The sequence below is a fragment of the Vigna angularis genome, chromosome 11, assembly GCF_016808095.1.
Source record: "Vigna angularis cultivar LongXiaoDou No.4 chromosome 11, ASM1680809v1, whole genome shotgun sequence".
In the NCBI taxonomy this organism is placed as follows: Eukaryota; Viridiplantae; Streptophyta; class Magnoliopsida; order Fabales; family Fabaceae; genus Vigna; species Vigna angularis.
In genome coordinates, this window is record NC_068980.1 from 21,013,438 (window position 1) to 21,121,106 (window position 107,669).

A 107,669-nucleotide genomic window follows, 5' to 3' on the forward strand; every position below is an offset into this window, starting at 1 on the left:
TCAACATCAATCATGTTTCTAATGCTCAAGTAATACCTTATATTATAACAGTATAGCAAAAATAATAGATTTATCCATTAAAAACATGAATAAGACATGCACAGTAAATCAGTACCAAAGATAAAATATACAACTGGCAATAAACCTAATGTACTCATAAGTAATATAATCATGGATATCAAATAAGGATTCAAATCATGAATTGGAAGGCGATTTATAAATCATTAATCATGAAACATAAGATCTGTGATCAATAATTAGAAATGGTATAAAACATATTATTCACGTAATTACAAACATTTAGATGATAGCCTTTTTAAGTCAAATAACCAATTATATAGCTAAATAATTGTATTATAACAAATTTAATTTTCAAGACATGATAGAGACTGCAAAGTTCAATCCCTCCAAAAAATATCACTCAATCCTAGCATAGCAAAAAGAAAAGGGGCCACCTTAGAAACTTCCAAAATAGCATGACTTTTAAACCTCATAGACTGTTGATTTAGGCCCCTACTTCAATGCTACAAAACCGACTTGTTAACTATAACTTGATCATATCTCTAGTTGATGTAGGATCATCTCTAATGCATCCCTCACAACGAGGACAAGACATCTCAAGATACTAAAAATTTTCATCTGATCCAATGGTGGCTCAATAGTGAGTGGCCCAATAGTGAGCAGCCTAATAGGCTGAACAGAAATTGCAAACACAAACCATGATATCATCTTAAAATGTAAATTTAATTGCTAACTTAATCTTACCAAACTGGTGTGTATGGTCAGGATTACCTCCTCGTATATACTATAATTTGGTTATATATCTAGTGCATGTGAGATGTTGAACTAAAACAATACTATTTTTTAGTTTTATATTCTTTTAATAATGAATTAATGCTTTGACCCTTCGCTTCAGTTTTCATTGAAAACGAGAAAATCAATCCCTGAAAACCAAGCTCTATATAAGAGGGTAGCAAGGATTCAAACCAGATCGAACAAAACCATACTTTGGACCCACATGTAAATGCAATTCTTGCATGATTCAGGCACAATGTTTGCCCCATAGAATGAACTGCTTAAAGTAAGCTAGTTTTTCTCACCTTGATAATATGCTTGGCAGATCTAACAACAATCTCATTGTTGCAAAGATCCCACAGATGAGGTAGATGTTTAGTCCCTCCAGCCACCTTCATCAAAAAATGAGCAATCAGAATCGTTATAAGAATTATCAAAAGTCTATGACCAAATCACCATCATATTTAAATAGAAGATAATTCACTATTGACCAAAATACATGGCGCTTACTTTGCCAATATAGCGAACATTAATTCCGTGAGCATGCAGTGCTTCAGTTAATGTCTGGCCATCCATTGGTGAAACTTCAAGTGTACATAGGTCTTGTATAAACTTTGGAAGTACAACATCAATAAGATATTGACCAACTTTTCTAACATTATCTTCATCAGCTGCTATTTCCTGGTGAATGTGATAAAAAGGTGTAATGTAAGAATACTGTGCCAAGAGCATTATGGTTTCATCACGAGCAATCACAATAGAGAAATAATGGACCAAAACACATGTTTCCATAGATGGGAAGTAAAGTCGTATTTAGACACAGAAAAGGGAAAATAAGAGGGAAAAAAACCTCTGGGCTCCCAGCAAGTTTGAATTCAGTGAAGACGTTAGGATTAAAAACAATATCCTCACTACCATCAGAGGCTTTGGCAGTCACAGAAGCAAATTCTTTTACATCCTCAGTTTTTTTTCCGTCTGTTGAATCCTGCAGAAAGCAAGTAAAGGACATGCAATTTAACTATTGGAACTTCATCACCAAGAATATTCCCACCAGCCATAAGCTAATAATAAGTCAAATAATTGAAACCAAATACCCTTCCAGCATTGCATTCAACCAGATAAAAATAATCGAGTACAAAGGCACAACAATTTTCATAATAGCCAATGGTAGGCTCATACATGTTCAGTTACCCTTTTAAAACACACGATGAATAAGATAAAGAAACAAACGTAAAAGGAGAACAAACAAACATACCAAAACTAATGCTTCTGCCTTTCCATTACAACAGTAATCTTCCATGTTAGAAATACCGGGCATATATTAAATGAATGCTCAAATTGATGCACAAGCAAAGGAGTGATTCTTGTACTAAATATGAACCTCAAACAAGTACTTTCTTTTCAGAATATATGTTTGGAACAAGTCTTCTGCATATCGAGATGTGTCATATGCTACAATAGAGGGTATTGTGTTCATTGGGAATTGTATTTGCTTCACTAAAACTATGGTACACGTATGTTCAAATTCATACATAGTGCTTATCGGATGTGGTTAGGAAACTGCACTAATATTTACTCCTCTTAAATGTAATTTTCTGAAATTAAAAATTTCAATAAATCATAGATAAAAAATAAAAAATACTTCAGCATAATTAGTGAAGGACTAATATCCATTCCACTACTATTGCACTTACTGGCTTGTGAGCATCTGCAACATTTTGGGAATCGTTCACCAGTGTGTCAGCATCAGCAGCATTTGGGGAATCATTCACCAGCTGATCAGAATCAGCAGCTGCTTGGGAATCATTTACCAGCAGGTCAGGATCGGTTGCCTTTCCAGAATCAGTGACCAAATTGTCAGCCTCTTCAGAATTCAACTTGGTAGGTTTCAATGCCTCTGCTACTTGGGCCTGTTCACACAAAGAGCCAGTCAGCTATGAAAAACTAAAAACACAAGAAAAACCCCAAACATCCTTGACATTATGGTGTGCTTACCTGGCAAAAGGCAGTAATTAATTCTGGCCTCAAGATACAAAATCGAGAACCAGGCCCAGTATAGTTGGCATCACGAGGAGTTACCCTCAACAAATCAAGAAGGTAGTGTCTGATTTGGTTTAAAAAGAGCAAAGCATCAGTGCATTAGCACGATATGCTATACAAACAAAAATGAGAGTTTTAAAACACAAAATTAGGAAAGTTGCAACAGATAGCATCTTTGAATTAACTTCAATCTACTTGCATTCAATAACTATAAGACATTGGACAATGAATTACATATGGGAAAAAATAGCCAGAATTGATTAGTAACGGTACAATCTAAATCTTCCTGCAGTAAAAATTATGCCTTTGAAACTATGCATTAGGAAATCTGTAGACATCCTATCACCAAAGTATACAAACTGAAAATAACAAACTCAAATAATTACCGGTCATCACCACCAACAATGCCCTTACACTCAACAGGTGCAGCTAATTTGAAAACATTTCCAGATCCGTCAAGGACTAAATGTTCCTTCAAATGAAGGCATTTGGCAGCCTCTGACACCTATTAACAAAATCAGAGAATAAATAAAAGGTATCTTATTGTACAGATAATGCAATTTTAAAAAATCCCAACACATATTAGTGTAATAAGCAAATAAAACAATACATCTTAGTTTACAGATCATGCAATCTAAAAAATACTTAATTTTTTCCCTACCAACCAATTTTCTTACAATTTAATTTCACACAAATCAGGAGATGCTTCAAATTCAAATTAGACAATCTAACTAAATTTAAATGGCTACACCCTTCTTCTTTACCTTAGAATGAAAATCTTCATTCCAGCAAATTTTCTTTCCATTGTCGACAGAGCCATACAAGAGAGAGTCTGACTTGTCCCCTTGAAGAATGCCCGGTAATACACTCTGCAGCACAATATACAATTTAATTTGAGAATAAGGATTTACAGGGTTTCAAATTTCAAAATTAAATTAATGCAAATTTAAGTACAAATCTAATACTTATAATCACTCCAAAATCATTAATAATAGAAAGCAATTTGGCATATATCATAAAATTATCCTAAACAGTTTACAATACTCAAAATATAAAGGGTCACCTATTAAAAATATTGAAAATATATTTGGGTTGAAATGAATAGAAACTAATCACTTCATAGATATAATAAAGAAAATAATATATACAACATATGTTCATCCTACAAACTAATACAAATAAGAAATTGAAAAGTCTTGCCATGTTTTATAACCTTCTTGATACAGTTCAGCATGTCCTTATTCCTTTTCTCACAATTTTGAAGCTATTTTGACAGTCATTAATTCATTAAGTTGCACCACAAAGTAGTTTTAGAACGAAAAATCCAAAAAAGTGGATGGGTTGAAACACCGAACAGCCATATCTTGCCTTTTAGACAAGCATAGACCAATAGCAAATTGATATAAACTATAACAACACTTTCATGTAAAAACAGAAAGTCAAGTCCGCCATAGGTAAATTTGAGCTTCATTACAAACCTGAGCTACCACTCTATGCCCCCTGTAGTCAATTATAGCCATAGCAAGATTATAAAGTCCAGCAACATCGGCTTCTTGGTAAGCCTTTGTGCCCTTCAAATCATTGTTTGCAGAAGCATACGTGGCTTGCTCATTCTCAGCCAGCTGAGCTTCTGGAGAAGCATCTTGAGTGGCTTCTGTGCCATTAAGATCATCTGAACTTGAACCAATATCTTTTCCTCCATTAGGAACCTGAGTTTCTCCATGAAGTGGAATGGAAGCTTTATCAGAAGAACTTTGCAAAGTGCCAGAGCTCCAAGTTTTTGAATTAGAATCCACACATTTCTTTGACAGCTTCTCAAGGTCAGCATCAATAGCAAAACTAAAGAATATATTGTTGTGTACATACCTGTCACCAAAACCCACGCAAAATGAGCCAAAAGGCTTTTAAACTACACGGTAAAACCCATATGTGTAAAGGGGCACAATCACAATGAGAACGAGTATATGATCTATGACAACAACAATCTAAACCAAATTAATAAACAAAAATAACAACGCATCATATACCAACATGAGAGCCACATCATGAAAATGCTTTTCACAACACAACTACAAAATTTATGGACCAGGAATAAGTATCTTATGTTCCCTCTCTCCTAACCCCAGACAGGAAAAATGTAACATGCAACTTCCTCTAGACATTACTTTTCAACATCCTAAAATAATAAAATATTAGAATACCAAAATAGCTATTTACAATTTCTATAAAGTGAAGTTTCAGGATTCAAAAGACACACTTACATGTGAAAACATTCAGGGTCAGTTGGGTTTATTGGAGGAATGCAGCCACTGATCACTCCAATCGCACCATTAATAGCTGCATCAACAAAGTCTGATGTCACTTTATAAAGTGCCCTATCCCGCAAAATCCTACACCAATAAACAAATCACCTAAGAAACGTAGATATTTAATGATAATATCTCTTCACCAAACTAAGAACAGGATCAAATCCAAATCCATCCATATAAATGATAGATAGACACCTCTCCTGTGGAGTTGTATGAGGAAATTCTCTGCAGGACTGCAGCTCTTCATTCCAGTCTCTTTGCATGCCAATTGGCTCATTGCCATAAAGAAGAGTCAAAGCATTCTCAGCCTGGGCTGCATCACGTCTGTGGTCTGCTAACACCCCAATGCAAATTACAAATACATCAATCCAGTCTGAGATCCAGATATTAGGAACCTCATTACAAGGACTCCTATAATTTCATGACATTTTAAAATTGGCTTCCAAATCAAGTAGGACATAATAACAAACGAACAAAATAAAAGCCTTCCCTCTAGGCTGCAACAGCAGCATAGGTCAAATAACTTCTTTGTGTTCTATCAAAAATCAAGTCTCGGGAAGTTTTTTAGAAAATATATTTTAAGTTTTACTCAATCTCACAAAACTAGTTTGGAATGGTTTGCACCACACTTATGAATTAAAATTTAAACATATCTCAGTCAATGGAGTTTCCAACACCCACCAACATGCCAAGGACATCAAGAGTGGGAATACGGGGGCTTGATATTAGATAGCACAATAGGTCCAACAAATCTCACCAGGCTAGGTCCTTGAAAAACTCTAATAGCATTTTAGAAATTGAACTTTAAGTCTAACTTGGCCTCATAAAAATGGCTTGTAAGTCAAAGTTTGCACTCCACTTATATATTATAATTTGATCATATCTACCTGATGTGAGATCTCCAATAATTCTATTTAAATGAAGTCCTAGATAATAATTTAAGTTTTTTGGTATTACTCTAACCATCACTACTTCTTTCCTTTTGTTTTTATCATTGTTATAACTTGTAACAAAATAGTTCTTGAATACGTGACAATAATTTGCCTCACTTCTGATATAGTAAATGACAACAAAAGTGCATGAAAACTACATGGCCAGATGTGTTAATAGAAAGATGATTAATAACAATGTGCTCTCACAAAACAAATAAGAAAAATACATCGTCAAGAACTAAAGTAAAAGCAACAATATCATCAAATTAGATAAAGAAAATACTACAACAAAGAATTTAAAACTAATGTTGATGAAACAAAAATGCCAGAGGCTAAGCTCACCAGGAACAGGGTATAATCCAAGCCAAGAATTAGGTGGCAACAAAGATTGCACATTTTCAAAAGGATGGGCAGCTGCTCTACCCTCCAATACTTCCCGGAAAGCTTCAAAATTGGACAAAAGGTTAAGTTCTGGGTTTCAAAGCAAACTTCTCAGAGATTTAAGTCCTAAACAATAAGTTATCACACTTCACTACCTTTTTTGAACTTAGGGCTAATCTTTTGTAAGAGAGCAACAAGATTTGTTGCTTCAAAAGTAGCTTTACTTTGCCTTGGGTCAAGAGTGTTTGCTGAGCTCGAGTTGACATAAAACATTTTTGTACTTCCCGTAATACAAAATTTATTACCCTCAAGAGTGATCACATCCAAATAAATCAAATCTCCAAGAAGCCTACAAGCAACCACAGAACAGTCTCATACATATAAACAAAGCAAGCCAATGAAATTACATTAACTGAAGAGGATGCGTCTTGGGATACCTTCTATAGCTCGGAGGAGGATTGAAGGATGAAAACACTATGCTCTCTACGCATTTAATATCCTTCAATGGGGAAGATAACAAATTACCCAATGAACCAGAGATGTCCTCCATATAACCAAGTCCATCGAGCTCAGGAACTTCAGGTTTCAAGGTATCTGATATTCCAGGAAATTAGGAAGCAGTCTAGTAACTATCCCATACCTACTGGATTTATCAAATAAACTGATTATAGCAACAGAAATATCCTATACCTGCAGAATTTGCACCTTTATTTTGTGCTATCTCATTCTGTAGGGCAAGCGATGTTGATAGTGAAGCATGGAGATTAGAAAGGGAAAGCAACTCCCTTGTACGGTGAACATGGGCCCTTATAGATCGATCATCATAAAATGCTGCAAAGAGGATTTATCATATTGTCATCCACCATTGTTTAATCATCAAAAGTACCCAAAGTTCGTTAACATACCTGGGACCATTTCCAAGGAGCAACCACCAGTAGTAATATCAGCTACTTCAGAAATTTCATTATAATCTTCCAGGTGATGAGTTGAAGCATCCTTCGTATGCAACAGTAAATCATAGCATGTGATAAAACACGTCTCAGGAGCATCAAGGAGGAATTGTCGTACATCCATGACAGAATCTCCAGGATTCAACTGTGAATAACTTATACAAGTTAGAAGAAGCTCAATTCCTCAGTTTTTCTTCAGGTGAAATAGTAGCACATGTAAACATGATATTATAAATAGTTAAATGTTCAAACAATTTTACATCAACAAGAATAAAAGGAAATAGTCAGATCTCCATCATGATCATCTTGGAACCGCTTGATCACTTGGTTTCTCTTAATGTGTTGTGATATAGTAACAAGCAAAAGCTTGACAAATTAAGTTAACTGACCTGAAGCTCAAGTTTCTCCCCAGTTTGTGTTTTAACAGAAACAGGGTAAAGTTGAAGATCACCTGCACAATAATTTTACCAAATATTGGTCATAAAATGAAATTGAAGTCTTAGTATATCCATTAACAAAAGGAATGAAATAAATTTGACTAAATTACCAATATTTTTAATAGAAGACTAAACAACTGGAATTGCACAACAAAAATTATCAAACATAATGCATAGCACGAAACATGATAAAACTTGCACAATCACCTAATCCCTAGAAAAATAAGGGTTTCACATATGTTGCAAGGCATATATTCTGTGTAAAAAATATGAAGTTGGCAAAATTCACATTATTTACAGATAATCTTAGTCATTTTAAATTATAAACCGTAGGAAGAAAAAAATTTAGTATTGTGAGAGTGATGGAAAAGAACGAGATAGGATAGAAAAACAAGAAAACATAATTTCAACATTAACTAAATTATGAGTATAGCAATTAAAAAAACAAAAAAGTTCAGAATTAGTTACTAGAAACACAGACAACACGATGAAACAAACAAAAATTGACTAGTGAACAGTCAAACCCTGTAAGCAATGCTTTTTCAGAGCAATTCAGATCACTAAGCAAGAATGGAGTCACCAATAGACCTAAAGGGCCCTATTGTGTAAATCCAGTCAGATAAAGCTGGATTCAGTAAGATAAAAATAGGAAATTTTCCTCCCTAGAGCACAGTAGTTGTTATGGCTGCGATTCCATCCTGCTAGGACCTGCAAATGCATTACCTCACTACAGAACAAAAGGGCCCTGTTGTGTACATCCAGTCAGATTAAGCTGGATTTAGTACGATAAGAATAGGAACAACATGATTCGGAAATACTAAAAAACAAAGAAATAAATTCTGAATTAAAGAAGCAAGAGATCAAAATCATTGAATTGAATGAACAAGAAAAGAAAAAAAATATTAGGAAGATATAAATAAATGAAGAATAAGCATAGAAAAAGAAAGAAATGGAAGGAAGGGAGGGAAAAGACAAAAGGAAATAACGGTAAAGATATATTTTAAAGTATATGACGTAACGCTGCGGAAAATGAAGGGAAGTTACATAATGGGTGGCACAGCACGTGGCATGATGGGTGCCTTCAGGGATAGCACCAAACAGCAGCAAATAACCGATGGCAGGTGTTCAAAATTGCCACATTGTAGCAGCCATAACAGTTTTATAACAACTTGGGATTTTAAATTGCACAAAACCATAATATTACACAAATAGCCACAACTGAGGTTACAATGTAGTTAGGCAATTGGGATAACCCAACGAGAAAAAGTAATATGCAATTTTATGTATTCCACCTATAAAGTTGGGTTTTAATGATTGGAGTTTCATTATTTATTTGGTTTCATACTGTTTTTACACTAACTACAGATATTCTATTCAATTATGATTTATGTTCTTAACTACTTTTTGTTTAATGTAATTTGAGTGTAACTTCTTTATCTCTTAATACTTTTATATATACTTTTATATATCAAAGAATGTAATGTCATTATATCAATAAGCAATAAAGTTAATTCCTAACCCATTTCACCTTGCTTTTGTTGGCTCCCTTCAGTTGTTGTTGTTTCATGTTCTTTCGACTCATGATTGGCACCAACAGAATCACCAATTGCTGCAGTTTCAGCTACGTCAGCTTTTGCAGATTCTAGAGTGGCTTCCAGGTTATTCTTCACAGGAAGATCAGAATGGACTGTTGGTTCTGAAGTACTAGAAGTAAGCTGGGACCCTTTTTTGTTCCTCCCTTTGCTTGATTTTCCAGCCATTTCCTCTTTCTGAAATCCAAACATCCATGTCAACATACCACACAAAAAAAGAAAAACAATAAAGTAAGTAAATTAAGGGTCTGCTACAAAAGTCAAAACAAGCCAACCACAACAATCATCCCACAAAATCACTTTACCTAATTGAAAAGCATGCAAACCACCATTGATATAAGGTCCACACTCCCATAGACAATAAAACATGCTAACACAAACAACTAATGCCACAATGTCTCAAAACTTTCAAAAACAGAATTTCTAAATAAAGTTAAAGCCCCAACAAAACATAAAATCCATAATCAGATAAAAATATTGAAAGGTCTCAACTTTTAAACACAAACAGAACCACATATCAGGTGAGTTCCATTTCTGGTAGATGATTCCCATAAGAATCACGTAAAAAACATGAAATATGAATTCAAAATAATATAACAAAGACCACAACAACCTTCATTATCTCTTCTATTCCCAAAGAACCCACACAACAAAAATCATGAAACCTAAAATCCAAGTTCAAGGTTTCTTCTAATTTTATTTTATTTTTTGTCAGGGGAGTGAAGAAAAATATCATGAGAGAAGGCGAATTACCAGTAAGCCGAAACAATTAGACGTGAAGTGCGAATTAGTTAAGAAGTTGCATAGAGATAAGAAAGAAATAAAAAAGGGTTTTAGAAGGTTTTGAAAAGAAAAGGTTTTTGAGGTTTGGAAGAGCGAGAGAAACCAAGAAGCAGTGGCTGAGGCGGCTTCTTCCTTGTGAGAGAGAAACAAAGGAAAATGAATGTGAAATAATTTGGAACTATCGGGCTTGGGCCTTCGTTCTTAAAAATATTTTATGTAACCTATGTTTTCATTTACACCTGATATATTTTAAATAACAAACTTATCTTTTCACTTGTTTCAAATTAGGTATTTTTAAGTCTACTACTTGCAAATTATTAGACATTCATTCCTACTTAATAACCTACCTCTTATTGGATTTCTTTCGTTTTTCTAAACCTTCAAAAATCTTTTTGTTTCTTATTTGTAACACATTTTTGTCATGATATTTTTCTTCATGACAAAATAATATAAAATTAAAAGAAAACATTGATGTCTAATTTTTTGAACTTACAATTTATACATAACACAGCATAAACACTGCGAAAAAAAGAGAAGAAAAGTAAACGAGATGAAAGAAAGAAGGATGCAGAAAGAAAAAGTTAGTATATATTATGAAATTTGCTTAACCTAGTTACCCAATTGTTAAATTTTGACAAGTATAGAGAGAAACAATCTTAATTAAATTTAAATTGTTTTAACTATTATTAAAAATAAATTCAATATATTAGGTAATATATTTAAATTAAATAGTAATAAAATCAATTAAAATAATGACTAATATTAATATATTTCATATTTATTTTCAGATGTTGATATGATAATATAATATTCATAATGAATTGATAACGACTTAAATTATAAATTAAATATTGGAACAATAATCTTGAAAAACTGAGTGAACAATGAATTAAATCTATTACACAAATTTATAATTTTCCTCATAAACCTAACCATGAATTAATTAAATAAGAAAACAACACATCAAATATAGATCATCAGAATTAACTTTTAGATGAAGTTGTGAATTAAATAAAGTTTAGATTATTTGTGTTTATTCTTCCTTCTTCACTTTAATAGAAGCAAACTCCAAATTTGAAGAACATTAAAAAAATAAAGTAGGTTTATTCACAAACAAAAAACTGTAATGTTGAAATCTCTTCTTTGGCTCTCCATTTGGAATAAAAGATGGTCTTCTTCATTTAAAGCCTTTATCATAATAAAGTTGTGTTCATCCTTGACCGATAAATGAGTTTCAGTATTTGACATTAGTAACATTACACGAATACCAAGAATTACATAGCTCACAAGATATAATTGCATTTTTCATTAACCAAAATTAATTATTTACAAATGGAAATAAACCAACAAAGTAGACAAATCTCACCATATGGCTTGTCTTGCTTGGTAAGGTGTCAATTTGACATGAAAAGCTATCAATATGATAATAAAAGTAACTCAAATGTGCACCTTCTTATGAAAAATTTAATATGAAAAAAATAGTCTATAGAAAGTTATTAGTTGGTTACATTGAAGATTACAAAAAGATTTTAGTTCAGGTCAACCATTCGTCATCTTTAGTTGGGTAGTGTTCATGTTATAAGTAACCATATTAGCCTTACCTTTCATGTCCACTTTATAACATATTAAAAGAAGTTCAAAAGTGAAGGCAGTTGTAAAATGACGTTCAACATAATAAAAAAATATAAGCATTTGTTGAAATAAATTATTCAAAAAACTTGTTATTGAATTCTAGAAAAGAAGAACTTTTGTGACTTTTTTTTCTCTTATAAATCACTTTCGAACTTTATTGACATATGTAGACTATTAGGGAAAACTAAATAGAACATAATCATGAATAAGTAATTGAGCATTGATCATAGAGGCAATGGATAGAATGTATTCTTAGACCGAAAATATAATAAAATTAGTTTCTAGGTGCACTATTTATTATTGTTATATGAATTTTACATGATGTTGATATAAAATTGCTCCTTAATTCACTCAAATTTCATATAATATTAAACATGTTAAAAGCAAAATATTATAAAGTTTTGTAAAGATTTCTTTATAACAATTCATAGCACATGTTATTTCTTAAGATAAAAAATACACCAACTTTAAATATCTAAGTTAGGATGTTATTTGGAAAATCTGATTAAGAAATTTAGTAAATTACGAGTTCAATCACATTAATATTTAAGATCTAATTCAAAAATAAATAAATAAATAAAAATTAAATTATCAGATAAGAACTGTTTTAATTACAAACTTCTTTAGTTCTCAAAGCAAACACACGAAAGGATCAAAACAATGAGACACTTCCAATTTGGAACACAAAAAGTAACATAAAACAATAAATTAAAATAAAATGACAAGTCCTGTTAAACTATCTCGTGCTATTTTTTGTCATTTTGTTCCTTTGATTTGTTTAAAGCTTGGTCAGAGTGGGAGACAAACTCGAATATTGTAAATCTCGCAACTTCAAAAGTATGTGATCCATGGGGTATTAAAGAATTGCGAAGAACAACATTAACTCTTTCATAAATCCAAACACCTAACATTGCATATCCTTTAAGTCCAATGTCAGACCACCAATGGCCAGAATCAACAATGTCTACTAAACTTGACTCCATATTATTCTCATTAACATGGAACTCTTTTCTAATACAATTCTGAAGTACTTGTACTCAATTTTCTCTAATTGGTGGCTATACAAGGAACAATTCAAAATGTGTAAGACAAGAATAAAGTGTATTTTTTCTCTTGCCATTGTTGGGATATTTCAATAGTTTTAACGGATTTATATCATTTTTTCGTTTAGTATTGATGTCATTTACGCAAATTGAAACTCCATCATCCCAAGTGAACCAATTACTTCGTTCACGAGTGCAAGAAAGAAAAGAGGTCAATTTTGGGTTATTTACCATAAATGTATGTGTTTCCGCAAGTGGAGGTTATGAATTTTTTTTTTGTGTTTATGGTTTCATTTCGTGTTTTCATGTCCATTGTAGGTCCATCACAACAAACAACAACATCGGGATGTTCTTCACTCTTCATTACTGCCAATGACTCCCTTCTATCAAGGTTAGTTTTTTGGTTGTGATACACATGATTTGATATATTATTTTATATGTGATTTTTAGTTTCCCTTATTGTACTTTGTATGTTGTTTGTTTCTGTAAATTAGATAATTTTTTAAATGTGAATTTTTGCATTTTATTTTTTATATAAATTTTCAAAATAGTATTGATCGAACCTGGATAAATGAACGTCGTATAGTCAAGAGTATGAAAAGGGTGTTTTCGAGTTTATACAATATGTTCAAGAATACGCAAACCTTGTGAATGAGACATATTTTTGTCTCTATGTCCGTTGTCTTAATCAAATATGTCAAGACTTGGACAACATGCGTGATCATCTATTCGTCTATGATATAATAAGGAGTTATACGGTTTGGACTTGAGATGGAGAAGTTTGAAATTGTTTAGTTTAAAAGCAACGAATGGATGGACCGGTAAAAGTTTCACTTAATTATTAGAGTTGCTGAAGGAGATGCTTCTAGAAAATAACATGTTACCATACGTAACTACGAGGCAAAAAAAATATACGTCCAATGAGTTTGGAATACCAAAAGATACATGCATGCCCCCAATGATTTGTATTGTATGGAGATGAGTATGCTTCACTAAAGGTGTTCCCAACATGTGGTTTATCACGGTTTAAGAAGAAAGTTGATGGAAATAATGATGATGAAGACACTGATGGTCCATTTGCTAAGGTGATGTGGTACTTACCTATAATATTGTTAAAAAAGGAGTGCTTCGTTTCTCACACCAAAAGGGGGAGGTGAATTGGTGTTGCGTAAAAAATGATTACTTTTAAAAACTTTTTCGCAAAATAGGATGTCTTTAGACTTTTATTGAATCGCAAGTAAAAGGTATGTAATGCAACAGTTCACTTAATCAAATACAAAACAAATTAATCGAGTGTAATAAAAAGTGTAGGATTAGAGAAATCAAACGCTAGTTTTTATAAAGATATAGGTTTTTAAACCAAGGTTTTTACAGCGACCTCACGTCAAAATGTAAAACACCTCTCTAACCCACAAATCTAATATAGGCAATACAACAAATAAGACACGCAACAAGAACACCATCTTCTACTGTCAAACCCTTTGAGACACTCTCAAAGTCAACAACACAGTTCTTCTTCCTGTAATCACCATAGGGAATACCAGCCAATCTTCACGATTCCAGAGTTCCTGATCAAGCAAAATACACCTTGTTGTGCAGAGATATCAGACGTTCAAACACAGTAAACTTTGTTGTACAAGAAACCTTCAAGACTCTAAATCACCACAGTAGATCTTTGGTTCTTGGAGCTTTTCTTTCCTCGGTAAGATATCATAGTGTTTTCTGAAATATATGAAAGAGTAAAGATTAAAACTTCTTACAGAAATCAAGTCAGGTGTCATATATAGTTTTTCACAAAATAGACGCATTTTAATCGATTTGAGTATTAATGTAGTCGAATACATTTGACAGTTGTACAGAATAATAGCAGTCAAATGCTTTAATTGAATGCGCATTTAATGTAATCGATTCATAATAAATGTTTGGTCAACATATTTAAAAATATGACCGTTGTGACAGTTATGTCAAGCATTAAACAGTTTTCAAATCAATAACAAAATTAGTCGAATACAAGTTGCATGCAATCGATTAAGTAGAAACACTTAACACATTTTTGAAAACTTTTCTTCACAAAATTCATCACAACACATTTGAAAAGTATTTGTGCAAACATACGAGTTTTAATCGATTTCACCAATAATGTAATCAACTTAAATTGTTGTTTTGCCACACTTTAAAGTTAAACCATAGTGCTTGTGGTCTTTCATTTCCGAAAACATATGTTATGCATCCACAGATAAAATCACATATTAAACACAGTGGTATGCTATAATCAACACAATAATGTTCACATATATGCTTTTACAAATATAACAAAGCCAACATATCCATATGACATGTATAACACAATACACACATGTGTTATTACTAATTATGTGTTGTCACATGAAAAAAAACAGTTATCACTGAGATTGTGGGTTCGGCTAAACCAGTGCTCCCCTATCAACAATCTCAACAATCTCCCCCTTTTTTGATGATGCACAACCATGATTAACAAAACCATGTTGTACAAGCACAATCACAAATTATCCACAATTACAATTCTCCAATTACATCAAATTACAGATAAAATCATGTATTAAACACAGTGGTATGCTATAATCAACACAATAATGTTCACATATATGCTTTTACAGATATAACAAAGTCAGCATAAGCATATGACATGTATAACACAATACACACATGTGTTATTATTAATTATGTGTTATCATCATCAAAAACACAATTATCACTCAGATTGTGAGTTCATCTAAACCAGTGCTCCCCTATCAACAATGTCAACAATCTTCCCTTTTTTGATGATGCACAACGATGATTAATAAAACCATGTTGTACAAGCACCATCACAGATTAGACACAATTACAATTCTCTAATTACATCAAAATCTCCCCCTTTGGGCATGATCAAAAAAGGTATACAGAGTATATTGTAATCGAAACACGGATAATCAACCAAATAGAGATGCATGAGTTAAGATAACAAAATTAATTTGATGCTCCCCTTATCAATGATATTCATATGAACTTAATATTTTCTCCCCCTTAATGGAAACATGTGAACAATTCAGCAATATGCAATGCTCCCCCTATCATTATGCATGTTTCAACTTTAAATTACAAAAGCACAATGCAGTAATATAAGAGTATGTATCAGAGCATATAAAAGCATATTCAAGCAATGTGTCAGAGCAAGATTACAACAGTAATGTTAGAGCATAATTGATACATTTTTAATCACAAAAACAGTTTAAAACACTTAATATCTCAAAACATATTCACAGCGGATAAACATAGAGATATAAGATGCATAAACATTTAACAAATAGTAAATCTAGGTTAGAAGATATCAGATATCAAAAGTTTGGAATCTTCAAACCGAATGTCGAAAACCAATTTATTAGAATATGATCTTAATCGATTTCTTACTGCACATTATTGTAGATTTTCCATCCTAGCTTAGTCAGCAAGCATTGTTCCTACATAACCTTTTTAGGCTAAACTACATCGAGCAATTTAGTAACAATGTAGTACAATAATCAATCACAGTTAATGTATGAACACGCAATGTTATGGATATTTCAGTGAAAAGATCAAATTGCATACATACACATGTTAATCAATTTCGTTAATCAGTTTCACACAACCAACCACAGATATGATCATCCAAACACAGATTGATTTAAACTGAAATCTGATTTCATTCATGATCAAGCAACTATTACAATCAGATATGAACCCAAAAGAGCTATGGCATTTAATTCCAATCATTACAAAAAAAACATAAAACAACAGAAGACACAAAACAAAGTTATGGCCTTTAAACAACCCTATTTTGATTCGAACATTTCCATAGAATCCTCTTCACTAGACTCATCATCCTCATTTGTTGATTCTTCTGTTGATGTAGACCTTTCCACATAATTCTTGATAATTTCTTCCATTTTCTTCTCCATACGAATAATAGATTTCTTCATCTTGCTAGTCCTCTTAAAAGTTTTCTCAAATTTGTTTACCACAAATCTCTCAAACTCAGATTTTGGAGAGAAGGAAATTGGTTCATTATCAAAATCAGACACTTCATCTTTGTCCTTGATTTGAGTTTGTTCGTCACTGAATACCCATCCTAAGGGCATTTTCTTCAAACCAATACATGTTAGTATTGCCTTTCCAATTTCATTTGTTCTGTTACATATGACCTTAGTCTCACCAGTAAGAACTACTTGGCTGAGTACCAAAATTTTACTAATGAACACACCATAGGGTAGGTTGATCCAATCATTTACACCTGTATCAATAATATGTTTCTTAAATACTGCTACCCAACTTATTGGTATTCTGAACTGTATTGCATTCAACAAATACAGATCTTCGGATGATAACTTGTCATAATGAAATCTTCCCGGTAACAATATCTAATCCTCTATGCATAAATCTTTTTTCTTTCTTGTATCTTCTAGGATACCTCATGCAATCCTTATACATTTGTCTTTTTGTAGTCTAGCTGTCATGCAGAGAATCTGGTAAGTGTGACATGCCCCCTTTATCTTTAAGTCCAGCAATCTATAGCCATGTATCATTATTGATTACGATGTCCACACCTTTTACACATGAATGGATATCACCGTTGACAACTTTGGATTGTTATAGAACACACCAATTAATTCCGGATAGTAGTCACCCTTCATCTGAACAAAAGTAGATAGACCTTGATGAGCGAGTTTTTCAGGAAATATAAATCCTTCACCTCTGAAACGAGATAACTCGAGTGATTTGTGCGACTTCTATGACTCTTTCTCATCCCATAAATCTTTCTCTAGCAGCATTGTCACTGATCCATCCTGAAGGACTTGCATTTCTTTCAGATGGAGAAACCCTTCTGGCGTGTTTTGATGAAGAGAATGATGTCATGTTCATAGGATTCAATACAAAAAGTCTTACACAGCCTTTTAGGGTTTTGATTATAGAAAACAATGAGACACAACAACACACAAGCTATTTTCCAATCAAATATTTGTAAAGGCGCGAAACAAAATTTTAGTATTAGCCCATTTAAAATTTCAAAACAAGAAAGCCCATTACAGAAAAATAATCGATTTCATTAAAACCATAGTTGACTTGTGTTTGATAGAATATTACAAAGAAACAGATAAACACATACACAAAACATAATCGACTTTATACATAACACAATCGATTAAAAGTTGTGCAAACATATTTTCATACAAGCAAATCAGTCACATAGACACTCATCAATTATGCACTTAACAATCATTCATATCAACACTTATGATGCATGAGTGTATGAAAATAATTGCTACAGTTACCACATTTAGAAACTCAAGAACTTGTGATTTGTTCCATTTGTAGTTCATCCTTGAGCATTTTTTTTTGCTTCAGCAGCAACTTATTTACCTGCAAAACAATTGAATGATTTTGTAGCAGGTATCCATACAAACTTGGGTCCTTTTTTGTTAGTTGTAGGAGGTTGTTCCTTAGGAATTCACTTATATTTTCCTTTAGGAACCCCAATCTTTCTGTAGTAGCAATTTCTGACATTATGGCCAATAGTATTGCAGTAAAAACTAGCATTTGTAACAGGTTTACTAAGATCAATAAACTTCTTAGAATTAATCCTATTACTTTTTGCTTTATAGCCAATGCCTTGCCTATTAATTGCTCTACCAGATGATTTTAGCACAACATCTAGATTTTCTTTTCCTTGAGTAAATTTAGCTAGAGTGCTTGTTAAGTAATCTATGTTTTCTAAATGTGTTGGACAATTAACACAATTCTTTTCCACAATCTGTATTTCAGTGTTAACAGTCTTTGCAGATTGTAAAGCATTTTCTAAATCCTTTTTCAGCTTATTTTTTTTCTCTACAAGATTATCAATTCGATATTCATAGTCTTTCCTTTTAGAAGATAATCGATTCACCTTGCATTGGAGTCGCATGGCCTCTGCATGTATTTCTTGAAATGTATCCAGTAGCAAGTCGTACTTGACTTCGATCGATTCATTCTCGAAATCACTATCACTATCATCATCAGAGTGTGCAGAGCCTGCCATGAAACATAAATTTGACTCCTCTTCAACACTGCAATCATCATCACTTGAAGAATCACCATCACTGTTTTCCCATGCTATATATGCTTTTTTTTTTGCTTGCTTTTCTTATCCTGAGAGTACTTGGTGGTTTCTTTCTGCCTATTCTTCAAGTATGGACAGTCAAGCTTTATGTGGCCATCCTTTCCGCATTCATAGCATTGCACAGTGTTTCTTCTTGAGCTCTTTTTTTCTCCTCTTGAAAAACCTGCATTGTCAATTGCAGAATATCTATTCTTCATGAATCTATTAAATTTTCTCACCATCATATTCAGGATTTCCTTTTCTGATACTTCTACATCTGATTTAGCTTTAGATTCAGCCTTCTTGGAGGATTTCTTGCTTATGGCTTTGAGGGCAATCAATTTCTTCTTCCTCTCGCAGTCTTTTGAGTTTTAACTCATGCTCCCTAAGCTTGCTAAAAAGGGTTTCCATATTCATGTTAATTAAATCTTTAGATTCTGAAATAGTAGTTACCTTTGGCCGCCAACTTCTGTTTAAACTCTTCAGGATTTTGATGTTAATCTCTTCTTTCTCAAAAGACTTCCCGAGAGCCATTAGATGGTTGACAATGTGTGTAAACCTCTTCTGCACATCATAGATGGTCTCCTCGGCCTTGATCTTGAACAACTCATATTCTTGTATTAAGGAATTCTTTTTGGAACGCTTCACCTCGTATGTTCCTTCATGTGTAACTTCAACGACCTCCCACATTTCTTTTGTTGTTTTGCATTGAAAGACCCTAAAAAATTCAGCCATTGTTAAAGTAGAGGCAATTACATTTCTAGCTTTCACATCATACTATGCCCTCCGGTTCTAATCTTGAGTCCACTCAGAAAAATTTTACAAAACAGTTTTCCATTAACAACATTATTGGGTTCAAATGGACCATTGAGTGTAGCATCTCATAAAACTTTGTCCACGGATTCAAGAAAAATTTGCATTCTAATTTTCCAAAATGCAAAGTTTTCACCAGCAAATAGAGGTGGTCTATTTTTATGCACATTCACTAAAAGTTTGAGAAACAAAAGTCATTTTTCAGGATCGAATCGATTAGACAAAAATCTTAATCAATTTGTTTTTTCAAATATCTAATGAAAACCAGCTCTAGTGCCAATTGTTAAAAAAAGAGTGCTTCGTTTCTCACACCAAGAGGGGGGATGAATTGGTGTTGCGTAAAAAATTATTACTTTCAAAAACTTTTTCGCAAAATAAGATGTCTTTAGACTTTTCTTGAATTACAAGTAAAATGGTATGTAATGCAACGATTCACTTAATCGAATACAAAAACAGATTAATCGACTATAATAAAGAGTGTAGGGCTCAGAGAAATCAAACGCTGGATTTTATACTAGTTCAACCAACCTGCCTACATCTAGTGTCCTTCCAACCTCAAGAAGCAAATGCACTAAGAAGATCTAGGTTTTTACACCAAGGTTTTTACAGCGATCTCACGTCAAAATGTAAAACACCTCTCTAACCCACTAATCTAATATAGGCAATACAACAAAAAAGACATTCAACAAGAACACCCTCTTCTATTGTCAAACCCTTTGAGACACTCTCAAAGTCAAGAACACAGTTCTTCTTCCTGTAACACCACAGGGAATACCAAGCAATCTTCATGATTGCAGAGTTCCTAATCAAGCAAAATACACCTCATTGTGCAGAGAGATCAGACGTTCAAACACAGTAAACCTTGTTATGCAAGAAACCTTCAAGACTCTAAATCACCATGGTAGATCTTTGGTTCTTGGAGCTTTTCTTTCCTCTGTAAGATATCACAACGTTTTCTGAAAGATATGAAAGTGTAAAGATTAAAACTTCTTACAAAAATCAAGTAATGCGTCAATATATAGATTTTCACAAAATAGACGCGTTTTAATCGATTTGACTATTAGTGTAGTCTAATACATTTTATAGTTATAACAGAATAATAGCAGTCAAATGCTTTAATTGAATGCGCATTTAATGTAATCGATTCATATTAATGCTTAGTCAACATATTTAAAAATATGACTGTTGTGACAGTTATGTCAAGCATTTAAATAATTTTCAAATCAATAACAAACTTAGTCGAATACAAGTTGCATGCAATCAATTAAGTAGAAACACTTAGCTTAGGTTTGAAAACTTTTCTTCACAAAATTCATCACAACACATTTGAAAAGTATTTGTGCAAACATACGAGTTTTAATCGATTTCACCAATAATGTAATCGACTTAAAATTATTGTTTTGCCACACTTTAAAGTTCAACCATAGTGCTTGTGGTTTTTCATTTCCGAAAACATATGTTATGCATCCACAGATAAAATCACATATTAAACACAGTGGTATGCTATAATCAACACAATAATGTTCACATATATGCTTTTACAGATATAACAAAGTCAGCATAAGCATATGACATGTATAACACAATAGACACATGTGTTATTATTAATTATGTGTTGTTATCATCAAACACACAACTATCACTGAGATTGTGGGTTCAGCTAAACTAGTGCTCCCCTTATCAACAATCTCAACAGATACCTAGAGAAAATGGCAAGATTTAATTTTTGTCACTCATTCCCTCTTCTTAGCTTAGCCAGATTTCTTCATTTTTTTCATGCTTTTAGTTGTCTTTTTAATGCAATATTTGACTTGACTTCTTGTGGTTTTGATTATTTGCTATACTTGGATTTATCTTTATGGTGACATAAAACTTTAACCAATTTATTTCCATATCTCCATGAGCTCAACTTAGTTGTAACTGCACTAACACACTTCAAAATATCCAAAGAACATTCTTACAACTAAAAAGTATTTTTATCATGTTTTTGTATCTCGTGCTCAAGAAATCCAATTACAACAAATCCTAATTAAAATATTGTTTTAAATTAGAAAAACCAATTAATAATCTAATATTAAAGGCTAAATGAGGGCATAAATATGCACTCATCAACCTACCAAAATAAGGTCAAAGTGATGCATTTATGAGTTTCTTGGAGACCAAGCCAAGGTTGTCTCCTTTTCAAGAAACCCTTTTAATCGTAGTTTCCATAAGCTTAATTTTTGTATTATTGCACATGTGTCTTGAAATTTATTGTTTCGCAAAGAGATCCATTTTCATATCTATAAGAATGACTTTTAAACCTTTGAAAGGGTTGAATATTTTCACGTTATATACTCTATATTTAACCTTGTGTATGAAAGTGCTCTCCTTTGTGAGTGTCTTTTTCACTAGCCTTATCTTGAGCTAGCACTTAAGTGGTAGCATCCCCACTCATCCTAGATTGGTAAGTCTTTGTGCCCCCTAAGTGGCGTGTCATTCTTGAGCTTTCCCTACCCCTTTCATGCCTTTCATCTTTTATTTCATTTTTACTTCCTTTTGATATATTTCATGCTCTTTATTATTCCACCCTTAGCTTATTTATGTTCTTGTTTTAAGTTTTTGTTTAAGTAAACTTCTCTTCTTCTCTAAAACTTCTTAAATGCACCTTCACATCTAGATAACTTTGTTATCTAAATGTTCAATGGAAATTTTCATGGAGTTTTCTAATCACCAAAATACCATATAATCTTAAACTCCAAAATTGGTCCTTATCGTTACAACTATTTAATAGACAAAAACTTCGGTGAACATTGTTAAAAAACTAACATGATGGACACATCTTACTAAAAATTGTCTCTTCATTTGAAACTAAACAATTTAAAAAGAAACATGGTACTTCTTCTCTCATATTTTCCCTAGGTATTTACATGTCTCATTCTCGCTAACTTGACACACAACTAACCATCCATATTCTTCAGCTTTTGTTGCCATGTGGTTCTTCTAATGCTATCTGTAAGACCCGAAATATCTAAAAAGTGTGGTAGTCATGAGAATCGTTATTTAAAACAAGAAAAGATAATTATTATAGAAGTGAAGGGTAACATAGTTGGGTAGAGCTCCTTATTATGGATTAGTGATCATGTGTTTGATTCTTGTTATATGCATAATATTTATTTATTTCTTAGTTTTATGTGCAAGGATGGAATTTATAATAATTGTTAGGCTTAAATGCTTACTTCGTCCCCATGTTAAGAGGTGAATTTTTGTTTAGTATCCAGTTTTGAAAGTATAGACATTAGGTCCCAAATTTGTCAAAATTGTATGAATTGAGTCCCTTCCATTAAATGGGCAGTAACGGAGTTAACTTTCAGCTCACGTGACAAAGGAATCTGCATTTTTTCTTCTCTCTCCTCTGCCTTTTCCTGAAATGCCCCAGCTTTTTTTTATATCTTTATTAAATGTTTTTCCTACAAAACCTACCTCCATTATCAACTTAGAAAACACCTCGATGCTATTGCCCGCAAATAAGCTAATCACCCAACACACACTTCATGCAAATAAGCTAATCACTCAACACACACTTCATTGCAATAACAACAACAAAACTAATAAAACTCTATTGAAATACTTCACGACCACCATTTAAGACTACTTTTCTACAAAATACTTCAGCATATCACATAGAATAAGGTTGAAACTATCAAATGAATGTTGGCTCCATGTTGGTAAAATATACATTGGCATATTCACAAACACATAGAGTGCAGGTTATTTGCCCCTACTTTGGCCCATTTGACTAGGTATCCAACACAACTAAACCATACAAGGAAAAACAAATTACAAAATTACAGAGTATTTATTTGACCAGAAATTGCGTATTTTGGTGGATTGAGGTCCTGAGAAGTTTCAACAACTAATAGAGGCTTTGAGATCAAATTTGGTGATGTGTCTGCAATACTGTAAGGCCTACAGGATCCATTCACTACAGTTGGCAAGCTTGATTCAGGTTCCGGCCGAATCTGAGGCTTCAATTAAAATCAGAAATCGTTTTTTTTTTTGTTAAAAACAAAACCCCCCAAAGAGAAGAATTCAAATAAAACCCTAAAAGTGAAATTTTCAAATAAAACAAAGAATAGCAGCTTGTTCCTCTCAGCCTCCGCAGAAACCTCGGTGATATCCTCCTTTGACGACGTCGTTCCCTCCTCCACCGACATGGCACGTGCTGTTGTAACAGTCTTCGATAGTTTCGCTGGCTGCCGTCGCGGAGGCACAACAGCAGTAGCAACGCCGCGACGAGAACGGACCCAATAACGATTGTGACAATGGCATCCGTGGAGAGCTTCTTGGACTTCTTACGCGTCGTGGTTGGGGTCAAATTGGAGGTGGGAGACGACGCCGAAGCCGAGAAAAAAAGGTTGCAACCCTTCAATGGCGGGCCACAAAGATCTACGTTTCCTGCAGGCCATTGTGTTCCAAGAAGAGGCCGGTGAGGTGGGTTAAGTTTTTGACGGAGAAAGGGATTTGACCGGTAAAGTTGTTGGAGAAGAGATCCAAGCGAGTGAGACGAGGAAGGCGAGTGAGACTCGGAGCGAACTCACAGGAGCAATGATTATTTGGGAGGTAGATGTTGCAGAGCAAAGAGAGAGAGAGAGAAAAAATATTGAATAAAAATATAGAAAAGAGAGAAAAAGTTGGGGGCATTTCAGGAAAAGGTAGAGGAGAGAGAAGAAAAAATGCAGATTCCTTTGCCACGTGAGCTGGAAGTTAACTTCGTTACTGCCCATTTAACGGAAGGGACTCAATTCATACAATTTTAACAACTTTGGGACCTAATGTCTACACTTTTAAAACCAGATACTAAACAGAAATTTACCTCTTAATATGGGAACGAAGTAAGCATTTAAGCCTAATTATTATGTATTGCCTAAAGTATGAATATGTTATTGTGTTGTTTAACTACAATTTTAAGTATTTTCCTTAGGTCTTATCTTAGGAATTAAGCATAAGAAGAATACACCTATAATTTTGTAAGTATATTTTAAGGATGATAATTGTTGTTGGGATGTGAGATTCTAAGAATTTTAATAATTAGAAAAAATATACATATGTGGTTAACTATTTTAATCGGTGTTATTTATATGTAAAGGGTAATTTATCTCTCTTAGTAATAGTTATATATATAATTGTACAAATAATATTTTTACGTGACACCTTTGTTTTGTGATTTCATGATATATTAAAATAATTATTTTATTTAAGAACATGAGAGTATGATTTTAACGTGGTTTGGGTTGGTTATAGTAATATTATATATATATAATATAAATATAAATTTACATTTATATGGAGTGATAGTATATAAATAAATAATTGTATCTCGGGTTGTTGTAGTGTTTAAATAGTATTGTTAAATAATAAAAATAAAATATATTTTTAAAATAAATATATAGTTGTGAGGTTCTTTTATATAATATATATATATATATATATATATATATATATATATATATATATATTTGTAGTTTTTATATTATTCTATTATATAATTACTATAATTGTTATAAAAAGTTAGTATATATACTATGATAATTTAAAAAGGATATTATTAGATATTGTTAGAAATTTAATATATTATTAGATGTAATTAAATATTATTGTTAGATAATAATAATAACAATAATATATTATTGATAGACTTATCATAATCAATTAGAATAAAAATATTAAGATAAAATATAATATCTAGGGACTTATGAGAATTAATTAAGTTCAAGATAAAGTTAATATAGTAGATATCTCTTATTTATATGGAAACTCTGGTAATTAAGAAATTAAGTGGTTTTGAGATTAGAATGTTGTTGTTTGTTAATTGGTGTTTGATGGTTAGGTATTCCTTAGGATTATAATTGGTATATTAATTATTTGATGTTGTTATTAATAAAGTGCAACACATGATTGATATCTTGTTAATTTGGTAATTTTTGTGTGTGTGATATTACCAATGTGATGTGTTCGCTCGTTGATTGAAGGGTGGTTTAGGATTTCATGGTTGTAGGTTCAATTCTAAGGAAAAAGAGAGTTAAGGGAAACCTTTGTTTTATTTGTATGTTTTCTTAGGAGCAAAATAGTCTTTTACTGTAATTAATTCGTGTAGAAATTAATTAGGGGGGAGAAGTAAAAGCATACAAATTAAATTAAATAAAATTAAAGTTAAAAGGGATTACGTGATTCTTGAAAAGATTTAGTAGTTGTTGATATTTAAAAAGTAGTTGAGAGAAAATAAGAGAGAAAATCTTGGTGGCTTTTAGAGATTAAGTGAGATATCTTATTTTAATAAAAAACATAGAGATAGAGTAAAAAAAGATAAAAAGGAGAAGATGAAAAGGGTTTGTACATTACTTCTCTAAATCTAAAAACAAAAAAAAAAGAGATAGGGAGAGAGAAGAAATACGTTTTTGGGAGACAAGAGAAAGGGTGTCAAAAACCTTAGTGCAAGGGAAGATTTGTGGTGATTTTGAAATATAGATAAAGCCTTAGTATTGGCCAAGGTATGAGTAAGCTTACCTTTGTTTGTTTTCTTGTTTGTTGGGGTTTACTCTTGATTATCTTGGAAGGTAATGTTGTTTTGATGCATATGTATGTATGAGAATATGTTCTGCATGATGATAGGGTTATATCATGTTTGTGTTGGGTTTTCCTTATGGAACTATGTATGTTTTGTTGGGTTATTCCATGATAATGTGTATTGATGCTAAGGGAGGACAAATGTATGTTGTTTGGAGGTTTTACCATGCAAATATATGTTATAAAGATGGTATGATTATCATATGCAGAATTTTGGGTTGCTTGGGTTATAATTTGCATATTGATGGGTTTTGGATAATTCAAGTGATGTAATGTATGTATTAAGGTCTATTCATCAGGGTATGTGAGCCTTGAATGCATGCATGATGCATTGGGTGTGTTTCCTCGTGATATAGGGTTGTTGTATGTGTGTTTTGAACACTTGAATTTTGTTCAGGATGTGTTTCGATTCGGCAATAATCGATTATCAATAGTTACAATCAATTATCTGTGCTTTGATTTTAAGTGTTGAATCTGGATGATAATCGATTATCTGGATGATAATCGATTATCTGGATGATAATCGATTATCTGGATGATAATCGATTATCCTTTCATAAGTGATCAATTTTGGAATTTTGTTGTGTAAAACCACTAAAATAATCGAATATATTAGTGTAGTTTTGAGTAATTATGAATGTCTCGGGAATAATTGATTATCACTAATAATAATCGACTATCCTAGTTTATTTTTATTGGGAAAGAGCGTTTTTATGAGATGTGGACCAAGCTTGAGGAGCTATAACACGTGATGATAATCAGAGAATGTGATTAGTGGTTATGTCTAGGATCAGGTTTGACTTGTGGTTGTGGATGGAGCATGAGTGAGTGTTGGGATGTACTTGAGTATGTGGTTGATGAGCATGAGAGTGTAGGATAAGTCTACTAGTTGAACCTAGTAAATCCTTGTTCTATTTGTGGATAGGTGCTTCTTTTTACCTTGTGTGATTGGGAAGGGTTGTTCGGGTATTGAACCTTCCTTATGTGGGGGTGATGGTGTTCTCATTGTCCTTGTGTGACAGGATTTGTTCCTTAGTTGGATTGCGAGACTACTTGAGCATATCTGCAGAGGAAGCAATAAATTTGTCTGTAAGAGCGACTATAGGCGAGTAAGGTAAGGGACAAGAGTGAGCCTGACTCTTTTCATTATGGTGTTCATGGTACGATGATGCTTATGATGTTATTCATGACCAAGATAATCATGACATTGGTGTATCTATGACGATGATCATGATATGGGATATGCTTCAGGTGATGTTGTGTTGATAAGTGTTATAATGGTTATAGAAAGTAGTTCATAGGTGTTAATGAGTGGATAAACCAAGGATCTATGTGTGAGATGTTAGTGATGACATCAAGGTTCAAGGGTCAAGGATCGAAGATTGAAGATCAAGGATTGAGAATTGAGTAATTCATTATGAATAAGTTGTTGTGTTAAAGGATTAGGAAACTTGTTGTTGTTACGATTGTGTATGGGGTGGTTTATGGTTGATATATTCAATGTCTTTATGTCTTATTATTATTATGATTATTTTATCGGTAACTTACCCTATACGTGTTTGTGGATGACATTATCGGTGATGACCGTATAATGTGTTATACGTGAGTATATGATATTGCAAATGTTCTAGAGACATGATAAATTCGTGAGATGACGGGGAAAGATTTATGTTTCTTTAAAAAGTTCTTTTGGTATAAACTTTTGAAACAATTTTTATTTCCTTAATCATTTTAATTATTTTTAGAATAATGTAATTGGACAAGGATTTTGGAACTACTATGCTTTGAATAAATTTTGCATGTTTAAAAGTTAAGGTTTTTGAAAAATACATTTTCACGCTATAAGAAAATTTATAAATATTCGATTTTTGTAAATCCGTGACATCCTAGAATTTGGAATGTTAATGACCGGTAGTTTTATACGATCTTATAGTCACCACAACAAATTATAGATTATGTGCAATCTAAGTCATTACGAGAGAGAAATATTTCATTTGTTGTGAAATGATTTGTCAAATCTCCCTCGACCACTTCATTTATAAAAGACAAAAAATCTGATATCATGCTAGAATTTATCTGAGAATCTATGTCATAAAAATATTCTTCCAGTTTAGATTATAATCACCTATAAAATAAAATTCACCCTTTAATTATAAAAGAACATCTAACAAATTTTTAATAAACTTTAAATATTAAAATTTTAAAATAAAATATTAAAAACTATGTAACAAATTATTTAAATTATTCATGCATTTTAAATAACAAAATTTTTCACCAAATTAAAAACACTCATATAAAAAATTATTGATCAAATCATAAAACATTTATAATAAATTTAAAATATTGTAAATTATAAAATAATTTTCGAAACAACACTCAATAAATTTTAAAATTCATTTTGACTTTTAAATGAATTTCGAAATCCATTTAAATTTTCAACGAATTTCAAAATGCGTTGAATAATAAACATATTTTGAAATTTTTCTTAAGATTTAAATAGATTTTAAAATTCATTGAAAAAAATCTAAATTTAATTTTTTTTTTATCTCCTTCAACGAATTTGAAATTCGTTGAAGTTACATTAAGTTGAAAATGGTGTCATACACCTATTTTCCACGTCGAGAAACTGAACCACCTATAGTAATGGAACACCAACACCAACACCAGCTTTCCACCACCAAAGAAGCAAATCTCTCCTCTTAACTCTCTCTAGACCACAAAGCTCGTTAAAAACATAAAGAGATTCGGAGTGCAGAATATAGAAAGAGTGGAAACCGTCAACACTTGGAGATGCATGGATAAACGACCTAACATATTCTTTAAGTCCAATATTTACTGAACGTAACTCCCAATTCTCCCTCTAACATGGAACTTCCTTCTCACCCAATTCCGTACTCCTTTTTCTCTAATTGTTGCTGCACAAAGAATACTTCAAAATGTGGTATATCCATCTCAAATAATTTTAACAAATGTCTAAAATTTTCATTCATATACTAATAATTATAAAATGTAAATTTCCTTTTATTTTATAGATATCGCACCTCTCCATCCCATATTTTTTTTCTTCTATCTATTGGAAATTTTTATCAGATCAAATTTTCAAATATTTTTACTATGTATAAACTTTTTTTTTTATTTTTCCTAGTAAGATGAGCTAAGAAAAATGATCATTTCAACTTTTTTTAGTACATATTAATATTTTTGTTATGTTTAAATATTTTGTTTTAAGTCTCTCTTAAATTTTTAATAAGTTCGTATTAGAATTGACAAGGAGTTACAGGTAATGAAAACTATTATATTTTGATAGGAGTATATGATAGATGATCAATATAAGATGGTGAGTTGGTATCTGGATTTTGGTTCTTATGTAAAAAATTATGATTGATGTAAAATTTGTTTGAATGTTTGAATTTGAAGTTTGTTTAGTTTTTTTCTTTAAATGATTGTTTGATATGTTAATTGACTACTCTCGATAATAGATATGGTGACCATGCAAATTAATTATGGAATTCTATGATCTAATTTTAATGATTTTCTTATGATTATTTATGAAATTGATAAGAATTTAAATAAGTATTCTTTGAGTCAAGATATTAAAATTGATTTGATTTAGAATTAAGAGAGAAACTGAAAATATTTTATTATTATTGTCTTCTTCACCCTAATACACATATTACCCTATTTAAGGGATAGTAGATCAACATAAAAAAGAAAAAACATAAGGCTCTTTAAAAGTTCACTCAAAAAAGCCCACAAGAAAATACATTATATTTCAACATTCCCCCTCAAGCTGGAGCATATAGATCATATGCACCAAGCTTGGAACATATAAATTGAATTCTAGGCCCCCTTAGAGATTTGGTCAGAATGTCTCCAAGTTGTTCGTTGGAGTTGACAAACTTAGTAACAAGTTCCTTGGACAACAACTTCTCTCTAATAAAATGACAATCAATTTCTATGTGTTTTGTTCTCTCATGAAACACTAGATTGGAGGCAATATGAAGGGTTGTTTGGTTGTCACAGTACAGGTTCGATGACTCATTTTCACAAAATTTCAATTCTTGAAGAAGTTGTCTGATCCACACAAGTTCGTATGTAGTTAAAGCCATAGATCGATATTCAGCTTCGGCACTAGATCGAGCAACAACACTTTGTTTCTTACTTTTCCAAGATACAAGGTTCCCTCCAAGTAAAACACAATATTTTGTAGTAGATCTTCGATCAATTGGAGAACCAGCCCAATCTGCATCACAATATCCTTCGATCTGAGTGCTTCCCTTTATTCTCATACAGCAATCCCTGTCCCGAGTTTCCTTTTACGTATCTGAGAATGTGAATCACTACATTCCAACTCCCTGTCATACAACATGTGGATTTTGCATAAATTGACTCAACTCCCACTAGATAAGAAATATCAAGTCTTGTTATTGTAAGATAGATGAGTTTTCCAACCAGCCTTCTATATCTCTCTGGGTCTGTGAAAGGTTCACCTTGATCTCTCATTAAATTTTGATTTGAGTCCATAGGACTATCAATGGGCTTGCAATTTGTCAGGCCTGTTTCCTCTAAAATATCAAGAGCATATTTCCTTTGTGAAATGATGACACCTTCTTTTGACTGTGCCACTTCAATACCAAGAAAATATTTTAGACAACCCAAATCTTTAGTCTGAAAGTGGTTGAACAAATGATTCTTTAATTGAGTAATTCTAATGGCGTCATTCCCTGTAATAACAATATCATCAACATACACCATGAGATAAACACATTTGTCAGGAGAAGAATGACCATAAAACACTGAATGATCCGCTGCACATCGTTTCAATCCAAAATTTTGCACAACCCGACTAAATTTACCGAACCAAGCTCGAGGTGATTGCTTCAAGCCATAGAGGGAACGACGTAATTTACAAACTAACCCAGACTCCCCCTGAGCAACAAACCCAAGAGGTTGCTCCATGTATATCTCCTCTTCTAGATCACCATGAAGAAAGACATTTTTAATGTCCAACTGGTAAAGTGGCCACTGACGAATGACATTCATTGCAAGCAAAATACGAACTGTACTGGTTTTAGCCACGAGAGGAAAAGTATCACAATAGTCAACGCCATAAACTTGAGTATATCCTTTAGCTACTAAACGACCTTTAAGACGATCAATTTCACCAGTAGGACCAACTTTAATAGCATAAACCCATCGACAACCAACATGCTTCTTACTAGGAGGAAGAGGGATAAGGTCTCAAGTACCATTGTGGTCAAGATCTTGCATTTCATCAACCATGGCTTGTCGCCATCCAGGATGATCAAGTGCCTCATGAATATTATTAGGAATCTTAAGGGAGGATAAGGAGGAAACAAAAGAGAAATAGGGAGGAGACAAACGATGATAACTCAAAAAATTATAAACAGTATATGGATTACGAGTATAACGAATACCTTTTCGAAGGGCAATGGGCAAATTATCATCTGAGTCAAGAGAAAGAGAGGAGGATGAAGGATCCATAGTATGGGGAGTTGATGGAGGAGGATCTGAGTCTCGAGGATCTTCAGTGTTCTGAGTTTGAGATTGTCTCTGACGCTGATATGTGAGAAGAGGTGGAGGAACAATGTCATTCGCTTTTGAGTTTGAGGTATAGAAGCATGAATAACCAGGGGATCGCATGATGGTAGAGGAAACATTTGTTGAATAGATGAACGATCCTCCATGGAGGACAAGAAAAAAGGGGTATCCTCAAAGAATGTGACATCAGCAGACATATAATATCTCTTGGTGGAGGGAGAATAACATTTATACCCTTTCTAAAGATGAGAATATCCCAAGAAGACACACTTAATAGTTTTGCGGAGAGCTTATCAAGACCTGGAGAAACATTATGGACAAAACGCGTACACCCTATACGTAGGGAGACATGGTATAGAGTGTCGTTTGGAAAAATGATAGAGTGAGGAATTTTATTCTCAAGAGATGAAGAAGGTATCCTATTGATTAGAAAACAGACAGTGAGGACTGCATCGCCCTAATAATGCACAAGAATATTAGTATTCAACATCATGGAGCGTGTAGTTTCAATGAGATGTCTATTCTTTCTCTCTGCAATACCATTTTGTTGTGGAGTGTGAGGACATGCTGACTGATGTAAAATTCCTTGGGAAGATAAGAATCAAGAAAATGTTGTAGAAAAATATTCCTTAGCATTATCACTACGGAGGATCTTAATTGTCTTCCCAAATTGGTTCTGAATTTCATTAAAAAAGGACATACATATGGACAAAAGTTCAGATCTCTCTTTCACTAAATAAACCCAAGTACATTGAGAGAATTCATCAATGAAGGTTACAAAATAATTAAAACCAAATGAAGTAACATGACTTGGTCCCCAAATATCAAAGTGAATAGTTGAGAAAGGAAAATTACATCGTGTCTCAAACCTTTTAGGATAAGAAGATCTAACATGTTTTCCTAACTGACAAGACTCACAATCTAAGACTTGAATGTTCTTGAGACTCGAAACCATCATCTTCAACTTGGACAAACTTGGATGGCCCAAACGATCATGCAAAAGTTTTGGGGATGAAGTTGTAAGACAAGAAACTGAAGAGCTATGTTTTAAGAAATAAAGTCCTCGAGACTCATGTCCTTGTCCAATCAGACGACTGTACCATGTTCCTATATAACAAAGGAATTAGCAGTAAAGGTTATAGAACAATTTAAGGAATGAGTCAATTGACTTAAGGAGATTAAATTGTAAGAACAATGAGGAATATACAAAACATAATTTAAATTTAGTGAAGGAGATAAGGAAACTTTGCCAATTCCCTGATATGCAACTTTGGATCCATTGGCAACAGTAATGAAATGAGAGATTTTCGGAGAAGACATGGAAGAAAATGAAGAAATGTTACCAGAGATATGGTCTGAGGCACCTGAGTCAAGGATCCATGGGTGCAACCTTCAACAGATTGAGATATGCAAGCAGTTGACACATTGGACATGGAGGAGGATTGTTCAGGATTAGAAGATTTTCCAAACTTGTACCTCAAAAATTCTTGGTACTCTTCATTTGAAATTCTGGATTCTCTTCATTTGAAATTCTGGATTTTAGATCATCAGATTTAGAAACATGAGCAGCTCTGTCTGGATATCCATGTAAGGCATAACATTTCTCTCGAGTATGGCCTATTTTCTTACAATATGTACATTGAGGACGCATACTACGACCACCACGTCCTCCTCGGTTGCTTCTACCTCCATCTCTTCCTTGTGGTCTTACCATAACTGATGTTTCAATACCATCAATTGAATTTTCATCTTTAACTAATGAAGGTACCCGAAGGAGTCGAGTAACTAGGTTGTCTATTGATGGGACTTGATCACCAGCTAACATTTGATCACGAACATGATCAAAATCTGAGTGTAGACTTCTTAGAATTAAGACCATGTAAAACTTATCAAGCTTCTTGTTTATGCCTTCTAAAGAATCAGCCACAAAGAAATTCTTCAATTCCTCATGATTGGCTTGTTTGAGGGAAGTCACTCTTTGAGTTACATCAAAGAGACGTTACAAATCATTAACAAAGACATCCTGTGCTTTTTTCCAAAAGGAGGAGCACGTTTTGTAAGGTCTCAAAATTTTCTAAGACCTCTTGTTCGATAGATTTCCATAGGACAGCACATAATTGAAAGTCAAGTTTCTACCACTGAGATTTCTCTTCATCGAGTATGGTGGAAATATCTTGTTCAAGATGATCATGGTATCCTTGACCAAGAAACCATAACTCCACGGAAGAAGACCAAGATAGATAGTTTTTCCAGTTTAGTTTTGCAGAATTAATGGTAGGGGTGATAGGTGTAAATTTTACTTGTTTTTGTTCCTTAAATTGTTGTGCTTTTGAATAAGTTTAAGTGTTAGTTCTCATGAAAAGTATATATTTCTTGATTTAAATGTAGTTTTGATTGTTTAAGTGTGTTTTGATGCTTTTATTTGCTTATTTCGGAGTAGAATAAGGATTGGATACTATCACAGACTTGGAGAGCGTCATTGGCCGAAGCAAGATGGACGAAATAACCAAGCCAACGAGAACGGACGTTCGCCCAGCAAGAGCGGACGTTCGCCCAGCGAACGGACGCTCGTCGCTCAGCGAGAACGCTCATCCAGCGAACAGTGGATGTTCGTCCAGCGAGTGCACGCCCGTGACCCAAAAGAGGACGCTCGCCTAGCGAGAGAGCGAACGCTCGTCCAACAATCTTTGGACACTCGTCCAGCGAAGATGAAAAGTGGACGCTCGCCCAGCGATCAACGGACGCTCGTCCAGCGACGGACGCTCGTCCAACGAGCTTTGGACGTTCGTCCAGCGAAGAAGAAAAGTGGACGCTCGCTCAGCGATCAACAGACGCTCGCCCAGCGACGGACGCTCGTACAACAATCTTTGGACGCTCGTCCAGCGAGGATGAAAAGTGGACGCTCGCCCAGCGATCAATGGACGCTCGTCCAGCGACGGACGCTCGCCCAGCGAACGTACGTCCGTCGCCCAGCGAAAAATCACTTACAGCCCTTCTCTTTAAAAATGCGATCCAGAGGCAGAAATGGTGAAGTCTGGAGTGAAGGAGACCAGAGGACGCTGCAGAGCTCGTCTTGGGTGCTTTCAAGGTGGAAAATCACCAATTTCCACCGTCCAATCCATGCTTTATCGCTTCTATGATGTATATGTGTAGCTAGAACTCCATTTCACTGGGGTTGAGAGTACATTTCTGAAACTCTTTGTAATTTCTATATTAATGCATGATCTTGTATGAATTTTGTGTTCTATCTTTATTATTCATGCCTATGATGAGAATCTGAGCTATATGAACGGTTAAATCATTGAGAAATGTATGAGACCGCGAACCTAGGATAGAACTGCTAAAGGATTTCGAGTCCTAGACATAGGAGGAAATTTTTAGTCATCTGTGACATTGTGATTAAGGCAAATCTGATAACTGAATTATCTAAGAGAATAGGATTTAGTTTGAATGATTCTAAACGGTCATCTGAGAGATCAGGACTGCATGCGCCTAGGATGTTGATGCTTAATTTTGAGGAATTGTGTTAGTAGAAAAATTACTTTAGTGATGAACTTGAAAATCAACCCCAGTGAACTTTAATTCATCTGTTTTTACCACTTTAATTTCATCTGTATGCAAATCTTACTTGTGTTGTAAAATTAATCGCTAAATTAGTAAACTTTAATCAATCTGTGAATCAAAACAAATCTCTTGGGAAAACGATTTCCGGACTTACCGGTTTATTACTTGTACGATTCGGTACACTTGCCGAGGTCTCAACAAGTTTTTGGCGCCGTTGCCGGGGATTTGTTTTTGTTTTCGTTGATTGTTTGTTGTTTATCTGGTTTAGTTGATTTTAGCTATCTGTTGTTTAAGTTTTTATTGTGATCGTATTTGAATTCTTATGCATATTTGTTATCATCTGTAGAAATTGTGTTTTTTTGGATTGTTTCTTTTTAGTTTGTGTTTTGTATGAGAAGCAGAGAACAGGTTGAAAATCTACTTTTTGATCCTGAAATTGAAAGAACTGCTCGAAGGAACAACAGTAGAAGAAGGAGACAAAGTAGAGAATCCAGAGAATCCTCTGCTATTTCTGAAGAAATTATGGACTTTTCATCTGGTCAAGACAAAGAAGAAATGGAAGATAATCGCACTGGAGAAGGTTTTGGGCAAGGAAGACGTACTCTTGCAGATTATAATACTTTCTCAGGACCTCTAAACTTCAACAGTATTGCAAGACCAGTGGTGAATGCTGCTAACATGGAGATGAAGCCAGCTCTTATTCATCTGGTGCAGAATAATCAGTTTCATGGATTATCCCACGAGAATCCATACACTCACTTGGCTACTTTCATGGAGATCTGTAATACAGTGAGGATTCACCAGGTTCCAGATGAAGCAATCCGACTCAGCTTATTTCCATTCTCATTGGCTGGTAATGCAAAAATGTGGTTGAATTCCTTTCCAGAGAATAGTCTGACAGTCTGGGATGATGTAGTTGCTAAATTTCTGAATAAGTTTTTCCCTCAGTCCAAAGTCAATAAGGGAAAGCAGGAGATCTCTTCTTTTCAACAAGATGCTGATGAAACTCTAGGTCAAGCATGGGATAGATTCAAAGGCCTACTGAGAAAAACCCCTACTCATGGATTTGATGAGCCTACAATATTAAATTTGTTTCTTGGAGGGCTGAAATCTCAAACAAAGTTAATGTTAGATGCATCAGCTGGAGGTAGTATCAGATGGAAGACGCCTGAAGAAGCACATGATCTGATTGAAAACATGGTTGCGAATGATAATAAAGTTCAGAGTGAAAGAGCCCAATTTCAACAAAAAGGTGTTCTTCAGCTTCAATCTCAAGATGCTTTACTAGCTCAGAACAAGATTATGACTCAGCAACTTGAGACATTAATGAAGAAGTTATCTCAGCTACCTAAAGAACTGCAGAATGTTTCTCAAACTCAACATCAGATGGTTCAAAGTTGTGAATTATGCGGAGGAAATCATAATAATGGTCAATGTGTAGTGCAAAGAATGTCTCATGAAGAAGTAAATTATATGGGAAATCAAGGTCTTCAGACGAATTATAATCAAGGTCAAAGTTTTAATCAAGGATGGAGACCTCATCCGAGTATGGGACAAGCTGTTCCTTTCAACAGACCACCTCCACAGAACTTTCAGCAACAACCTACTCTGACAGACAGAACTTCAAAACTCGAAGAAACTCTTCAGCAGTTTATGCAGGTATCAATTTCCAACCATAAGAGTACAGAAGCCTCACTTAGGAATTTGGAGATTCAGGTGGGTCAATTAGCTAAAAAGTTGGAAGAAAAACCAGAGAAGGACTTTGGGGCAAACACTGAAGTAAATCCAAAGGAAAACTGCAATGTTATTACTACAAGGTCAGGAAGAACTCTGGAAGAAAGAGAGAATGAGAAAAAAGAGCAAGAAAGAGATATGGTGAGTGTTAAAAATTTGAGTGAAGAAAAAGATGAGATGAGTAAACAGGGAAATAAAGAAAAAGAGAAAGAGGATAGAGAAAGTGAAAAAGAGAGAGAGGGAGAGAAAAAGAAAGAACAAGTGTACGAGAAACCTCTTCCATATCCAAAGGTTTTCTCTAGAAAGGAGAAGGAAAGACAGTTCAAGAGTTTCATTGATATTTTCAAGAAGTTGGAAATCAAGATGCCCTTCTCAGAAGCACTGAAACAAATACCTGCTTATTCGAAATTCATGAAAGAATTACTCACCAAGAAGAGAAAGTATATTGAGGAAGAAACTATAGAAGTACAAGGCCAGTGCAGTGCTATCATTCAAAAGTTGCTTCCACCAAAGTTTAAAGATCCAGGCAGTTTTACAATTCCATGCACCATTGGTAAACTGGCTATTGGGAAGGCGTTAATTGATCTTGGAGCCAGCATCAATCTTATGCCTCTGTCAATGTTTAAGAAGATTGGAGAATTAGAGTTGAAGCCCACACGCATGACTCTACAATTGGCAGACAGATCGATCAAATATCCGCATGGAGTAGTGGAAGATGTGTTGGTAAAGGTAGACAAATTCTTATTTCCAGTGGATTTTGTTGTCATGGAGATGGAAGAGGATAAAGAAATTCCTTTGATTTTGGGAAGGCCATTCATGAAGACTGCTCGAGTATTGATTGATGTTGATGATGGAAAGCTTAAATTGAGAGTGGAGAATGAAGAAGTAAATTTCAATGTTTTTGAAGCAATGTCTCACCCAAATGATGAAGATACATGCTTTCAAACTGATGAACTTGAGGAAGTCTGCATGATGGCACAGAAGACAATGCATATATCATCACCTCTTGAAAGAACTCTTGTTGATGCTTGTGAATTTTTACTTGTAGATGAAGAGAAGTTAATTGATGAATGTATACAAAGTCTAGATGCTTTGAAGGAGATTCCATCTGATGAAGAATAGAAAAAAGAAAAGAAGCTGGACTTGAAGTTGCTACTTTCACATTTGAAGTATGCTTTTCTGGACAAAGATGACAATAAACCTGTGATCATCAGCAATGCTTTATCCACTCTGGAGGGAGAAAAGTTGATTGAATTCTTGAAAGTGGACAAAGGAGCTGTAGGTTGTTCAAATTCTGATCTGAAAGGAATAAGTCCTTCTTCTTATTCCATGCATATAATATTCATGAAGGATGATTTCAAACCATTGGCTCAACCACAGAGAGCTTCTTAGTGTCAAGTTAAAGACGTTAAACAAGCGCTTACTGGGAGGCAACCCAGCTTTCTAACTCTATCTATTTATGTTTTCAGTTCTTTTGGTTGTGTGGATTGAATCTGAATATGTCTGGTTGTGTGGATTGAATTATGTTTCTGCAATGATTTGATTGTAAATTGTGTGTTTGAAGTTTGAATTTGAATTTGGAATTCTGTCCATGATAACTAGCATGATTGTGAGATTGTTATTGCAGAATCTGAGTTTTAGAACTTGTGTTATGATTATATATGATTTGTTCTTGAATCTGATTGATTGTGACCCAGAAGTTGAATATCTGAGTGTACTGAGAAAGCTTTGAGAGCAAGTGAGAAGTTGTTATTGCTATGAATTTGGTTTTTGCATAATTCTTATTAACACAGATACATTCTGGTTTAGAAATGAGAAAGGCAGTTTTGTTTGATGAAATTAGCTACTTGGCCAGATGACTAACCATATGTGAATATTAATCCTTTGTTATCCTGTTTGAGCCTTATATATATTTTTGTGTACCCTCAGCATATTACAGAACAATCTACCTTATCCAACACTCTAGAAGAAGAGAACAAGAAACATATTTGTCAAGATATAGGTAGAAATTAAGTTTGGGGGAAATCATAATCAGTTGAGTCTTAAACTGATGAAAATCTAATCTAAAAAAAAAATGAAAAAAAAAAATAAAAAAAAAATATCAAAGTTAGAGAAAAATTCAGAAAATGTGTTATATGATGAATGAAGAGGAAGTTGATAAATAAAGTTTCAATGTTGTTATGTTCTTGTTCTCCTCTTCTTTAGTGTTGTTTTGTTTCCTTGTAAAACCATGTTTCTTCTAGCCAATCCAAGTTATAACCTGAGAAAGTCCTTTTGATTTAAATCAGAATGTTTGAATTGTATATGAGATGACTTGCAAAAGTTGATGAAGTAGTTGATGACACTTTGAGCGTGAATTTGAGTGTAAACACTTGCAGGTTGAGGTAAACACTGATTGAGCACATTTGTACTATTCTTTTTCTGGTTGTCTTATCATTTTGGATTCAAGAACTTGTTAATATAGAAGTTATAACATTTGATCTGAATATTTGGAGGTGTAGGTACAATCCTTACTTTTGTGACAGAGATTATGTGATGGATTACAAACTGCTTTGTTGGGTTCGTTTTATTTTGTTTTTGTGTATTTTCATGAGGACACGAAAATATATAAGTTTGGGGGAGTTTGATAGGTGTAAATTTTACTTGTTTTTGTTCCTTAAATTGTTGTTCTTTTGAATAAGTTTAAGTGTTAGTTCTCATGAAAAGTATATATTTCTTGATTTAAATGTAGTTTTGATTGTTTAAGTGTGTTTTGATGCTTTTATTTGCTTATTTCGGAGTAGAATAAGGATTGGATACTATCACAGACTTGGAGAGCGTCATTGGCCGAAGCAAGATGGACGAAATAACCAAGCCAGCGAGAACGGACGTTCGCCCAGCAAGAACGGACGTTCGCCCAGCGAACGGACGCTCGTCGCTCAGCGAGAACGCTCGTCCAGCGAACAGTGGACGTTCGTCCAGCGAGTGCACGCCCGTGACCCAAAAGAGGACGCTCGCCTAACGAGAGAGCGAACGCTCGTCCAGCGATCTTTGGACGCTCGTCCAGCGAGGATGAAAAGTGGACGCTCGCCCAGCGATCAACGGACGCTCGTCCAGCGACGGACGCTCGTCCAGCGAGCTTTGGACGTTCGTCCAACGAAGAAGAAAAGTGGACGCTCGCTCAACGATCAACAGACGCTCGCCCAGCGACGGACGCTCGTACAACGATCTTTGGACGCTCGTCCAGCGAGGATGAAAAGTGGACGCTCGCCCAGCGATCAACGGACGCTCGTCCAGCGACGGACGCTCGCCCAGCGAACGTACGTCCGTCGCCCAGCGAAAAATCACTTACAGCCCTTCTCTTTAAAAATGCGATCCAGAGGCAGAAATGGTGAAGTCTGGAGTGTAGGAGACCAGAGGACGCTGCAGAGCTCGTCTTGGGTGCTTTCAAGGTGGAAAATCACCAATTTCCACCGTCCAATCCATGCTTTATCGCTTCTATGATGTATATGTGTAGCTAGAACTCCATTTCACTGGGGTTGAGAGTACATTTCTGAAACTCTTTGTAATTTCTATATTAATGCATGATCTTGTATGAATTTTGTGTTCTATCTTTATTATTCATGCCTATGATGAGAATCTGAGCTATTTGAACGGTTAAATCATTGAGAAATGTATGAGACCGCGGACCTAGGATAGAACTGCTAAAGGATTTCGAGTCCTAGACATAGGAGGAAATTTTTAGTCATCTGTGACATTGTGATTAAGGCAAATCTGATAACTGAATTATCTAAGAGATTAGGATTTAGTTTGAATGATTCTGAACGGTCATCTGAGAGATCAGGACTGCATGCGCCGAGGATGTTGATGCTTAATTTTGAGGAATTGTGTTAGTAGAAAAATTACTTTAGTGATGAACTTGAAAATCAACCCCAGTGAACTTTAATTCATCTGTTTTTACCACTTTAATTTCATCTGTATGCAAATCTTACTTGTGTTGTAAAATTAATCGCTAAATTAGTAAACTTTAATCAATCTGTGAATCAAAACAAATCTCTTGGGAAAACGATTTCCGGACTTACCGGTTTATTACTTGTACGATTCGGTACACTTGCCGAGGTCTCAACAAGGGGTAGGAGATAGAAAAGGTGTTCCAAAACCAGAAGCCATTCTAAAGCCAATAAGAAGAGGGAAAAACTGATTTGAGAGAAGAACCCTAGATCAGAGCTACTGTCAACGGAACCGCTAAACAGTGACCACAACACACTCAAGAGACTGAGGCAAAACAACCGTAGTGGTTCGATGATGTTCCGGCACGGGAAAGGCGGCGCGTGAAGCCTACGCACCCGAGACTGCCCGAAAAGAAGTGGTGTGTGACGGCGCGTCGAGAGAAGAATAAAGCGACGACCAACATGGATGGGTTGCGCTCGTCGAGGCGTACCTAACCATTGACTTCGCCGGAGGAAAAGTTGCGACAGTGATGGCGGCAGACATCAGTTTTGGCGACGGCAAACAGCGGCACTGAACAACGGACAGCAGCGGTGACACTGGACAACAGCAGATAAAGGCAGTAGACAACGACAACAGAAAACGACAGCGAACAACGACAACAGATAACGGCAACGAACAACTAAACCTAACTGGTTCTCGATACCAACTTAGAATTGAGAGAGAATATGAAAATATTTTATTATTATTGTCTTCTTCACCGTAATACACATACTACCCTATTTAAGGGATAGTAAATCAACATAAAAAAGGAAAAACATAAGGCTCCTAAAAAGCCCACTCTAAAAAGTCCACTAAAAAATACATCATATTTTAACAATTTGAAATAAGTACATAATGATGTTTGAGTAAATCATGGCATGTGTTACTTAATTGAATTGTTTAGAAGTTGTTTAATTTAAAATTAGAGCTGTCAAAACGGGTCACCCGGCTCGACTCGACCCGGCCCACCACGGGTTAGTCACTTAGTGAGTCAACCCAACCCAGCTCATTTATTAACGAACCAAAAAAATTCAAACTTGGCCCGACCCACCACGGGTTGGTGGGTAAACGGGTTGGTTCACTGGCTCACTTGATTACAATTTTTTTAAAATAAAAAAATGACAAACTTTCTATAATTCAAATCTAAACAAATTTCACTCCCAAATTTCACTTCCAACATAGGTGTTTAATTAATTTTGAAAATAAGAAACTTAAATGATTTTTTCAAGTAAAAACAAAATAATAAATATTTTTTATAAAATTCAAATTAAATTTTAATAAAATAAAATTAGGTAGGTAGGTTGGTGGGCCAACCCGGTCCACCACGGGTTCAACAAGCATGAGCTAGGTTTAAATGAGCCGGTTTGAAATCTGACCCGCATAAAAAAAATACAATTTTTTTAATATCAACCCGGCTCAAACCCGTGTGGGTCGGGTTGGCCCGCGGGTTGTAACCCAGCTCTATTTAAAATGCTTTGAAATTACCTTTGAAATGAATTAATTTTGTCTTCAAGTTAGTTTTTCTTATATTTTCTCTCAAACAAGAAAAGAGACCCAAAAGTTACTTTCTGTCTCATCTTCTCTCAAAGTGAATTTTTTTTTCATTCAAACTAATATAAAGTTCAATTGAATCTTTCTTTTGATCTTATTTTCGCTCAAACTAAAGAATTTTTGCTCAATAAATTTCTTTTGCTCAAGTAGAAGTTTCACTGCAATACAACTCAATTTTTGTCAACTTTTGCTTAAACGAGCATATTTCTTTTCAAACAAAAATGTTTTCTTTCAAAAATAAAAAATCGTGTGATCTCTTTAACACACTATATATAAATGTTTTTATAAAAATAAATTAAATATGAATTTTTATATTAATTGATTTACTACTTTATTTAAATAAGTTATATTATATTGTTGTGATGTCACCAACAATTGTACTGTGTATAAGAACAAATATAAATATAAATGCATAATAACTTTGAACAAAACTAAAAATCTTATTTTAAATTATCTTCAATAAATATTTATGTTTATAGTCTAAGTTTAAGTTTTATATAGGTTGTATTTATAATATAATTGTGCTACAGAATCCTGCAAATTACCAATCACTTTCTAATAATAAACAGCCGCCAGAGTTACAAGGCCAACATGATGATAGACCCTATCTATGTTGTACAAGGATTCCTGCAAAGTTTTTCAGTCTGACAGATTGAACAAATGAAAACTTAAGAAATTCCCGACAACAATCAACCTTCTGATGTTCAATATCTGAAAGCCTGCATAAGCTGGTTGAATGTTTATTTATATTTTCATTTAAAGTGACTCAATGAATTCAAGAATAAAAAACTTGTGTAATTTAATTTATAATCTCAGAGTTGCCCATTCTTAGAATTTAAGAAATTGACGACAATAATCAACCTTATTAAGTTCAATATCTGAAAACCTACACCAGTTGGTTCAATGTTTATTCATATCTCATTTAAAGTGACTCGATGCACTCCAGAATTATAAATTGTGTATGTTAGTTTATAGTTAAAGATTAGATATGCTCATTCTTATCCAAGGTTTGTACACAAAATGATGATCAACTGTGCATAATTTCCCACTTGATAGGAACTTACACTATACGTGCATTGAACTTAGACAGTCTAGTGTAAAAGTAAAGGTAATATTTTTTTTTCTTATTATAGCATTTATTATTAATATTTAATAAAATCTTTTCTTCTTAATGGGCTAAAGAACTGCAAGAACTGCTCAGCAGACAAACCTGGCTGTTCTCGCAGATTCTCAAGTTATTGTAGAGGAATGCTAAACCTTTTACAAGACATTGATGCTTGTTCTGAAGTCTGCAACCCAATGCTAAGTTGATGAAAGCTGTTCCTGAGAAACATTGATAAAATGAACTAATCAATTACTGCTAGTTCTTGGTTAGGATACATGCACAGCATGACATGAAAAGCATACCAACGCAGAGATTGACCAAGGGATTCTCTGGCAATAGTTTATAAGTTTCAAGGTATTTCCTTGCTGCATCTTCATGATGGCTAGATAAGGTAAACTGATGACCAGAAATTAGAATAGGAGGCACAGTCCACAGACTTTCCTTTCATAACACCTACAAATTTATAATGTTTTGTATCTTTAGGTCATAAACCTATCACAGGAAATTAGAAAGCCTAACCGATTTTACCAAGAACCCATGGTTCCTTGCATTCACAAAATTACCCTTCAGATATTTAACTTTTATATAGAGAGAGATAAAGAAAGGGATATTATTTTCTTCTAATTTATACGTCATCAAACAGAAACATTATAAGTTATTCTTTTTCTAATCCCTTTTTTTTTCTTTTTTAAAGCACACTATTTATTGTGATATCAATTTTACATGATAATAGTAGATATAAAATTGCCCCTTAATTCCCTCAAATTTCATATAAGATTAAACATGTTAAAGGCAAAATATTATAAGGGTTTGTAAAGATTTCTCTAGGTGCCTATTTACCACTTTTATTCCACCAATCCACAGCATTCCATAGCAACTGCTATTTCAAGATAAAAAATATACTAACTTCAAATATCTAATTTAGGACGTTGCCGGGAAATCCGGTTAAGAAATTCAAGTACAGTAACCTACGAGTTCAATGAGATCGATATTTAGAATCCAATTCAAAAAATAAAAATAAAATTTGAATTCTCAGACAAGACCTGCTTGAATTCTCAATTAGTGTAACTAACTTGGAAGGATCAAAACATTGAGACAATTCCAATCTGGAACGCAAAAAGAAATATAAAATATTAAATTAAAATAAAATGATAAGTCATGGTAAACTATCTTGTGCCACATTTTATTCTTGTTCCACATCATTAAGCATCAACTCTTGGCTTCTGCCCTCCATTTGCTTGAACTTTAGATACTGATGAGCTTGGCATTACATGTTTTGACTCTTGATTCATCTGGTGTACTGTATATAAAATTATATGGCATGATATTCAATTATCCTTTGGCTCTCCCAAAGTGACACCATTATTTCATGTCTCCATCAGAAATCAAAATGATGACTCCATCAGAGGTCAAAGTGACACCACTATTACATGACTCCATCAGAGGTCAAAGTGACAACCACTATTGCATGACTCCATCAAAAGTCAAAAGAGGTGATTCAATGAACTGGTTTGACACTTTTGAATTGTTTATTCCCTTTGGCTTTTTGTCATTTCGTTCTTTTGACTTATTTAAAGTTTGGTCGGACTGGGAGACAATCTTGGATACTGTAAATCCTGCAACTTCAAAGGTATGTGATCTATAGGGTATTAAAGAATTACGAAGAACAACATCAACTCCTTCATAAGTCCAAACACCTAACACTGCATCTCCTTTAAGTCCAATGGCAAACCACCCGAGGCCAGAAGCAGCAATGTCTACTGAACTTGACTCCCAACTGTTCCCACTAACATGGAACTCTGTTCTCACCCAACTCCCCAGTTCTTGTACTCGCTTTTCTCCAATTGGTGGCTACACAAGAAAAAATTCAAAATGAGTTATACAAGAATGAAGTGTATTTTTCTTTCAACCTATTACATAGAGGTCTAGATACATTTTGCTTGAATATAAAACTTCACCTTAAGCATATTATAGCCACTCCATTTAAATCTTACTTAATTCTCTGAAAATTATTCCACTAAATTTATTAAGATCATTGCCAAAATCCTATGTGGATTGAAAACAAAAAGAAAAAAAAATGCTATTAAATATTTTGACCAGAACTAACATATTTCAAGGTCATTTTAACAGCCGTTGACACACCTGTTTTGGTTAGGAGAACAACTCCCCTGCTCAAACTAAAAACTATATAATAACCGTACAACTTTGTAACAGACAAAAACTTCGATGAATCCTGTCCCAAAATTGACATGGTGGACACATCTTACCAAAAATTGTCACTTCATTGTAAAAATGAACAATTTAAAAAAAAACATTATACTTCTTCTCTCACATTTTCCCTGATTTAAACATGTCTCATTCTCTCTCACTTGACTCAGCTAACCATCCATATTTTTGTTGGTAGTTTATTGGCCAATATATACTCTATATGTATATGCTTCCGAGATTATCAAAGCTTTTCTAGAAAGCTTAGAGCGAGATATTGCATTAAGGAACTAAATGCTTAAGGGTTTCATGGTCAAGGAAACGAAACAGTCAAACTTTTCAACGAGAATAAACAAGAGAAAAACATTGTTGTTGGAAAGAAATTTTTTTTCAAACAAATTGCAAAGGAGAAATAGGGATGATGAGTCCCAATTTTGTTGTATTTTTCATAGTTAGTAGCATTCCTTTTGGGCCTTGTTTAGTTCTAATTTCCTCTTTTTAGTTCAGATTTGGTTTTCATTGTAAGAATCTTAGTTTCTGTGAAAATGTGTTAATTTTGTGTTTTTAAGTAGATTTTTAGTTTAGTTTTTCAATTGTTGAATTTCTAGTCCTAGTAAGTGACATAGTTTAGTTTGTACATATTTTTAAGCTTTGAATTTTCTAGTGCAGTGTTGATATTTAATCTTGACTAACATTTCAGCTTTTGCTTTAGGTGCTGGGAAGTGAAGTAAAGCCAGCTCATGTGTCCAGTTTTGGTACTTAGAAGAAGTAATCCAGCTGTGTGAATAGAACTGGCTGTATCTGCTGTTGGAGGTCACTTATGAAGGGTAGAAGCTGAATGAAGTAAAGCGTAAATTGCACCTGTCAGTAGTTGAACTACAATTTGTACATGCATCTGAACATGAAGCAAACTGTGTACGTGATCTACAAACTGTTGAATCAGAGGTTGTCACCTGCTGCTGCCAGTAGGAAAATGACTGGACAGTTTCTGCACATGGAGTTTACTTACACTAGCCTGGATGATTATATCACAGCTGGAAGAGTTATTGGCTACCTAGGTGACTTGTAAATATACTTAGGTTAGTTTAGTCAATTTAAATGTAGAGTTGACTGGTTGCTACCTATTCGTGCAAGCTGGTTATGGGAAGTTTTTCTAGTTTCGAAGTTTCAGACTTAGCCTAGCATATATAAGAGCTTGAATAATTATTTAAAAGTTCTTTGGAATAGAGCTCATAGTAGTAGTAGGTATTAGTTTCCCATTCTCACTGCACGTTCCAGATTCTCACCCCATTTTTCTCTGGAGATCCTTGGTGCCTTAGACTCCAAAGTGAGCAAGATCACAAGTTCTTCCGTACATTGTATTTCCGTGCAACACTCCACTCCATTTCAAGATTAGTTGTAAGCAATTTCCCTTTTCCTTCTTAACTTTACCGATTCAATTCTCTCTTTCTTCTATATCAGATTTCATTCTTTCATTGATGTACATGAGGTTTTCACTTTTGTAACTTACTAGTCTTAGTTATGGATTCACGCTATGTTCTAGTGAATACAAAGTGATCACTATACACTAAGGAATCAGAAATGAACCTTAGCTATCATAAGTAATGCCTAGTGGACATTAATTGAACTTCGAATTCTGTTTTAGACAGATTTTACACAGTTTACGTTACTGAATTTACAAGTTTTTTTTTTTAATTTCCAGTTCTGAACTCAAATCCAATTCCAGAGTTTACTTTCTAAGTTTTTTTACTTTCAATAGTGCAATTTAATCATTTGAACTTGTTGCAAACATTTTGTTAGGAGATGGAGAGTTTACGAGAGAAGGAATAAAACATTAAATGTCTAACTGCCTTAGCAGTTAGGAAGAACGGGGTTATTGGTTGTATAAATAGCAAATAAACAATTGTAGTTGGTTGTCGATTGTTTTGATTGTAGTTCTAATAGGATTTGTCATCCTGAGGGGGGAGGTTAGGCTCTCTAGAGGGAGGTTATGCTCCCATACCATTCTTTGTAAAGAGGATTCTTTTACTGGAATAATAGAAAAATCCATTCTTCCATTACTGTTTCTATCTTTTGATTGTGTTCTTGTTAGGTTCCAAACCCAGGAACCTAATACATTTAATTTCAATTTTGTCACATTTCCAAATTTTGCTGTTTGGTAGTTATTCTTGTTAGTTTAGCGCCACTGGTTTGAATGTTCAATTTTTTTTATTTTGCTGCTCAATTCTAGTTTTGATCATTGTTTTGTGATTGTTTCTACATTAGATACATCTCGCTGAACTCAATTACAGGTTTAGTTCTTATTTTCTAGTTCTAATAGTTTAGTTAGGTTTTCTACTTTAGGTAGTTAGCTAATTTAAGGAATTTTGGTCTGTACATGTTCTTTTTGTAAATTCTCAGTTTTAATCCTCAATTGGCTTTGTTTTACACTTGATTCCATGTTCATATCATGATTCCATCCATAATATATCATAGAATCACATTTTGCATAACAGAGCATGCATTCACGCTGATACACTATGGTCTTGCTGCCAAATCTGGTTTAGATAGGATTTTAGTAATTTTGCACAGTCTCACTTCTGCCTTCATAGCATAACATGTTTCAGTGATACAAACTTGTTCCAATCATTCATTTTTTATAACTCACATTGTTAGCTCTCTTAGGCATTTTAGCAAACACCTTGCATATGCATACTGCTTTCTCTAAGGACTTTTTATCAAAGAGTTTTGGTTTTCATACTTTTGCATGGATTTAGTAATTTTTAGTGATTCTTATAGACATATTCCCCCATCATTAGGACAAATTTACACACTAGAATTACTCAATTCTTTGTCATTTTTTTGGATTGACACCTAGGTTATTCCCTATACTTCATCAGGGGAAAAACTAGGATTATTGCTAAATCTCTATGCGACAAGTGGTTTATCAAGAGAAAACTGAAAGTTCAAAAGACAAAGAAAAACCTTAGACACCCCAGGAATGGTGATGTCTGCAACATCAAAAATTCACCTTTCTTGAAAATTTAATACAAATTCAGGTGCATGCTGCAAGGAAACTACACCTTTTGCGGAGACCCAATTTGAGTTTGATCAATTTGCAAACAAGCTATGCAGAGAACATTCAACTTCATTTATTTTATTTAAATTTTTTATTTAATGTCGAGCGTCAAAATGCTACTGCTTTTATTTTAATATATTAATATATTAATACATTAAAGATTACTTTTTAATTTTACTGACAAATTTTGGCTGGTAGCGTCCACCACTTCAGTTTTGAAGCTGGGTCAACGTCCCCCAAAGTCTCTCTTTGTAACAATTCATAGATAACCAGGTGTGGGTCACAACCCAGATAATACTTTGGGAAAATACCTTACAATCAGCTTTATGGACAAGAAGTTGCAGAGTAAGCATTCAATTGAAATGAGTAAAAATAATACCTGTAACTGGTGGCCAAAATGATCTTGGAACAATTTCCGTGCATTTTCTATTTTACCCATATGCAGTGGAAGATAAGGAGAAGCCCACACTGTGACATAAACAGAATCCACGGACGTGTCTTCTATATCCAATCTCATCAGACCCGCTATGTGAACAGAATGGCCAGCCTACCACAATGATAAATTGGCAAGAAAATGAAATATATCAGGATTTAACAGTACACAAAAGATAATAAACAGATCACTTAACACGCTATAATGCAAGTTAGCATACTTATACTAACAACAACAAATACATCCCCATAAACTACAATGCACTGACCTTAATTCTGTATGTCCTTGGTTTCAATTCCTTTCCTATATGAACAAGCTTTTGCTCATCCCTCGTCAACCTCGTTGTAATCTGGTATGGATGAAGAAGGCCAGGTGTATCAAACAGTTTTGCTTTACTTGGAAGAACACCCTCCACTCTAACAATGCCTAGTGTAGTCCCTGGCACAGGTGCTTCGGTCAGATGTGTAATCTTCCCTCCAACATACTTCCCTATAGCGTTTATCAAAGTACTCTTCCCTGCATTTTGTGACCCAACAGCCCACACATTACCCCTAGGTCCAGCCAGATCAACAACATTATCCACAAGATTCTTCAGTCCCCAATCCTTCAGTGCACTAACCATGTGCAAACTAGTGATCTTATTAATCCCACCATCTCTTGCTCTCTGCCTAATCCAATGCTCCAACCTTGTTGGTGACAATGAGCTAGGCAACAAGTCTATCTTTGTCACCACAAGCACAACTCTAGGCACATTTCCTGACTTACCCTGCTTCCATTCAGCAGAATAGTCCTCAATTGTCTTAGAAACCAACTTCGCAACCTTCCTTGGAAACGACCCCTCAAAATCCACTACATCCACAACCATCAGCACCACAGACCGGGTCCCACTTGTTGATGCCAACTTTCTACCCATAGTGTGATCAAAGTCAAAATCAGGTAGCAAGTTTTCCACAGTAGGATCCTTCACTTTCCCATAGTGTCTTAACGAATGACAGCGTGCACATACCACAGGCTTCTCTGGTTTCTTAATCAAGCCTAGATCATCAACATTAAGCTTTTCTGGTTCAATAACAAACCCCCTTTTAACAGAGTTGGAGAACTCAGGCTCTTGTGCAATGGGTTCCAGATTGTTATAAAGTCTATAACTTGCTTTCTCGGATGGTTTGATAAAATAACCGGGATGTTTTGGGTTTGAATCTTGCATATGAATCCCACAGCCAAGGCAAACACGAAGAGATTGGGAATTGACTTCATCATAATTACCATCACGACAGAGGGAAAAATTCTGTTTTGTAGCTAAATTTGAATGTTGTGAAGAGCAAAACCTAAACAGATTAGCCCACGGCTGAGGTGAAAATTTTGTGGAGTTTTGAATATGGGGTTTTGAGTATGCTATTAAGGTTGGAAAGACATTTGAGTGGAAATGGTTTCTGCATTCACAAAGGAATGACATATAAAAGAGTGGTTTAAGTTTTGAAGGGGAGAGTTTTTGCGCTATTACAATCATTTCTAAATGTTATTTCTCCAAATAATCTCGCATGCGAATTCAAATGTCTCATCCACCCTTTATAATACTTCAGTATTCAGCTGCAATCTTAGAACCAGTCAAACATATTAGCCCTGTAATACTAACAACCAAGCTAATGCTAAAAAATTTCAATAGATTGAGGTGTATTGGAATCAGACACCCCCTATAGTTAAACGTTAAACCACTAGTTTCCAGTTAGCAATGAGTTCAGTAAAGAAAATAATAGAGTGGGAATGAGAAGAAATGCATTTAATTTAATAAAACAGATAGCATGCAAGGACGTTTAGATGCAAGAAGCTTCTCCCTAAATGATTTCATTTCCTTCAAGATATCACTTGCCTGTACATAAATAATATCCAATAAATATAAGAATTCTGGATCAATTTAAACAAAAATTCAAAATCCCCCTAATGAAATATATATGACTGATTATCAATCCAAGGAGATGGCTAACATTTGAATAATTTGTATTTATAGATCCAGCCTAAAAATTAAAGATGCAATGATAGAAAAAAAAATTAAATCATGCATGAAACCAAGTCTCGCAGAATTGATAGGTCGTGAAAACAGATTTAAGACCAATTCTGCCTTCCTTGAATGCTAGTGCAGAACATGTTAGTGCAATGCTTGAAACAAATCTAAAATGATAACTTTGGATGGAATATGCAAGCTAATTAATCTAAATGTATGTAGAATCAAAGTCACAGTTCGAAACAATGTTAGACAGATTGGCAGCACCTGATCCAAGTGCTGAAACAGGATTTTAAAAGCTGATGCTGTCTGCTATACTAGTGCACTTCTGCCACACAAATTTAAAACTAATCTGAATGGAGATGATGTGCAGATGCAATGATACAAACCTACAATATTAAGATAATACTGGAGATGTATGAATGCAGATGCAGCTTTTTTAAACTGTTTGATTGAATGCCTCTATGAACCTAAAATACTATTTATACAGATGCAATGTTGTGAACAAGTCCGAATGATGAGAAGATATGAAAAGTGCAAATTGATCAGGAACAATGTATGCAAAACTCAAAATCACACTTTGAAACCAATGTTAAAACCATAAGCGTGGTAACACTTAGGTATAAAATGTGAATGCAGTGTTTAGCAGTAAGATGACTTAAATGGTACACCAATGATGCAACCAACTCAATGCAACGTGAACTGATCCTAAAAAACAGCTAATTGAACTAAAAGATTAGTGAAACGAAAAATCCCCTATTGGGTAAAATGCTAAAACAGAACCAATGAACTGGATTGCTAAATTATATTATGCAGAAACTAGAATTTCCAATGAATGCTTAAATGCCAAATGTAAAGATTTAACAACTGGGCAATGAAGGGTAAGATGCAACGAATGTAAATGAAGCTCTAACAGATCACTAACAGAAAGGTATGGTGCAGGAAACGTAAATAGTGCAATAAAGATTCAAGCTATCACTTCACAACTTCTAAAGGAAAATTTTTTGACATCAAGAGTCCAAAGTTACTATTTACCGCGACCAAAATATAGTCAATGTCAAAAAGCTTATAATAGATGACTAATTTGATGTCCTAAACTTCCAATGACCAAATTGACATTTCGAAAATGATTCCACAAATAACAATATAGTGCTCTACATTATACAATAGTATTAATCATTAAACAACTTTTGAGATGGCATGCCACTTCAAAAAATCCAATTACTATTCAGTATGAAATTTCTTTAATAACAGACATCTCCTGTGTTAAACAGCGTGGAATAAAATACCATACCTGTGATAAGGAAAGATCTTGCCGGACATGATGTACAATCTCTGCCAAAACACTATAAGCCAAGGGCCTCAATGCCTCAAAGCATGCCCTTCCAGTCCCAACTAGAATCCTAAAAGTTTGAATTATCTACAACATTAGAGAACACAGATACCAAAACGCAGCAACCTATTATTCATTCAAGCATTACGAAGCTGAAACCAAGCCAGCAAAGAAAAAAACTGTATCAAAATGAAACAACACACCCCAATAAATCTACAACAAGCTTGCACAACACAATTCAACCACCGCATTAAAGTATTCTCTCAATTCGAACCCCATATCCCCAATTCTGCAAAAATCCACAATTTGAAGCCCGAAATCCTCAATTTTATTCTCAGTTTGTAATCATCAGTGAAACCCTAAGATCAAACTATAAACATAAATTCAAACAAATTAACCTAACAAAAAAATCCTAACTTCCATATAGATGAAAGAATATAGTATACTAAACATTGTTCAACACACAAGAACGTTGAGATTCAAAGACGCACCGAAGGAAAGCCTGAGAACCGAGACTTAGTGTGAGAGATGACAAGGGAGACGACGAAGGCAGTGGTTCAGAACAGTGGTGGAATGAAGCGACGTTCGAACGAAGCAGCACACTATGAGTGGAAAAAGTGACAACAACGAGGGAAGTTGTTTTTATGAAAAAAAAAAAAAGTATATATATCATATTTTGTTAGACTATGTTCACGGATTAATTTATTTTTGACTTAATATCACTTTTAATCTTTATATTTGTGAATTTTGTTTAATATAATTGTTTTTAGTATTTAATAATTCTTAATTTTATAATTTATATTTAAACTTTTCTTTTTTCTCACGACGTCTAAATCGTTAACGACTATGTTAGCAATTAATCGTTAACGACTATGTTAGCAATTAGTGAATTATTTGACAGTGACTTACGTGGTCACTTAAACGATGTGGATTTGTGATATTTGAAAATTGTTTTTTGAAATTTAATCAAACGTTGAGGATCTTTATGAGGTTTGGCTTGGAAAACAAGGTTTTTGTTTTTGAAGTGTGAATGTTTTCTTTTCATCATTTGGTGGGAGCTTTCCCTAATTAAGCAATCTTTTTTCCAATCTTCGTAGTTGATGAGGTATGTTTGTTTCCTAATCTTCTTTGTCTTGTGGCAATACTTTGGGGTGCCGAACTTGTCATTCCTCACATGGTGGTGGTTCAAACGGAGTAGGGATAATCCATATTTGCAATTGTGGAGAGATGACAGCAGTAAAAATGACAAGAACTTCAAAGAATTGTGGAAGACAATTTTGGGGTTGTCGTAACTACAAGGTTATCCGAATAAAAGCATTTTTAATTAATTAAAATGGAGTTATGTGTTGGTAATTAACATTGTGTTTGAAGTTTTTTTTGCTAAATAATAGAGTCGATCTTCTAATGTGATGTGTTGTAATTATTTAAAGTGGTGCTCTGAAGAAAATGTTGTTGAAAGGGATGTTATCATTGCCAGACAAAGGAGGAAAATTTATGATATGGAGAATTCAGTAAAAGCTTTGAAGATTTATGTGTGTAGTTAGCGTATTGAACATACTTATCTTGTGTGTGAGTTTAGGTTGATTTGTTGTGTGTGTTTATGTTGATGTCTTGCCTATGACTTTAGGTTCATGTGTTTAGGTGGCCACAATGTGGTTTGGTTTAGTGTTTTAGGACAAGAAATTTAAATGAAGTTGAGGTTTTGTAATGTTAACGTTGGGCCATTGTCTTTTGTAACGTCTACAAATGAATGAAGGAATTAAATTTGTATGGGTTAAATATGTTTTTAGTCCCTCAACTATCAAGCGATTTTGTTTTTCGTCCCTATTTCAAACTTTGTACGATTTGATCCCTCTCCTTAAACAAATCATAATTTTTGGTCCTCCAAAACAAACGGCGTTAAAAATTAGCTGAGGTGGCTAACGTCTAGCCACGTGTCGTTTGCCACGTTGGTATTTTTTTGTTTCCTAGGAGGTCGTCTGTTGTTTCTTCTGGGTCTCCACTGTCGTTCTCTTATCCACAATCGACGAGGATGACACCTTAAACGCTACAAGGGGCTCCTTCACGGGCGAAGAAAGAGCTGTCAGAGAAGAAGTGGAGGAGAGATCTATGAAAGGAGTTAGGGTTTCGCACTGACGTCGTATTGCTAAGTGAGGCTTATGGGGCAGAAGGTGAACTCGGCATTGTTTTATCTGAGAAATTCATCAAACATGATGCTTATTGTATGTTTGATGCTTTGATGAATGAGGCTCGTGGTTCAATTTCAATGATCGATTTCTTCTCCTATTCCCCTTTGCTTGGGTCCCATACTGGCTTGCCTTCTTGCCTTCTGTAATTGAAGCTTCTACTGCATTGTATCATTTGTTGTCTCATGTGGATTCATCTCTGCATGCCCATCTTGTTGATCTCGGGGTTGAACCCCAATACTTTGCTCTCTGCTGGTTGCGAGTTTTCTTTGGGCGAGAATTTTCACTCAACAACCTTCTAAAACTCTGGTTTTAGGATCTTCAATTCGTCTCGTGGAGCATTTATCTCTGCTATGGCAGTAGCAATGATGCTTCATTTAAGATCTTCACTTTTTGCTGCAGAAAATCCTACAACTTGTCTTCAGAGATTATTAAACAAGAAATTGGTTGATGAGGTTCCCTGCATTGGATAGATCTCCAAGTGGTTTTCTTCCCCAGCTCTACCTTTCCTCTGTCCGGGTAAATCTTCCTTCTCAAAAATAGATTTTGCTCCTGCGCCAGAAAGAGCAATACATCGTGAAAGAAGAGAAAAGGTGAGAGATTCACTGAGTGTCAGAAAAAAAAAATACTTGGTATACACCGTTAGCCACCTCAGCTAATTTTTGACGCCGTTTGTTTTGGAGGACCAAAAATTATGATTTGTTTAAGGAGAGGGATCAAATCGTACAAAGTTTGAAATAGGGACGAAAAACAAAATCACTTGATAGTTGAGGGACTAAAAACATATTTAACCCAATTTGTATTTGTTTGAAATTTTCAAATTAGTCCCTGTTTCAGTTAAATTTGTGTGAATGTGGCCCATATCATGATGACTGATGTGTGAATAAAATGTAATTGCATTCATATCTTAGTTTAGGCCATTTACATACATCATTGCATTAATTAAATGATTTCATGATGCATGATCTTTGTTTCGGATCGTACATTTGGGTTTTATGTTTTTCTTGTAGATAGGTGTTTCTAAATGTTAAAATCACAACTTTAGAAGAATTGATGTCCAAGATGCAGAGTTGAATTCCACAACTTAGCTGTGAACGCTTCTACCATTTGTGGATTTTGCTCTAAAATGCAATGTCGAAACGAGAGTTCCACAACTAAGTTGTGAATGTTTTCAAAACCTGTGGATTTGTCTCAACTTGAGTAATGGCTTTTTCCACAACTTGTGGATTTACTTTACGAGTGCAAAATTGAAAGTACGAAAGTGCACAAGCAGATTGTGGATTTTTCCATGAGCAATGGAACTTTTCAGAGCAGTTACTAACTTCTCATATTACGTGGATTTAAAGAGATTAAATAAAAAATAGAAATTGAGGATAGATACTTATAAGGAGTAACGATTGGTACACTTGCCAAGCATTCATCAATGACTTTCTCCTTGGCACGTTTTATTAGATAGTTCATAAAAACATGAGCAAAACAGTGAGTCAATTGGCCAAAGTTAGTGACTTGAATAACTAGAAATAAAGGACTAAACTAGTAAAAACAGTACTGGATGGAAATTGAATTTGACTAGTTCTACAAGTTCAAAACAATACCCAAATGAGAAAAATAAAACCAATTTACTCAATTTTGTTCCAAAAGTCCACTTGACCATGTGAGTTGAACTCAAAACACTAAATGCAAAAGCCTAATTGGTACTAGAAATACAACTTTAGAATTTCAAATTTATGCAATGACCAAAACTCTTTTAAAACTGAAATGATGCAATGGACATATTCTAATAATATCATGGTCTCATGTTAAGCTATTTGATATAGTCTCTTTTGTATATTTTCTCTCCAAATATGATTTTGAAATAGCTAGTGTTGCTAGCGGAGCCACTATAGTAGCTTTAACTCAACATTTTACTCTTTAAGATAATGTTGTTGATATATCTGCTAAGGTATAAGTAGATAATTTACCATTTCCAATAGTAAAAGGAGGTTTTAGATAGATGTTATTAGCTTGCAAATATGTAATCCATTTATTCTCAATTAATTGAAACATTTCTACTCATTTTAAAGTATCTCATTCTATTTGTGATGTTAAAAGCTTATAATGTCAGTCTGAAGGTATATGGCAGTCTTTTTCCATGCATACATTTTTAGGAAAATGACATTTTTCTTTGCCCAAATAAGAACCATTCACATTGCTTTTGATCTTGGTCTCATAAAAAAGCACTACCCCTTTTTATTTATCCAAAGAAATGCTGACCAAAATAAGCAATTCTCAACATAGTCTCATCCAGTAATCAGAAATAACAAAAATACCTTCATCCAACTTCACGAAAAATCATAACAGACACATAAATTCTCTTTCAAATAACCTTAAATTGGTGATTTCATAGGTGAATTTTCACATTAACATGGTTGCATTAATTTGAACCATTCCAAGAAAGTTTAATCTTCAAATATGATTTGTTTATATTAACATTTCATAAAGAATCACTACGATTCAAAAATTCACTCTACTACATCCATTTATGTAGTAAAATTCACTCAACCTCACCACCAATTTTTATACAGAATCAAAAGACTAGAAAACAAATAAAATGACTCTAGAGTATTAAAACAAACTAAACTCGTATGGACAGTACAACTAAGTATGATAGGAACTCATATTGGACTCTCAAAGCTTAATCAGTCTCGATGAAACTAAGCAAATAACAAGCATAATGCACACAATAGAATAAAGAGAAGCTTCACCAATCAAAACAACAAAATGACATGAACATAATTTAAATTGAACAAAATCTTCAACAAAACAAATGCTAAGGCTAATAAAAGTTTATCATCAAGTTCCTTATCATTTCCAAAAAAACAATGTTTACCAAACAAGTGCTAGTTTGTACAATAAAAAAAGTACACCAAATCTCATTACAATAATATTCCAAATAATATGAAGGACATGGTCTCTTAATTTGTTACTTGTCCCTTCTCATTGGCTCACTTGATTGTTCTCTGGATTCATGTGTTGTCTATGGTGGTGCTTTAGATGGTTGTGTGATTTTCAGAGTTGCTTATGTAGGTGCATATGATGGTTGTAGGGAGTGTGGATTTGGTTCTCATTGCTCCAACATTCTTTTTCATAGGTCTGTCAAGTAATTTTCTCTTAAATGGTGGGAGAACCTTTGGGAAGGATGTTCTTTCCCATAAAATTTGACCATTGATTGGAAATATGATGGAGGCATATGTTTCTTCATATGTGGATCGTCTAAACCAAGTGGGTACATATTGTTATGTTTCTAAATTTAAGAACTTCATGGTTGCAATTGCATGGCAGTAAGGGATTCCACTAATGAGCCATTTCCTGCAACTACATTTTTCACTGTCCAGGTTGATTGCAAACTTGTTCCCAATGACTGAAACATGCTTAACTTCGAACATTTTTTCTGCAAACCAACTTTTGCAAGTAACAGAAGAAAAAAAGTTAAAAATGAACATAGCAAAAACAACATTTGTTAATAAATAGTACGAAAGTAAACGCTTACTTAGCAATCCAATATTTTGATAAATTCGATTCCCTTATAAGTCTCTTTTTAATCTTAGAGCAGATAAGAAATTTCACAGTTGACACCTTCATTTTGTTGGTTGCCCCTCTTTTCATCAGGTAAAGTCTAATCTCTTCTAGCATAGTTATAATGGATTTTCCTCTAGCATCAACAATAACACTATTGAAAGTTTCACTCATGTTATTGTCAAGGATCACATATTACTCGACCTGTAAATCTAGATCTAGACTAATACCTATACAAAGATTAAAAAAGTGTTTATATCCATTGTACATTTCATTAATGTGTTGTTAAGGAACAAAGAATACCTTGGGAGAATAGGTAGGTATTTGTAAGCCTTTATGGTCACTTTTTTTATATTTAACATTTCTCTCTCCCAAGCTTGGGGTATGTGCTTGTAGCATCCTTCCACATAAGATTCTTCAAGGTCTGGCCATAATACTTTTTCCTGAAGTTTGCATACAAGTGTTGCATGCAAAATCTTTGCTCTGCCCTAGGTAAAAGTTTTGAGATAGCTAGCACCAAACCCTGAGTATAACAATTTCGTAATCAGACACAATACCTATTAAAACCTAACATAAACATATAAGGAATACATTTACATTTTCTTGGTCAGACATAAAAGTGCATGATTAACATACTTTATTACCCCCAAGGTCTTCTATCAATAACTCTAAAAACCACGTCCAAGTTTCTCTATTCTCTACTTCGACAATTGCATATGCTAGAGGTAATATCTAGTCATTACGATATCTACCAATAGTAGTTAACAACTCCCACTTATACTTTCCTTTCAAAAAGCATTCATCCAAACTGATAATGGGCCTACAAGAAATAAAGTTATCCTTGCAAGCTTTCAAACAGACATAAAACCTCTGAAAATATTGTGTCACCATTGTCACTGTCCACTTTAACTTTCATTGTTGATCTAGGGTTACACCTTAACAATTCATATGTGTAGTCGTAAATTCTTGTGAATTGATCTTTAAATGAACCTTCAACTTGGCCTGATGTCATTATTTTTGTCCTACAAGCTTTAGAAATTGTCACATTAGTATTCCATTACCTCAAAGCTTTTAACCATATTTCATTTATCTTCAAATTTGGATTATCATGTAATGAACTATCTAATGTCTCACTCAACCACTTAGCATTCATCATTTTAATGTTGAATTGCCTACTACAAGTATGGATATCCACTATTTTCCTCAATTGCCATGTTTTACAAGAAGGCAAATACGCACAAAAAGTTATCCATGGACACCTTTATTGGACACTCATGCATTTGACTCTTACTCTGTTTTTGTCATTCTTAACAAACTTCAAATTCCTCCCCACATGCATTGCATAACATATAACAGCCTCCTTAAACTCATTCTTATCCATAAAGATTGTTCTCACTTCCCATTTGTACTCTGACATAGATTTTTGCTGAACAAATGTCTGAAATGGACCACAACTTTGTCTTTCGTCACCTGCATCCTCACTTCCATTATCTCCTGGACTTGCCAAAAACTCATACTCTCATTTATCATCAGACAACCCCATGTTATTTGGTTTTCTTTTGGTATGTGCACTACGAACTATTTCTACATCATTGTCTTGTTCATGGTTGTCTTCTTCATTTAAATTAACTTCTATTGACACATACCCTTCTATAGTATTATCTACATCAATATCAATATGTACATCAACATCCACTAGTCCTTCATCCACTCGTCCTTCACCCAGTACTCCTTCACCCACTCCATCTACACCCACTCCATCTACATCCTCCACTTCATCATCATCCTCACTTGAAGTAAAATCTTCAATTTGTACTTCTTCCTCCACTACACATGTTGTTCATCCATACCCTGCACCTTCACTTCCTCCTCCACCTACACCTCCACTTCCTTTTACCCTTCACCTTCACTTCATCCTCATCCTCACCTACATAGCTACCATCTCCACTCTTTAAATTTCAATGACAGAGCTAAAGAAATTTATTTAATTCATTTTCAACCACACCTGGCTCACCCACACTGTGGACCACAAAAAAGTCAACTTGCCCATAAAACTTGGCCACGTCTATCATGTTCATTGCATCTTTGTCATCATACAACTTATGCAACATATTTTAATAGAATAAAATAACTCATTCAAAACTCTAAACTCTATAGAAGATGGTGTCTCCAAAATATATCAAAAGTCTAAAGATGTTATTTTGTACTAAACCCTACAAATCCTATCTTGGTGAAAGAGAGTTTGATACATGACAGTCTAACTTTTAAAAAAAATTATCCATTATTAGAGTGTCATATGGAAAGTCACTTTAGCAAAAGTTTCTCACTAGGAAAATGACACATGATCACTAAATTTATAAGAAAACTCATCACTAAGGTTACAAAACTAAAGATTAGGTTAAGCTAGACAAGAATATTGTCCTACAACTTAAGCAAGATTGTCTAAAAACTTTGCACTACTCGGCTCTTAATACAATGACTTAAAAAGAAATCATAGACTACTTAATCCTTAATGCAAAGTCTAGAAATACTCCATAATGACACGTGAATAAGAGTTTAGTTTCACCATGCATAAATGACTACAACAACTTTTCTTGAATTTGTTCAGCTATACTCTTTATCATTGAACCTTTGACTAGGGATTTGCCAAAAGTTTATGCTTTGACTATAAATTTTTATAGAAATTTGAGTTTTACCTGTTATAAAGCTCGAACATGTCTCATAAATTGTATATTTCATGTTTAACACATATCAAATACTCATATACTTACCATACTCGTATGACACGCTTATTGATGAAATGTTTAATTTAAAAGATGTTTTTTGTCTCTGACATAGTTTTAACATGACTCTAGCATAATGTTAATAATCACAATGTAACAAATGATCTTACATTTTTTTTTTCTTTTATTCTTAATTTGTATTATTTGAAGAACAATTTTCCATTCTCATCTAATATTCATTAAATTCACTTAAATTTGACGAAACCACATATTTCATATTGAAAAAAATGAGGCTGAAAATTATTTTACTTCAAGAACAAAATGTAACTTTTTTTTATTTTTAATTAAGTACAATAAAAATCGTTGGTCCTTAAACCTAACAAGGATCATAGTAAACTATGAGTTTTAAAATAAGATCAGACTAAACCGTAAAATAATAATAATAATATTTTTATCCTTAAATCATAAAAGTCAAACTAGACTATCAAATATTTTTAACTTGATAAATAAAACTTGGCTAGACTAGATCAATATACCTAAGCATAACCATCGTACAAGATCAGTTATAGAAAATTATATTATTTATATAATAGTATAGATAAAAAAGAAGTCAAAAAGTCTTTTATTAAGTTTCATAAGATTATTTTATTATCATAATATAATTTTAAAAACTAATTTAGCATCAAATCCGGAACTATTTATAATATTGTGGGACCAATTTACATTATTAACGTTTTAAATCAGAGATTTTTTGACAGCACTTCATACCAGTCCCCATTTCCCAGTTTGATTTTGTCACAAATATATAAAATAACGTAAGGGGTTTTGGTCGGTCATATAAACGTATCGAATATTGTTTTGGAAAAGAGTCTGACAAGTTTGTGGTGTGTGGTTGTGTTGTTTGCAGAGAAGAAAAAAATGCCGTTGAACGTGTTGGACGCAACAGTGTCGAGTTTTGATCGAGTGTTTGAGAAGTTCCGATCGGAGGCTGAAGAAAACAAGGCGAATCTCATCCTTTTCTTGGCTGACAAAGACCGTGCTACCTCTCTCAGCTGGTGCCCTGGTATCTATCTATATATCTATCCATGCATGCCCTTTTTCTTCTTTATCCGCCAACATATTCAAACCTGAGTCTTTTTGCTCCAAATTTCTGATTTCATAGCTATGCCTTTATGGAACATTTGAAAATTTCAATGGGAATTCTTTGCTGACATAGCACAAAAATGGGGGTGGAGAAAGACTCTTTTTTTTCATGTCAATATTGGGGAAAACTGTCTTGAGAAGATATTCTCACAGATTGATTTTCTGTGCATGCTTTAATTGACTTCTTTTGCTCTATGGTGGTTGATGTAAATTACCAATCGAAATATAATATTGTTAGAATTTGGTGACAGTTACACAGTGTTTGGTTGGGGAAAATGGAGAGAAGGGTGAGGGATTTCTATAAACTAGAGAAGTATGATTAGTCTATCAGAATCCATGAACATAGTGAGAGTTGAACTTGTGATCTACAAAAAGCGTGACTATATATTTTTTTTAATACTTTTCTTTTAACTTGTTAGATTGTGTGAGAGCAGAACCTGTGATCTACAGGAAGCTGGAGGCTTCATCTGATGACATTGCACTCTTGAGAGTCTATGTTGGAGATAGACCAACATGGAGAAACCCCCAGCATCCATGGAGGGTAGACCCTCGCTTCAAGCTCACTGGGGTGCCCACATTGATCCGTTGGGAGAATGACACTGTCAAAGGTCGCTTAGAGGATCATGAAGCTCACGTTGAAAGCAAAATTGAAGCTCTTGTTGCTGACAAGTGACAAATGATTGCCATAGCAGAGTGTCTTAGTTGGTATCACATGGTTTAAATAATGTATGCTGTACTTTTATCAGCAATTTATCCCCCCTATACTTTATAACTTTGTTGCTAAAGAATACAATAAATGACGAGTACCAATGTTTACAAGGGAAAGTCTATGAATCCATGTTTGGTTCTTACAATGTGTTTCTTTTTGCTTGTGATTTTAGGCAAGTGTGTACAAAATGCATAGACTGAACTTAACTAAGCCAGTGTAAAATTGAACTTTATGGTTTGAAAGAATTGAACTCTATAACTGGTTAGATTAGTTGAATTAAACTGCATGGTTTGAGTGAACTGAATCAAAATGAACCACTCTGAATTGCTTTTAAATTGTTTGAACTATTACTGTTGAACGAGTTATTTTAAATAATATTTTTCAATTTCGGAAGCTATAGCTCAGTTTAGTTGAAATAACACTATTTAGAAACAATTCAATTTTTAAAAGCTAAACTAAATCAATTTAGTTTAGTTTTTTTTGCTAAATAACTCAATATCCTATACAATTCAGTTTAGTTTAATCTTAATGATTCAGTTGAATTTGTTTTTAACCTTAGTTTTTGTGCATCATAAATTTACTGGCTAATCCTAGATCATTTCAGTTTGCTCTGTATATAACCTCAGTCAGCCAGAATTTTACACCACTTACCTTGTGATGTTTTTGCAGAGTGAAAAATAATTCAGAGAATTTCTGATTCAGAAATTTTACTTTGATAGTAACATTTCTCGTTACTATTTTCTAGCATGTTTGGGACAACTGAAAGTTAAACATCTCAGCTGATTATTTCTGAAAAAGAAGAGTTTTTTGCCATGCATACTCTGCATTTCTTCATTTTTGTTAGGAATCTAAGTATGAGTCTTGACTCTTAAGTCTTGTATTAAATAGAAATGACAAAGTTAAGAAATAAAATATCTATAAACATAAACTTATTGGATTAAGGTTTTAAATAGAAGTGTTGTCGAGATTTCTTACCCAAGTTTGTTCATGGCTCATTGTTCATAAAGTTCCCTAGTTTGTTCATGGCTTATTACTCATGAATTTCCCTAGTGTATCAACTCATAAGATCCCAACAATTTTACTGTACAATCCTGCTCTCATTTCCTAAGAGTCGTCACAGAAAGTTGAGAGATAGGCATTTACATGCCAAACATAATCTTATCTCAGTATTGCAGATGCTTGTGCTATGTGGAAGATGATGACTGTGAGTTACATTATACTAAAACTAATCATGGTTTTGAATTGCATGGAAATCCTTCATAACCTGACCCCAAAACACAATGACCGATCCATTCAGAAGCAAAGACAGATCAATTGGTTAATGGAACATAATCTTTATCTCCTAAATTTTCTATTTTGTAGAACCCTTATGTGGAAAGACAAGTATAATTAATTCTTCATCCTTGGAAGATGACTTAAAAACGACTAATTTTATGTTGCACATGCTTATTGATTGAGATAATAACACCAGACCAAACTACAAGGTGGAAGATCAAATTTTAATCCAAAATAATGCTGTTATTTCTTCTATGAACTCTGGGCTTACTTGTTTGTGTTTATTTTTTGAAAAAAAGTTTTGTTTTAACTAAGTATGTAAATTGCTATATTTTAAGTGTATATTTAATATGTTTTTGTAAAAAATAACCAGTTTTCTATTTTATAAATAATAAAATTTTATCTGCCCTGATTTTTAAAAATCATATTTGCTCTAAAAGTGCTTACTTTAAGTTTAAAAAATTGGCCCTGTATTTGGATTGGATTAAAGAAAAACGTCAATCATTATTAGTTTTATATACACATGCAAAAGAAAGTAGCAAAAACCATATCTTCAAGCTGATGATAATTTACCTTCTGCTATACACACCCTTCTGCACTCTCTATCAAGACAAGAAATTCAACCACAAATCAATAAAGAAAAATTGAAAGAGCTACTTTTTACCCTCATTTCTAGATTTCTCCTGAGAAGGAATATATGATAATGGGGGTATGAGAATTTAAAAGCGAAGGCATCAGATACAAGGCACAAAAATATCAGGAATATTGAATAAAGTGACTTTAAACTTGAGCTCAGATGTGAACATAGCAGAAATCTACAAACACATAATGTGGGAGGGAGCAGGGCAAGGCTCCTCAGGGAAGGTATCAAATGAAAACTTTTATGAGAAATATAATAATAAATCTGCACTCACCAAGATTGAAAAAAATACTCATGACTTTTAGTGTTCATGTGATGACTAACTTTGAATCTTGACATGTGTGATTGTATGACTCAAACGTAAAAAAAAAAAACGTAAGTAGATTGTTCTGCAAACATTTATATTAACAAACATATAACTAACAAGTAGGATCACAATGGATTTGATAGAATAGTAAGGAGAAAAGAAAAATAGAAAAAACAAGAGAAAGCAGAAAATCCTAATTTTAACTAGAAAACTATCACTTTTATTGGGTGAGGGGATCTAATTAGTACCCAAGGCATACCAAACATACCCTTTTCAAACAATTTCATGAGAACATGGACTGATCTAGTATGTCCTGTACCATGTACAACTCACAATGAAGTAACTGTAACTGTTCACAACATTGCCTGCTTTGAGAAAGCATCATCATTTGTAGCAGTTGAATACATCTTAAAAATTTATGTTGCTTAACTTTTACTTACTATTGAATTGTCTAATCATTTTTAGAGCAAATATTTGTATTACTAAATTTGTGAGCTGGAATCAAAGCAATAATGTGTTATCACAGAAAACAGAATCATCCAAACTTGATAGGTAGAGATAGACAGATAAAGATATAGATATAGGGACTGTGTGCAGTGAGAGTAATTTTTTATCCTAATGAGAGGAATAAATTTAGACTGCATAATTATGCATTAATGTTATGTGATTAATTTTAAAAGCCATGTTAGTTTAAAGAATACAACATGATTTTTATGTTTAATCTTGTTCATGTATGGTCAAATCTAATGTTTAAAATTTGTTCACTCAGACATTTATATTAACTATGTGCAACTCCTCATGTTACACGTATAAGATTAAAATCAGACAGAAATATATTAGTCGTTAATTCAGACAGGTGGATCATATTCATGCAACATATAATAAAATACATGACAGATAGAAAAAATATATTGATTCATTCTTAAACACATACTTATCCTCACATTCTTGAAATAATGTATGCACATGCAGAAGCAATTTTACAAATTTTCTTGGAAGAAATCACATGATTCCAATCTTCTAACTGTTAGCATTCAGCACAATCACATTGATGAGGATCTCTCTCTGTGGTAAGCATGACTAAATGAGACTTAGTTAGAACAGGTATCATGCATGACATGAGAATAAATCATATGTATAAATAAATCCAAACCCTGAGAAATATTCTGAACAGCAAGAAATCAAAGATGAAGTTTTGTAGTTACATGAGAGCAGTGACATTGGTGATGATGATGGTAGGTTTAGTGGCACAAGTTGAAAGCAGTTCATGCACAAGCACATTCTTCTCTTCTCTTGTGCAGCTGATTCCTTGTAGGGCAGCAGTTGCTCCTTTTAGCTCCATTCCACCAAGTGGTGCATGTTGCAATGCCCTTAGGGCACTAGGCCAACCTTGTTTGTGTGTCCTTGTCAATGGCCCTCCAATTTCTGGGGTAGACCGTAACATGGCCTCACAGCTCCCAAACAAGTGCACCACAAACTTTCAACCATGTAACCTTTCTTCTCTCTCTTTCAATGCTTATACTATAAACATGGACATTGAATTTCTATAATCTTTTGATTCTGGTTTCAAATACTCTTAAAATTTAAATAAATGATGGTGTTATGTGCTTCATGAAGATTTAATAAGACCAATGTTGATTTCTAATCATGTAATAATTTTTTGAAATTAATTGGTGATATTTGGAATCTCTAGTCCCTCCAACATTCAGAAGGCCATTCATGATTTTATGTTTGCTATCATTTAGACAAAAATATTATTTTGCATTTAAATATAGTTTTGAAATAAAATAATCCATTTTATTTCTAGAGTTATTTTAAATAAATGATAAAAGGAATTAGAGTGTATTAATGTAGTTTTGTTGTTCATAACTAAAAAACAGTTGGATTTTGTACGTATATCCAAAATATTTGTTTATATTATGTTTTTTTATCTTTTATCTAAAAACGATTGAAACAAATACACAAAATAAACTTTACAGGCAAATTTTTTAAAAAAAGAAAAAAATTAAAAAGTTTTAACAATCCGGCTGATTGGTTAATTTTTTTTTTACTAAACAGTACTAAATCTTATTTCAATAAATTTTACTCATGTCACAAATTTACCTACAAGTACTTCTGAAAACAAAAAATAAAATAAAATATTTTTCCACAAAGTTTATATGAAAACTGAAAACAAGAATTTAGAGAAGTTATATGAACTCTTACAAATTCACAGTTAATTTAGTTTATAAAGAAATTCATCATATTTTTTTCTTATTTTTCTATACTAGAAATATTTATCAAGAAATTTATTAAATATAAACTCTTAATATTGTATTGAACAATACATTAAGTAATACATTTGTAACATTTTTATTATGTAATAATGTTGAGGAAAAGGAAAAGAATGGTTATGAAGTGGTTTATGTTGTTTTGTATGAATGTTTTGGAAGTGAAAGAAGATTAATTTTCATCATCTTTTTATGCAGGTGAAAGCATGTGATAAAATCAAGTTCAATGTTAGAATGGAATGTTATTAGAAATAAGGGTTTTTATTTTTAGAAGAAATTTATGAGTGCTTTCTTATAATAATGTTCTATGAGATTAATAGATTAGTTTAACCTATGTTGTATTGTTCTTTTTTATAATTATTCAAGAGATTAACCATGTTATAATAAAAAAAATGAGTGATTAAAAGAAAATAATGAAATTTGAATTAAAGATAAAATAAGGAATAATTTTTAATTTTTTTAAAAATGACTTATTTTCTTCACCACTGTAAAAATGAAAAAAAATATAAAAATAATTTATTATGAAAATGAAATAAAAATAAATAAACAGTCCTGTTTTTTTTTTTCATGAAAATACTTTTATAAATATTCTATTACTGAACTTTGCAATATTTTTTACAACTACAAAAAAATGCTACGTGGTTTTGTTCATATTTAATTAATGTTCAATTTATAATGGCTAAATTGCAACTTTAGTTCCTTCAATTTTTTAACCATGATTTTGCATTCTTTTTCACAAATTCCACAAATTCAGTTCCAAATTTTGAAAATGCACAACTTTTATGTAATCTTCAAATTTTTTTATACGTTTACTTTTTACTCTTATATATTAAAATTAAATTATTTCTTGATAATCACATGTTTATGTTTAAGTGAACTAAATACACACTAAATTAACAAAAAATACATTTTTTTTAAGATGTCATAAAAATATTGCAATATATATACACAAACACACACTATATTAACCAAAACTTCAATTTTTTAAGATATAATCACTAAAATTGGAAACCGAGATCAAAATCATGGACAAAAAAAAAATCTAAAAGTGCACTTCAATTTATTCTTTTAAAAGACATTACCTCGTAAATTTAATTTTCATTTTATTTATATTTAAATATAAAACTTAATCCACTAAGGCAGTTGTTCAAGCTTAACAAATATTACTCTAACATTATTATGGCTAGTAGCTTATTAAATATAACCTGAATTGTCTCTTGTAAAAATATTTACGATCTCTTTAAAAATACAATTTAAACGTCATACTTCTAAGAAAAACCAATTTTAATGTTATTGCAATTTTAGTCACTCTTAATTTAAATGAATTATCACCCAAAATATGCACCAAACAATCTTCAAATAGTAATAACAGGTCAATGCTAAGTGTGGTTAGGTTATTAGAAAATGTTCGTTATTTTTTAAAAGTATTTAAAATGAAGTGCATAAATTATTATTTCTTAAAAAAATTTGCGTAAAAAACTTAGCTTAACTCTTCTCAGATATGGCCATAATCCATATACGTGTGATCTCAATCCAGTTATCAAGATTCAAAAACTTCCACAATTTTGTAAGACCAAATAAATATAACTTTTTTCTTGTAAGAAAATTAAATAAATAAAACTTTTATGAACAAACATGTCTGCAACTTCTATATTAAATATAAGAACACCTTGAAATACAAACAGCATTAGTTGGTTTAAAGTCAGACTTTTTTTCTTATAAATCCGTAATTCATGAATTATATATTAAGCCATTCCTTTATGCACACTTCCATAATTTTGATCTGCAACACCATAAACTTTTTGTATTTCAAATCATCTGATTCAGAATACAGAATAAAAATACAAATAAATTTTAAATTATACAATCAAAAATGTATTTTTCTATTCCCAATAAGTACAAAATTATATTCTAGGAATAAAAAAGAACCCATATTACAAAATTTACATTCCCAATTACATAGTCTGGAGAACAAATTTATGGGGGGTGGAGGAAGAAATATATGGAGGTTCAAGAAGATGCCTCCATTCTAATGTGAAATTGATTTCGAAACTAAAGTAAACTGGTCTACGAAAAAAGTAACAAATTCACCAAAGCATTTAAAGGAAGAAAGACAATGTTAAATTCGATAACTTACAGTACGCTACATTGTAAACCTCTTAAATCTGAAATCACATTTTTTTTAATCATCACTATCATTATAAGGAAACAATAGCAACTGATCCAAGGACAAATGAATATGTATTGTTTAATACTGTGAAGAAAATGTTATAGTTTAGCCATGGCCCAATTATTAAGGTTCCTCTATGTGATGTGATGATAGTAGGAAAAACAATCACGTTGAGTGATTTTTATATATACAACACTGACAAGAACACTAGCCTACAGGAGCACAGGGGACTGCCTTCTAAATTTAAAATTTTGAATTTTGTCATCACTTCGATGAGAAATATTACATATCAAAAAAGTGGAAGAGACAAACAAAATTACCAGTCCTTAATCCTACAAAACTTCAAAACCCGCCTAGTTGAGCATGACTTGACAAATCTTGCAATCCTTTCAACCAGAAGCAGATGCAGCTCTCTGTTTATCAAAATCCCCTTGCTCTTCCTTGGCAAACTCTTCAATCAATTCACGCTGTCTCTCTGTCAGGTTGCTGCAGAGCATCACACAAAAAGAGATCAATTATATTATAGACATCTATCAGACCCATCACAAAGAAAAATCTTTTCCCAAACAACCTGATCCTACACTATTTTTGTTTGTGGGGTGAGCAAGAGGCGTTTATTCCCATTTGAAGCCTCCAAATCATGATTTGGACAAAGTTGAAGAGACTAACTTTTAATACAAATCAGGGTTTGGAGCTGTTTTCAAATGGAATTTCCAGCATGTACACATTAGTTCATAAACAACATTCAACATTAAATATAACACTCACTTAGGAATGCTGACGTTAAAATGAACGTATTGATCCCCAAGTGTATAAGAATTTTTTGCCTTGATCCCTGTTAAGAGAACAAACAACTTGGTAACGATGAAAAAATCACCTTAAACTGAACACTTGAAAAATCCACCGAACAGGTTCATGGAATTTAAAATATACTTTCACACAATGCTGTCTGGTAAAATACTCACAAATTATCAATATACGACATCATATAACTTACCTTTCTTTTTCAAAACCACCTTTTGACCAGGTTGGGTGCCAGGACGAACCTGCCAATCACGACCCATCATCAAGCATCATCAGTTACCAAAACCAATATGCCATGAGAAATTATGTACAAAAGCAACACAAACCTTAAGAACAACATCTCCGGTAAGAGTTGGGACCTGAATCGTTCCACCCAAAATTGCCTGAAAAATAATATAGCATTTAAGTTATTTTCAATAACACAAACCAATAGTAAGATGTTTAAGATCCTAAACATTTACAAAATAGAAAAAAATCCATAAATCTACCAGAATCAAAAGAGGTTAATGATTGCTAGGTCCTCAACAACAGATCTATTTAAATGTTCGAAGCCTTCAAGTCTATCAGGAACAAACTAACATTTTCCAAAACCCGCTGTTTGTTTTTTGTCCATGAAGATTTATAACTCGAAGAGCTACTTATTTAACTAGTTCTTGTCTAAGGATTTAAAAACAGAACTTATAATGAGCACATTCAGTTTGCCAAATGACATGTTTTAGAATTGCAAGAGGGAATGCAGATAAATAGGTTAGAATGGAGAGTCATTAGGATGCTAGCATCATATTGGAAGAACAATCCAAATTTTCAAATAAATGCAGAAGCTGGACAGTCAAGAGATGTATTCTTAGAAGAATTTCTATTATTTTTTTTTCAAATAAATGCATTCCTAGAGGAACAACGAGATGTATAAGTGGAGTGCCTTTCCAAGCAAGTTTTGTAGGAGGATTGATTTAGGTTTAAATTCTACTTTCTTAAGATGGTATCAATAAGCCTATCCTAGCAAGCTGTTGGGCCTCACGACACCCATTATTGGGTTACCCTCCAGTCCAACACTTGAGATGTCCAATCTTTGGTGTAAGGTGTGTAGAAGAGCCCACATCAAGTGGAGAAAAGGTTAGATTATAGTATATAAGTTATGTAAGGTTGAATTAGGCTTAAAATTCATTTATTAAGAGTCTCATTCATGAATAGACTAATGAAACAAGTTCAAGTGAAGAAGATAAAGCATCCAAGCCAAAGCAAGAGAAGAAAAGTGTGTGAATGAGCCTCTTGTAATGAGTAATATAATTCTTAGAGCTCTTTAATGGGGGTACAAAGTTTGTACAGTGTTACACAATTGGGGTGGTTAAAACTGTAATAATCTGAGACACTAAATCTCTTATGGGATGGTTTCACGGACGTAGGCAAGAGGGTGCTGAATCCCGTGAATTGTGGTCTGTTCCATCTTATCATTGGGCATGTGCATGATTCCATTGGTGTTTTTTCCCCAACAGTTGTATCATAGTGATGGTGGGTAACACAAGTTTGAGATGTTTGATATTTGATTAAAATGTAAACCTTATTTTTGGTATTACCATTCAAGAGCTTATAATGCAGCAATTTCTTAATCTGACTTTAGAAGATGAAAAAGTTGACTAAAATTAATGAAAAGGTATGGAAAAATATCCAAAACAAAGTTGAGCATAATTTGATTAGCTCTTGTGATCAAGTATGTGATGAAGGACACAGCATCGAAGGCCTTATGTGGGAGAAACTCAAGAACAACTATGCATCCAAGCTTGTATCAAACAAAATGGAGATGAGAGGAAATCCCCATTACTACACTAATAAATTCAATCCCTTGGGACAATTGTTAAATGCATATTGTCAGATATATTGTGTTTTATGTTAATTAGGAAAACATAGTCCCTATGTTAATTATGTTGTTTTTACATATTTCATTTGTATTTGCACTTAGCCCACATTCTCATTATTATAAATACATTACCCAATGTGTATTTTCTACATAAGGGAGATTAAACTTATACCTACTTTTACTATATTCAATATGGTATCTAGAGCCTAAAGTTTTTTATAGTCAATATTTGAGTTTTGAATTCATTGAGAGAGGATTCTCTTGGTTCTTGTCATAGAAGATTGGTTCTTATCAAACATTGAGACTTTTGTGGTGAATCTTTATTGACTCATCAATCTGCTAGATTGTGACATCTTCATCTCTCTTTTTTATGCATTCTTCTTTGATTTTCTTTGTTTATGCTAAGGGAGGAATTAAATTCAAAAATAAGCGTACTCTTTCCTGGATAGGATTGTATCGTCTAGACAGCAATTAACTACTCTAAAATTGCCTCCTTTCCTCTTTCAGGACCCGTGCTTGTTGCCTTGATTGGAAAACCTTGGTTTTATAGGGTTTTTCTCTCCATGGCTTTTTCTGCTACATCTTTTGGTAGCACGGGCAAATTTGCTCTTTTCAATGAATTTCTCAAATGGTATAGGATTGCCAAAACTCTAGTTCCACTACTAATGTTGCATGCTCAGGTATATCTTTTGTTGGCCTAACTCAACCTTCTTCTCTTGAACCTTGAGTTCTTGACTTAGGTGCCACAGATCATATTATTGATAACAAATATTTGTTTTCTTCATTATCCTCTTCGAATAATTTACCTACGATTACAATCGTTGATGAGTCTAGGGTCTTATCTCATGGTGTTAGTATTGTTAATCTTTTTTCATCTTTAACCATTGATAATGTTCTTTATGTCCTTGGGTCCCCCTTTAGCTTAAGGGGAAATGTTAGATATTTTCTCTTTTTATGTTAATTAAGGAAACATAGTCTCTATGTTAATTCTATTATTTTTACATATTCATTTGTATTTGGGCTTAGCCCACATTATTATTAATCTCATACTTAGTTTCACTTTATTCAATACATATGCAAATCTCTAATGAGAAGTGGCATTGTTGTCGTTGGCCAAACTATTAAGGCCATACAAATCTTTGATTGAAACATTGTTATTAGGGAACACAATGTAGAACTTGGATGAAGTGGCTTGCGCTCCAAAGAACTAGGGAATGATGAGAAACAAAAATATTGATACTGAAGGTTAAGCATTAGCCATGGACAAGACCAAGTAAGAAAGGAGTCAATCAAGGAGACATGATGGATTCAAAGGAAGAACAAAATTGTAACCACATTAGTAACAAGATATGAGCAACATGCAACATTATTGTTGTAGGGAGAAGCATTTGAAAGAACAATGCAACAAATGAGGGAGGAACTGAAAAAACTAAGTTATCTATAAAAATTATGACAACTCGAGGCTAACATGGTAAAAGACTTTGATGAAGATATGTAAATTGGCAACTTCGAGGAGGTTGCTAAATCAAAATAACTGATGGATTTTGCCACTTCAACGCACATCTGTAGAGACCATGCGATGTTTAACAACTTGAAAACTAGCTAAGAGTTTGACCATTTCACATTAGGAAATATGGAGGGAGAAAATGGTTTGTATCTTTTGTTGCTGTCAATATCATTTCATTGGAGAAGATGGCACCGCAAGGGTATGCTGGTACAAAGTGGGAATGAAAGGCGTACAAGGTAGGCACTTGGCTTTGGGAGGACAAAAAAATGAGGAACTTGGAAGGGAAGGCCATAGTCACAACAAAGTCGAGAAGGCAAAATTTTGCAAAGAGGTGTTATTATGAAATTTTAATTGAAAGAAAAAGTGTTGGAAAGAAAATCCAGTTTACCAAATAAATGTAGTAGGAGGAAAGTATTTTCATTCTTGGACTCCACCAAAATGAGAGGGTATGTGCAGAAATGGATTAGCCAGGGTTATTGATAGTAGATGGCAGACTATGGCAGTCAGCCAACAAAAGCATTCTAGCAAATTGCCAATGTATAGCAACAAAAATAAAAATAAATACATGATAAAAATTAAAAAATAATGAAATAACATCAAGTATTTTACTTCAAATAACAATAAAATGATAATAAAACATCCTTTTAAAGACAGGCATGATGATTTGTTGGTCTGTTGGTTGGAATAATCCGAGGTGGAAGTAGTAGACAGTCAGAGAAGTCATTGGGTGGTTGCCAGAGATAGTGGTCACAGTTGTTGGGTGGTCGCCAGAGATAGTGGTCACAGTTGTTGGGTGGCTGTGGGATAAGATAATGGATGTTCATTGAGTCTCATTAATGAATGGAATCGTTAATTTTTTTTCCTTTACAATAAAAGAGATCAAGAAAAGATGAAACATCCCAACCAAAGTAAGCAAAGAGGGCAGATGCAAGCGTGTGACCATTTGTGTGAGAGTCCACTGTGCTGAGTGATATCATTTCTTAGAACTCTTGATAAAGGGTATTATTAAGACATGTGTAGTGACAATATGGAATTGGTTAAAATTCTTGCAATCATATTTGAGATGATGGAGAAATGATTGAGACAATCCTATGAATGTAACCAAGAAGTGTTTGAATCAAATCAATTACTATGTGGGTGATTCCATTGGCGTGTTTTTTTTCCTACACCATGACTATTTAATTCATATATGTGCCAGCCACCATGGAATATACTAGAATGGTAAACAAAATGTAGACAGCCCCGATAATATAAATTGTTATTATGAAAAATACACATCTATACATAATTTAATTGCTGTATGGCATGTTTGCATCTCCTCTTCTAATTCACATTATTCTTCAAATCTGCATAAGAAATAAGTAAACCACACAGAAGTAACTTTTAGTTGCTTCAGACTGATTGGAGTCCAGAGGCAACTGTAATATGTGTCAAACATGCCAGTCGTAATGCTAGGGGAAGGTGATTTACACAAAAAAGGCCTACTTTGGTAAAATGAAAAGTAAAGATTATCCCTCTCCCCTCCCAACCCCAATGAAGATGTCACAACTCCATATAGTGTTAAGAACAGGTGGAGCATTTCACTGATCCCAGATTGACAACAAATATACAAAAAATATGTCCAACTTGGTCAAAACATTTTCTCTATCTAGGCCATGACACCAATTTGCTTCCCCAGAATTATAAACTGATACTACGAACAAATACAGGCATACATAAATAGAAAGCCGAAAAGAATCAACTAGAAATAAGCCTCAAACTGTTTAATAGAGAAACATTACCTGAGTGATACTTAACACAGCATCTACATGAATATCAGACCCTTCTCTACGGAAGACGGGATCTTCCCTGACCTGCTCAAAGGAAAATGATAAATAAATAATTGGGCTTGTGAGAAGATATAAGAGAAAAATGGAAATGATTACCAAGCAATGAATAGATTAAACAGTCACCTTAATAGTAACATAAAGATCACCAGGGTTATCTCCATCAGGATCTGCACCACCACTCCTGTAAACCTTTATAGTTTCATTATTGTCAATCCCTGCATATGTAAGAGCATGTCAATCGCTCAACCCAATTTTTTTCCTTTTAGCTACCACAATTAATAAAATCAAATTAGTCAGTAGAAAGATAGTCAACATCCAATATTGCTCTAAATTATTAAAAGGTCAGTGATCAAAAGCATTAACTTTACTATTGTAAAATACGGTAGCTTCTTTCTGGTTGTATTCGTTGTCAGATTAATACTAATACATAATGGCAAAACTCAGAATTAGCAATTGATCTCTTCCTAGCTTCTACCAAACAAATTTTATTCCAAAAAGCAATATAAGGGAAATCTATAAAAACTACTCATTCATTTGACTTTTGCTTTGCAACTTGTAATATGAATATGATTCACCCAAAATAATGCACTGTAAAATTTTAAGTTGTTACCAGCCATAATATCCAATTTGACTGATTTTGTTCCTTTGGTAAGCTTTGCCCCTTTGCATGACTTACAGAAATTCTGACACCAACAAAGAAAAGAACAAAATTACTAGTTATTGGAATGAAAAATAAGTACAAATACATGAACATGATGAATCTACACTATTCATTGTATAATTTATTTATATGTATTGCCGCTAAATAAGAAATAAAAAGGCAACAATAATAAGCAACATGGCAAGTTACATGAATCACAGCCTAATCCACCGTATCCAAATTTACAGAATAAGAGAATTAATATGAAAAAAAGTTAAATATTTGCATCATACCGATACAATTTTTCCAGTTCCCTTACATGTACCGCAAGTACTCTCCATCCTAAATATGCCAGTTTGTACATATGTCTGGACATATGACAAAAGTCATTAGGTTAACATCATTATCATGATAATAATAACAATAATAATGCATTACTAAAGAAAGTTATATTTAAGACAATACTGACCACTCCTGACCCTTTACAGCGCTTACAAGTTTCAGGTCTTGTCCCAGGAGGAACACCACTCCCACCTGAATAGTCAACAAAGAGAAAAAACTTGTCACCTTCCGGTGCACACATGCCTTGCAAACTAAATTACATATACTAGTGACAGTTAACAACTAAGCATGTAAATGATCTTTAAGTCATGAGCATACCACAAGTGTTACATAGCACTTCTGTTTGAAATGTAACATTTTTGGTGCATCCTCGAACGGCTTCCATAAAAGATAGTTCAATAAAAGTCTGAAAAATAATAGAGCAAGTTGCATTTTCCACAAACAAGTGCTAGAATGGTTAAAAATGTCCAGAAGATATGAAGAGAGAAAGAACCTTGACATCTTCACCACCAATATTCTGATGAAAAAAGCTCTTGACAAAATCCTGATCACCATTTTAGGGAAATGCTTAGAGGATTAAAAAGCACAGTAGTCTTAAAATGTGAGACATGTAATTCAAGCAAATTTCTTAGACAATTGTTATTTATTATGATGCAATAATTTATTGAATCATTATTTTCTACTACAATTTTATTTAAGCAGAACAGAGGCACAAACAAACATACCATATGCAAATTAAGATGCTTGATTGCTTGTATGTATGATTATGGAAGCTGTATATTTGTAAACTATTAAAAACTAAACAGACTATTCCACCACTAATCTGAACTAGAAACTGATGCAGTTGCATGATTAGTGTCTGAACAGAACAGAACAACAACAATAATAACATCAGATGCTTCCGCTATAACATCACATTTAAAATTAGAACTACATAGTTATTTCTACTAAGCAAAATTCCTAATAAAATATCTACAGCAATAAAGACAAAACTACCAAAAAATTATATAGGATGAACGTACACAATGAGACATGACCAATAGCAAGAATATAGAAAGCAGCAAGTCATTACATGATCTCGGAATATCTGCTCAAATGGATTAAAGCCGCTTTCACCTCCAAAACCAGAGCTTTGTTGATTTACATACGCATTATGGCCAATCTACATATCCATATTAAATCAAATCAAATCACTGGGATAATTAATAAATAAGATAAAACAAGAGCATGAATGGAAAAGATTAGTTTTGAGATTTCAGACACTTGTGGGGGTTAAAAAGTTGTTTGCAATTTCAGCTGTGTATCTTTGAACTTGGTAAAACGGTTTTTTTTTCTCCGAAAATTAAATTGACTATGACTCTTGAAATTTGTAGCTTATAATTATTTTCCAATAGCGTTTTTTCCCTTTCAGCTTTATACTTTTGTTTGTTATTTTCCAATAACAAACAAAATTTATTATCTTAAAACTAATTTTTGATTATAATCTATTATAAGAATAATTGACTATACATATAATCAATTATAGCAATAAGACGATTTTTACAAATATCTAAAAGAAGGTGCCAATTGTAACCGCCCAATCCTTTTGTTCAACTTTCACCCTCAAATATCTCTATCCTTCAACTCCATAAAACAGAGATCTTCTGAGCCCAGCTATTATTCCCTTGTTATGCTCTTATGATGTATAATGTAGGTCTCTTGTGAATAAAATCAGTAACCTGCCCTATAAATTTACACCAATAGAGTAACAATTTTTTTTTGGCAAAGGTAACAAAAATATATCTGGAAAGGCACAAGACCTGATCATACTGTTGACGCTTTTCCTCATCCTTCAAAACCTACAATGCAGTTATTCAAAGGGGGAGGAGTCAAGAAATCATAATCCAGTTTACTCATCACATAACAATTTACAGTGGAGCTCTACGTAAATAACAAGCACAACAACAGTACACCTCATATGCCATTGAAACTTCTTGAAACTTCTTTTCAGCTTCAGGATCATCTTTGTTTGTGTCTGGATGGAGCTTCTTTGCAAGCTGCAGAACAAGAAGAAAATAAAAAGTGAAAAAAAGGCAGAAATAGAATTATTTCAGACAAATAACTCATGCTCATCGAGTGCATTTGAAGAACTTATGTGAAGAGAATAAAGGAAAAATAAAGGGAACTACATGAAATATTTTCACAAGCATACAACTACTGTAGGTACTAAAATCTTACAGTGGAATATATTACGAATAAGAAAATCATAAAACGGGTGCCAACAACCAAGTATAAAAATTAAACAGCAAAAGGAGCAAAAACGTATTTCAGTATTATATAACATAAATGAGTGGTTGGCATACGTAACAGCAATATGATAGAAAACAAACTCTTCCCACACAATCCAAACAACTATTTTAATCTCGCCCACTTGGGAAATGAAAGCAATACATACTATAAGAAAAGCAAACAGTTTGCAAAACATTTTGGGCAAGACTTGGATTTAGAAGAGAATGTAACAAGTGATGACCCCTTTCAACCAGGAAAGGTATAAGTAAGAAATCAGAATTTTTTACCAGGAAATAATTCAAATGTTCACCTAAAACTTCAAAAATGTTCGTTGATACAAAAATACATTTATATCAAACTAGTCAAGTAAAACCTACCCCATAGTATGCTTTCTTTATTTCAGAAGAACTTGCATTCTTACTCACACCAAGAACTTCATAATAGTCTCTAGCCAATGATGCTGAAAAGAAATTGAGGGGAAAAAATAAATCATTCAAATTCAAGGGACAGTAAACAAATATATCCATCAAGGGGAATGATCAAAACAGAAATTGCAGAGCTAATTAAACAAAAGTAGCATTAACTTCAGGCAAATTAGACATCATCACCAAAGAAAAAGACAAAATACAAGCCATGAATAACCAAACAAGATTTCCCAATGCATTTCGGTGTGACATCAGCAAGAATGAAAAGTAAGGCAAGCAGCACACAAAGCTAATCCAACATCTTATACCCGACCCATGAATGGACCTGGATGTCCCCCAATATGTATTAGCTGCTCCATACAGCAACCAGTTCTTCAAAGTAAAACCATTTCCAACTGCAATTAGACAGGTAAGAAAAGGATCAGCAAAAAAAACACAGAAAATCATAGAGTTCACTTTTTTAATAAGATGTTCAATACAACATAAGAAAAAACAATATTAGGACCAACAATTGTCAAACTAATCCAAAAATAATTGACTCAATCACAGAGTCTTATTCCTTTGTATAATCGCACACAACAAAATTAAAAATTCAAAGCAAAAATTGAAACTTGCATTATTATCTTCAACACATACCTTTTGGAAATAAGTTCCCAATAACTCCGGATGGATTACAACGTCCCGAACTCAATGTCCTAAAACCCCTTTGGCACACTCCTTCATATACCTGAGATTTATCCAAAATAAATCAACCAAACATAACATAATTGCATCAAAGTAGGCAGAGAAAACGTATCAAAATTCGAAGTTGGATAATGAATGGCAAATCAAGGGGCGAGAGAGATGAAGGGTTGTTCAGTACAGGTTCGGCGTCGGCGTGACGGATGAATTTAGCGGGCAGCGATCGGAGGAGCCTAACGCCATTGGAGCGAAGCATTTGGGAGCACTTCGATGAGAAATGTTGAATCTTTGGAAGGAGAATTGGGGGTTTCTGAATGCGAGCAATAATATCCCTAAAACCCCTTCCAAAAACCCTAATGTTTTGAGCAATTGGAAGGTTCTAGTTGTTAGTAATGTAAAAGAGAAGAGGGGGCAGAGAGAGTTTTAAACATTATTTTTAAGAAAATGTACTTTATACTATTTTTATACAATAAAAAAAAATTGTTCTGCAATTGTTTCTTAGCACATATTTCAATATAATCACGAAAACAAATTTTTATAATCCTTATTTTTCAAAAATAAAAAATTTCTTTTAAATATAGTAAAAGGATTTTGTATTGTGCAAGAGAAATGGTACCATAAACACTTTATGGTCATTTGACACAAAGTATAAGGGTAAAATGGTTCTAAAAGTGTAAAGTTTTGTATTTTTTCAAAAAATAAGAGAGTAAAAAATAAATAAGTATAGTGTAAAATGAATGTAAAAAATTTAAATGTGTCAAAGAATATTTTTCTTGTGAAAATGTTCACAAAAAAGTTTACTTTATAAATATGAAAGAACATTTTAAAATTTATTATTTAAAATTAATTTTTAATTATTTTAAACTAATCCTTCTGAAACATTTCACAACAAAAAAATATTTCTTAAAATCACCTCATTTTACGTTCTCTCTTTTCTTTCTTATCATAAAATTGACTTCATTCTTCGTCTTATTTAATATCTAAAGTTATACGAGTGAGTGTCGTCAAAAAAATTCAACAAAATCCACAAATCAATAAGTCTCAAGCATGCTTTTTTTCTTTTGAGAACTTTGTTTCCTATCTTGCATGCAGCCTAAGTAGTTTTTCTACCTTTTTAGAGGAACATTCATATGGTAAAGGTCAAACACACAAGAAACCTAAACCAAAATGTCAAATAGTTTCAAAAAAAAACAAGATTAGAACCATGAAAACAACATAGTTTGAACTTGAAAATGAGACAATAAAGAACAACACAAAAAAAAACATATAAAAGCAATAAGATAGTTAAGACCAAAAGACTTAACTCTTGTAAAACTAAAGCTCTTGGTACCAAATGATAGCAACCTCCTTAAGCTATGTTGGATCAAAACATGGAGAGATGTTATGGTAATGATGAAGGTAAAAGGGTGCAAAAGCTACAGAGGATTAGGGGTAAGGGTCACGGCCTACGGTGTTTTATGGGTGAAGGATCGTGTTTGAATGGTGTTCTTAGAGAGGTTAGGACAACTCTTAGAGGAAGGTGGCTAGAGGAGACTACATGTGATGCTTTAGCCTTGACTTTAGAGACTAACAAAATGGTTCAACAATTTGGTATTAGTTCATTACTAATCTCAAAGTGAGAATACAAGGGTGAAGACACCTCTTTTTGTAGGCTTAAGGTGTCTCCAATTTGTAGAAGCAAAACCCTAAAAACACAAGCTTGATGACCTAACTTAGAGACCAAGGTAAAATTCCTCTCCAATAAGAAGAGGTCATGTAACCACTACTTATGAAAAATCCTCTCCATTTTTAAAGTTACATGTGGCCACTAACTATGAGAAATTCTCTCTAATGTGAGCATGACACATGGTCATACTAACATGGGTGGATGACCCACTCCCCTTGTCCACCAAGTCAAGTTAAAAACTTTGACCACATGTTCAACACACACTATGGACACCCACTTTGGGTCAACATTGGGTCTTGACCTTTATTGACCCAAGTGGTCCAAAATACAATACCCAAAATAAATCATACACTACTTGGTCCAAATTATTCCTACTCTACTATAAGCTCCATGATAGCCGAAGATGGCCTAAGAGAAAGAGTATAGGCTCATCTTCCACAAATTACTTCATCCCTTCTTGAAAGTGTTTGGTCATGGCTAGGGAGTATGCCATCATCCCACCCGTTTTGAAAAGGATTTTCCCTCAAATCTTCAAGTTGTCTCATGGAAACATCATTTCCTTTTAGGAGATGTTTAGCTTTCTTCCCTCGAGGTCAAACACCCTCCTACTTAAAACAAAAGAAAATGTAAGTCTTAGTAAAATAAGTATATAAAGTATGTAGCTCCCAGGGATTATACACCTTTGATCAAATGAATGATCAAGGTCTTAGTTTTCTAGAGTATTTTCTTTTAACCTCTTGTTTGCCTTATGTTGAACGTGTGTGCTTTTGGAATGACTTCCCTTTTCAAAAAAAAGGTTTTATTTGGTCTTGTCTTTTCATTCTTCTTAAGGAAGATGGTAAGAAGACCTCTTGTGTTTCTCTACATAATCCTTCTTAACATAATAATGACCCTTTTGTTTGGGCACTCTTTAGACTTGTGTAGTTTTCTTTGACACTTAGAACATTGATTGTTAAAAGTGTCTTATTTTTCTTTTTTATCTTTTTCTTTTGATTGTTAAAAGTGTATTTTTTTTTCTTTTTCTTTTTCTATTTTATTTCTCATTTGCACTTGAAAATGTGTGAAAGGATGAAGTACAAACTTCATTTTATTGTGAGTGATTATTATTTCATTGGTATGGCCATTATGTATGGATTCTTTGTCAAATAACTAAGGCCTTCCCAACAAAATATGACAAGCATTCATATTTATTATGTTATTGATGAGTGCATATTTATGGACTCATCTAGTCTTTAATATTGGATTCTTAATTGCTTTTTATACTTTAATAGAGTATTTTAATTAAGTTTTGTTATAATTGAGTTTATTTATCATGAGATAAAAAAACATGTTAAAAATAGTTTTTAAGTCGCATAAATGTTTTTTGGATATTTTAAGGTGTGTCAGTGCAACTGCAGCTAAGTTGAGCTTATTAAGGTGTGGAAATAAATTGGTTAAAGCTTCATAACACTTTAAAGATAAATCCAATAATATCAATTAATCAAGATCACAAGAAATCAACCCAAGCATAACATGAAAAAATGAAGAATTTTGACTAAACCAAGAAGAGGGAACATGCAACAAAAATTGGATTTTGTGGTTTTCTTTATTTTTTATACTAAAAGGGATTTGATAATTGATAAATGTTTATGATTAAAAACAATTTGGAGAAAATATATCTTAAGATATTTTATTTGATATTGTTAAATAATTATCTTATTTAACTATGTCAATAAATATCAAAAGATAATTTTTGTCAATTATTTTTTAATCTAACAAATATATTTTCAAATATTTTTAGATCTTCAGAAAAATCAAATATATCTTCACATCGAATACAAATAAGATTAGTTTATAGTATATAAGATGTAAACCTTATTTTACAATATTTTGTAGGATTGAGTTATGTTTAAAGTTCATTTCTTAACATGTGTAAGAGTCATGAGTTAGAGCCTATCATAGCGAAATTGGTTGTTTGTTGGGTTTATTATTCTACTTGTTATCACAATATCAAATCCTCCATTAATATCTGGTCCCATGCATAAGATGCATATATATGAGGCTGAGTTAAACTTAAAAATTCACTTTCTAACATAATATAAAAGTCATGAGTTAGAGCATATCTTAACAAACATTATTATTTGTTAGGTTTATTATTCCATCTGCTATCGGGTTGTTAGACCACACATTAATGTCTAGTTTCATGCACAAAATGTAAAACGTGAAATGTAAAATGTGGGGTTAAGTTAGGTTTAAAATTTAATTTTTAATATATATCAAAGTCATACTTAGAACATATCCTGATAAAATTTGTTGTTTATTTTGTCTATTATTCCACACACTATCAACACGATATCAAACCATCCATTAATGTTTAGTCTCACACACGTGATGTATATATCTTAATTGAGAAAGTGTGTTAAAAATCTCACATCAACTAAAGATAAAACGAGTTTATATTGATAAAACGAATTTATAATATTCAGATAATTACAAACTTCATCTTTCAATCCAATTCATGAAATTAAGTTAATATTAAAGTTTCCTTCTTAAATCAATCATAAAACATGTTAAAAATTATATTTACAAATACATTTCATTAAATATTATTCCTGAATAATTCACACACTAAAGTTCATAACAACATGACATAACATCACGTTACAAAAGGTAAATTACAACTTCTCTTCTAATAAGTAATAACTAATTCATATAAACTAATTACAAAAATGATTTTATTAAATAATTAATATACTGACATTTAAGTATGACTTTTAAACTGAATTTATTATAGGAAATATTGGACATATAGATTTAAGAAGAAAGATTTTAGTAAAGACATTGAGTATTTGGGGAGAAATTGTAAAAAGAAATAAACTATAAGTCTCACTATATTATATTTTTCTTATATTTTAGCAATGAATTTGGATGAACATGTACACGAGGTATTGCTATAATTTTTTTTGTAATCTATTTGTTAAAAAATAGAGTAAAAGCTAATTTTCAATTTATATAAAATATGTTTTATATAATTTATTTACTTCATTCTCTTTTCTACTCATCTTAAGAAGTAAAGAAAAAGTCTTGTAATTCTTTCTTTTTGTTTCATTCAAATAAAGATACACATTTTTCAATCTATTTGTTTTAGTTTCTTATTTTTTTATTTATTTTAACAATATTAATCCAAACAAAATATTAAAGGGAAAATTGTATTAACCTTCCTGATCACCCTTTTTTTTGTTTGCATCCCTTTCAATTTTAAAATACACAACATCTTTTTAATAATTATTTTAAAATTTATAATTTTCATTTGTACAACCAAGTTATTATTATACTATGATTAAAACTTTTACATGTGTTTCCAAATTAAATTCGTTTTAAAATTTGAAAGTCATTTCTAAGAATAAAGTTCATTCTAATCACATTTGTGTTTGTGATAAATTCCTTAACTAGGAAAACTTTCTAATCACAAGGCAAATATTCATTCCAGGAAGTAACGAACAACTTCATAAAGTATCTTATTTATCAGAACAGCTTTAGATCAAAATCATATGCCACTGCATCAACTTTGTTCTCTTATAAAAAATGTTTACATGAATTGAATAAGAAATTCTTTGGGAATAAACATATATCAAGATTCAAAGAGTATTCACTCATGTATTTATAAATCATATACCAGCAAAAATTGTCATCAACCGTAAACCTCTGTTGTGTGTTTTGGTTTGTGTCCGAAGTTTCAGATTTTGAATGGGAAAAAAAAATGAAAATATATATAAAAAAAAACTAAAATCCTTATTTTAATTCTCATTTTAATTATTCAATTTCGTCTTTTTATTTTTTTTAATTAAGTCTCAATTTTTTTAAAACAATTCAATTGGACTCTTTTTTAAATTGACGTTGAATTACTCTTTTACCAATAAATATAGTATAAGTATTTGGTTTTGACAACAATGATATCTCTAACATGTTAAAACTAACTGTAATTCCATCAAGTAAGATATAGTAGGAGATGTAAGTATCGATATATAGAATAATTTTTGAATTATTTGATAACCATATAAAGCAAAATAAATTTTAGTTGTTTGCATCAATCTCAAACTTCCTTCTTATGTACTCTTCTGAAAGAACATACCAAACTAAGAGCTAAAAGTTTATCAATAGCATATTCTATTGCTATTAAATAGGTGATTTTCTCACCTACTACGGATATCATGTTACGTTATATAAACTTAAAATCCATAATATCAATTGTTACATAAATACTATTTATACAAAAATATGATAAATGGAATGTAACAACGTTAATGATAATATAATGAAAATGACGTAATTGAATGGTTTAAAAAATTAGAACTTTGTTAAAAAAAAATAAAGAAACCAAATTAAATAATTAAAACGAAAATAAAAACCAAAGAATTTTAGCCCTTAAAAGAATTCTTGTTTATGGGTCTAATTCTTATCAAGTGTGTCATCTTTTGTTGACAATTTAAAAAGTTGACACCAAAGAAGCTATGAACAACTTTAGGCAGGGATTGAGTTGGCAAGGTAAAATATGAAAATTTAAAAAGACAAGCAGTGTGAAGATAAAAGAGAGAAATTATAATATACATTCTTAAAAGGAGAAGGGAAATAAAGCACAAGGAAAGCATCTTTGTGCAATTGTCACAGCAGAAGCACTTGAGCCAAGCCACCTTTGCTTTCTTGCAGCTTCAAATCTGCCTTTCACGTCCTGTTTTACTCACTTTTTCTCTACTTTCACATTGCTGCACATTCAAGAAAGAACTTATCCTTTCAAATAACCCCATTCATTAAGTTATTACATCATTTTCACACAAACCTAGTAAAAACAAATTAAACTATTTTCTATTTACCATTTAGGATTCCATGTTTCATACCAAGTAACTGTTCTCATGTGTTGGAATCACTCATAATTACAATCTCTCCATCATAAAGCATGTAATGTGAGCTAACAAGAGGCTTTTAGTCTATTCTTTTCTGTTTTCCTTTTCCATATTAAGATTACTACTGCTAAAGCTCATGTAGCTTCTTCATCATATTATTCCTTTCTTAAGCCAAGGTAGTGAGGAGTTCTATTGTGTAGGAAAGTGAGACAACCACCACTTTGTTTTCTTCTGTCTTTTGCCTTCTTAAGTAGAATTTGGTTGCTTCAGAATCGAATATTGGGTTACTTGTTGACAGCCATATAAGCTTTAGCTTGCTGTGACATACACACATTGCATTTGCTGAAGGTAGTTTTGGAGATCATTGACGCTCATGAAATTATGCCCAAAAAGAGATCACAAGTGCATTTGTTGAAGTAGAGTTTGAATACCAATTAAGAAAAACCAGAATTATCCTAAAGAACCTGAACCCCACTTGGAATCACAATCTGTTATTCCATTTGGATGCAACAAAACCTTCCTTCTAACTTTCCTACTTCAGAATTAGAAAACCTCTCATCTCCAATTTCACCAAAAAGTACAAGAATGCAAATGCAACACTACCAATCTTCCTCATTGTCCATTCCCAGCCACATAAAATATTGACCTGTCTGACATAACATCAAAAGCTGATCACAAAGAGGACACCCCAAAATCAATCACAAAAGAAGCTGAGAAAGTAAACTCAGCTGCAGTGTAGTGGCATTGATACTGGTCAAGATCTAAAAGAAAGTACAGAGTCTGTCCTAGGTTTAACACAGCAACTACACAAACACCAAGCAGCAGCAGCAGCAGCAGCAGCCAATGATTTCAATAAAGAGAAGACAAAGAGTTGCTCCAGCCACAATGCACTCAGTTGGTCCTCAAGCTCATCCCAGTAGGCAAGATGAAGAGTACAATCTGAGGGAGACCGATCCACAGCTCGGGGGGGAGCGGTGGCCAAATGCCAGAAGAGGGTGGATGACTGGTGGTGAAAGATTCTCAAGCACACATGACCTTGTTGAGCAGATGTTTTTTCTGTATGTAAGGGTAGTGAAAGCCAAGGATCTTCACCGCAGCACTCTTACCTCAAGATGTGATCCTTATGTGGAAGTGAAGCTGGGGAACTACAAAGGGAGAACAAAGCACATAGAGAATAAAACAAACCCAGAATGGAACCAAGTCTACGCTTTCTCCAAAGACAGAATTCAATCTTCTGTTTTGGAAGTCATAGTGAAAGACAAAGAAATGTTGGGAAGAGATGATTGTATTGGAAGGGTGGCATTTGATCTCAACGAGGTTCCAACCAGAGTTCCCCCGGATAGTCCACTGGCTCCTCAGTGGTACAGAATCGATGACCGGCGAGGAGGTGGTGATATCATGCTTGCAGTGTGGATGGGAACTCAAGCTGATGAGGCCTTCTCAGAGGCTTGGCATTCTGATGCTGCCACTGTGTATGGAGAAGGTGTTTTCAATGTCAGATCAAAGGTTTATCTGTCACCAAAGCTGTGGTATCTCAGGGTGAATGTCATTGAAGCACAAGATGTGATACCAAGTGACAGAAACCGGTTGCCAGACGTGTTTGTCAAGGCTCAGATGGGGAACCAAGTGCTGAAGACCAAGATATGTCCAACTAGAACAACCACACCAATTTGGAACGAAGATTTGGTCTTTGTGGCTGCTGAACCATTTGAGGAGAAGTTGACAATCACTGTGGAGGATCGCGTGCACCCTTCAAAAGATGAAGTACTTGGGAAGATAGTCTTGCCACTGACCCTCTTTGAGAAGCGGCTAGACCACAGGGCAGTTCATTCGCGCTGGTTTAATCTTGAGAAGTTTGGTTTTGGAATGATGGAAGCTGATAGGAGAAATGAGCTCAAATTTTCAAGCAGGATTCACCTACGAATTTGCCTTGAAGGTGGATACCACGTCCTTGATGAGTCCACTTTGTACTCAAGTGACCAAAGACCAACAGCTAGACAGCTATGGAAGCAGCCTATCGGGGTACTTGAAGTAGGCATCTTAGGAGCACAAGGACTCCTCCCAATGAAGATGAGGGATGGCCATGGCAGCACAGATGCATACTGTGTGGCAAAGTACGGTCAAAAATGGGTCAGAACCAGAACAATTCTTGACACTCATAGTCCAAAATGGAATGAGCAATACACATGGGAGGTTTATGATCCATGCTCTGTGATAACACTTGGTGTTTTCGACAACTGCCATTTAGGTGGGGGTGAAAAAGCCACTGCAGGCACTGCAGCCAGGGATTCAAGAATTGGAAAGGTAAGAATTAGACTCTCAACACTTGAAGCTCATAGGATATACACTCATAGTTATCCACTTCTTGTTTTGCACCCTCATGGTGTCAAGAAAATGGGTGAGCTTCAGCTAGCCGTGAGGTTCACTAGCCTCTCACTGGCTAACATGGTTTACATTTATGGTCAACCATTGCTTCCAAAGATGCATTACTTGCGCCCTTTCACAGTAAACCAGATAGAGAGTTTGAGGTACCAAGCCATGAACATTGTGGCCGGGAGGCTTGGAAGAGCTGAACCTCCCCTGAGGAAGGAGGTGGTGGAGTACATGTTGGATGTTGACTCCAACATGTGGAGCATGAGAAGAAGCAAAGCCAACTTCTTCCGCATCATGTCACTTTTCTCTGGCATCATCACAATGGGGCAGTGGTTTAGCCAAGTTTGCCATTGGAAGAACCCCATCACATCCGTCCTGGTTCACATTCTCTTCCTCATACTCATTTGCTACCCTGAATTGATGCTTCCAACTTTGTTCCTCTACATGTTCTTGATCGGCCTGTGGAACTATAGGTTTAGGCCTAGAAACCCACCCCACATGGACACAAAACTCTCATGGGCAGAAGCAGTTCACCCTGATGAACTTGATGAAGAGTTTGACACATTCCCAACTTCTAGACCGCATGATGTGGTGAGAATGAGGTATGACAAGCTTAGAAGTGTTGCTGGAAGGATCCAAACAGTGGTTGGGGACATAGCAACTCAGGGAGAGAGGTTTCATTCTCTACTGAGTTGGAGAGACACCAGAGCCACCAGCCTCTTCGTAGTGTTCAGTTTGTGTTCAGCTGTGGTTCTCTACGCAACTCCACCAAAAGTGGTGGCTATGGTAACAGGTTTGTATTATCTAAGGCACCCAAAGTTTCGTAGCAAACTTCCTTCTGTACCCAGCAATTTCTTCAAGAGGCTTCCAGCTAGAACAGATAGCATGCTGTGATGCATAGGAAAGAGTTCACTATGCATTTTATTCATTTGGTGGAGCTTTACTTTTAATGTAACTTAATGGAATTTCTGTTATTCAAGATCAATGTTCTCATTTGACGATGTTAGATACCTGATTCAGATCAGCATCACTGAATTTAACCTGTCTAACAAAACTGAAATGGTTGATATTTGTATCATAGTCTCACAGTTCTGTAAACTTACCTAGTCAATATCAATGATAACACAGCAGTCTAATTATGCAAATAGCTTGGTTTGTTAGTATGACATGCACTTAATGGATGCTAATTAAAACCATACCTTCAAAATAAATATTTCTAATGTTTCTTAATAATAATAAAAATAGTAATAGAACCTATTTATAATACATACATGAGTAATACTCATATTGTAAAATATAATATTATCTTAAAAAAAATTGGATAAATAATATTTGTTATTATATATTTATATTTATTATGTTGGGTTGAATGGAGTTCTTTGAATTGGACAAATGGCTTACGCTTAAAACCCTAGTCTGTCTATTTAATTCAACTATGAATCCAATCCAACGTTCATTGCTTCACAAATCCAATATCTTTCATCAATTCTATTCTAACTTCTACCTTAAAACTATGAATCAAACTAACAAATGAAACTGCCGAGTGTATAAAAATTGAATTAGAGTTCAATGATTCTTCAATACCACCACCACTCATTTTACATTGATTTTAAAGTTTCCAAAATATAGTAATAAAAATTATTAACTAATCTCTGCAAAATTTTAGAAATGCAAATTTCAAACCACATTTCAGTGTTAGAGGATTAAAACCAACTAAACATTTTCCCCTAGAATTTACATCGCAGCACGATTGAGGCAGAATGGGATACAAAATGGTAGTATAGGTGTTCAAAGGTAAAATAACGTAAGTTTATCCACCACAACAAAATAATAAACTTTTTGCCTGGTTACTGCACACGCATGATAGTAACTTCGATGGAGACAAAACACATACTAATGTATCAATCGATAATAATGTATTAATCAACTAGAACCAAAACTGGTAAAAAAACTTTAACAAAAATAAAGTTCCAGTACAACGAAGACAGTGCAACTATTACGAAGAGAAAGCTCGACAAAACAGAATGAGAAAAATAATTTGGCCTCTAGAAGACTAGTTCATGGGGCTTCATTCCTGCCTTCAAAGAAAACCTAGCACCCAAGTAAGACTTCAGGTCTGGAACACTCTCAATTGCCTTTAACAAAGCAGTATCCACGGTTTTCTGGTCATCTTTCTTCTCTTGGGGAAGAACATTTTTCTCCTACAATGGGAAAATTATAATAAAGATCAGCATTACAGAAGCAGCTTCAAACTAACAAGGGACGACACATTAACATCAAATTTTAAAACCAACCTCCTTCTCTGCCTCAAAGAACTCGCCTTCTCCCTTTGTTTTCTTCTTCTTGGCATCCTTGGAAAAGTACTTGTCATCAAATTTATCAACATTAGCACCAGAGATGTCCACTTTTGTAGATGTACCAATGACATAAGATTGGTTCACCCTTCTAAGAGGAACACCATTGATCTTGAATGGCCCTAAAAAACGCAAAGACATTAATATCAAAACATTATAAACAGAACTAAGCATTTTGAAGGGTAGACAACAGTAAACATAAGAAGGAACCCTTGTCAATCACTTATGTTCCAGAAGTGAGAAACCAGAGCAATCAGATTAAGTCATTGAGGCACAATGACCACAACAAAATGAAAAACTTGTTACCAGCAAAGATCATCACGCAAGAACTAGTTGTACAAAGTTTAATCTCATCACAAGCACAACACACCTGTTACCAGAAGCAATCCAGATGGAAGCTGCTTCAGGAAAACAACCCTCTTTCCCTTGAATCTGCCAGCAAGCAGGATCAACACTGTTCCTGGAGTAACGCTAGCCCTGAAGAGGAAACATACCAAATATAAGGCCTCAAACAACAAAACAAAATACACTCGTTAAAATTCCTAACAACTAAAAGGTCTCATTTTACCATCCAATAAAATATGCAACACCAACCCTGACAACTAAAGCACACTGATCAATTTACAACAAGTCACTAAGATTAAAAAATGAATCTCCCCATATATCGGAAAACAGTTAAATTCATCATTCAACAACAATAACACAAAATCACATATTTTCCAAATATTCCAAACAAGAGACCACTAAACCACAAGATACATTCAATTTTAACGTTACGAACCACAGAACAATTAAAAATCCATCATAGCTGACAAATCAAAAACTATATGACACACAAATACAAGAAGGTTCAATATGTGTATCATTCAATCCGAAGACTAAAAACCCTTCTTTTGTTCCACATTTTCCAACAGCAATAAGACCCCCGAAAGATATAACATCATCATACCGAACAAATCAAAGAATCAGATACACACACAAGAGTGAGGAAGAAAGTACCTAAGTTTGGCGGGCTTGGGCTTGTGCTTGTTGACGAGGGGCTTCCTGACATCGTCAGCGGGGTAAAACTTGGGAGGCTTCTGGGCCGGGGCGTCGGGCTTGGGCGAAGGGTCGTGGCGAGGGAAAACGCCGCCGTGTTTGGCCTTGATGGCCCAGATGCCCCTCTTGTGGTACATCTGGGACCTTGAGTACTTCCCAATACCCCTAATGAGTTCAGGGTTCCTTGACACGCTTCTCGGCTTCTTCGGCGCCATTGCTCTTCCTTTCCTTCTGCTTCTTCCGCTTCTGATGAGGCTCGTGTTGCAAAACCCTAATACTTAGTCTATTATATATGCGCCTCAAACGCACCGTTTCCGTCTAATGGGTTGGGCTCTCTAAACTTAACCCTAGGAGGTTTGGGCTTTTTTCTTTCGCAAATAGCATACGTTGTGGCTACTTCTCTAACAACCTTTATAACTCGTATAATTTACGAGATTATTTTAAATTATTAATCTTTGAAAGTGAGTAAACTTAGAGTTTTCTGTTAATTCTTCAAATATTTTTTATAATTATATAATTTCTCAAACCTATAAAATTATCCTCTAGAGTTATTTGAATTGAAATTTGATTGAATTAGTAGAGAAATATGTTTCTTTCTTATATTGTTGTGAAATTTCTATTTTTTCTTTTAGTAGCCGTGCTGATTCTATAAATAACGTTAATTATTTGCTTCTTATATTTAATCCTTTTTTCCCCTTTTGTAAATTAGTTTATGTTTAAAGAAATTGCAAAACTAATTTTCGTACACAAATCCAAATTTATTAATTTTAATATAATTGGGATGCTTTCTTAAATATTAACTAGAGTCTAGATCAACATTCACTTTATAAACAGCAAAGAAACTAGGATGGTCCAAAAATGCACTCATTATAGAAAAAATTATGATTATCAAATAATTTTATAGAAAAATAAGTATATTTTCTCTTATAGTAATGTAAAAGTTCAGTTCTAGTAGTGGGATTTTTTAACATAAACTCTTGAAAAAAATATTTAATTTTTAACTGATGAATTTAACAAAAAAAAAATAGCAGAGTATGGAATGGACCTAGAATTTTAACTTTTATGTGAATCATTGATATAAATGGAGGAAACTCTGGAAGATTGGTTGTTTATTATTTCATCCAAGACATTTTATTTTGTATTCAGCAAACTTCTATATGGGCTCTGCAATTTGAAAAGGAAGGCAAAATATTTAGCTGATGATACGCTGCTAATTTCAATTCAAATCATTATCCAGCATTGCTGCAAGAAATGAATTTGTTTTAGAAGCCTGCACTTGCATGAATCTACAATGGGTGGTTTTTACAACTCTGGATCAACATCTAATCTTCTCTTTTTGTGGGGATCAGTGAATTGAATATCCTCCATGCTGCTATTCTGTTTGAACACATAGATTCCATTTTCTATAGAGATTTGGGTCACCGCATGTTTGTCTTTTTCCTCGAATCTCTGCTCGACTGAGTATGTAATCTCCACGTGGTTCCATTCATTTTCTGAAACAAATCTGTCTAGATAATCTGAAAAAACTATATGTTGCAAATCGAAAATATGTGTGTGATGAGGGAGCATATATAAATAAGGATTCTCCTCCTCATCCAATGAACATTCAATGCTGTTGATGATCATGATAGGTCCAACAATTTCAACGTGTTCCAAATGAGTTGGTCCAATAGCAATACAAAGAGCAATGGAAGGGAATTTTTTGCCAACCCAGAAAGAACAAGATGGTCCCCAACTGTGGTGATCGAACCATTCTGGAAACCTTGCTCCTGAAAACGAAAACATGGTGTTTCCAGCCTCATGCAGTTTCTGTTAGTCACAAATGATCAATAAGTTTAGCACCATTGCGTACACTGTCTTCAACATCAAATCAAATACGTAACAAAAGAAAAACAAGACAAAACCTGATTCAGTAAAGTTCTTCCGCAAGAAGAAGTGAAGGATTTACAATTTCTTGCTGATAACTGTCGTATGTTTGGTGGAATCCCTCTAATCTCTCGAAGACTATGACAGGCATCTAAAGTAAGCTTGCATAACAAGTGACAATTGGCGATGCATTCAGGAAGAACCGTGAAATTATTCCTTGATAGGTTTAAATCTTTTACATTAGCAAACCATTCAAGAATTATTGGGAAAAAATGATCTGAGAGTTTGCACCCTGAGAGATAAAGACAATCTACGTTTGAAGACACCATTGAGCCTATTTTCTCTTCCCCCTCGACCTGTTTTGGAAATAGCCACCCTTTAGATTCCCAAGCAATAATGTTGGCCAGTTTTGGCATCATGACTATACTACTAGGTAACCTTAACCTTGGACACGAACGCAACTGTAATGTTTGAAGCTCGGTGAGATTTTGAAATGAAATTGGCAATTCCTTTATGTGACAGTCCTCCAAGACAAGTTCTGTTATCTGTCCCATTTTTCCTAATATTTCTGGGAAGCTCTCAAGACTGTAACAATATGAAAGTTCAAGATTTTCCAGAGAAGTCAATTTGAGGGGGGGAAAACTCCTAAGCTTGCTGCAACCAACAGCATTCAAGGAGTTAAGCTTACCTAGGAAGCCAATGGAGTCATGGATTGTAATTAAACTCTTACAATTCTTGAATGAAAATCTTTCTAAATTTGGCAGCCCAGATAGATCAGGTATCTGTGTTAAACCTTCACATTCGTCAAAATTCAGAAGAGTCATATTCATGAACTTCTGCAGCAACCAAAAAGGACAAACAAGGAACAAAAATTAACAATGCGGATGGGAGTTTATTTATATATTAGGTTTGGAAAATCAACCGTCCATACTTGCCTTTGAAAACTCAGTCAATCCGAGTGACCCAAAACAACTTGAAGGTAATTTGCATAAGGAAAGTTGCTTTGAACGAAAATCTGGCGGTAGCCCTTGTGAAGGATATTTCAACCATTCCAGTACTCTTAAACTATTCGGAAGATATTCAGGACCTTCCGAAAAATTACCATTTTTAATGATAAGTGTTTTGAGGTTTTTCATCTTTTTGAAGACCTTTCTGTTCCATTCCACTATTTCTTCTTTGTCAGGTAAGGAGGAATTTAAACATATGATTTCAATTTCTCCACTTCCCTGATGACAGAAAAGGCACCAATCAAGCATAGTGCAGATATATGTTAGTCTGCAGTACAAATGCTTAGTTAAATTTAAATATTACATAATAGTAAGAAAAAGATAAATCAAAGAACGAAACAAACCATTCACGAGTCTTACCAAGTTGTCTTCCAAAACTTTAATTATCTCTTCTGGTGACCATAATCTACTGCGCTTCCCTGGCTTATTTGGAGATTTCTGCCGGACAATTTCTTTACCCATGTCTTCTATCAAGTCATGCATTGTAACTACAGAATTATAACCATATTTTATCAGAGACTTTTCAACCAACACCCCAATATGATATTTCATGCAATCACCATAATGAGCACGAAGTATATCTTCCACCTCTGACAATGCATATGCTTTGAAGCAACAAGAAATGTCAAGAAAAACACTCTTCTCTACTTCCTCTAAAGCATCAAAACTTATTTTAAGCACCTCAAGGATTTGATTGTTAGGAATTTTCTCATACTGTTTGATGGCAGATTCCCATTCCTTTACACTTTTTCTAAACAACTTCGAACCGATTACTTCCAAAGCCAATGGATGGCCAGAAGCATAAGCTAGTACACGATCCATTACATTCAAATAACTTGTATCAACTTCTTCTGTTCTGAAAGCTTTCCAACTAAGCAGTCGAAGAGCATTGTTCTTTTCCAACTTCTTCACTTTATATAATTTTTCGATCAAGTGACATGATAACAAATGTTTGTCCCTAGTTGTGATGATGACTCTACTGCCGGGACCAAACCAATCAGGTCTTCCAACAATTGCTTGTAACTGTTCATGTTTGTCAACATCATCTAGAATCAAGAGAATCTTCTTCTGTCGTAGCCTATGCTCCATCATTGAAATCCCTTGTCTCGCACTAGTTATGTTGACATTATTTTCTCCAATCATTTGAGAAAGAAGGATTCTTTGAAGATGCTGTAGGCCATGTTTGTTTGAATTCTCTCTCACATTTTCGAGGAAACACAAGCCTTCAAAATGGTCAGCGATGGAATTGTACACTGCAAGAGCAAGTGTGGTTTTACCAACTCCACCGAGTCCATGGATCCCTACCATGTGGACACCATCATCAGATCCTATATCTAGAAGCAACTTTACTTCTAGCACTCGAGTCTCTAGTCCAACTGGATAATCCGCAACGTGTAAAGGAGCACGGTTAATCTTGTTGGAGACCAAGTCAACTATCCTCTTGATAAACTCGTATTCATATTCCTCCCTGTTCAATCAGTTTCAAATTATATATCCCTTCAAATTATGTTTTTTCTCACCAAAAGTAATACAATTATTTTAGTAAAATTATCTCAGAAAAAATATATTTATTATTATTCTACACCTTATAAAAAAACTTTGAAATTTTACATTTATATACATTGAATTTGGATTCCTTTCATTTTAAATTTTGTTTTAAGATAATTTAAATTTATTAAATTTTATAAAGTATTTCAATTAGTACTAAATATAAAACTCATCATTGAAACTTTGCAAATATGGACAACAACAAAAAAATACACACTACATACTTCAATCAAACAAATTTTCAATCAATACCTAACAACCACCACTAAATAATGCTCTCAAATTAATTAGTCACCAATGATGAATAAATAGCTTCAATAATATTAACTAGAAAATAACTCGTATCAATTTTCCCTGAAAAAAAAAATCTGATTTGCATCACTCGAAGAAGAATAAATTAATTGGTGTGAAATAAAAAGTCATACCTAACATCGGTTGAAAAATAGTTTTGCTAATTTTAAGTTGAATTCTTTTATTCAATTTCATCGTGAATAAATAATCTCGACTTTTGGTATCGGTAGAAAAGAACACCATTAATAATATAAACTAAAAATAATAAACATTGACATTACTTTAAAAAATTGTATTTAATGTAAGTAAAAAAAACTATTGATATTGACAAAAGAAATTCTAACTAATGCCAACTCAAAAATAATATTGACCTATATAAAAAAATGAAAACTTGATGAAGATAACTCAAAATAACCATAATCCATTTTAATATGAAAGAAACTTTCAGGAAAGTAAAAAAACAATATCAAGTTAACGGTGGATACCTTAATTGAGCTTATAAAGTCTAAAAAGTATAAAGAGAAGCAGCATCACTTTGAGAAAGGAAGGGATATCATAGAAGATGTTTCAATTTTGTCTTTCTTTAAATAGAATTTGAAATTCTTTAATGTTAGATTATCAAATTACTTTTATAACTTCAAAAATATTAAGTTTCTTCTAAAACTTATCCTAAAAAATTGATACACAGAGTAAAGCTTAAACTTTGAGGTAAAAATTGTTTCGATCACTTTAAAACTTGGTTTAATAGCACTTATGGTCCCTGTTTTCGTTAGGTTTGTTTGAAATGGTCCTAATTTTTTTTTTCTGTTCAATGTTATCCTAAAGAATGTAATTTATGTTCAATTTAGTCTTTTTTGCAGACTAAATCGTTAATGGCCAATTATCCAGATGTGCAATACCCAAATGAGATGGTATTTAACTGCCCACGTGGAGCTGCCACATGTCCTAATCGAGAAGGGTCATTCGCTGTTGTGATGATGGAAGCGCGCCAGTGGTGGTCATGATTCTTGTTCTCTCTCGCGGCGATGGTGTCTCAATGAAGAAGAAGATGAAGACGTTGTAGCCTTGCCCTTGTGATGGATGTTGGTGGTCTTGCACTAGGTGGATGTGAAATATTAGGGTTTTGTGGGTTTCTAATTTGGGAATTTTTGGGTTGATTGTGTTTCGTCGCAGGTTGATGAAAGCACGAAAGCACGAGGGAGAAGCAAGTTCGCAAATATGGTGGTTCTTAAGTGCAATAGGGTTGAGGGTTTCGAACTGCTAGGTTGCGTCAATGGAGAAGGAGGAACTCACGAAGACATCGCGAATCGCATCAGTGCTGTTTCTGGGTTTTTATGGGTTTTTTGGATTGGATTTGATGCAGGTTTCCGGTGCAATTGATGATGGTGGAAGTGCGCTTCGCGGCGGCTGATGCGAGGTTGATGGTGGAAGGAGAGGATGGGCACAACACAACGGCATGGTGCTGGCGGTGGGGCTGTGGGACAGCGCGAACTGGGAAGAAGATGATGGTGAAGGCACGCGATGAAGATGGTGGCACGTGGAGGTAGTCGCAGTGGCGTCCTAGTGATGGTCTTCTGTTGCGTTTGAAGGTCTTTGGTGATTGCAGTGGCGGCCTGAGGGTTTAGGTGTGACGACGCTAGGGTTAGGTGGCTAGAGAGAAATTAGGATTTTAGTTTCTCTTTGGACTGAAGGTTGAAGAAGATGGTGACGTGGCAGCTTCTAAATGTCATCTCATTTGAGTTTTGCACACAGTGGATCGTTAACGATTTAAATGTTGTCTGCAAAAAGGACTAAATTGAATATAAATTACATTCTTTAGGACAACATCGAACAGAAAAAAAAGACTATGACCATTTCGAATAAACCTGACGAAAATAGGAACCATTAGTGCTGGTAAGCCTTAAAACTTTAAACAAAATAAATAATTTCATTGGTGTGGATAAAAGTCGTTGAAAAATAGTTTTAATGGTGTTGGTTGAATTTTCTTAATATAATTTGATCAATAAATAACTTTGACTTAGGTTTTCCATTGGTATTGGTCAAAACAACTCTAATTGGTATCAATTAAAAATAATAAATAATAACATCATTTGTGAAAATTGTATTTAAGAAAAATAAATCATTTATAGGTTATCTGGAGCGATAAACAATGAATGGACAAAAACAAAGAAGTTAAAAGATGGGTACCCATGTTTGAAATGATAGCCAGATAAGTTAGCTGTTCCACGCAGAGCCATCTTCCATTTGTTGAGCTTCTCCATGTTAAGCTCAAAACCCTGACTCGTAGCTTTGAACCTGTTTTCATGTGTATCCAAAGCTTCTCCGAAGCTACCCGTGTGGTGGCGCACGTGGGAAGGAACGACGTCGTAGAAGAGTGGCAAAACCAGCAAACCATTTCTATTAGCGTAGGGAAGAATGTAGGCGAGCTCGTTCAAGCAAAAGGAGGAAGAGGCGTAGTTGCGAGAGAAAACGATGATGAAAATTCTGGAACCTTCGATTGCCTTCTCAAGTGCAGAGGTGATTTCGTCTCCTTTGGGAAGCTTCTCGTCGTCGATGAAGGTGTGAATTCCTCTGTCACGAAGGGCTCTGTAGAGATTGCCGGTGAAACTGTAACGAGTATCTTCTCCTCTGAAGCTGAGGAACACGTCATAGGTGAAGGAAGAGGAGAATGATGGCACAGCCATGGAAATAACTCAACACAAACACTTCACATTTTGCGTATGATATATAATCTTATATTATAAATTTAGATATATTAAAATAATTCTCTATTTTAATTTTTTCTTTACTAAATATTTAAGTATTTTCTATTTTTTGTTAAGAATATGTGATTTGATTTTTGTGGTTAAAATAATGAAGTTAATGTTATTTTTTAATTCTAACTTTTCTGTCAATTTATTCTTTCTTTTTCTTTCTTTTTTTTTTCAACTAATCACTGGTTATTTTTATGAGTTTGAAGACACTAGAAATAGAAACAAGTTAAAAAAAATAGAAAGAAGAAAACGACAAAATCAAATAATATTTACATAAGAATAAAAACTATTGTAAACATTCAATAAAATTAAATTATTATTCAAAATTTAGTTAAAAATACTTAAATTTATAAATTACTAGTAAATTAATTAAATGAAATATATATGTTAAGGAGGATAGTATTAGAGAATGACTTATTCTATCACAAGTGAAGTGAACACAACCATTTATGAATTTTTTTTAACTGCTATAATTTCAAATTTTATAATATCCTTATCAAATAAATTAAACTAAATTATGTTATGAATGAGTATTTACAATATTATATTTGTAAGTTTATTAATATAAATAAATATTGGGTTTACTTACTTTGTTAAGTTTCTAGAGAACAAAAATTGGATCATTTTAACATGCAAATTTTATTCTTGTTAGGCATCTCCAAATCTAATAATGTTATCCTTTTCTTTAATGAAATTTCTCTTAATATTTTAGTATTTAGACTAAGTGTCACATTTTAAGTAATGACCTCAAAAGTCGTATTATTAATACGAAATTTTAATCACAACATTTATAAAGTGCGACTACAATGCTTCTTTTTTTTATTGCTGGTCTTTATTTTATAAGATTATTATGGCTTTGATATTTAGAGTTGCGTTTATATTAAGAAATAATACTAGTTTATATCTTTGTATTTTATTAGTTTTAAACTCGTATATGGTTTGTGTGCGTTTTTTCATGTTAATAAATATTTAAATATATATTATATTAAAAGATATTTAAATATATATTTTATGAGGTTAAGAAATAACAATAATAGTTTTTTAAGTTTATGATTAAATTTTGAATAAAATTTATAGAATTATAAAGTAAATATATACATAAAAGTGTAAAAGACTAGATTTTGTAAATATTCAGAGGATATAACATGTGAAAAAAAAATATAAAGTAAATTTTCTAAATATATAAATGATAGACTATGCAAATATACATATAATATATTGTTATAAATACTAATAAGTGTATCGACATATTTGTCTAATGTATATTGTTAAATTCGTCTAATCAGTACATCAAAAAATTCGTCTAATATCTAATGTTAGACTCGTCTAATCAGTATATTGTTAGGTGATTTCGACAAGCGTACCGAATCGTTCAAGTAATAAACTGTGGTAAGACCAGATATCGTTTTCCCAAGAGACTCGTAATACTAGAAAATTGTGCGATTAACAACTCATCTAGACTCAAGAACAACTCATCATTTAAGAATATGTGCAAAAAGATAAATTCACAAGTAATTACAAGGTTGGACTTTGGTATTGAAGGCACATGGAAATGGAAAAGACTAGAAATGGTATGAAATGACATTGTTAAGGTTAGTTTTCACCAATGCACTTTTGTGTATAACCAATTTCATCTCCTCTCTATCATTTTACTAAAGTCAATCCACTAAAACACTCTAGCCCTAATCCCTTAGGTGAAAGAGCCTAGGTTTTCCTTATCAAACTCCAATCCCTTGGACAATCTAACAAGCAAACCCGCATTAAAGAGCTAGGATCTTAAGACAACATGTGAATCATCTTCCATCCCTAGAATCAATGACCACAAGGACTCTTGTTTCAGTTCAAGGTTTCATCTTACGTCCCCATAATCCATGAAACCCCAAAATCAAGTCATGAACATTCCAATTACATGCAAGCTTTAAGATCGGAAACAAGAATACTAGCAATTGATAGAAAAGGCATATATATTCAAATCATTCAACAATTACACAAGATTCAAAGGCTACAACTAACCCCAACAAGATGGGTTTGGCTCTCCATTTCCATGGAGAGCCTTTAAGCTTACAAAATGGCCATGGAAGAAGATGAAGAACCCAAGAGGAAGAAGGGAGTGTTCCCACGAGCCCTAGTAGCCCTCCAAGCTCTCCTCTAAGTGAGATGCACCTTCAAAGAACCAAAGACCCCAAATGCTTCGAGACAACTTGAATAAATAGGCAATTTTGACACATCAGCAGCGTCACCGCTCAGTTGCACCCCCGCGGCAGCATTCCAAAGAGCTGGCGCTCAGTTGCATGCCAGCTGCACCCCAGCGACAGCATTCCAGAGAGCTGGCTCTCAGCTGCACAAAACCGGTGCTGCTCAGCTACAGCAAGTTGTTGGAACAATCGGTACCGTTATAGAGTCGCACAGCGGAATTAAAAACTTGAAAGAGAGTGGAAAGCGTGTTCGATCACAATTAAAATTAATTTGGTCCTTTTAGTAAAAATAATTTTCTTTGAGAAAATTTATCAAACAGTTGATATACGTAAAATAAAATGAGTGCAGGGAATAAGAAGAACAACACAGAATTTTTATCCTGGTTCGAATCAAAAGATTCTACGTCCAGTCGTTAGTCACTATAAATAGTGATTAACCTTTTTCACTAAAAATGGTTTAACAGATTACAACAAATAGTTAATAAAGCAGATAAATAAACCTTCCTTCGACGAACGAACCGGAAGAAGAACACTCTGCCAACTCGAAGAGAACCGCTCCGACTATCGACAAACGAAACGCGAGCTTCTCCTATTCACGAGACCAGGCAGAGCACCTTGCTAACTCGAAGAGAGCTTGCTCCGACAATCGACACACGAAACGCGAGCCTCTCCTGTTCACGAGACCAAGCAAGGGAACTTGAACTATAGCTTCTGAGAACTTCCTCTGACAAACAGTATTCTGCTAGAGCTTCTGTTCAACAACATTTTTTTTTTTATTTCTCCAAATCAAAATATATAGCCAAGTACACTGAATGCCAAAGGTTAGCTCCCAACTGCCATGAATAATCGATTATTGTAAGTGATAATCGATTATTCAAGTCCGTTACAGGGTTTTCAAAATGTGATAATCGATTATATGAAGAGATAATCGATTATTCCTGTATGACTTTGTGATAATCGATTATTGCCATTCCATAATCGATTATTGCAGTTAAAAATGCAAGTTTACAAGGTTTACAAGAATTTCCTACTACATTTAATTTCTACAAATTGCTTTTAACTAATTCTAATATCTTCTTCAACTAAAACTTCTTGTAGCATCATCAAAACAAATTTCTTCAAGATTTACCAATACTCCTTATTGGTAACAATCTCCCCCTTTTTGATGATGATCAAAAATTCAATTTTAAAAGCAAGTTTGGCTTACCTGCAAAACATACAAGCTAACAAACAACAACAAGGTTAGCAATACCTGTAATAATTTATACTTCTCCCCTTGTATTATTCTTCTCCCCCTTTTTGATCAGAAGCAAAAAGATCGGATGTTGAAGGCTCCCCCTAAATATGATCTCCCCCTCAATTAATCAAAGGATGCATATAATCAAGAGATCATTTTATTTATGAAAATAAATATTACATTATAAGAAGAATGGACAAACTAGCCGTTTATGGTCGTTTATAGCCGTTATGGGATGCTCCAACGACTCTATTTTTGAACATGTCAGCGTGATAATCGATTATGGCTTGTGATAATCGATTATCAGTTCAATAATTACTGCCCAGAATTGCATGATAATCGATTATGCATAATGATAATCGATTATCTGCTCAAGATTTTCCAGAATTGATTTTAATGCATGAATAATCGATTATGACTTGATGATAATCGATTATGAAGCGTTAAGTTTACGAAAAATGCAAAAATTTGCATAGATTTTGATTCTAAGATATGTCTAACACTCCAACCTCTCTTCTAAGTTCATAAAGTAAAGATACCCCCTTAAATATGCAATTCAAATTTAACTTTTAGCATACTCAATTAACCCACGAAATCAACAACCATTTTTCAAACAATTAAGATATCAATGATTAAGCAACCAATTTATAAACTAAAATGAATGCAACAGTAGCTTAAATGGAAATTATCACAGCTGCTACAGGTTTGATATGAAAGCATTTCAGCTAGCACAATCAGTTCAAAAAACTAACTTTGACAACACAATTTACAACTTTCAAAACAACAGCTATGATTCATGCACTCTCATATCCCAATCTGTTCAACCCAATGAATTCAACTCTGCATATAAAACAACATATATAAAAATTAAAACATCAATATGCAGTAATCAGATTTAATTCAATAACATTGTTTATCTTGGTTCAATGGATTTTATCCATGAAATATTGGCAAACCAGAATTTAAAACTGGAAAATTGACTCAAACAAGGAAATGTAGTTTTGACAACTGCTTTTAAAGACTATTCTACAGTGATTTTCACAGTTTGTAATCAAGCTTTATGTGGAGCAAATCATAGCTCATATGGCATGCATATAAATAGATCTCCACAGAAAACATCTTTGAAACGGAAATGCCAATTCAATCATCAAATAACTTAATTATCTAAAAATGCCAATGAAAATCTATCAACCAACTCATTTAAATGAATATAACAATAATCAAATAATGGAAAATTAGAAAGATAACCAGAACAAAGTGCAATAACACAGTTCAAACAACACTTAGCTCAATCACATGGAGTTCGAACCAAGGCTTTGAATGCCATTTGATGGATTCACTTCCTGCTCTTAGATCATTATTTCCGAAAGCATAATACCATGGATCTCTCCTCTCTTTTTGAGAACTTAACCTGCAAAACCATCCAAGAGAGGTTTGGTGCCCATAATCTCATTTGGGTCCTCAGGGTTAGAGACAAATTACTTTATAATGGGAATCCAAGCACATTTTCCATCAGGAACATCAAAATGTTTGATACTACATTTATTTGAAGTATGTCCTTTTTTCATACAATAGAAGCAACAAACACCATGCAGTTTGGTTTTTACAGTTGTTCCTTTTTCAACCCAAACTCTACGAGTTCTCTTAACTTTAGACTTTTTATGATGCACTTCTTTATTTCTAACATTGCTCCTTCTAAAAACATGTGAGACAGACTTGGTTGCTTTAGAAAGTAAATTTTCAAGTATGTCAATGTTAAACATATGACTTTTACAAGATAAACACTCAACAGGTTTTTCATTTGAATTAGATTCAGACAATTTTGTTTCAAGATTACTAACTTTGTTTCTTAATATGACTTCCTCATCTAATGCATTTTCATATTTCCATTTCAATTCTTTAAATTCCTTTTTCATATTTTTATAAGCAGCATTCAATGTTTCAGATTCATCAAGTAATTCAAGAAACGCCTTTTGTAAATCAAATTCATTAGATTCATAGCTAGAATTACTTACTTGGCTTCCAGCATCATCAAAATTAGCTGTCAAACACAAGTTTATTTCTTCAACAGAATCACTTGAACTAGAGGTGGTTGATGCATTATCCTTCGAGGCAATGTGAACCTTCTTCTTCTTGTGAATTTTCTTTTCTTTTCTTTCTTTACTTCTTTTGTTGCTTGAACAGTCAGCTTTCAGATGGCCTCTTTCACCACATCCATAACATTTGAAGCTTGAAGAGGAACCTTGATAGTCCTTCTTTTCCTTCAAGATTTTGCTTTCAGATGATTTATCGTTGGCCATCAAGCATAGATTTTCTTGCTCATTAGAATCGCTTGAGCTTGAGGAGTTTAATGTAGACCATGAGTTCGAACAAGTCAACTTAGCCACATTCAATACTTCATCATGAGTGACTCTTAAAAATTTCCACATTTCCTGAGCACTTTTATAAACAGATACTTTGAAAAAATCATCAATGGTTAGTGCAGATAAAATTATATTCCGAGCCTTAATATCAAACTGAGCTCGTCTATTTTCTTCAGCAGTCCAATTAAAATAAGGTTTTTCAGTCTCTACACCATCAACAGTATTCATAGGAATATAAGGGCCATTTTGTACAGCTTCCCAGATACCTCTATCAACAGACCCCATAAAAATCTCCATTCTCACTTTCCAAAAAGCATAGTTATCACCAGTAAACAATGGAGGTCTGTTAATGGAAGCACCCTCAGCATATACATGGTTTTGATTGTGACCGGCCATTTTCGCAAATTTTGAAAAACTATCAAAGCAAGCTCTGATACCAATTGTTGGAACAATCGGTACCGTTATAGAGTCGCACAGCGGAATTAAAAACTTGAAAGAGAGTGGAAAGCGTGTTCGATCACAATTAAAATTAATTTGGTCCTTTTAGTAAAAATAATTTTCTTTGAGAAAATTTATCAAACAGTTGATATACGTAAAATAAAATGAGTGCAGGGAATAAGAAGAACAACACAGAATTTTTATCCTGGTTCGAATCAAAAGATTCTACGTCCAGTCGTTAATCACTATAAATAGTGATTAACCTTTTTCACTAAAAATAGTTTAACAGATTACAACAAATAGTTAATAAAGCAGATAAATAAACCTTCCTTCGACGAACGAACCGGAAGAAGAACACTCTGCCAACTCGAAGAGAACCGCTCCGACTATCGACAAACGAAACGCGAGCTTCTCCTATTCACGAGACCAGGCAGAGCACCTTGCTAACTCGAAGAGAGCTTGCTCCGACAATCGACACACGAAACGCGAGCCTCTCCTGTTCACGAGACCAAGCAAGGGAACTTGAACTATAGCTTCTGAGAACTTCCTCTGACAAACAGTATTCTGCTAGAGCTTCTGTTCAACAACATTTTTTTTTTTATTTCTCCAAATCAAAATATATAGCCAAGTACACTGAATGTCAAAGGTTAGCTCCCAACTGCCATGAATAATCGATTATTGTAAGTGATAATCGATTATTCAAGTCCGTTACAGGGTTTTCAAAATGTGATAATCGATTATATGAAGAGATAATCGATTATTCCTGTATGACTTTGTGATAATCGATTATTGCCATTCCATAATCGATTATTGCAGTTAAAAATGCAAGTTTACAAGGTTTACAAGAATTTCCTACTACATTTAATTTCTACAAATTGCTTTTAACTAATTCTAATATCTTCTTCAACTAAAACTTCTTGTAGCATCATCAAAACAAATTTCTTCAAGATTTACCAATACTCCTTATTGGTAACACAAGTTTGGTCGGGTGGCGCTCAGCTGCACAGAAACTGTGTCGCTCAACCACAACATTCCAAAATTCTCTCTTTTTTGTTTTACTTGCTTTTGTGGCTGGTTAAGCTCTATACATTGGTGGAGATTCTTCTAAGCATAATATTAGCTACAAAATAAGGGGATTAGTGATTATAATACATAAATGTAGCCTAAAACACATTTATTTAGAAAACAAGACAAAAGAAGAGGATTAAACAAGTTACAAGTTATAAAGGAGTTGATTTTGCTACTAAAATTATGCTTAGATAATGGTAAGAATTAGCATTATCATATATGAGCACACTCATCTAATGTGTATTGCTACATTCATCTAATGTGTATGGACAGACTCATCTAATGTGTATTGCAAGACACGTCTAAA

At 33.6% G+C, this 107,669-nt stretch overlaps 8 protein-coding genes and 1 non-coding gene across 17 annotated transcripts in view; 3 read left to right on the forward strand and 6 right to left on the reverse strand.

The window, feature by feature from the left end:
* The window catches only part of LOC108333918 (clustered mitochondria protein), a 16,130-nt gene extending 5,767 nt beyond the window's left edge, over positions 1-10,363 (reverse strand). Inside the window, exons 1-18 of one of the 2 annotated variants that reach the window (XM_017569425.2) lie at positions 10,190-10,363; positions 9,373-9,613; positions 7,797-7,858; positions 7,363-7,552; positions 7,148-7,288; positions 6,895-7,051; positions 6,613-6,806; positions 6,419-6,520; positions 5,340-5,475; positions 5,097-5,225; positions 4,314-4,701; positions 3,600-3,704; positions 3,222-3,340; positions 2,791-2,899; positions 2,490-2,705; positions 1,646-1,780; positions 1,306-1,476; positions 1,101-1,187 (exon numbers count right to left, since the gene is read on the reverse strand). In XM_017569425.2, coding sequence (XP_017424914.2) covers positions 1,101-1,187; positions 1,306-1,476; positions 1,646-1,780; positions 2,490-2,705; positions 2,791-2,899; positions 3,222-3,340; positions 3,600-3,704; positions 4,314-4,701; positions 5,097-5,225; positions 5,340-5,475; positions 6,419-6,520; positions 6,613-6,806; positions 6,895-7,051; positions 7,148-7,288; positions 7,363-7,552; positions 7,797-7,858; positions 9,373-9,604 — 2,673 coding nt within the window. In that variant the 5' untranslated portion in view covers positions 9,605-9,613; positions 10,190-10,363. Of the gene's footprint in view, positions 1-1,100; positions 1,188-1,305; positions 1,477-1,645; positions 1,781-2,489; positions 2,706-2,790; positions 2,900-3,221; positions 3,341-3,599; positions 3,705-4,313; positions 4,702-5,096; positions 5,226-5,339; positions 5,476-6,418; positions 6,521-6,612; positions 6,807-6,894; positions 7,052-7,147; positions 7,289-7,362; positions 7,553-7,796; positions 7,859-9,363; positions 9,614-10,189 lie in introns of both variants that reach the window. The other variant, XM_017569424.2, reaches the window with a different exon arrangement.
* Positions 10,364-36,533: 26,170 nt separating this feature from the next.
* LOC128194859 (small nucleolar RNA R71) lies at positions 36,534-36,636 on the reverse strand. The gene has a single exon (XR_008246308.1). It is a non-coding gene; the product is annotated as a small nucleolar RNA R71 (small nucleolar RNA).
* Positions 36,637-44,887: 8,251 nt separating this feature from the next.
* On the reverse strand, positions 44,888-53,585 carry LOC108334273 (GTP-binding protein BRASSINAZOLE INSENSITIVE PALE GREEN 2, chloroplastic). 4 transcript variants are annotated; one of them, XM_052871323.1, is made up of 5 exons: positions 53,448-53,585; positions 52,918-53,026; positions 49,893-51,054; positions 49,571-49,738; positions 44,888-45,779 (listed from the first exon to the last, which is right to left on the reverse strand). In XM_052871323.1, the coding sequence occupies exons 2-5, from the start codon at positions 52,944-52,946 to the stop codon at positions 45,390-45,392; spliced, it is 1,749 nt and encodes a 582-aa protein (XP_052727283.1). In that variant the 5' UTR covers positions 52,947-53,026; positions 53,448-53,585; the 3' UTR covers positions 44,888-45,389. The 4 variants fall into 4 exon arrangements, with proteins under 4 accessions (XP_052727283.1, XP_017425516.1, XP_052727282.1 ...); XM_017570027.2 differs by having other exon boundaries at positions 49,893-51,218; XM_052871322.1 differs by having other exon boundaries at positions 49,893-51,218; positions 52,918-53,043.
* Positions 53,586-62,159: 8,574 nt separating this feature from the next.
* Positions 62,160-63,435, forward strand: LOC108333361 (thioredoxin-like protein Clot). Of its 2 annotated transcripts, XM_052871099.1 has the most exons (3): positions 62,160-62,235; positions 62,328-62,483; positions 62,983-63,435. In XM_052871099.1, the coding sequence occupies exons 2-3, from the start codon at positions 62,339-62,341 to the stop codon at positions 63,234-63,236; spliced, it is 399 nt and encodes a 132-aa protein (XP_052727059.1). In that variant the 5' UTR covers positions 62,160-62,235; positions 62,328-62,338; the 3' UTR covers positions 63,237-63,435. The 2 variants fall into 2 exon arrangements, with proteins under 2 accessions (XP_052727059.1, XP_017424269.1); XM_017568780.2 differs by lacking the exon at positions 62,160-62,235 and having other exon boundaries at positions 62,244-62,483.
* Positions 63,436-66,443: 3,008 nt separating this feature from the next.
* On the forward strand, positions 66,444-68,083 carry LOC128194814 (protein LIM2). Its single transcript, XM_052871101.1, has 2 exons — positions 66,444-66,982; positions 67,963-68,083. The coding sequence occupies exons 1-2, from the start codon at positions 66,682-66,684 to the stop codon at positions 67,974-67,976; spliced, it is 315 nt and encodes a 104-aa protein (XP_052727061.1). The 5' UTR covers positions 66,444-66,681; the 3' UTR covers positions 67,977-68,083.
* A 1,900-nt stretch (positions 68,084-69,983) lies between these two features.
* LOC108334396 (chaperone protein dnaJ GFA2, mitochondrial) lies at positions 69,984-80,704 on the reverse strand. 2 transcript variants are annotated; one of them, XM_017570222.2, is made up of 18 exons: positions 80,467-80,703; positions 80,241-80,331; positions 79,913-79,999; positions 79,557-79,639; positions 78,864-78,947; positions 78,711-78,749; positions 77,984-78,073; positions 77,405-77,455; positions 77,230-77,317; positions 77,039-77,103; positions 76,863-76,937; positions 76,540-76,612; positions 76,053-76,144; positions 75,882-75,953; positions 71,065-71,121; positions 70,932-70,980; positions 70,703-70,769; positions 69,984-70,420 (listed from the first exon to the last, which is right to left on the reverse strand). In XM_017570222.2, the coding sequence occupies exons 1-18, from the start codon at positions 80,539-80,541 to the stop codon at positions 70,324-70,326; spliced, it is 1,335 nt and encodes a 444-aa protein (XP_017425711.1). In that variant the 5' UTR covers positions 80,542-80,703; the 3' UTR covers positions 69,984-70,323. The 2 variants fall into 2 exon arrangements, with proteins under 2 accessions (XP_017425711.1, XP_017425712.1); XM_017570223.2 differs by lacking the exon at positions 70,703-70,769 and having other exon boundaries at positions 70,279-70,420; positions 80,467-80,704.
* Positions 80,705-86,379: 5,675 nt separating this feature from the next.
* LOC108332509 (FT-interacting protein 1) lies at positions 86,380-90,348 on the forward strand. Its single transcript, XM_017567807.2, has one exon. It carries the CDS (start codon positions 87,675-87,677, stop codon positions 90,096-90,098), a length of 2,424 nt encoding a protein of 807 aa, XP_017423296.1. The 5' UTR covers positions 86,380-87,674; the 3' UTR covers positions 90,099-90,348.
* Positions 90,349-91,098: 750 nt separating this feature from the next.
* Positions 91,099-92,874, reverse strand: LOC108332332 (60S ribosomal protein L6). Its single transcript, XM_052870851.1, has 4 exons — positions 92,558-92,874; positions 91,929-92,035; positions 91,499-91,680; positions 91,099-91,405 (listed from the first exon to the last, which is right to left on the reverse strand). The coding sequence occupies exons 1-4, from the start codon at positions 92,809-92,811 to the stop codon at positions 91,250-91,252; spliced, it is 699 nt and encodes a 232-aa protein (XP_052726811.1). The 5' UTR covers positions 92,812-92,874; the 3' UTR covers positions 91,099-91,249.
* Positions 92,875-93,835: 961 nt separating this feature from the next.
* On the reverse strand, positions 93,836-99,993 carry LOC108332385 (TMV resistance protein N). Of its 3 annotated transcripts, none has more exons than XM_017567625.2 (5): positions 99,496-99,993; positions 95,830-96,937; positions 95,398-95,688; positions 94,501-95,298; positions 93,836-94,405 (listed from the first exon to the last, which is right to left on the reverse strand). In XM_017567625.2, exons 1-5 carry the CDS (start codon positions 99,990-99,992, stop codon positions 93,899-93,901), a joined length of 3,201 nt encoding a protein of 1,066 aa, XP_017423114.1. In that variant the 5' UTR covers position 99,993; the 3' UTR covers positions 93,836-93,898. The 3 variants fall into 3 exon arrangements, with proteins under 3 accessions (XP_017423114.1, XP_017423115.1, XP_017423116.1); XM_017567626.2 differs by lacking the exon at positions 93,836-94,405 and having other exon boundaries at positions 94,876-95,047; positions 95,151-95,298; XM_017567627.2 differs by lacking the exon at positions 93,836-94,405 and having other exon boundaries at positions 94,941-95,116; positions 95,193-95,298.
* Between the last annotated feature and the right edge of the window lie 7,676 nt (positions 99,994-107,669).

Coding starts and splice junctions, on each gene's coding strand:
- LOC108334273 (XM_017570027.2), bottom strand. CDS start 51,131: ATGATTGTAATAGCGCAAAAACTCTCCCCTTCAAAACTTAAACCACTC. Junction 49,739..49,892: donor CAAGGACATACAGAATTAAG/GTCAGTGCATTG, acceptor TCATTGTGGTAG/GCTGGCCATTCTGTTCACAT. Junction 45,780..49,570: donor ATTTTGGCCACCAGTTACAG/GTATTATTTTTA, acceptor TTTCTTGTGTAG/CCACCAATTGGAGAAAAGCG.
- LOC108333361 (XM_052871099.1), top strand. CDS start 62,339: ATGCCGTTGAACGTGTTGGACGCAACAGTGTCGAGTTTTGATCGAGTG. Junction 62,484..62,982: donor CTCTCTCAGCTGGTGCCCTG/GTATCTATCTAT, acceptor TTAACTTGTTAG/ATTGTGTGAGAGCAGAACCT.
- LOC128194814 (XM_052871101.1), top strand. CDS start 66,682: ATGAAGTTTTGTAGTTACATGAGAGCAGTGACATTGGTGATGATGATG.
- LOC108334396 (XM_017570222.2), bottom strand. CDS start 80,541: ATGCTTCGCTCCAATGGCGTTAGGCTCCTCCGATCGCTGCCCGCTAAA. Junction 79,640..79,912: donor CAGGTCCATTCATGGGTCGG/GTATAAGATGTT, acceptor ATTTCTTTTCAG/CATCATTGGCTAGAGACTAT. Junction 76,613..76,862: donor GAACTGGAAAAATTGTATCG/GTATGATGCAAA, acceptor TGTTGGTGTCAG/AATTTCTGTAAGTCATGCAA.
- LOC108332509 (XM_017567807.2), top strand. CDS start 87,675: ATGATTTCAATAAAGAGAAGACAAAGAGTTGCTCCAGCCACAATGCAC.
- LOC108332332 (XM_052870851.1), bottom strand. CDS start 92,811: ATGGCGCCGAAGAAGCCGAGAAGCGTGTCAAGGAACCCTGAACTCATT. Junction 92,036..92,557: donor CCCAAGCCCGCCAAACTTAG/GTACTTTCTTCC, acceptor TTTCCTCTTCAG/GGCTAGCGTTACTCCAGGAA. Junction 91,681..91,928: donor TGGATTGCTTCTGGTAACAG/GTGTGTTGTGCT, acceptor TGCGTTTTTTAG/GGCCATTCAAGATCAATGGT.
- LOC108332385 (XM_017567625.2), bottom strand. CDS start 99,992: ATGGCTGTGCCATCATTCTCCTCTTCCTTCACCTATGACGTGTTCCTC. Junction 95,689..95,829: donor AAGTTTTGGAAGACAACTTG/GTAAGACTCGTG, acceptor TTCTGTCATCAG/GGAAGTGGAGAAATTGAAAT. Junction 94,406..94,500: donor GAAGAACTTTACTGAATCAG/GTTTTGTCTTGT, acceptor TGTGACTAACAG/AAACTGCATGAGGCTGGAAA.